This window comes from Schistocerca serialis, chromosome 3 (assembly GCF_023864345.2).
Source record: "Schistocerca serialis cubense isolate TAMUIC-IGC-003099 chromosome 3, iqSchSeri2.2, whole genome shotgun sequence".
Taxonomy (NCBI): domain Eukaryota; kingdom Metazoa; phylum Arthropoda; class Insecta; order Orthoptera; family Acrididae; genus Schistocerca; species Schistocerca serialis.
The window spans coordinates 730,726,513-730,870,691 of record NC_064640.1 but is presented as its reverse complement, the minus strand read 5'-3'; the positions used below and the strand labels follow the sequence as shown (position 1 = coordinate 730,870,691).

Genomic DNA, 144,179 nt, shown 5'->3' with positions numbered 1-144,179 from the left:
ACCGTCGCCCCAACAACTTAAGTAATGAGTTATCTTCGGCACGGCAGCAACTTGCAGCAGACGACGCCTCGGCAATACACAAGGTTAGTCGGTGCCACTACAGAGTTCTTGGGCCCGAGTGCATTTGTGACTTCGTGCCACATAAACTGTACAGTGTCAACGCTCCCGCCAGCTCTAACTGTGTTAATTCGAGCGCACATTCATCCCCCTCCTCGCTTGGGCAGCTAACTTCCCAGGTGCAGGTTAATGTTTTTGATTTACCGCCGTCAGCTGTTTATTCGCGCACCGCCCTCACCGAGCTACGGTTTCCCCACCCCACCGGCTCAGCATACCTCTCCGTTAGCAGGCGCCACTTACAAGCTGTCTACCCACATTCATCCTAATGACATTTGTGGTTTGTCTGTCGTCGTTAGTGGTGATACCACATTAGTGCTGCTTGCGTGTGACAATTCGTGTAACTCGTTAGGTGGTATGTCACAACGTGTAGTGCAATGTTTCAAAATCTCTTGAAGTGCTACGTGTGGCAACCTACATGCTTACATTAGGCCAAGTGGAAAGGTGATCATTAGGTTCCCTGCCGATGACACCATTCCACACCAGCATCCTTACAATCATTCATTTCTGAAATATTTAGCTAGATATTACTTTCTATACTCCTTAAATTTGGCTTGAATCATATTCAGGCCTACAGGAGCCACATAATACATAGGAACTTAATCCTTAAATTCCCTTTTAGTGATTTTATAGTTAAAAGCTCAACACATCCCACTTTTGGCACTGGATGAATACAGGTATTTATACACTGTTCTGGTTGCCCCATATTTACACTATGCCTGGATACATATTCTACAAAATCATAGAATGCAGCTCCAAAATATCAACACCAATGGCTTAGTCTCTTCAAATTAATCATTAATACACAGCATAGATCATTCAAATTCACAACATCAGAATGTTTTATGTAAATGTATGTGTCCCTGATGTTAATTCAGGTACAGCTTCTCTATATGTATCAACTACTGAAACTTTACTCCCAAACATATGGATGTTGATATGTATATGGGATGGATCATACTCCACCACCATATTATTCACTGTATGCTCTATCATACTGCACAGATGATGACGATGATGATGAGTCCCATACTTCTTTACAGAGCGTAGGGGAGAGACGCGGGAGACCCGCGCCACCTTACTAGGCAAGGTCCTAGTGGAGATGGTTTGCCATTGCCTTCCTCCGACCGTAATGGAGATGAATGATGATGATGAAGACGACACAACACCCAGTCATCTTGAGGCAGGAAAAATCCCTGACCCCGACGGGAATCAAACCTGGGACCCCGTGCTCGGGAAGCGAGAATGCTACTGTGAGACCATGAGTTGTGGACACATAGATACATAGATACATAGACACATAGATAGTCCCATTCATATCACAAATACTGCACTGAAATCAAAATGTGTTGAATGTTTTCTACTTAAATTACTAGATCAGAGTCACTGTCAGGTGTTAGGCCAACATTCACACATTTTAGAGCCAGTGGCAGTCAAATTATATGTACTGGCAAATAGCAGTGTTCTGCTGGCACTTAACTGAGATTCAGCGATTTGAGGAAGTTCCAGTAGTGTCAAGTGTGGTGGTGGTGGTGGTGGTGGTGGTGGTAGCAGGTCTGATAAATCTGGAAGACTGACTATGGACTCCTGTTTATATAGTGGTGTAGGCAACACTTGCAGTTCTGCTAGTTCTAGATCAGTTACTTATTGCATTGCTGGGAAAAATAACAAAACATAAGTATAGAGAAGTATATTAACAACAGCATTATTATTAATAACTGACAGACATATACTTACTTTCAAACAAAACAGTCTACCTATGTTTTTATTCTGGCCACGGGCAGGGGCTGGACCCTGCTAATAGCACTTTATCCTTTAACTATGATGTACAGACCTGGAATGAGAGGCAATTGGGTTTTAAGAAGGGGAGAGAGGGAAACTCTGTTCCTATTGGCTGAGAGCATCTTTCATTTACATGGACTGATGTTGAACACAAATCAATTTACGTTGGTTCTATTACAGCTGGATTTGAGTGTTATCGAGCTTTTGGGTGAGGTTTTCCACCAACAGCCATATGTTGTTTTTAAAGAGGCAGTGCTCCACCATTTTATGTTACCACCAGAGTAGCAACTACACAGAATTATTGAAAGTGATCCTTTTACCAGTGGTTCTTCCTCATAAGTACATTGTTTACTGCAAATGCTGGTGACCTGTAAGCTCCTATCTAACTAGAGGATGAAGATTTTTTGTTTACAAACATTGCCCAAAATGTTAGTTCTATTCTATCCATCTTCACGGAGCGTCCTAGTGATGATTTGGTGCACAAGACACATGCTATCGCCATTGCATGTACGGGCAATAATTCTTGTGCAGCAGTTGAAGAGGTTATGCTGTGAGGCACAAAACTTCACATTCTGACACTTGCAGTGGCAAGGATGCTGGACTCATGCATTGCTTTGCCACAAACGGAAGTGCTGGGGAAAGAGCCATGTATGAACAAGTTAGCTAGGATGAATGCCAGGCTACAGAGACAGGAAGATAACAACCATTTTCAAGCCTTTAATAGTAAATGACAGAATTTAAAATATTGTTGGCCTATTGATGCTTAGGTGAGGCAGAAAGACAATGCACAAGCCCATGTCTCTACCCAAACTCAACTGATGAATGCCAATAGGCACACGCAGTCATGCAGGCCACTCAAAACGTTTGAAGTGCAGCAGAAATGCAATACTGTCAGCAGTTGCAGGCTCATCTTGACTATTTGTAAAGGACAGGAAATCCAGTGACCTATTCTTAATTGATGCTGGGTCTGAGACAAGTGTGCATCCAAAGAGGCACATGTGCACCACTCCTCTATGACAGTTCCACTTCCCAGAGCTGCTAATAATTCGGCAGTTGAGACATTTGTAGCTAAAGAGATAGTCAGTAACAACTCATGGACACTTATTCTTTTGCATATCAACAAATCTCTGTATGCACATATGGAAAACACAACAAAGGCAAAATTAGCTCAGGACACCCTAGAAAAATTGTTTGCTGATAAGAATAAAACCAGATGAATGGATCACTGGGATGCTAGGTGGGACACCTTATTATCTGCTTGTAAAGGAAATGGTCAGAATTAGGTTGCCCATATTCTGGATTTAGTCAAAAAAACTATGCAGCATGGGCAAGCCAGTTGATAATGGACTAATTATACACATTCTGTCGAGAGGTTTACCAAAAGTTTATCTGCCTTATTGGATGGGCATAGAATCCAGTACAGCAGATGAAAATTTCACACTGGAAAACACGAAATAAAAGCTGCTAAATGGAAGTGTGAAAGAATAGTTCAACTTGGACAAAGATGGTGGCGAGTGTGCTTCAGTCACAAAGGACTGTAAGAAATCAGAGCAGCAGTTTTCCAAAGACAAGTCACAAAGGACTGTAAGAAATCAGAGCAGCAGTTTTCCAAAGACAAGAAATTAAAAAAATAAAATGTTTCAATCGCCTAAATTATGGTCAATTCAGATCATCAAAGAAGGTTCAAAAACGGATCAAATGGCTCAGAGCACTATGGGACTTAACTTCTGAGGTCATCAGTCCCCTAGATCGTAGAACTACTTAAACCTAACTAACCTAAGGACATCACACACATCCATGCCCGAGGCAGGACTCAAACCTGCAACTGTAGCGGTCATGCTGTTTTAGACTGTAGCGCCTAGAACTGCTCGGCCACCCCAGCTGGCGCATACTCGAAGAAGGATTCCAAGGAAGTTAACAAGTCATTGTTTTGTGCACAGTGTGTCAGATTTCAACGAGAAAGAGTGGATCGCTGACTTGACTTCAAGAAAGGTGTGGTTTCAAGATTTTGTGCCAGAAAACTGCAAACAAAAAATTGTAATGTGCTGATAATGTTTAACTAGTAAGTGAAGGGAAAGGAAATTCTATTGTCAGTTATGTTATTCTTGTCCCTGGCTTTTCCCAGAAATTTTTGTCAGTGTCTCCTTTGGTTAAGAGAGGCGTAAATATTGTTTTTGACAATAATACATGTAAGATGCTCATAAGGGGTGAGCTACTTTGTAGTTGATTGGAGTCCATGAACAAAGAAGGTGGCTTACAAAACACTCGTTCGACCTATACTTGAGTATTGCTCATCAGAGTGGGATCCGTGCCAGATCGGGTTGACGGAGGAGATAGAGAAGATCCAAAGAAGGGTGGCGCGTTTCATCACAGGGTTATTTGGTAACCGTGATAGGGTTACGCAGATGTTTAACAAACACAAGTGGCAGACTCTGCAAGAGAGGCTCTCTGCATCGCGGTGTAGCTTGCTCGCCAGGTTTCGAGAGGGTGCGTTTCTGGATGAGGTATCGAATATATTGCTTCCCCCTACTCATACATCCCGAGGAGATCACGAATGTAAAATTAGAGAGATTAGAGCGCGCAAGGAGGCTTTCAGACAGTCGTTCTTCCCACGAACCATATGCGACTGGAACAGGAAAGGGAGGTAATGACAGTGGCACGTAAAGTGCCCTCCGCCACACACCGTTGGGTGGCTTGCGGAGTATAAATGTAGATGTAGAAGTAGTCAAATGGCATCTATTAACCAAAAATGTTCAGCCTCTGTCAGTTGAGCATGCTCTGGCTGTTAGTAAATTTAGTAACTTGGAACACTTAGGATAGAGTACACTTGGTCATGTCAGAGTTGACACAGGACTTAAGTCATGTTTATGGAGTGGAGGCATCAAGTTGAAATGTTGTCCTTCTGACTTCTTGATAAGTGTAACTCATGTGTGCTTGACAATAATATTTTTTTTTACCATTTAAAAGTATTTGGTTGTCGAGCCCTTATATCAAAATATAAGAGATTAGGAGACCAAGACTAACAGACTTACTTTTTTCGGTTATGGTGAAATGACCAAAAGTTACAGACTAACTGATCCACAGAGTCCCTAGAAAATAGTCAAAGGCAGAAATATTGTTTTTCCGGACGATACCAGGTCATCTGCTCAAAGTAAAGATTACTGTGTGTTTTGGACAAGTGAATGGCTTGCTGGATGGGGTGAGTCAGAGGAAGTATTGGAAGTCATCAATGGTGGGAGTGATACTGCAGACACTGATCAAGACCTGGACTCTACCCAAGGTGCTAAGTCACTGGCAGCCACAGAGAAGACTGAGATGGTGCTGATGGACCCCAATGCTCAGAAGATGATGGACAAATCAGAAGGTCAGTTCACATAGGCAAACTCAAGGAGTACCCACATTATTTCACCTATTTGTAAGTGATTCTTCTAGTTCAGGAGAAGATACTTTCAACCTGGGAAATGCCATGTTAAGGAGTGGCAGTAAAGAATGGATAAAGACCATGGAAGAGGAAATAAAGTGAGTCCAGAACAATGGTGGATCCACCAAAGAGTGGAGGTATAGAAAACAAATGTGTAAGTAAGTTGAAAAGGGGTGCAGATTGCGCAGCACGCTATCATGCTAGACTTGCTGCTAAAGGGATTTACTCAAATGTTTGGTATAGATTATGATGAAACATTTTCATCATTTGTAAGCTAAAGTACTCTTAGATCTCCCCGCAGTTTAGCTGTAAAGCCTGATCTTAAAATGAATCATTTTTATCCTAAAACTCTTCTCACAAAACAACCAAATGGTTTTGTATGAAAAGGTAATAAAATATCTGAGATCACCTATGGTTTAAAATGGTCAGCTAGACAGTGGAATGAAAAGGCAAAAAGTGTACTTTTAGACCTAGCTAATGTGAATACTCATAAAAGTTGTTCATTCATTTAATGGTCAGGTAAAAATCTTAAAATTGTTGCTTTGCATCATGATGGTTTTTATGTCTTTTGTGATAACACTTTGATGAAAAACAAACTGTTATCAAGACTTAACTGAGCATTTTGAAGTTAATGTTGTAGATGGAGCAAAGTCCCCTCTAGGAATGAGTATAACTATAAACTAGGAAGTAAGTATTCTAGTTTAAAACTTGACAAAGAGTGTTATATCGCAAATGCTTCCATATCTTTGATTGCATTCCCATGGGAACATCAAGAAAGGCTGTATTAAAGCTTTGGGGTGTGCAGGGTGATGAGATTTAAGTGCCATTTCAGGGATATTTGTTGTATATCAACACATCTTGTGCAGCAAATATTTTAAGACAATATATCTGTCAGTTCAATAATGTGCATTTGGGCACAGCAAATGAGTAGGCCTACTTCATTATCTGAAGGGATCAAAATTATGTTCAGATGTTTCATCAAACGTGAGAAAATTTCAGTTTTTTCCAAAATATTTAGCAGGATATGCTTTTCACTAGTAGAAATAGTATGTACTACAAAACACTATATGCTATAGGTACCATAAATGTATTTTGAAAGACCTTTTGTTTACTGTAATGCAGACACCACTATTGGTGGGTAAGTGCCTAATACTACATCAACAACAAATGAATAACTGGAAACACAGTATGGGAAGCCTCATAGGTCACTTACCACAAGTGGGAAGGAGAAACCTCCCAACCCAAAGGACTGAACATGATTTCCAATACAGAAAGGGTATTCAAAATGCAAAAGATATACAAACTGACATGGAATCTATGCAACAAATGACCAGTATTTCATAAATATAAAATTATGATACTGCAACATGAATGTTTCACCAGATCTCTTACATGTGGCAGAAACCACAGTAATTAGAGGAATGATAAAAATTCATGGCACTGAGAACAAGAACAGAAACATCCATGGCACTATTCCCAGAGACAGAATTTGAGTAAGTCAACCTACAAAGGAACTCTACAAAAATAAGACAACATCTGAGATAAATTAAGGGAAAGATGTGTACAGTTCTACAGAGACCTATGTATGATGGATGAAAACAGACTTACAAAGAAAAATACTTCCAATATTTACAAACTGCAGAACACACTTCTTCAGGACATTCTTGTATACTTTCCTTACTTTCATTGTATTATATTGTACAGTATTATATTTTGGGGAGATTCTGTGCACTCACCAAGAATATTCCTAGCCCAGAAAAAGACTTATCTGAGGTACCAATTGTAAACTGGGTGTAACGAAAAATGGTATAACTATGTTAATGTACACAAACTGGCAACATCGATACACTTTAATATGTTTACAGATGACTAAAGAAATAAATAGATAAATAAATAAAAAGCTATTGTTCTGGTGTCTCAGAATTCTAACTCTGGCGTCCATGTACATGTATTCCATCATGAGACTTGTTGCTGCTAATAGTGACTCATTCAGAAAACATTGCAACATTCATTCAGTGAATGCTAGACAGAAAAATTATATGCACTTGAATAACACATCCTCAAGCAATGGACAGAAAGATGTGCACCATTTAGCAGGTTTCATTTTCAATAGGCTTCTCTCTATAATACTAAACACCAGGAATTTTACGAGGTGCATTCAAGTTCTAAGGCCACCGATTTTTTTTGTTATTAACTACTCACCCAAAATCGATGAAACTGGCATTACTTCTCGACGCAATCGCCCTGCAGACGTACACATTTTTCACAACACTGACTCCATGATTCCATGGCAGTGGCGAAGGCTTCTTTAGGAGTCTGTTTTGACCACTGGAAAATCGCTGAGGCAGTAGCAGCACGGCTGGTGAATGTGTAGCCACGGAGAGTGTCTTTCATTGTTGGAAAAAGCCAAAAGTCACTAGGAGCCAGGTCAGGTGAGTAGGGAGCATGAGGAATCACTTCAAAGTTGTTATCACAAAGAAACTGTTGCGTAACGTTAGCTCGATGTGCGGGTGCGTTGTCTTGGTGAAACAGCACACGCGCAGTCGTTCCCGGACGTTTTTGTTGCAGTGCAGGAAGGAATTTGTTCTTCAAAACATGTTACCGTAGTGCCCTTTGGAATGCAATGGGTAAGGATTACACCCTCGCTGTCCCAGAACATGGACACCATCATTTTTTCAGCACTGACGGTTACCCGAAATTTTTTTGGTGGCGGTGAATCTGTGTGCTTCCATTGAGCTGACTGGCGCTTTGTTTCTGGATTGAAAAATGGCATCCACGTCTCATCCATTGTCACAACCGAGAAAAGAAAGTCCCATTCATGCTGTTGTTGCGCGTCAACATTGCTTGGCAACATGCCACACGGGCAGCCATGTGGTCGTCCGTCAGCATTCGTGGCACCCACCTGGATGACACTTTTCGCATTTTCAGGTTGTCATGCAGGATTGTGTGCACAGAACCCATAGAAATGGCAACTCTGGAGGCAATCTGTTCAACAGTCATTCGGCGATCCCCCAAAAAAATTCTCTTCACTTTCTCGATCATGTCGTCAAACCGGCTTGTGCGAGCCCGAGGTATTTTCGGTTTGTTGTCACACGATGTTCTGCCCTCATTAAACTGTTGCACCCACGAACGCACTTTTGACACATCCATAACTCCATCACCACAAGTCTCCTTCAACTGTTGATGAATTTCAATTGGTTTCACACCACGCAAATTCAGAAAACGAATGACTGCACGCTGTTCAAGTAAGGAAAACGTCGCCATTTTAAGTATATAAAACAGTTCTCATTCTCGCCGCTGGCAGTAAAATTCCATCTGCTGTACGGTGCTGCCATCTCTGGGACATATTGACAATGAACGCGGCCTCATTTTAAAACAATGCGTATGTTTCTATCTCTTTCCAGTCCGGAGAAAAAAAATCAGAGGCCTTAGAACTTGAATGCACCTCGTAACATGAGGTGGGATTTGCAAATACCTGACACTACAAAGAGTCACCTGCTGGATTTATCTTCTTCAGGGTTACTCCTCATTCATAATAATGACAAATAGAAAATTTTGCAACAAGTTCTGACATTGATTTCGATTGTCAGCTCAGTGACCACAATTAAATAAATGGAAGAAAGTATTAGAATCTTACCTAAAATGCAACAAATTCTACTAATTTGAAGAATTCTTAGGAATTAATTAATTAATAATGTTTTATGCTCATCAGTATAATCTCCATTCAAATGTTATTTCCGCATTTTACTTACTGTGTTCATGGATATATATGATTCAATTACAAAACTTTACACAACAAAATACTTCAATTTAGGTAATTGTTTGGAAAACACTGGAAGATCAATAAATATTTTGCTTCTGCAATGTCATGCAACGTGAAAATTATTTAGCATGTGTGACCAGTTTTAGAGAAGAAAATATGGTGGTGAGAAAGGAAACATGAGAACTACCCACAGTAAACTTATAATTTAGTAAAAGAAGAATATGATATTTGTTTCAAGCTCATCAGTATGGTCATAATTAAACTAATGTGTATGGAATTTGACTGATGACTGACCTGTTGAGGATTGTGTGGTATTCATCTCATAGCATTCATTTTATAGATAATCTGATTGTACTGTACAGGGCACATGTCAATTTTTGTCTTACGATATTGATAGTTACTTAATTCTCTACCATGGTTTTACAAGCACAGTTTTGTATGTAACACAATAATATTATTAAATAGTTTCTCTTATGATGTACCAGTACCTGGCATCTAAATTTGCCACACATTAATTTATAAATACAATATTAAACACTACACTATGATATTAAACAGGCAGTGTTCAGATTATCATCTTATCATTCATAAATTCCTCCACTGAGTAGTAGCATTTTCGACCAGAGGATCATGTATTTTTCTCTTCAGTGAACCTATCTCCATACTCAGATGTCCCCTTGTAGTTTTCAAGCATGTATTGTTGTTCCTGTTGGTAGAGTTTTAAGAGGTGTTTTGAAAGCATGAAATTTTATTTTTGCCTAGTGTTGTACATTTGTTTGAAATGATTTTCTTCATTTAGTTTAGGATTACTGTGCAAAAAGATAATAATTTGAAGTATGTACAATGTAGAGATAGGGAAGATTTTAGGTACTTGAATAATGGGCAACAGGACACTCTTGGATGGGCACCACACATTTTCTAATGAGTTGTTTTTGAAATAGCAATATTCATGACATTGAATTCCCCTCAAAAATTAAACCATATCTAATCATGGATTCAAAGTAATGGTGACACACCACATTCCTGCTCTTTATGAATGTTACCCCAGGTAGTATGTCCACTGCAAAACCAAGGCTGTTAAATTTAGTAGCCACACAATCTATTTGTATGTGTGCTCGCCAGCTTAGATTTTGTCTAAGTTTAATCCAAGAATTTGATGTACTGAGCTTCTTTCATAACTTGATTTTTATGTATTGTATTGATTTTTGATTGTTTTGTTTTAAATTGTGAGAACAGTGTCTTTGAAATGTGAATGCTAAGACCATGTTGTTGGTACCATGATTTCAGGTTGTTTATTGTGTTCATGACACTATCCATGATTTATCTTGCATTTTCTTTTTCAATAAGTACTGAAGTATCATTGGTAACCATGACTAACTGAGCACTGATACTGAGACGTAAATCATTTTCGTAAAAGGTAAAAGAGATGGCCCTAAGACTGAGGCTTGAGGGACTCCTTGTAAAATTATGTTCCATTGAGATGCATGATCTATAGCATTATATTTTATGATTATCCTTCGCTTCCTGTTTGTCAGGTAAGACTGGTGCCACTGCAGATCACTTTGTCTGATACCGTAGCAGTCTAGTTTATGAAGCAGCATGGGGTGATCCACCCAATCAAATACTTGTGTAAGGTCACTGAACATACCTGCCATTTCATTGTTTTGTGATAAAATTTATTATCTGTTATGCAGCTATTTTTCTCAAATACTTTGGATATGACTGGGAGGACAGGGATAGTATGGTAATTTCTCAGATCCTCTTTTCATTGAATTTCTGGTGCTGTTGAGTTACTAAGCTGGTTCCATGTCTGCTAGGTGGTTGCCCTCATCATGTACAAACCGATACATACATTGTTAACCAATGCACACACTGTTAAGTTCCAAAATTGTTCTCTCCCATTCTTTTCACAAGTGCAAGGAGGCTATGAAAGATTTATTTTTATTAACTCTGGTAGGAGAGCATAGGTGATGCGTTTCAACCTGATTTTAGGCAATAGTAAGGTGGGTACCTAAAAATCAGTAGAGGGTTTTAGTTGAGCATTGCCAGGTAAAGAAGGTGAGTGCCTTTTGTAGAGTCCATTGCTGATAGGCTCCAGCAACAGCAGATAAAGTCTAGCAGGTACAATCAACCACCAAACAGTGGTTGGAGTAAAACTGTAACATAACATGCATTGTACAACACAATATTCTTCTTGACCTATACTCACATTCCATCAAAGTAATCTCAATTAACTTTTTTGTGTGTAGTGCAGAACAATAGCATACTTACTTTTGTTATTAAAATGATTTTTTTGCTGTTCTATAAACTTGTTTGTAAAACTTAAGCATACAGCCATATTTAATTACTAATCATGTTAAACAGCCTGTAAACTGACTTTTACACTTCATATGACATATTATACTAATTATCCACACAAAACTACACAAACTAAACTGAACTAAGACAAACATAACACTACAAATGTTGTTCTCAGGAAATGGACAAGTTAATTTTTGTTTGTGAGCAGCTGTGAATTGCCCTAATTGCTGTCAACTGACTGAAACCTGCAGCAAATGAGTGTCTTGGGCAGGCTACTGAGAGGTGTATACAAGAGATACTAAAGGTACCTCAAGTAATATCTTCTCCCATGGGTACTGTCTGCTCTCCATGAAATACAGGATGTATCACCACTTGTCAGCTTGAGTGTGACTGGCAAGTCAGTGGTAGATTTGCAGGCCCTATTCATAAGAGACAGTGACCTGGTGGAACTCTGGGTACAACACGTAGTCACTTAACCAACAAGTCTTAGGTGCTGTGCCCCACAAAAACTGCTTCAGATATCATACTATAAGCCGCTGTCATATTATTCAGCTTGAACTGGTGACCATTAAATAGCTTTCAGTAAGGTAATCTCAGATCCCATGTTATCAACAATAGACACAGTGACTCCCTCAACAGATGCATCTAAGTCTTTGCACTGTTGCTAATATACTTTTTACATATGAACAACCTACACTTGCACTTCATTCCCCTATGTCTTTTTGTCCTGGAAAGATCTAAGTTCATATACTGAAATGGATACAGATTGTAGCCACTGCAGTATCGTAATGAAGGAGTAGGTTCATTTTCATGAACAGCTAGAAACCATGTTGGCCACTCTTGACCTGCTTCATATTGTGACATCGTAACCACAATCAAGTCCAAATCCAACAGCACAGTCGTCAATGAAGTACAACACTTAGTACTGAAAGCATATAATATAGACACAACAGAACTGCCTCATGAATGCAGGGCTCTGCTATATATAAGAATCTGAAATATTCCAGAAAATACAAACACTAAAAACATAAGAAATTTTGAAAACTTTCTAGGAATGATAAATGCTAAATAACAAATACCTGCTGGTGATCAGATTTTAAATGGTGAGTTGCTGCATGACTCCACTGTGCATGCAGCACAGCTCATAGCAAAATTACTGCAGCAAATTGTGACAGTTATGGAGTGACGGGGCTGGCTCCTGTTGCAAACAAGCCACAGAGTTTGCAAGTCACTTTTTTCCTGACATGGTCAGCATAAAACCATAGTCTGACACAATGAAGTCATCTGATGGTGACTGGGAGGACATGCCACAGTCTGTAGATAAATTGTGAGAATGGTTGTACATGTCAGAGCTGGCAGGTTGGAGTTGTTCTTTGAGAAAGTTTGTACATGTCTAGTGACCAAAAGTCTAGCACCTGTATCTCTAATGAGTGGGTTTGAGGCAGTGCAATCTCTTCAACAGTGTCACTGATGAGAGAGGGATCAGTGACCACTATATGACTACAGCACCATGGGAGTTGGAACAATTATTTTGGACTGTGCCCACATGCTTAGGTCAACCATTCTGATGTCATCAAAGATGTCACAGATTCCACACTTAGAACCATTCGTGTTGGTACCTGTAGGGTGACATCATATCATTACTCAGCTCAGTGGTTTACTCTCTTAGAATGTCTCATGTGAGTAACATGATAAATTTTCATAGCAGAGACTTCTACTGAAGTGGTCTGATAAATCTGAAGTAAATTGAGATGGCGTTTGGACTTTGATGAATTTATCTGAAGTAGGCAACTGAGCAGTGGAGGCTGCATAACATTTCATGCCATATATGTTACATCAAAATACAGCATATTAAAATGTCTTCAAACTGTACCAAAATATCCAAAAACACACCCCAACTGTAGCAAAATACTTCCCAAACCACAGCTTTCATGATCGCCGTCAACACTCTCAGTACCACACAGGCATTCCATAGTGTACAGTGCTAGTTACTTGCTATTGTATCTCTTTATAGATCACCAGATGGAAGTCCATTAATATTTTTAGAAAAACCTGAGACTTTACTAAATTTATTTCTTAGACCTCAGTGGAAGAAATATAGTATAGTGATTGGTGGTGACATCAATGCCACATTTGATGTAAACAAAGACATGCACACTGTAAAAGAATTTAAAAACCTGTTACAACAATTCAGCTTCATTTTATGAACTGCAAACCCACAAGACAGTATGCCTGTCTCGACAACATAATTACAAATGTAAATAGAGAGTTACTGTCTTCAGATGTGGTTGTCTTCGATTTCTCGGACCATGACTCAGTAAAATAGGTAATATGGACTATAAGGAGTTTAAAGAGCCTAAAATAGTCATCACAAGACCAATAACGCAAGAAAAATTGTCTAATTTGATGGTCTCAATCAGTAATTATGACTGGTCACATATGTTTAACAATAATGCTCAGGGCTCTGCCAATACATTGTTCAATAGATTTTTTCATTCTTTCTTAAATATATTGGAGACCAACTGCCCTCAATGCAAATGTAAAGTTAACCTTAAAAGAAACAGTAATAGGCACAGGGATAAGAATCCATAGTATACTGCTCAACTGGCCAATATGAAAAGGAGGTGGTTGTTGTATAGAGATTCTTACAGACTTCAGAAAACTGATATGACTAAACAAAGGTACTCAAGAGCACAAAAGGAACATAAGTATGCTTTAAATGAGGCCAAAAAATGACGTAACGTAGTCAGCACTGAGTCATCAAAAAATAAATGCAAAAAGCATGGACTATAATAAATTCAGTGGCCAAAAGCAAGCAGAAAGCTGGGGTAGAAATTTCAGTAGATGAATTTAATTACTACTGTATAAAATCTGTTAACCAAATTAGGGAAAGCATTGGGAGGCCTCAAGAAACTGTAGCTGATCTAATTAAATATCATAATGTAGACTACAACCTGAAAGATAAATTCTTTTTAACAGAGGTCACACCAGATGTTGTTTTAACTATTGTAAATAATTTTAGGACCTCTGATAGTGAAGGTATATATGGTATTTCTTGTAGTTGGTTGTTGGGTTGTTTGGGAGAAGAGACCAAACAGCGACATCATCGGTCTCATCGGATTATGGAAGGACGGGGAAGGAAGTCGGCTGTGCCATATCAAAGGAACCATCCCGGCATTTGCCTGGAGTGATTTAGGGAAATCATGGAAAACCTAAATCAGGATGGCCGGATGCGGGATTGAACTGTCGTCCTCCCGTATTTCTTGTAATATGTTAAAAAAGATAATTGGGCACATAGTATATCCTCTTACTAAATGTATAAACAGATGTCTAATTGAAGGAGTATTCCCAGATGCATTAAAATTATCCAGGGTGGTGCCCATTTACAAAAAGGAGACAAAAATTGCCCATCTAGCTATCGCTCAATATCTGTGACACCTATTTTATCTAAAGTTTTGGAATCCATCATCAACTCCCAGTTGTTTGATTATCTGACATGTAATAACATTATTACTGTGGTACAATTTGGCTTTAGGAAGGGAAAATCCACAGTCCATGCCATTGACTCCCTGATTAAAAAAGTACTTAATGCTTATGAACGAAAAAATTTTGCTCAGGCTACATTTTGTGATTTAAGCAAATCCTTCGATTGTGTGGAGCATATTTCACTCCTCAACAAACTAGTTTATTACAGAATCACAAACAGTGAAGTTGACGTCATTTTCAAATCTTTCCTCAGCAAATGCAAAGAAATTGTTTGTATTGGTAAACAGAGATCACAGCTAGCTGAAGTTAAGTGCGATGTGCCACAAGACTCAGTATTAGGACCTCTGCTATTTATCCTAATGACAAACGATCTACCATCTTACATAAATACTCACTCCATTCTCTATGCAGATGATACCACTTTTTTCAATATCAGCTCAGACAAATGTGGCAAATGACACAATATCACAGGCATCAGTCTGGTTTCGAGCCAATTGGTTCCTGCTTAATGAGAGTAAAACTCAAAATACTGTATTTAGTTTAAGAGTTCTGCCAGTAGAAGACTTCACGGATAGTGTTAAGTTCTTAGGTATTGTCATAATAGTAAATTGACTTGGGAGCCACATATTAAATACATTAGTGCAAGGCTGTCTAGAGTGGTGAATTTGTTAAGGAATATAAAAAACCATGTACCTGCGGCCTATGTAAGATCAGCCTATTTTGCTTTTTTTCAAAGCATTATATCTTATGGGCTTTTAATATGGGGCAATAGTTCACACCTTCAGGACAGTTTGGTACTTCAGAGGAAAGTAATTCGAATTATCACAAACAGTGATAAACAGGCCCACTGCAAACTACTCTTTATCAACTTAAAAATATTAACTGTTATAAACGCAGACACTCAACACATCCTTGTAATTCACTCTCAAATAATTGTCATCTAATGTATAACTACGAGGGCAGTTCAATAAGTAATGCAACACATTTTTTTTCTCGGCCAATTTTGGTTGAAAAAACTGGAAATTTCTTGTGGAATATTTTCAAACATTCCCGCTTTGTCTCGTATAGTTTCATTGACTTCCGACAGGTGACAGCGCTGTACGGAGCTGTTAAAATGGCGTCTGTAACGGATGTGCGTTACAAACAACAGGCAGTGATCGAGTTTCTTTTGGCGGAAAACCAGGGCATCTCAGATATTCATAGGCGCTTGCAGAATGTCTATGGTGATCTGGCAGTGGACAAAAGCATGGTGAGTTGTTGGGCAAAGCGTGTGTCATCATCGCCGCAAGGTCAAGCAAGACTGTCTGATCTCCCGCGTGCGGGCCGGCCGTGCACAGCTGTGACTCCTGCAATGGCGGAGTGTGGGAACACCCTCGTTCGAGATGATCGACGGATCACCATCAAACAACTCAGTGCTCAACTTGACATCTCTGTTGGTAGTGCTGTCACAATTGTTCACCAGTTGGGATATTCAAAGGTTTGTTCCGGCTGGGTCCCTCGTTGTCTAACCGAACACCATAAAGAGCAAAGGAGAACCATCTGTGCGGAATTGCTTGCTCGTCATGTGGCTGAGGGTGACAATTTCTTGTCAAAGATTGTTACAGGTGATGAAACATGGGTTCATCACTTTGAACCTGAAACAAAATGGCAATCAATGGAGTGGCGCCACACCCACTCCCCGACCAAGAAAAAGTTTAAAGCCATACCCTCAGCCGGTAAAGTCATGGTTACAGTCTTCTGGGACGCTGAAGGGGTTATTCTGTTCGATGTCCTTCCCCATGGTCAAACGATCAACTCTGAAGTGTATTGTGCTACTCTTCAGAAATTGAAGAAACGACTTCAGCATGTTCATAGGCACAAAAATCTGAACGAACTTCTCCTTCTTCATGACAACGCAAGACCTCACACAAGTCTTCGCACCCGAGAGGAGCTCACAAAACTTCAGTGGACTGTTCTTCCTCATGCACCATACAGCCCCGATATCGTGCCGTCGGATTTCCATATGTTTGGCCCAATGAAGGACGCAATCCGTGGGAGGCACTACGCGGATGATGAAGAAGTTATTGATGCAGTACAACATTGGCTCCGACATCGACCAGAGGAATGGTACCGTGCAGGCATACAGGCCCTCATTTCAAGGTGGCGTAAGGCCGTAGCATTGAATGGAGATTACGTTGAAAAATAGTGTTGTGTAGCTAAAAGATTGGGGAATAACCTGATGTATTTCAATGCTGAATAAAACAACCCCTGTTTCAGAAAAAAATGTGTTGCATTACTTATTGAACTGCCCTCATATAATGGCTATTTTGCTGCAATAAATTGTTTATTAAAAATATTAAATGTTATAAACATGTATATTTACACTGCTCTACTGCATATAAAGAGCAACTTATCAGAGTACCATCATAGAAGAGATGTACACTCTCACGGAACCAGAAATAGTAGCCATCTCGACATACCTTACTACAGATTATCCAAGTCACTGAACAGCTACGGAGTGGTGGGTATGAAGATGTTTAACAAACTGCCACTAGAATGTGGTCGAAACTCAATTTGATTTATTTAAAGACAAATTATTCAGTTGATTAGGTGCAAATCCTTGCTACTCACTTCAGGAATTTTATTGCTGCAAAATATCATAGTGGTACCAGTTTGGAGAGTGCAGCATAATTTCTTTAACTGAGTGATTCATGGTGCAATGTATTCATATTATTTCATTTTAAATATTGTATTTTATGGAAAACCAATAGTGACATATTGATCTTGAACACTTGTATATATGCTGTATAACTTGTATATGTGTAACTTAACTTTGTCAATTGCTGTAATAGCTAAATGACAATAAAATTTCATTCATTCATTCATAACAGTCTGTGAGTTCCACCAGTGCAATTGAGTCTTATATCAAGGTGGTCAAGTTGGCCAATATATTCTTGACAGTTAGTAGGGCTGGACGCTACGGCTGAGTGATGGAGATAAATCTGCCGGAAATGTTAAATGTACTATTTACAATGTAAAACACTTATAATTCATGTGAGGAACCACTTAAAAATATAGTTGTTGTTTAACATTTTGTTTCCACCAATATCAAATTTACATTGCCATCCTATGATGAAAATCAGTGTTACTTAAAAATAATAATGTCAACCATCGAGATAGTGAGAGTCGCTGTGGTGCAGCTGGCTGAGAATCCTTCTGAATTTACCACTACACTTAGTTGTGAGCCTATTGCAATGCATAGTATGAATCTATCATACCGATTTGCCATGGGGTATACTGTTCGAATCTGTTGAATGATCTACTACTACTAATCTACAGCCACTAGTGTGGCGCTATACCAACTGAGTCAAAGCAACACATATGTCTGTATGAACTATTACAGCACATTTTCCTGTACAAGCACCATTACAATTCACCACAAAGGAGAGGTGTGATGTGCAGTTTCTGATGCGTGGTGTTAAATAATTTGATGTTGTTTCTGCTAATCCCTAAACCTTAAAGTAACAACAATGAATACTCTGCATGCCTGCATATAAGACATTGTGGAGAATATCTTACATCACTGCTAAGATGGCCCCTTTTGTAATTCCACTTGCATAAGGAGCAATGGGAGAACAGATGTGGACCACTTTCAAGTAACTTTAAGCATTCAAGTGTGTTGAACCTGTGTGACTTGGACTCTTGAGATATGGATCCCTATGGAGATTCTCAGTGTGAGAGGGACGTTTCTTAACCTGCTTTGTGATTACATTGTCAACTATCTGTTGGAAAATAAGATTAGTGTTCCCGACTTCTGCTCAGCATTAAATCCAGGATGTGCTGTGGACTAGTGTCGCACACTGGTGCCTGTTTTTGATGTTGAAATGTTGTGTTGCAATGTCTTACTCTTGTAAGATATCGCCGTGTCGTCACATACATTTACCATTGCTGACTGTCATTTTATAGGAATAATGTGAATGTACCATAATTTTCAAGTCATAATTGGATGTGGATTTCTACATCTACAACTACATCTACATTTAAGTGCCTGGCAAAGGGTTCATCGAACAACCTTCACAATTCTCTATTATTCCAATCTCGTATAGTGTGCGAAAAGAATGAACACCTGTATCTTTCTGTAAAAGCTCTAATTTCCCTTATTTTATGGTGGTGATCATTTCTCCCTATGTAGGTCAGTGTCAGCAAAATATTTTTACATTTGGAGGAGAAAGTTGGTGATTGGAATTTCGTGAGAAGATTTCATCACAACATAAAACGCCTTTCTTTTAATGATGTCCTGCCCAAATCCTGTATCATTTCAGTGACACTCTCTCCCATAGTTCACAGTAATACAAAATGTGCTGTCATTCTTTTAACTTTTTCGATGTACTCTGTCAATCTTATCTGGTAAGGATCCCACACCGTGCAGCAGTAGTCTAAAACAGGAGAGACAAGCTTAGTGTAGGCAATCTCGTTAGTAGATCTGTTACATTTTCTAAGTGTCCTGCCAACAAAACACAGTCTTTGGTTAGCCTTCCCCACAACATTTTCTGTGTGTGCCTTCCAATTTAAGTTGTTCAATTCCTAAATATTTAGTTGAATTTATGACCTTTAGATTTGACTGATTTATAGTGTAACTGAAGTTTATTGAGTTCCTTTTGCCACTCATGTGGATGAACTCACACTTTTCGTTATTTAGGGTCAACTGCCAATTTTCACACCTTTCAGATATCTTTTCTAAATCATTTTGCAATTTGTTTTGATCTTCTGATGACTTTATTAGTCGATAAACGACAGCATCATCTGCAAACCGACTTTCTGTTAATTACTACAAACTGTGACCTCTCTGACAGGAAATCACAAATCCAGTCACATAACTGAGATGATATTCCATAAGCACACAATTTTACTACAAGTTGCTTGTGTGGTACAGTGTCAAAAGCCAACGGGAAATGTTCATAATGTTTGAACACAATATATGTTCCAGGATCCTGCTGCATATCAATGTTAATGATATGTGCCTGTAATTTAGGGGATTACTCCAACTACCTTTCTTGAATATTGGTGTGACCTGTGAAACTTTCCAGTCTTTGGATTTGGATCTTTCGTCAAGCAAACAGTTGTATATGATTGTTAAATATGAAGCTAATGCATCAGCACACTCTAAAAGGAACCTAATTGGTATACAGTCTGGACCAGAAGACTTGCTTTTATTAAGTGATTTAAGTTGTTTCACTACTCCGAGGATATTTACTTCTGCGTTACTCATGTTGGCAGCTGTTCTTGATTCGAATTCTGGAATATTTACTTCATCTTCTCTTGTGAATGCATTTCGGAAGGCTGTGTTTAGTAACTCTGCTATGGAAGCACTATCTTCGATAGTATCTCCATTGCTATCGCGCAGAGAAGGCATTGATTGTGTATTGCTGCTAACATACTTCACATGGAACCAGAATCTCTTTGGATTTTCTGCCAGGTTTTGAGGCAAAGTTTCATTGTGAAAACTGTTATAAGCATCTTGCATTTGAGCTTCTGTAGATCGCCAATGTTGGGGATTTTGCGTCTGTTTAAATTAGACATGTTTATTTTGTTGTTTCTGCAACAGTGTTCCGACCCATTTTGTGTACCAAGGAGGATCAGCTCCATCGTTTGTCAATTTATTTGGTATAAATCTCTCAATTGCTGCTGATACTATTTCTCTGAATTCAAGCCACACCTGGTCTACATGTATATTGTTAATTTGGAATGAGTGGACATTGTCTCTCAGGAAGGTGTCAAGTGAATTTTTATCTGCTTTTTTAAATAGGTTTATTTTTGAGCGATTTGGGGGTTACAATATTCAATCTTGCTATGACAACCCTATGTTCACTAATCCTTGTATCCGTTTTGATGCTCATTATTAACCCACGATTATTTGTTGCTAAGAGGTCAAGTGTGTTTTCACAAACATTTACTATTCGTGTGGGCTCATGAACTAACTACTCAAAATAATTTTCAGAGAATGCATTTAGCACAATTTCGGATGATGTTTTGTGTGTACCTCTGGAATGAAACATGTATTTTCGCCAACATAGCGAGGGTAAATTAAAGTCACCATCACCTATAATCGTATGAGATGGGTACATGTTTGAAATCAAACTCAAGTTTTCCTTGAACCTTTCAGCAACTGTATCATGTGAATTGGGAGGTCAGTATAAGGATCCAATTATTATTTTATTCTGGTTGCCAAGAATGACCTCTGTCCGTACTAACTTACAGGAACTATCTACTTCAATTTTGCAACAAGATAAACTACTTCTAACAGCAACAAACATACCACCGCCAACTGTGTTTAGCCTATCCTTACGAAACACCTTTAGGTTCTTCGCAAAAATTTCGGCTGAGCTTATCTCTGACTTTAGCCAGCTTTCAGTGCCTATAATTATTTAAGCATCAGTGTTTTCTATTAGCACTTAGAGCTCTGGTACTTTCCCAGCACAGCTATGACTAGTTACAACTGTTATGCCAATGGTTCCTGTATCTATATTCTTCCTGTGTTCGGCCTGCACCCTTTGTGACTGAAGCCCATGTGTTTTCCCATGACAATCTAACCTAAAAAACTGCCTAGTCCATGTTACACAGCCCCTGCTATCCATCTAGCTGCCTCCCGCGTATAGTGGATACCTGACCTATTCAGCAAAACCTGAAACCCAACCACCCTTTGGCGCAAGTCGAGGAATCCACAGCCTACACAGTCGCAGAACTGTCTGAGCCTCTGATTCAGACCCTCCACTTGGCTCTGTACCAGAGGTCCGCAATCGTTCCAGTTGACTATGCTGCAAATGGTCAGCTCTGCTTTCATCTTGCAAGCAAGTCTGGCAGCCTTTACCACTTCTGTTAGTCATTTGAAACCAGAGAAAATCTCTTCTGATCCAAAGTGAAACACATCGTTGGTACCGATGTGAGCAACCACCTGCAGTTGGGTGCACCCTGTGCTCTTGATGGCGTCTGGGAGGACCCGTTCCACATCTAGAATGACACCACCTGGTATGCACACAGAGTGCACATTGGTTTTATTTCCCTTCTTGGCAGTCATGTCCCTAAGGTTCCCCATGACATGCCTAACATTGGAGCTCCCAATTATCAATAATCTCACCCTCTGTGATTGTGTGGATCTTTCAGGCTGAGAGGTTTCCTCTGAAACAGGACAGGCAATAGCATCTGGCTCAGTGACAGTGTCAGCCACAGACAGCACCTGGAACTTGTTTGTCAGAAAAATCGGGGAGGCCTTATGTGCAGCCACCTGGGAAGTCTTTCACTGCCTGGTACACCGCAGGGCGACCTTCCACTCGACCACAGGTAAAGGGTCAACCTCAGTGTGAGTAGTAACTGGGCTGGCCACCAGTAAGAACTGATTGGAGGAGTCAGATGTGCTGGACATCCGTTGGATCCCCACGGCCGGCCCACAACAGTTGTACCCATCCACTGCAGCCTCAAGCTGTGTAACCAAAGCCATCACAGCCTGAAGCAGAGAGAGAAATGTCATTAACTTGGCTCGCATCAGCACTCAACAATCGCAGTCCCTGTCCATATCAAAGATCATGGAAAACTGAACCATGCAGATAAACAGACTATCGGCATGTGCTGTGCAACTCTACTGCAGACCCTGACAAAAACACAGGAATTGTGCCTAATAAATTAGATTTAGTTACAGCTGCAAAATACTAACAGCTGCAAAATACTAACGTGAATTCTCTACAGACAAATGGAAAAACTGGTAGAAGCTGACCTCGGGGAAGATCAGTTTGGATTCCGTAGAAATGTTGCAACACGTGAGGCAATACTGACCTTACGACTTATCTTAGAAGAAAGATTAAGGAAAGGCAAACCTACGTTTCTAGCATTTATAGACTTAGAGAAAGCTTTTGACCATGTTGACTGGAATTCTCTCATTCAAATTCTAAAGGTGGCAGGCATAAAATACAGGGCGCGAAAGGCTATTTACAATTTGTACAGAATCCAGATGGCAGTTAAAAGAGTCGAGGGGCATGAAAGGGAAGCAGTGGTTGGGAAGGGAGTGAGACAGGGTTGTAGCCTCTCCCCGATGTTATTCAATCTGTATATTGAGCAAGCAGTAAAGGAAACAAAAGAGAAATTCGGAGTAGGTATTAAAATCCATGGAGAAGAAATATAAACTTTGAGGTTCGCCGATGACATTGTAATTCTGTCAGAGACAGCAAAGGACTTGGAAGAGCGGTTGAACGGAATGGACAGTGTCTTGAAATGAGAATATAAGATGAACATCAATAAAAGCAAAATGAGGATAATTGAATGTAGTCGAATTAAGTCGGGTGATGCTGAGTGAATTAGATTAGGAAATGAGACACTTAAAGTAGTAAAGGAGTTCTGCTATTTGGGGAGCAAAATAACTGATGATGGTCGAAGTAGAGAGGATATAAAATATAGACTGGCAATGGCAAGAAAAGCATTTCCGAATAACAGAAATTTGTTAACATCGAGTATAAATGTAAGTGTCAGGAAGTCATTTCTGAAAGTATTTGTATGGAGTGTAGCCATGTATGGAACTAAAACATGGATGATAAATAGTTTGGACAAGAAGAGAATAGAAGCTTTTGAAATGTGGTGCTACAGAAGAATGCTGAAGATTAGATGGGTAGATCACATAACTAATGAGAAGGTATTGAAAAGAATTGGGGAGAAGAGGAGTTTGTGGCACAACTTGACCAGAAGAAGGGATCGGTTGGTAGGACATGTTTTGAGGCATCAAGGGATCACAAATTTAGCATTGGAGGGCAGCGTGGAGGGTAAAAATCATAGAGGGAGACCAAGAGATGAATACACTAAGCAGATTCAGAAGGATGTAGGTTGCAGTAAGTACTGGGAGATGAAGAAGCTTCCACAGGATAGAGTAGCATGGAGAACAGCATCAAACCAGTCTCAGGACTGAAGACCACAACAACAACAGCAAATTAGATTAATATGCAGAGATTCAAAAACCTAACTACTGAAGCACTCAGGTGAAACTAAATAATTCGTTCCTGATTAGGAACTTGTAATATGCCACAAAATTGCTTTACTTTCCGATGCAAATGTAAACATGAGAACTGTGGCTATTAGATTTTACATAAACATGCAGAATCTCAAGAAACTAAACCATTAAAGCACACAGATGATGATATAAAATTCTCTTCTGGTTAGGAACTCGTAAAAGTCACAAAATCAGTTACATCCATGTTGCTGCTTGTGTCTCGGGCGGCTACTGCTGCCTAACTTTCATAAACAATTCTCTTTGCACGCTTCCAGAAACCTATAAATGACTTGTATCACAAAGTTGCTGTTGTATTTGGTGTACAACATAGTAATTTCACCCTCTTAAAGTCTTTGACCATAGTGTGTGAAACATGCTAGCTGAATGTATGTTTAAGGAGTTTTAGGTAGCAATAAATCATCATCAATACATTTACACTGTGTATGTCTTGTGCTCTCACCTTGTGTGCATACATCTGATTCAGTAGGAAGTGTTTTCATCTGAATATATTTCACTGTAGAAGAAGGAAAAATTGTCTACCAGTTCAAAAATTATACTGCTGACCATATATTTGTACGGAATGTCCAGCTTCCAAGATGTGGTGGATTAGAGTCTGCAGTAGAAATGAGGAACCCTAAACATGATAATTCAATGGATAGTACTAAGACATGTGAGAACTACACCTGTTCTGTGAGTTCCAAGTTACAGCATAAATGTAAAATGTTCTGTGTGAAGTACCACCAAATTCATACATACAAACAAAGGTCGAAATCGCTATTGCTAATCAGATGTTCAGTTTTGGAAAATGTCTTATACTCATTCTGGAGACTGATTAACAACCCAAAGGGCAGTGTACACACCAATGCCGTACTTCTCTATTGATTTTACTTTAACATATGGATCCCGAGGACTGTTGGATAACGATAAATTATCATCAGCATATTCACACCTAGAAGACTGTACAATAAGAAAGCTGCTGCATATGTGGGATGTCCTATGTACAATTTGAAACACTTGTGGTTTTGGTGAGGTCCCATCTTAATTTGATTTATTTAATTTAAGTGATATTGGCTCTGAGTTGTGTATACATAGCCCGTCACTCTCATTATTGATTATTCTATTTGAATTATTTTAAGGTAGCTTCAATTTAATGAGATAAGTTGTAACATAGCTGCTGTATGCATGTGCTGTCAACTGCTTGCTTGACAGCTTTCTTCTTTTCTTTGTCTTTTACTGCTGTGTGTGTGTGTGTGTGTGTGTGTGTGTGTGTGTGTGTGTGTGTGTGTGTGTGTGTGTGTGGGTCAACAACTAAGTATTTAAACTCATGTACCAGAGAGATGTAGTATCGGTAAGCATGTGAAATTGCGTGAACCATATCAAACTGTTACGATTATGATCATCACAGTTAGAGTTGTGGCATTCTTTGGCTTCGTAAGTTACAGGAGAAGCAGGTGGAAAATTTAAAGCCGTTATAACACTAGCACCAGTATTCATCACAAATGTGTGTAGAACACTGTTTCCTAGTTGTTGTGGTTTTGGATCTGGATCTGGCTCCATATCTGTAGCAGAAATGGGAGTGGTGGACATACCTAGAGGAACACCACTGTAATTAATTCCGTATCAGATGAAGGCTGATTGCTTACTCGACAGGTACTTTGCAATGGCGCCCTTTGTTTCCTGTTAGCTAAGTAAGTCTCGAACCATTTTGCAGCACTGCCAGTGACACTGTAGTACAGGGTGCCCATAAAGTCCCTTTACAACTTCTAAATTTTATTGCAACAGCAGCTGTTGAAATATTTTAACAAAATTTCTTTTATTGTAATCACTGTTTACCAAAGTCTTTATATATACTAAAATTTTGTGTTTCTGGTACTCTGTTGATGGAAGGAACTGAACCTCTACAAAATGGCAACTCTTCAAGGCAAGGTACAATGTGTGTCCTGGTTAACTGAGACTCAATGAAATTTCAGAACAAAGTATGGAAGAGATCCACCACTGCGCCCTTCAATCTGTGCATGGCACAAAAAATTTATAGAGACAGGCACAGTGTTAGATAAAGGGAGGAGCGGGCGACCAAGAACATCCGAGAAAAACATCGATCACATTTTAAACACTTTCACTCGTTCACCTACGAAGTCTATCTGCACTCCTGCTAGACAGTTGCAACTACCACATTCAACAATGCATAAGGTCCTCCACAAGAACTTATGGTTGTACACTTACAAAGAGCAACTGTTACAGACACTTGAGCCAAATGATAAGCCAAAATGGACAGAGTTTTCACTCAACATGCTGGAATGCCTTTCAGAGGATGAAGCATTCCTCAAGTGAGTTAGTTTCAGTGATGAGGCAACTTTTCATGTTTCTGGGACATTAAACAGACACAATGTGAAAATCTGGGGATGAACACCCCTATGTGACTAGGGAGCTTCACTGGGATAGTCCAAAAGTGAATGTGTGGTGTGGAATCATGTGCAACCGAATAATTGGTCCATTTTTCTTCAATAAGTCAACAATTACTGCAGATGTTTACCTCGACCTTCTGACCGAATATGAAGCACCACAAATGACTGATTTAAAACCAACTACCATTTTCCAGCAAGATGGTGCACCACCATATTGGGGACTGCATGTTTGTCAGTTCCTCAATGAAACATTTCCAGGCAAATGGATTGGGATGGATGGGCCAATTCCTTGGCCACTGCATTCACCAGATATCACTCCCTTGGATTTTTTTTATGGGGGTATGCAAAAGATATCATGTATCAAACACGGATACGGGACATTGCTGACTTGAAGCAAACGATTCGTAATGCCATTGCCACCATTCATGACACTATGCTACAGCAAACATGGCAAGAAATCGAGTACTGTCCTGATGTGCTTCGTGCAACTAAAGGTGCCCATATAGAGGGCTATTAAACACCGTGAAAAAAACTTTTATAAACACTGATTACAATAGAAGGAATGTTGTTAAAATATTTCTACAACTGCCGTTGTAATAAAATTTTGAATTTGTAAAGGAACTTAATGGGCACCCTATATTCTAATTTACTTAAGGGAATGCTATGATTCATACAGTAAAAGGCTTTTGACAGGTTGCAGAAAATGCCAGCTGACTCTGAATTTTTATCTAATGAATTAAGTACATTCTCACTGTATGTGTAAATAGCCTTCTCTGTATTGGAACCCATAAGGAACTCAGACTGTGATGGGGATATATTATTTACTGTCAGTATATTGAGAAGATGCTTGCACACATCCTTTTCAAATATTTTTGAAAAAGCTGGCAAAAGTGAAAGTGATCAATAGTTTGCCCGTATCTCTTTATCCCTCATCTTGTAAAGAAGCTTAACTTCAGTGTATTTTAGCCAGTCTCGTAATTTTCAACTGATAAGAGACTGAGTACACAAATAACATAAGACAGCACTCAACTCAGATGAACACTCTTTGATTAACTTCATTGATATGTTATCATAATGACTACAGTACTTTGATTTTAACGATTTTATTATAGCTGTTACTTCTTCAGGAGAAGTGAGTGTCATTTCTATTTTAGTGAAGTTATTTGCAATGACTGGCGTCAGATATTCCATTGCACTGTTTACTGAACCTGATAACCCCAAGTTGTCAGTAACATAAACAAAGTACTTGCTTAAGAGGTTAGCAACATTACATCCATATTCAGAATCCTACTGTACTTCATTTCATTGGAGTCAGACGTTTTAGTTTTTAATTATAACTGAATACCTGTATGGTATGATAAAATGTGTATTGAACTACCCTGTTTCATACTGATTTGTCTCAACATTAGTAATTACATTATGAAGGCAACCATTTGGCCTCTTTAGTTATCATTAATATGGAACAGGGCATGTGATCTTAGCATACTGAGAAGGTTAAGTTGTTTAAGTGTCATTAGCCTTACATCAGTATTTACATCATCAAAAATTTTAAGTCCTTTATTTAGGACATTTCTCAGGTGTGTAATCATTTTCTGTAAAGCTTGCACAAATACTTCAATATCACAATCTGTTGAGCAGTATACAGACACAATTATAAGTTTGCAACTAACATGCGTTCATGTACTGTTCTGTTTATTTACATGTATATTCATTACTTCTTACAGGGAAAGGAGGAGGATGAATCTGATTACCAGGAAGTCATGATGCAGGTTTAGTTTACTTTACTTGTCCATAAGGTGACTCTGTTGTATCATACTTACATTGTCCCTTGAGAGAATGTGCTGTGAATCAACAACAGACTCATTCATTTCTCAGTGCTATACAGAGATGTACAGTACAATACGATGGAGCAGTACTGGTACAGTATATCCTGGTCACTGGATTGGAAAGGAAGGTACTGTTCTGTGGCCTGCAAGAGCACTTCACCTGAATCCCACTGATCATTTCCTATGGGGATATCTAAAGTCACTTATGTATGAGACCCCAGTCAATACAGAGATGGAATTAGTTTCCAGAATTGTAACTGCTTGTGATGTGATTCGAAACACACCGGAGATACTTGTCAGTGTGTGTCACAATCTTGTCATGCTTGCATTGAGGTTCATGGCCATCAGTTTTAGCACATTTTCTAAGATACATTACAAATGGTACATTCATTGTGTCAATGATGGCTTCTGCAGTTAACAAATGTAAGTAAAAACGTACACAGTAATGTAATTTTATTCCTATTACCTCCTTCAGCTGGCTCTTCTGACCCAAGGTTCCCCACCTCAAATTGTTCACTGGAGCATCTTCTATTTCCTGTTAAATTTTTGCACGCTCTTATGGGAACACGCTGTATAAAGACAAGTCATCATTTAACATTGCTCCCAAAAATCTGGAAATGTACTTGACCGATTTACTTTGAATATTTGCACAACACTCTAATAAACACTTAGATGGAAAGAGGTTACAAACTTTTTTAATACATGTCATCAGGGGAAACAATGTTAGTAGAAATCTCAAAATGTTCTTCACTGATTTCCTTCAGACTTTTACATATTACTGTAATAAACATTTTCATGTATGTAGGCTAAATATTTTTAATATATAAATGACATACAAATATAATAGGGAAACATTGTTACCAAAAATCTCATGAAGTTCTTTTGTTTAGTTTATTTCAAATTCTGACATGGTACCGTAGTAAACATTTAGACAGTCATAGGCCATATATTCTTTTAAAGATCAACATACTAGTTTTCTGTTAAAATGGACTGTGAGAAAAAAAAATGTTTGCTGTGTTCTGCCGTGAAAATGTACAGTTTTGTTTTCATTCTCACTGTTAGATGCATTGTTTCTTCCTTATACTGTGTTTCTCATTATATTCATTTTTAAACACAAATTATATACACAGCAAAGTACTGTTTTGTTCCTTGCAGTCGGTTTTCACAGGAAACAAGAATGTTGTATTCATGGCTTCTAGGCTTATGAATAGAATACTACTATTCAATCTGAATTTTTAGTAACAAACAAAACTTGAGGTCAGAGAGAAATGGGGAGAGGAGATAGATATGGTGGGGTGGGGTCAGTAGGGAGAAGATGAACAGAGAGGAGGGGGCGGAGGAAGGAGATTAGGATCCATATCCAATTCCCATACATGTTTAGGAATTATAAAACATTGCCAGGTTCACTAGTACATAATTTAGTTTATTCCTAACAAAACCCTGAGGTCATCAGTTTTACTTTTCAAGGGCTGATATTTATCTGTACAAATAATGAGTCATCCTCAAAGAGGAGTAGGTCTCGTTTGTTCTATAACAGAACATCAGTTTACTAACTTTGTTTGTACATTCTTCTTTCACTAGCAGATTACATGCTTACATCTGTGTCTAGCTTCTTGATCATACTGGACAGAAATGGCAGTGACAAAGTGATTTCCCCAGTGCCTGCCATAAAAAAATCACTGCTGCTCCTTGGAACTTTACTTGTTCTAAAATACAAATATACAGTAGCTTATTTGCTTTGACACATGTACTGGGTACTTGTAATTTTTTCTTTCACTTTCACTGTTTGATTATTTTCACATACTGACTGACCACTTACTTTTAGTGCCTTATCTCAACTATTTTTACACACTGACTGGTCACTTGCTTTTAAAAGCTCTACGTGGTCTGGATATGTCAACTTTCCATTTATATGGATACATGGGAATGTTCAGTTTTCTTCTAGCAGTCCACTGGCATCCTGTTGCAATCTTTTGCACTTGAATACAAATCTCCATTTTGAACCAAGAGGGAGAAATCATTTCCACTTGTAGTACTGTGGCCGTGAACTGCTAAGTTCATCCTAAACCTATTATTATCCACAAACACCATTTGGGAATACATGTATTGACTTTTTTTGTTTATTTTTTGTCTTTTTTTGCATGTAGTCACCAACTGGTGACTTTTGCAAATGTCAGAGCATTTTTATACAATTTTTGTACAAACAGTAGGAATTTGCAATTCACATGTACAAGAAGGCTTTTATGGGTGATGCACTTGGCAATATATGGTACACTACTTCATAATGCAACTTACAGTTGTTACATAGTATAGGTATTTGAATTTACAGAATGTTGTTACAAAAATAATATATATTACAATCACCTCAGAATAGTACATCGTATAAATGAAGAGTTAGGCCTACATTTAAGAATAGCTGCATTTTAATATCAGTATTCATTCTATGAGTACAAACATTTGAGAGTTAAGAATTATTTTAATTCCCTTTTGAATACTTTACCTCTGTGGCATCTTATAGCACTTGGCAGTTTGTCAAACCATATCTGGCTATTAATCCAAGGACTATGATCTGTTGTCTTTAGTTTAGTTCTGTTTCTGAAGAAGCAATCTTTTTGTCTTGTGTTATGGGTATGCACATCAGAGCACTTAGTTTCATTATTTTTATGGTCCACAAAGAATGTTATTAATTTGTACAGATACAAGGAATATATTATTAAGATATTTATGTTGTACAAAGGTTTCCCTACACGACTCTCTGTTTCCTAGTTGATGCATGGTCCTGATTGCTCTTTTCTGCAGTGTTAGGACTCTGTTCATGTGTCTATCAGCAGCACATCCCCATACCTCTATTCCATAGTTAATATATGAAAATATTGTCCCATAATAAGCAGTTTTAATGTTTGTTCAGAGGCAAATTTTGATAATTTGCTAATTAAGTGCAGTGAACTGCTGATTTTATTGCATACAAAATCGATATAGTCTACCCGTCTAAGATTTTTGTGTAGGTATATCCCCAAAAATTTACATTTGTCATTGTCTACTTTTTTGATGCCATTTATATTATCAATACAGGTTTAGTATGAATTACCAAGTTTAAATGGTAATAGCTGGGATTTGCTAATATTGACTTTTAGACCTTGATCATGGAAGTAAGAAGTTATTTGACTTAAGCCATCACTTGCAGCTAATGTCAAGTCATTCATTTGTTTGCAAAAGAACAAAAGTGAGGTATCATCTGCATAACTTACTAACCCGGGGTACAGAGGTGCCTCTAAATCATTAATGTAGACCAGGAAAAGGAAAGGGCCCATTACTGAGCCCTGACGTACACTTTGTTTTACTCTTTCATAGTTGGATTGGAAATGTTTAATCTGATCATTAATTTGATAACTCAGCTTTGTACACTGCTTATGATTGGTTAGATAAGTGATCAGTAGTTGTATGGATGTGGCATTTATATTGTAAGTTTCCAGTTTGCTTAGTAGTAGCTCATGGTTCACTGAATCAAATGCTTTAGTAAGGTCTACAAATATCCCTGCTGTCTGCATTTCCTCATCCACGGCATCATACACCTTGTGGAGAAATTCGGTAATTGCCATAATGGTACTGTGATGCTTTCTGAAGCCATGCTGTATTTCTGCTAGTAAATTATTCCTTGTGATATAATCAATAAGATGTGTCAACAAAACAATTTCAAATATTTTACCAAAAGTTGGTATTAGTGATATGGGCCTGAAGTTTGATAGCTCTTCTATCGATCCTTTTTTATGCACGGGTTGAACTGCACTTTTCTTCAATATAATACTACTGTTGATCATACAGGTAATTATTCCGACTAATTCCTTATTGCATTTTTTAATTATAATACTACTCAGTCCATCCCAGCCAGATGAGGTCTTATTCTTTAAGTTATTTATTATTTTTCCTATTTCCTCCATACTCACTTCCTTAAATTCAAAAGCAGTAGCCAGCCTAGGGTAAGGCTTTACCATCCAAGACAGACCTGTGTTATTAACTGGATTCACAGCTGAAGATATAAAATATTCATTAAATATATTGCAGATTTTATCTGGATCATTAATAAGGTTTCCTTCATGTTGGATTCTGACAATTTGAGCCTCTAACTTGGGGGTGGCTTTGCAATATCTATTTATTATATTCCATGAAGTCTTCCATATATTTGTTGACTGAGCTATTTCCTTACCTAGGATCTGTTTTCTTAAATTTGAGAGTTGTTGCTGAAATTGTTTTTTAACTTGATTGTACTTATCCTTAAATATTTGCAATTTAGTTGACTTATGTAGCACACTTAGATCCTCGATATTTTGCCCGAGTTTAATCGTGTAAGCTGGAAGAGTCAGTCGTGTTTTTTACATTTTGGTTGTGAGTTACTATTTTCTTAATTTAAGTGTAATAACCCGCACATCACTGAAGAGGCTTCAATCACATGTTCAGTTGTCAGCTTTACTCCTGATGAAATTGACAGCAAGTAAATGTTTATCAGTGGATGAAAATAAATAAACACCTTATCTCCACTGAGCATTTCAATTTTGTGGATAAATGATGTAGAAAGTATGTTTGATTCCACTATTACATGACATTTGGGGCAGAATTACCATACTGACAGGAGAATGTTTACAGGAATTGGCAATATTAACACTGCAGTAGGCACACCACGTAGAAATTTCTAGAACTGTGGTGAAATGACCCCATCTCCATACCCAAGGTTGCAAACACACTTCTGTGTGGTCGATTTTTACTTGGATGTGAGTCATTCCGGTGATGGAAAATTTTGACTGCCAGTATTCAGCTGGAAAAGGAATGATAGGTGGTGGCATGAAGTTCCTGATCACATTTTGTGCCAGTGTCCTGGATTAAATTCCATACCTTCTCACAGTGTCTATCGATGTGAGGGCACGTGACGCTGTCTGTTTATCAGATGGGGATTTAGGCTCAGCAGCTCCCTCAGTGCAATTTGGGAGGAGTTGGCTGTGTGCCCGCATCAGGTTTCACCCTCTTGCTTCCCTTTGTCCATAAAAACACAAACTCAGCAGTACACTGTACAAGTACTCATCAAAGTCATTCACACAACACAGATACATACTTGACACTTTGTTATAGGTCAAAGGAAGACAAAAGCAGACCATGACCAGTGCAACCTCACCAAGTGAAGCAATGTAGGATTGCTGCATCTGCTCCCCTGTGCTCAGTTCCTGAGTATGGGACTACTTTCACTTTGATGGCGAAATGGAATGAAGCAACAAACACAAGATCAACATGTTGAATGTATACATTGCTCTTTCTACAGCAGTTCAGAGAGCTAATCGTACCTGCAAGATGTTTTACCCAAACTTATTTACCCGGCAGTGCTTCACAATTGCTAAATATGTACAGGGACTCTATCACCCCCTGCCCCTCTGTCATCCACCAATGTATGTTAGTAGTGGCATAGACTTGCATTACTGTGAGTGATAACTGTATAGAAAATTTACTGGAAACAGTGGCATTGTCCTGCCCATGTAAAAACTCATAATTGTAACTATATAACTGCACAACAGATAGTGATATTTAAGTATCTGTGCAGGTTTTACAGAAAGTGATTGTACACTTTGAGAAATGGCATAAATATAAGATTTTAATTTTTGGTGACTCGAGTATTGATATAAGACTAAGGATACAAACAAATTAACCTACACAGTATGCTACGAGCATGTGACCTGTTCTGTATTAATGATCACTTAACAAGACAAACTACTTGCCTTGACAATGTATTTACTAATGTAGAGACAAATCAGTTATCAAGTGGTGTTGTTCAATACACATTTTATCATCAGGTTACCTTCCATTCAGAAAGTGGGTTCACTCAGTGACTGTTATGTGGTTTATAAATTATACAGTGCAGCAATCAGTCATCCTTATTTTTGCAGGTTTTATTATGCAAAACCAGATTTTGGCTTGTGCCTAGCCATTATCAATGAACTATTTTCTAATCTCGATGCATGTTAGTTCCCTGTTGTTTGGGCATCAGTCACAGTTCATTGAATACTACCAATTCAAAGAACTGTGACTGACGCCCAAACAACGGGGAACTACCATGCACCGAGATCAGAAATTAGTGCATTAATAATGGCTAGGCACTAGCCAAAATCTGATTTTGCATAATAAAAGCTGCAAAAAAAGGACAACTGATTGCTGTGCTCTATAATTTATAAATCACATTTTATCAGTCCATAAAGGTGTTTCATTAAATTAAATACTAAAAATCTGATTACAGTGAAATTAAGTGTAGAACATGGCTAAAGATGACAAACTTGAATGACATTCAGCTTGAAAGTAGGTCTATTCACATTGAAAATGCATTTACATTAACTGTCAGTGTACTGTCAGATACATTTAAAACTAATTGCCCTAAAGTAGTGAGGAAAAAATAAGGGAACTGCCAGGATACACGGTCTCACATCTGTGCATTGCCGTTTCACACACTATCTACAAGAGCTTTTAAGTCTGTTAATAATTTCCTATGATAAATCAAGGGATAGTGAAGAAGAAAGAGCAAACCACATATGATTAAAGAAGAAATATAAGGCAGAAATCAGTCAGATTAAGCAAGTGCAATGTTAATGACGTTTATATTAATAAGTTGCAAAATAAATGTAAAGTAGCCTGAATTGTTGTCAGGACTTATGTGGGCAGAAGTAAAGATATCAGCAAAAATAATTCCTGTGATGCTGGTATCACACCACATGATTTCAACACATTCTTTGTTCATGCTGGCAGTATGAATAACACTGCTGCAGCTGAACACAATTGTAAATATGACAACATCCATGACTCAAAACATGAAAACTCTTTTCCTACAAAATATTGAAGATTTAGTTCCTGGCACTAAAAGATAAGAGGTAAAAGTAACCAATAATAAAAGTGCAATAGCAAAACTAAGTTACTCAAAATCAGAAGACATTTATGGACTCTCTATTTTCGAGAGAAAAAAACTGAGGATATAATAGCACATCCATTAAATTCTCTTATAAACTGGATGTTTGTTAGTGGTTGTTTCCCTATATCCTTAAAAATAACAGTCATTACTTTTCTGCTAAAAAATTTATCGTGTTTTGTTCTAATACTTACCGCCCAACCTGTGTTGCACCCATCCTTTTTTTCTTTCTGCATGACCGTGTGTGTAAGCGTACTAATTACCAGATTTGCAGAAAACTATGACTTTTTAAACCTTGTGTGTGTGAAACATAGTAAGAAGGTGAAATGTGATGTCAAGTTATGTTTGTGATTACAACAATGTTTAAATACATTAGAAGAGAGAAATGTAATTTGTGATTGTGGAAATGTGCACTGCGATTTTCATGATATTCTATGTTTACAAAAGGAATACCAAGAGGATTGTGTGACTGCCGTATTAAAATATGATCTTATGTTAGCTAAACTGTATGTATAGAAACCTGAAAAAGTCATCGAACACTATTCAGTGTGTAGTGAAACTGTCATAACCGAACAAAATGATAACTTCATTAGGCCTAAAAAGTTCCATCATGCTAATAATAAAGAGAACACCACTAGTCTCCCAGTAGCAAATAATTTTGGACTTTTAACGTGAGGTGAGTCAAAAAATGTGAAAATGCTAGAACAAATGAAGTACTCCCACAAATGTATCGGCTAAAAATCACTCAGTTACGAAACGCTGTCATAACAAGCAAGGAAATAATAGATAATGCTGGGAACATGCAAACATAACAATTATCGGTAAGAACAAAGAAGATATTTACATACTTTCAGGCAATCACGGAGAAGGTTTAGCTGACACCATGTCTAACATACAAGCTATGCTCAAAGTTGGTGGAGTAATGAAACCAGGTATCCCTTATGGGTAGTTCTGTGAAAATTTTCTGACTCCTGGAATCAACTGTGTAATAATAAGAGGCGCTAATGATGTTAATAGAAATGAAGATACACTTGTCATAAGAGCGCTAAGAAGTACATTACAGAAAATTACAAACGTTAACTTCTTCCTTGGTAGTACAGTAGAACCTTGCGTAGCGAGCATAATTTGTTCCAGGGCAGTATATGTACTTTATTATCCACTAAACATAATTAATTCTTTTTTACTAGGAAGCTATCTATAGTCATTCGTTTCTGCTAATGCTTCAACACTTGGAGAAATTGCGATACAGCATTATCGTCAAATAAATTTCTAGTGCACGTAGCCACTACTTTAATAGTGTGTTGATTTTCAGTGTACAATGCAACCGATTCCCATGCTTTCAGCATTTCTCTTATTGCATCAGAAGACTGTTTCTTTGCTGTTACTGCCTCCTCCTCCTCCTCCTCCTCCTCCTTCTCCTCCTCCTCCTCTGAAGAACTCCTCTCCACAACATCCTGCTGTGAAACATGCTGCAACTCCATAAGCTCTTCAGTGGTCATTTCTTGGCTGTGATTTTCACAAGCTCATCAGTATCATTACTATCCACTTCTAGTACAATGCTTTTGGCCAAAGCCACAATCTCGTTGAATGCAGGCTTCACAGGTACTGCCTCAAATGCCTGTCACATTCAACAATACACTCCAGCCAAAGCTTCTTCCTAGCAGAAGTGAGAGTTCGCTTGGTAACCCCTTCCCACAACTTTTAGATTATCTTGACACAGGCAATGATGTTGAAGTGATATTACCAAAACTCACTGGAGTGAGATTGATAGCTTCAGTCAGCCCAAAGCAATTTCCAAGAGTGCTTTGGTGCAGAGCTCCTTAAAGTTGGAAATAATCTGCAGGTCCATAGACTGGAGTAACAGAGTGGTGTTGGGAGGCAGAAATTGGATCTTGACGAATTCAAATTCTTCAAGGAGTTGGACTCGTAGGCCTTGAGAATGGGCACAAGCATTGTCCATAACATGCAAGAATTGGGAATGGCAGATTCATCTCAAGCAAATATGTTTTCACCGAAGGACCAGATACTTCATTGATCCAATCACAAAAAAGATCACGTGACACCCAAAACTTGTAGTTGTTTGATCTCTGCATCACATTTAACCTCTTCTGGATTTTGCTCTTCTTGAAGGCTCATGGAGTTTCTGAATGGTAAACAAGCAGTGGTTTACATTTCAAATCGCCTCTTTCATTGGTACAGAATAGCAGAGAGAGCAAAAACCCATACTGCAATATGTAGTACTCCCGGCAGTGGCGTATGAACAATGAGGCTAGAGCAATGCAAGTGAATGGAAAAAAAGAGAAAAATAATGGTCATGTCAGTGTATTGAACACCATAGTGACGAATTTTTTTAATTAATAAGCTTGAGGCACTGCTGAGCATCTCACATGATGAGAAATCATCAAGATTTATATGTGGGGACTTTAATGACAATGTGCCAACGGCCTTATCACAGTGGTAACATCGGTTCCAATCAGATCATCGAAGTTAAGTGCTGTCAGGCTGGGCTAGCACTTGGATCGGTGACCATCCGGTCTGCCGAGCACTGTTGGCAAGTGGGGTTGCACTCAGCCCTTGTGAGGCAAACTGAGGAGCTATTTGATTGACAAGTAGCAGCTCCAGTCTCAGAAACTGACCTATGGCCAGGAGAGCGGTGTGCTGCCCACATGCCCCTTCATATCCCTGTCCAGTGACGCGTACGAGCTGAGAATTACACGGCGGCCAGTCAGTACTGTTGGGCCTTCGTAGCCTGTTCAGGAGGGTCCTTTTTTTTTTTTTTTTTTTTTTTGGCCAATGTGTTGGTAAAAAGTCCAATTAAAATTCAATTCCACAATACACAATATTTTACACAGTTTGAATTTGTATTCAAATTTAAACAACCTTAAAAGGCTAACAAATGCTTCAAAATGTCTCATAGCAAATTTATTTTGAAATATAGAAACCTCAGATAGAGAAGTTTTGAATATTGATCTAGGCATATCTGATCACAATGCACTCATTAAAGTTTTCACAGTTAAGATAAATACAAAAACAGTACATCATATGTACAAACCAATTTTCTCCACTGAAAACTGTAGCCAGTTTGCTATCACACTGTCTAACCAATCCTGAGATGCAGTATTGCTTCATACAATGTTTTCTCTTATCTTTTCATGACAGATTTTGAAATGTTCTTTCCAAAAAGATTAGTCAAAATCAACTCACATAGGCATAGACACAGAAATTCATGGATCACATCTGATATAAAAAATTCTTCCAAGACTCTGAAATGAAAGGTTGTACTGATTCTAATTAAAAAAAAGTAACAAACTACAAAAAGTGTATAAAAGGATAATTAATCTAGCAAAAATACTAAATAATGCTAGATTAATAAGGAAGTCGGCCAATAAATCAAGAACTCCATGAGAAATTGTTCAAAGAGAAATGAAAGAGACAGTAAGCAACAGGATATTGTACTTAAATCTAAAGATAACATAACAATAAAGATGGAAGCCTTGTCTGTCTTTATTTATTTATTTATTTACATCCCAAGATCTTTTATGTACATATATTTTACCCTAGATATTGGACAAAATTTCATTAATTTCAATACTGTTATATCGAGTATTATTTGCTAGGGTCATTTTTAAGATGTTTCTCTGAGCATAATTTGCAACAGAAAATTCTTTACTTGGGCATTTTACGTAATTTTCTTTAGTTAAGTGGGATATCTTTCACATATAATGCAATTTGGCACTTTTGCACTCTCATTTCTACAATACTTGTATGTACATATTTTTCAGGAGAGAGCTTCCTGGCATCAGATGTACAGTATATTTACAAATTCAGTTTTTAAGATACTGTGATACTGAGTAAAAACAGTTTTCCATAAGATATAAAGTTACACTAATAATTACTTTCCAAGTGTACCTGAGAAACTAAGCAAGAACTTTATCAAACAAGAGAAAATAACAACAATGAAGTAGTCAGCAGTTTGAGAATAAGTCCCACAGATGAACATGAAATGTTGAAAGTAAGTAATAGTCTGAAATCAAAAATGTCTGCAGGAATGGATGAAGTGCCAGTGTCACAAAAAAAAGTTGCCTCACAGAGTTTAAAACCACTGATAGATATTGCCAGTTTCTCATTCAGTGAAGGTGTGTTCCCCTAGAGGCTGAAAATCTTTCAGGTTAGATGACTATTCAAACATGGAGATGCATGTAAGGTAGGAAACTACAGACCTATATCCTACCTTCAATCTTCTTCAAGAATATTTGAAAAACTGATAAAACTCCAACTCATAAGCTACCTTGACACCTTCAGTATTCTGAATTATTGCCAGCATATCTTTCAAACAGGTTACAACACAGAAACAGCTATGCAGGCTATACAGAAGAGTATGTTATGAATTTACACAATAGCAAAAGTGTGGCGGGAATCAACCTAGAGCTTTCCAAGGCCTTTGATGCAGTAAACCATCAAATTATACTTGACAAACTGGAGGCAATAGGCATTGGAGGAATTGGGAGGAAATTGTTTGAATCCTGTCTCCAAGATAGAACTTAAGTAGTGGAACTCACCTTAAAATAAGTAAAAATAAAGCATCACATGCTAAGAAAGTGGAATAAGGTGTCCTGCAGGTTAGAGTTCTTGGCCCACTATTTTTCTTGATCTATATAATGACATTAAAATGCCAAACAGTTCATCCAAAATTATGTTATTTGGAGATGACACAAACATAATTATAAGTGATGACAGAAAATCTTTATTCACTACAACTGAAAAAGTTCTGAATCGTGTGCAACAGTGGTTTAATGCTAATAAGTTAGCACTTAATTTAAACAAAAAAAATTGCATGCCAGTATAGTAAAGTAAATGAAAAGGATGACCATTTATTATTGGGTGACCAGGAACACAGAAAGTACAGTCTACAAAAATTTTGGGCATGTATACTGATCATGACTTGAGCTGGAAAGACCATGTCATATGCATATCCTCAAAACTCAGTTCTGCTCGTTTTGCACTAAGAATAATTCCTCTTGTAGCACAGATTTTGCAAGATAGTGCATTTTTCTTATATCTGCTCTATTGTATCTTACGGAATAATGTTCTGGGATGTAAAAAAATCTCATTTGAGAAACATTTTTAAATTACAGAAAAGAGCCATTAGAATTATTACACACAGCTCTCCACAAACACACTGCAGGCCCTCATTCATGCAGTTAAAAACACATACAGCACCATATTTGTATGTATTCAAAAGAGTACTATGCACAAGAACACACTTGAGTAGTTTACATATAAATTCAGATTTCCAAAATGATGATATATGTACCAGTAAGAATCTGCAGTAGAAACAGCAATAAAAACAAAAAACTCAAAAACATTTGAGTTTTTATGGAATAAAGCTGTATATTGCTCTGCCAATTTGCATCAAGGGAATCGTAGAGGAGGGACAATTTAAGTCTGAAATTAGAAAGTTAAGTGTTAAATAAATGTCTTTATAACATGGAGGGATATTTTGTATCCCTAAATCACCAACAAACACTTGTATTTTCTTCATTATCAGTACAATCATGCTGTTCTCATTGTAAATTTTATATTTCGTTTGTTTACTCTTTTGACTGTAAATGATGTGATAAATGTGTGTTCTTGAAGTGTACTATATGTATGTCGAATCCTTATTTACTTGTTCAGAGAGGATGTTTAACTCCACTGCATTAGTTCATTGTGTCATTTTTAAAACATTGTAAAATAATAATTTTATATTTTGTTGTATTAATTTGAAGAATTGTGACAGTTCCCATATCACACAAGTGTTGCAAAGTATGCTAATAAACTAAACTGAAAACTAAAAAAATTACATAAAGCTCCAAATCGGTCAAAGCTGTCTGTAAAAAATATTCTAAGTGACTCACAATATGGCTCCAAGTCCAGCCTGTCAACAGTAGAAGCAGTTGACAGTATTGTTTCACTTACACTACCGTCATTAGAATCTAGAGAATTTTTTAATGCTATGCTTGCGGATCTCAGTAAGGCATTTGACTCTATCAGTCATAGAATTCCATTAGAAACACTACTGTTACATTTTTAGAGGCTCAGAACTCTATCTGATCAGATCCTTCCTGGGTGACAGTAAACAAATTATGCAGTTCAATAATTTGAAGTTAAATGTCTTGAATATAAAGCAGGGAGTGCCACAAGGTACATTTACTCTTCATAATACATGTAAATCACTTGCCTTGTATTATGTTGTGTAAATCCATACCCTAGCACTTTTGTTACAGCTCGAAAAGATTTGGAAGCCACAAAGATCAGATTGATATCAGTCGCTAGATTTAAGAAAGCTCAGGATAATTGCAGACACATGGGGGTTAAAATATTTAACTTGTTGCAGGCACATACTGTGTCACTGAGAATGTTTAGAAACACCACACTGAAATGGCTTAGAGAAAAAGCATTTTGCACAATCAAAGGGCTCAAAATATGCCTTAAAGATGATCTTAAGTACTAATTATAATTTCACTTACAATAAAGGAGATATAATTTCACGTAGACTAAACTTATATATTATTTTGAGTATATCATGCGTAGTATGATGGACAATTTTGTATCTTGACAGACAATAAGGATCTAAAATATTTGTTACACTACATATGTTATTTATGTAGGTGTGTGTGTGTGTGTACACAAAAGACTTTTTTTTACTGCTTAAAAATGCATAATAAATAAAAAAAGTATTAGTTAGTAATTTACATACCCTGTAGATAATTTAAAATCTTGTATCAGAATGGCGTGAAATGAGTGAGTTTATGGGATACTTATACATGATTATTGTTAACATTAATCAACACATTATTTTTTAGTCCTACTCATGCAACTACACTTTGAAAGAAGGCTTTTTTCAGGCTGTCAGTTTTTACATCTACATGTACATGATTACTCATCAATTCAAAATCAAGTGCCTAACACTTAACACATCTATACCAGTGGTCATATAATGTCGAGAGAGGTAGATTTTGTCAGCTGGGCTTGATGACTGTGACTCATGAATGGAGATAATTAGTACATTAATTTTACTATTTAGTGCTCGAATATTTTGATGCCGTAAAGATAGCTGATATTCCCCACTGACTGAGTTGAAATTGGGTGGTAATAAAATTTCTGCTGACTGCTAAAAGTTTTGAAACAACAGCTGTTTGTGCTGATGCAATATGCCAGAATTACACTGATCAGCCAGAACATTATGACCATTGACCTACCATCGACATGAACCCATCCAGGTGAAGGCAGCATCATCTGATGAATGAATGCTAGTCAGAAATATGCACGGTGCATGTAGTGTCCGTGATTGTGCTGTCTATGTGTAGAATGGGGAAGGTGTGCGTTCTTCCAGAGATTGTCCGAGGGCAGATTGTTTTGGGCCAGAGGCTTGGCATGAGCATTTCAAAAACTGAAGGACTTGTCAGGTGTTTGAGGAGTGCTGTGGTGAGTGTCTTCAATGTGTGGTGAAACCACAACCAGACTTGTGGGTTTGGGTAACTACTCCTCATTACAGATGTCAGAAGTCATAGGCTGGAGAGACTGGTCAAACAGGACAGGCAGTGAATTGTGGCAGCATTAACATCATACTTTAATGCTGTGCAGAGTACAAGTGTGTTTGAACACACAGTGCACCAAACACTCCTAATGATGGGCCTCTGCAGCCAATGACCCATGCATGTGCCATTGTTAATCACAACATTGGTAACTATGACTGCAATGGGCACATGACCATTGGTACTAAACATTGGAATAGTGACAGATTGTTGCATGGTCAGATGAATCCCAATACCTACTTCATCATGCTGATGGGAGGGTGTGAATTTGTAATCTTTTAGGGGAATAGCTCCTTGACACCTATACTATGGTACAGAGACAATCTGACGGCAGATCCATTGTGCTCTGGGGAACAATCATGTGGGCATCCATGGGTCTAGCGGAGCTTGTACAAGGCACCATGATGCCCAAGGAGTATCACACACTGGTTGCAGCCCATGTAGACCCCTTCATGACAGCCATGTTTCCCAACAGTAGTGGCATTTTTCGACACAATAACGTGCCATTTCACAAGGCCAGGAATGTGATGTAGTGGTTCAAGGAACACAGGGACGAGTTCCAGTTAATGTGCTGCCTCCCAGCTCACCAGATCTGGACCCAGTCAAACACATCTGGGATGTGATTGAACGTAGCATCAGAGCTCATTGCCCCCCCCCCCCCCTCCAGGAATTTGCAGGATTTAGGTGACTTGTGCCTGCAGATGTGGTGCCAGCTCCTTCCAGCGATCTATGAAGGCCTCACTGCTTCCATACCATGACATGTTGCTGCTGTTGTACATACCAAAAGTGGACGTACCAGATTTTTGTTAGGTGGTCGTAATGTTCTGACTGATCAGTGTATGTTGTTTGGTTTCTTTCTCAATCTGAAGCTTTGTTTCAATCTTAACCTCTCTTAAAACTTGGTTTCTTGCTGTCCTCCCTACCCTTAAAATGCTCCTTTTTTTTTAACCCTGTAGCCACTGACATTTTATCACTCATTTAGTATACCAAGAAGGGTAGGCAGTTAGGTGTACATATTGATGGAAACATAAAGTGGGAAAACCACATAGTACACCTGCTGAAATGTTTAGTTCAGCTACCTTTGCCATAAAAATAATTGCAAAATTTGGTGATACACAATTTATTAAGTTAACATATTTTTATTCAATGGTGTCTTATGGGGTAATATTCTGGGGTAGCCCCTCACTTAGGCAAAAAGTGTTCATTGCACACAAGACATTAATTAGAATTATGTATAGGGTTTACAAACATACATCTTCCAGGTGTCTGTTCCAGCAGCTAGGAATATTACCCACAGCCTCCCAGCATATTTATTCACCTACAAAAATTTTTATCAACGGTCCATCTGTGTTTGAGAGTAACAAGATATCCACAAGTGCAACATTAAAAGGAAAATGATCTGCATTACCCTTTAAGGAATATAACTGTGGTGAAGAAAGAGGTGAAATATGCAGCTTAAAAAATCCTCAGCAGTCTACCAATAGCAATAAAATGTATGGTGTAGGAGATTTTTTTTCATGCAAATGCAGATTAAAGATGTTTCTCACATTTCTTGAATAGAAATAATCAGTCATTTACACAGAAAAAACATGTCAATTGGCAGCATACAGTGACATTTATAATTTTTCATGTTTTTCTAAATGTGTGAGTAGCAGGGCAGTGATGATTCACGCAAGAAAATTGAGGACATTGTGGGAGTAGTTGATTCCATTTCAAATATGTACATGTTTTGTAAGTGATTAACATTTTATATACATATTAAATACATTCTGCATAGGGCAAAATACCTTGTCAACACAACTAAATGTGATATATATACCACAGGTGAATTATTATTTTAATATTTGCATTCAACCTTGGTAGGCTCTGTCTATCAAGGTCACCACATCAGCTGCTTTTGGAAAGCTGTGGCTCTTGTGGTCCTGCATCACATCACAAATTTGACCCGCACAGTTCAACTCCCTAACCTGAAAGGAATTAGAAAACCCAGGAGCTCCTCTAACCAGAAGGTATCTACAGTTTACATACATGCTAGACTGTGCGAATACCACCTCGTTTCCTGAAGAATCTGGAACAGGCATGCATAATCTCACATGTGATGTGTCATGCAGTAAATTTTGTCACTGAGTTACAGTTCTGATGGGTCGCTCACTGCTGTAGACCGATTGTCTTGTGTGTAAGCAGGCTTGAGATGCTCATCAGATACAGTATCCCATTTACCATGCTTATCAATCACAAATGTTTTATCACTGTGGTCTATTACCTTAAAGGAGCCAGTATATTGTGATATTGTGGAGAGAGTAGTGATTTAACAGTGTCATCTCTCAGTCACACAAAATCATACCTGACTAAATCTCCATGGAAGAAAATGTGTCTGTCACAATGTCAGCCTGGATTCTTTGACAAGAGATGTTGCATGTGCTAGAGCAGTTTATGCAAGAATGCATTGGACTGCCCAATCAATAGCTCATGGTCAGGTGTGGAGGAGAAAATTCACTTAGGACTAATAACTGCTCGCCATAGATTTGCTGAACAGCCAAGCAACTGAATTCCCCTTTCAGGAAAATATGTAGCCCTAATAGTACTAAAGGCAGTACGTCCAATGAGACTTCCATACAGCAAGCCAATACCACCTCCAATGTGCAGTACATACGCTCTGCTATCCTGTTACTGGCAGGATGACAGCTTGTGGTTTGAATATATTTGCAACTGCACATTCTCAGAGCTCTCTGAACAGTAGGCTCTCAAATTGCTACTCCTGTCTGTGGTAATGGCCTGGGTGAAAGAGACTGACACCTTTTGTACCTCTCTGCCATAGTCAGCAAAATTGAAATCCATTGGTCTGGGTGGTGCGACCTTACCCATCTTGTCGTGTTCTGTGACCTTCTATAAACTATTCTGCACGCACCCATTGCACTGCCTAAACACTTGGTCCTATATGAGCAGCAATTTCCCAGATGGATGCATCACATTCTCTCATGCCAATAATGCGCCCTCTTTCAAACACACTGATTTGATGGTACAGTTCGTGCATACATCTGTGAGGCATCCTGCACATCCGCTCAAGTCACATTGATCCATTACCTTCGGTTTATAATTACAAAGAGATGCGCAAGCACATTCTACCAGTGGATGGTGTTGCGCCATGATATCGGTGTTGGCCTCGAACCCACGGACCAATGTATTTCAAATGGTAATCATTTCTGCAGAACATACTAATGTACAAGTCTTGTGAATATGTACGTCCCACCTCGTTCAAGGTGTACTGTTTTTTTCTGACCATGAATATACCTCAGCAAAATGTAGCAAGTGTCACCTATAATAGTTCAAAATTCCAAGAAATCATCTATGGCCTTTAAATGTTGGAGTCAAGAGGCATCTGCACATTATTGTTGACCTTCTCAGGAAGAGGTGAAATGCCCATGAGAAAGGCTGCACAGTCTAGAAACTGTACCTCCTCCCAAGCAAGGACACAATTTTTCAAATTGACCATGACTCCATAGCACTCCAGCCTATATGTAAATGCCTGAAGTGCTCCTGTTTGCCCGCATCTTGTGGTCGTGCGGTAGCGTTCTCGCTTCCCACGCCCGGGTTCCCGGGTTCGATTCCCGGCGGGGTCAGGGATTTTCTCTGCCTCGTGATGGCTGGGTGTTGTGTGATGTCCTTAGGTTAGTTAGGTTTAAGTAGTTCTAAGTTCTAGGGGACTGATGACCATAGATGTTAAGTCCCATAGTGCTCAGAGCCATTTGAACCATTTGCTCCTGTTTGGTTTTAGAAAATACCAAGATATTGTCCATGTAGCACTTCAAGCTTAAAACACTGTCAAGTCTGGGCAGCATTTCTTAGTCCGGAAGGCCTTGTGTTATGATCGAAGAGCCCAAAGAGGATTGTCACTGCAGTTTTATGCTCATCGTTTTGAGGTATGGGGATTTGTGAGAAAGCCCTTGCACAATCTATTATGCTAAAAAAACACAAGTGTCCGCCACACTGTTGTTACATTTGGCAACATGGGAACCAGGTATCTGCCTGGAATGGTGCAAGCATTTAAGCCCCTATAATTGCCACACATTCTTCATGAGCTATCCTTATTCTGTACCATCTGTGAGATTGTGTCACATATCCATTAGAAACCACCTTCTCGAACTCAAATTGTGCAGCATGTAACTTATTGGGATTAACCACCGAGGTCTGGCAGTGTCCAGTTGCCCTGGTGCTGTTAAGATATGGTGATGAGTTGTATGGCTTCTTTTGCTCTTCGCTAATAACTGGGTCCATTAGCACTGGGAAATATTGCAGCAGCTGTTGGCCAAGGTCATCACCCACATTTGCCATGATGTTGGGGGCAGTAGTATGGGTAGCCACATGGTTCCGGTCTCCTGAAGTAGCAGTGAAGTGTAAGTGTCGTAACAGCTCAAGTGTTATGTTCAACTCGTTATGCTTAGACACTTCCCTCTTCAGTTCAGAACTGCTATCTTGTAATATGTTATGATGAATTACTCCTCAGCACATAACACATTAACTTCACATATCTTTGCATTAAGTACCTTCCAGGTCTCTCAGCTCTGAAGCTTCCATGAGTTCACACAATGTAGAATGTGCAATCTTCTCACATAAAGCTGATGTGTGTTTTCTACATTTAGGCAATTGCAACACCGAGACTTCTACACCAGGCATGGAAGACACAGACAGCCCAAAAGTTTTCACAAGATGCTCACCAGCACTATCGTGCAATGCATGGCCTAATGTGGTAGAGAAGAGAGGAGAGAGACACATTTTGATCAAGCAACTGTTTAATAGGCCCAGCATCAAAGAAATTTAAACTAGAACAGTGTATTAATCCCTGATTTATCCAGTGTTAAAGGTTATAAGTGTTGAGCTTGTAACTATAAAATCAGTAGATGGGGAATTTATTGACTGAATACCTATGTATTTTGTGACTCCTGCAGGCCTGAATATGATTCAAGCTGAATTTAAGGCATATAGAAAGTAATTATTGACTAAATGTTTCAGAATAAAGATGATGTGACTTACCAAACGAAAGCGCTGGCAGGTCAATAGACACACAAACAAACACAAACATACACACAAAATTCAAGCTTTCGCAACCAACGGTTGTTTCATCAGGAAAGAGGGAAGGAGAGGGAAAGACGAAAGGATGTGGGTTTTAAGGGAGAGGGTAAGGAGTCATTCCAATCCCGGGAGCGGAAAGACTTACCTTAGGGGGAAAAAAGGACAGGTATACACTCACACACACACCCATATCCAACCGCACATACACAGACACAAGTAGACGTCAAATGTCTACTTGTGTCTGTGTATGTGCGGTTGGATATGGGTGTGTGTGCGAGTGTATACCTGTCCTTTTCCCCCCCTAAGGTACGTCTTTCCGCCCCCCCTCCCCCCCCCCCCCCCCCCACACACACACACACACACTGAGAAATGAATGAATGTATTGAATTGCTAATCCCATACTACCATAGTACTCAAAGCTTATTTATAAGTGTTCTGTGGTTTACCATGTCAACAGTTTTAGTTAAATCTAAAAATACACCTGCTGTTTTTCATCAATGGCTTTTAAAACAGTGGTTATATGTTCGTCGATTACCATCTTACTTGATTTCTTACTTTGCAAACCATACTGAGGACGGGCTAATAATCCATTTTTGTTTATAAACTGTATTAACTTAATGTACATTATTTTCCTAATACTTTTGAAAAACAAGCTGTTAAAGTAATGGGGCGACAGTTTATCACTTTATGTTTGCCAGTAACTTTGCGAATTGGAATCATTTTGGATGTTGTTAGCTGATCAGGAAAGATGCCTGTCTGTAATGAGAAGTTGCATAATAAGTGACGGGGGTCAGTAATATTTGGCAGGAAGAACCGCAAGTTTCTGCTGGGTATGCCATCAACTCCTGCTAGCTTGACTGTATCTTCCCTGCTTACATGATCCACAAACACTGATAATTTACAGCTGTTGATCTTGTTTTCTGTTGGCCACTCGATAACCACACAGTATGTGTTAGTAACTACCTGAGCACGATGGAATACTGACGAGTGCAATTAGCATATTCAACAAAATGGTGAAATATATTAACATAAGCTACTTTGACATTAAATTGTGTGGTTGAATTGCTAGTAAGTAAGGCAGAAGACTTCAATATATTCGATACAAGGCATGGCACTGCTTGTAAATACACACACTTCCATTCTGAGATGTATAAGTAAATACGATATCGTAAAATATTCTGAAAAAAGTGGTGGTAAATATTGTGTGGTATATCCCCATATCCCACGTTAATCAAATAACAGACTAAAACCAATATATAGGTACTAAGTACACATTATTGGTGTGTGTGATGTCTTATAAGGTTGACCGCGGTATCTCCGTAAGTAACGATGGAGAAACCCAAATAAAATAACCACAGACTTTCAAACTTTTGCAGATCACATGGCATTAATTACTGACTCACTAGATAGTGCCCAAGAACAAATCACAGAACTACAGACAGAAGCAGGCAAAATAGGGCTAAAGTATCATATGAAAAAATACACTTCATGAAAAACATCAATGATACCATTCCACATCTTAATTCATCACAACACAACATCTAAAACAAACTTCTTTAAATACCAGTATCTAGGAGAACTGATAACAAGCAGTACAAAAGGAAAGATACCATGGAAAGCAGAGTATCGTATATAAAATAGTAAGGGCATTCCAAATGACAAAAAATATATATAACTATTAATAGCTCTATTTGAAAGTGGAAATGCTAATTGATGTGATGAGGAAAAGAAGATTACAATTTTATGGGCACATATACCGAATGGATACTAAGAGACCAACGAAGCAGGTCTTCAACTTACTAACCAGCTACAAATCCAAACCTACACTGTTCACTGAAATTGACAATGATATGAAATACACTGGACATAGAATGAACGTAATAGATAACAGAATACTTCTTAGGGAAGCAATAATAGATAACAGAATACTTCTTAGGGAAGCAACCCAAAAGGCAGAATCTCATGGGAAAAAAGATGAGGTCTGCAATTGGAAGAAAGTGGACTCAGGAAGAAATGGAATAACAATCTGGAAGGATGAAGGAAGTCTGGAAGTAACGAAAATTAACACAAAGAAGCTGTCGACATTGATTTCCTTGAAGAATCTGCTTGAAAGTCCCAATTAGTAAATTTAATGATGTCATTCAACTTAAATATGAAAGTTATATGTCCTACGAGATTAAACAGCTGTCTTGATCAGGTTGCTACTAACACTGATTGCACAGTAAAAATTATAAATGTTGGTTTTTCAGATCACAGTGCACTAACAATATATTTTAATCCACCATTCAATGTACTCCCATCAGGAGAAACAGTTATTAAATGTAGAAGTTATAGTGATAGCAACATAAACAACTTTGTACTTAGCTTAGAGAAAGAAGACTGGCAAAGTGTATTTACTTCCTCAACAACAAATGAAAAATATGACAATTTTCTGCAGATATTTGAATATTACTTTAATTGCCATTTCCCAGAGAAAACAAAGACTATCACTAACAAAAAACAGAATGCTTGGGTCACAAAAGGTATTAAAACTTTATCAGAAAAGATGAGGCTGCTGCAGAGACTTAGCAAACTCGACAGTGGCAAATCCAAAGAGTTCAAGGTATACTATAAAAATTACAAAAACACATACAGGAGATTTATAAAATGTGCTAAAAAAGCTCATAATGATAAAACAATTAGGTGCTCTTCCAACAAATGTTGGAAGAGCACCTAATAACATTATGAGCTCTTTTAGTGCATCTGGGGTATAATAAATGAACAGACTGGTAGAAAGTTAAGGATAGAGGATAAAATCACACTAAATATAGAAGGACAAAAGACTGAAAATGCACATAAAATTGCCAATAAATTCAACTGCTATTTTTCAGAAAGTTTCACAAATCTCCTAACCAACTCTTTACATACTGTTCACTCTCCTCTGACAAATCTCCTGACTAACTCTCCAAACACTGCACAGTCTTGTCTCAAAAATAATACTCCTCTGAACTCCTTTCTCCTATCTCCTACAACACCACATGAAATTGAAGATATTATTAAAAAAAGAGTCAAAAAGATTTATTCTGCAGGGCATGATTTGATACCCTGCTTCTTACTTCATAAGTGTTCAAATTACATCAGCGGACCCCTGTCAAATATCATAAATACCTCATTTCTAGAGGGAACATTTCCAGACCAGCTAAAACTTGCTAAAATTATACCTCTCTACAAGAAGGGAGAGAAAACGGACATGACAAACAATAGGCCAATTGCTATACTATATGCCTTGTCAAAAATATTTGACTACAGTATGTTAACTAGATTAGAAATATGTTTAAATTCTAACAACATAATCACATCTTCCCAACACGGATTTTGGAAAAATAGGTCCACCACACATGTTCTGTATGCATTTCTAGAAAAGTGCTCAAGTTTCGTTGACCATAAACAACCTGCTGTCTGTATATTTCTTGATAAGTCCAAGGCCTTTGATATGGTCGACCACAAGCTGCTGCTTATGAAACTCCATAAGACCATAAGTATGGGATTAGAGGTGTAGTCCACAATTGGCTCAATAGCTACCTTAGTCAAAGAAAGCAATATGTAGAAATAAGAAAATCATAGACATTCAGGCACTGCAGGTCAGATATACTACATACAACAAATGGCGTCTCTCAGGGATCTGTCCCTGCCCTGTTCTTTTCATATTGTTCATAAGTGATCTCCCAGAACACATACCAAATGCCAGTTCCTTTCTGTATGCGGACGACACAAATATCCTGATAACCAGTAGAGGTGACACACTGCAAGATGCAGTTAATGAAACTACTTGTCATTTACAATCGTGGTTTGAAGCAAATAGACTACTCATAAATACTCAAAAAACTGTAAGTATGAACTTTCATACTAGACAAAATAAAACCCCCTTCAATGCAGTTATAGTTATCGGCAATTATGACATTATGAACAGGCAGGTCACCAAATTTCTTGGACTTACCATCAGTAACACACTAAGTTGGAAACCACATATTGAGTCATTGTCACAAAAGCTTAGTAAAACCTGCTATCTATTACGATCATTAAAAGACACAGCCATTGTAGATACCTTGAAGCTGGTGTACCATGCCCTGTATGAGTCTGTCTTGATCTATGGCCTAATCTTCTGGGGAAAGAGCTCTGAGTCTCTCACAGTTTTCAAGTTACAAAAACAGGTAGTAAGAATAATGAAATGTAAAAAAAGAACTGAACACTGTAAACCACTATTTCAACAGCCAAAAATCCTGCCACTGCCATGCCCTTATATATTGGAACTAGCTTGTTTTACAGTACAGCACTTGGATGCCCTCGACAGAAATGCAGACCACCACACGCATGACACCAGAAACAAAACACAGTTACAAATTATAGCCCACAACACAAAATTATATGCGAATGGGGTTAAATGTATGGGCATTAAAATATACAACCACCTCCCAACAGACATAAAAACAAGCAAAAACCCAGAAATAATGAGAATTAAATTAAGGAAATTGCTACTAAATCACTGTTTCTATTCCGTACATGAATTTCTTGAAACAAAATTTTAATTACCTGCAATAAGCTGTTTATTCAGTTGTAGATGTTTCTACTTAGTAAAATAATTTAATTATTGTATCTTATCTATATTCTGTCTGTATCTCATATATGTATTCTGCTATGTGAACTAAGTACCACAATATTTTAATTACCGGTACTTGTAATAAGCTGTATATACACTTGTAGATATTTCTACTTCGTAAGATAATTTAATTATTGTTTGTCACTCATATTCTGTCTGTATCTCATATGTATTCTGCTATGTGAAGTATGCACCACCGTCATCTCTTCATCACACACCACCTTTTTTTCTATTTTGTCTATGTATCCTATATGTATTCCGCTATGTGAGTTACGTACCACTAATGTCATCTCTCGTCATGTACCATCTTAACATAATTTTTCAAATTGACTTGTCCTATATCATGATGTGCTTTGCTGTACAAATTGTATGATCTACAGGACCAATAAAAAATCAATCAAATCAAATCAGTCCATTTATCGTATCCTCAAGGAGGGCTATTCGTGCATATAAATAAATAATAAAAAGGCAAACAGAAAAATTTGCTGGACGTGTTCAGTGATTCTTGTCTTTGCGTTTCATCTGGACGGACATTTATTTAAAAGATGTAAATATCCTGAAATCCGATGAGCTCCGCGAAAATATATTTGTACCACAGACGTACATTACGTCTGCTAGTCAGTGATCTCTATACTATGGAGATCCAGATCACTGCTGCTAGTGTCAGAGATAGAGGATACTCGTGCTGCCATCTCGTGCAGACGTTACGAAACACATAGTAACGAGTGCTTGCTGAGCTGTTTTACGTGTCATTGTAAAATTTTATTAAACTACTGAAGTACCACACTATGTCTGTAGAAAAAGTAAGACAAAAAATAAATTATTTATGCCAGGAACTGCTACCGTTACGCCCACAGGAATAAAAGAGCAATAAATTTCATTGCATTGGTTCCACACTCGTTTGTCTCGGCATTCTTTCTCCTTTAAATCTCCGACTCTGTACCTCACGCTCTTTGAGAGAGAGAAATTTAAATAGAGAATGATAATTACAATACAATTCCGCGTTATCTTTGTTGTTATGCGTAATGATAAATGGTTGTTAACCCCCTTTAACTCCGCCTGCAGCTTCTGTACAGTGAGTTGAGTATATTTGCGGAAGCTGTTGCCGGTCCCAAGCCCGGATAAAGGAGGAGGGTTGGCCATTAAAGAAAGCTGTAAAAGGGATGACTCAAGTTGTTTAGGGACTGATTTTGCGAGGGGAAGGTTGTAAGCAGTCATTGCCGCAACCATGGCTGCAGTATAGTTATAAAATTTAGAATTTAATAAGCAGCCAGCCACAATTATGGTTCAAAAAAGTTTATTGAAATCAAACCATCACCGATTTCGGATTTATTACAAATCCGTGTAAGATGGCGCCTACAGATTTTCTTACTTTCCTGCTAGGGCCTCGTTTCGCAGTGTACATTTTCTGCACTAAAATTAAAAGTTCTTCATTCGAAATCCGATTAACTGGGAAGAGAATTTTTTTCATTATAAGCTACATATAAACAAATGGAATGATATTAAGTTAAATAAAGCATGCAATGTGCCGAAAACTTACGCACACCAAGTATGTTTTCGATATATTTCATGTTTTATTTTACTTTACGGTCATGTCTTGTGTGTTCCTATTACGGTTAAAAAGAAAAAAAATCTGTTGAAAGTTCACAAATACAAAACGTTTTGTTTATAGTGGTGCGCAATAACGATTGCAGAACGAAGCGATAGCAGAAAAGCAATAAAATCTTTCACAGACATCGTAATATGGAATTGTGACAAATCCAAACTGGCATTGATGTGCTTTAAATAACATTCTTTAAATTATGCGTGTGGCTGGTATCTGTTTTAAATAATAAACCGTATAATTAACAGAGGCATCCTCTAAGACTCGGTACCATAATGAGATCGTTTACATTTGATTATCCCACCCATCTTCAACTTAGGAGTATGGTGGAAACCTTCGCAAATAAAGCATCTACACAGCCCCACAGCGGTGATAGCTATATGGAAATCGCGAATCAACTTATGTGGTTTCCTTTTGTTTCTTTAAATACGACTGATATGTCATCAACAGTTGTTTCTAGTGAATGTAGTAAGGAATTTTGCGTCTTTCAGAATAATCCACTCAAGAAATTGACGTTGAATACTACTATAAATTACGGGGTTTTTCATCTGCATGTTACGTAGGTTAAACGGAGAAAGTTAACAATATGTATTTCTACAGATTTCCAAGACAAACTAAAGAGTTGCATCTGATGTGGAGTAGTCCTTGTAAGCTGTGAAGGCGGAGGGAGTTTTGGCTAGTGGAGTTTCAAAAGCAGACTTAAGACTCAGATAAACGAAAAAGTCCAAGATTCATAGGAATGCTTTAACAGGGCTACCAGAACTTAAAACAAAGCTACATCATGGGAAAAATGAATGAAAACCGCTTAAAGCTTTGTACGATAGCAGCAACAAGAGCTAGGTAATGGACATATGAAGACAAGGTATTTGCTCTGTCCTTATACAAGCAAAACCCTTGCCCATACAGGTATTTGTTAGTTCATTTTTGCCTTCCTTCTGTGACTCATATGAAACCTCTGTTGTGTGTTGCACCTTCCAAGCCAGGATTGAGTCCTGCAGTGGAGAATGTAATAAAAGCAGAAGCCAAGGCAGTGCACAACAATGATAAATATTTTGCTTTGTTCCTTGATGAAGTGTCTTTGGAGACAATTTTTTATTATGATGTGAATAAGCAGCAAATCAGTGGGTTTCACGATATAAGAAGGGCAAATATATGTGCAGACCATGATGTGTTGGTAGTCTGGTCAGAGGCATATGCAAAATTTGGAGGCAGGTAGCCGCATATCTCTTCACTCAGAGCTCAGTTCTAGGTACTACTTTAAAAGTTCTTATTATCTATGTTATAAGCAACTGCAAATAGAGCTGATGGCAGTTCATACAATTTGTCATCAGAGTGCAGCCAACCGGGGAGCACTGAAGGGACTATGCAGTCAGTAAACAAGTGAATCCAGTCCATTTCATTTTTTACCTATTGCAGTCATTTATGATGTCCCACACCTATTAAAGTATACTAGAAATACTCAACTAAAAATAAAATTCAGTTTGGGTTTAAAAAGGAGGCCAGTTTTGAATTTATTCAGAGGACTTTTCTTCTGCATCAGGACAAAATGTTTAAGACTTGCCAAAATTGCAGAGGAATCATTTTGACTTTAAGGATTCTTTTACTAAAATGTAAGTTACGACACATGCAGCCAAGCTTAGTTAGAATTGCTGTTGTTATTGAGACCTATGTAGCATTTAATATTTTACCTGCAGATGTTAATATACACTGCACAATTTGTTGAAAAGATAGATTGCCTGTTCAATTCACTAGACAGCTCCCATTATTATCCACAAGGTATTAAATTTTGTAAGCGTGCCCTCTCTCCAGGGGCACCACATACTGAAATGTGGTACAGTGTATTAAAGGAATTGGATAAATAGAAAGTGTTGCAGTTAGGAACAGGGAGAGGCAAGACAAAATGTCCAGTTTCATAAGTGGGTGGCAAACTACAATAATCACTGATGTTCATTTAGTGCAGATTTTTTTTAATGGCTTCAATTTTTTAAGTATGAGGACCTTTACTCAAGACCCACTGGAGAATGTTTTCTGTAGTATGAGGCAACACGGTGTTTCAAACACCATCCCAACCTGCCTTCAGTCCGTAGCAACACTGAAAACAGTTACTTATCCTTACCTATAAATTCATTACATAATTGTGAATATGTTAGTTGTATGCCATTATGCAATTTAAGGCAATTACATGACAGCTTTCTTGACTCCAGAAAAGATGTTTTCATAACTGATGAAAATGTTTTATTTAGTGTCCTTGCTGATAATGCAGCAGTGGTGTCAGTGATGGTGAAGAGGCTGATGTAAGCAATGACAGACAAGCATTAACGTATGTAGCTGATTACATTTTGCAAAACATGGGAGGAATACCTGAAATCAACTGTGATGACTGTAAAACAACTGTTTTCATCAACAATCACAGAGGATCACATATTTAAAAATTTCTGGGCATCTGATACCTTAAACATAAAATTATTGTATGGAAGTGGCAGCCCGATATCCTTTTTAACAGATGTCCACAGTCACTTGTATGCATTTTTAGTGGACAACCAGAAAAATTGGAATACAAATTCTATTCACTGTCTTGATTTCCAGAAGGGATAACAATTTGTAAAGCCCACTTTTCTGAACAGTATATATTAAGTAAATTTGCACCAATTTTGATTTACATGTATCTCAAAAATTGAAAACAGACTATCTGTACTAAAAGAATAAATGTGGTTAAGGAGAAATTGAAGAACAAGTTTAAAGCTGTTTGACAGTTCAGAGATCAATTTTGCTGTGTACTTCGAAAACAAAAAATGTAGAACTCAATGTTTGTCTTTATTAATTGCTGTTATCCCCATTTACTATCTGTGATACTTCTCTCTCAATCTTGATGTTGTATCTGCTATTGTGTTGAAGCATTTACTCTCCTTTTATGTAGGAACATTTTAGAGGAAGTCAGTGATTAAATAATGCAAGTTACCTGAAATAGGCCTACAGTTGTGAAAAATATTTGATAACACGTAGGTCTACATGCTTTGCCCACTTCTACTGGAAAGCTATAATAATCCTTGTGATTTTCCAGATGCAGTTCCCTCCGTGTCTAAGTATCTACATTACCTGGGAGAGAACATCCTGTAGACGTAGATTGTAGGGAATGCCTGAGTAGGCATACTCTGTTTAAAACAGCGATAACTTGAAGCATAAGTATTCAAAGTGATTGTGAGTATCCGAACTCGAGTTGCCAATGTGATCTGAGAGAGATTATAGATAATGTTTTGTGTTACTTGTTCTGGTAATGAAAATTCTATTTGTCTTGTGAAACACATACAATCCCACAAAATCTTATGCCTTGTAGTAATTAGTAATGATTTCCTTATATGTGGTTGTAGATGTAGTAGATGCATTAAGACTGATTACATCCAGTCAGATGTATATCTAGATGTGTTGAGGTTGATTAGGTGCAAGGAAGAGAGTGGGATTTACAGATATTCCAGTTAAAAATTTGACAATTTGTATATTATGTTAGCTGAAGTGTAGGCCTAATACTTGAGGATATATTTAAAAAGTTTAGCTGTACAATTGGTTGTAATATTGAAGAAAATATCTTTCTTGGAAGTACTTTAGTGCAATAAATTTCATTGCAACTGCAGGTAAATAAGTTTGGGTAAAACTTCTTGCAGGTAAGACTGGCGCACTGAACTGCTGCAGAAACAGTGCGATGTATAGATGTCAGATGATAATCTTGTGTTCATCATCAAAATGAAAGTTGTAACACACTCAGGAAATGAGCACAGGAGAGCAGATGTAGGAATCAAGTGTCACTGCACTCGGTGAGGTTGTAATGGAGTTGGTTTGCGGTAGGATGACACCCAGTGCTGGTCCATGGGCCTACTGTTCTCAAAAAGTACGTTGCGGCTGCTGAGCTTAACTCTAAATCTGAAGAACAGAAAGTGTCACATGCCTTCACATCAAGAGACAGTGTAAGAAGGTACAAATGTAATCCAGGACATTAGCGCAAAATGTGATCACGAACTTTACGCCATCACCTCTCATCCCTTTGTCACCCAAATACTGGCATTGAAAATTTTCCACCACCAGGATGACTTGCATCCAAGCTGAGAGCCACCACACAGAACTTTGTTAGCAACCTTGGTTATGAAGATGGAGCCATCTCACCACAATCGTAGAAATTTCAAAGCAATAGGCCTACTGCTGTGTTAACATTGCCAAGTTCTGTAAACATTCTCCTGTTTGTTTTTACCCCAAATGTCATATAAGAGTGGGATCCAACACATTCTCTACATCATTTGTCCACTAAATTCAAATGGTCGGTGGAGGAAAGATGTTTGTTTATGTTCATCCATAAATAAACATTTATTTGCACTCAATGTCATCAAGATTAAAGCTGATAACTGAAGATCTAGCTGAAGCCTCTTCAAGCTTCTTATACTTAAATGCCAATACACATATTCCCTAACGGTATTTGTGGACAACAGAAACTTTAATGAACTCGGCAATTCACAACCACAGTACTACAGGTAGAAATAATTTACTTCTCATGGTTTAAAAGGGAGTTTTATATTCTGGTGCAAAAGATTGTAACAGGTGGACTGTAGAAAAGAAACTAAACATTCCCACCCATCCATATAAACGGCAAGTTGACATATCCTGAGCATGTGAATTTGTTGAAAACAAGTGACCAGTCAGTGTGTAAAAAAGAGTCGAGCAAAGACTCTGAAAGTAAGTTGTCAGTCAGTGTGTGAAAATAATCAAGCTATATACGGAAAAAAAGAGGAAGTATCCAGTCTATGTGTGAAAGCAAACAAGCTACTGCGTGTTTGTTTTGCTTCACAATTGCTAAATATGTATGGGAATTGGACATACATCCTAATCTCCTTCTCCCCTACGTTTCTGTTTCCTCCTGTCGCCTACCATCTCCTTCCCCCTCTCTCTGTCCATCTCCTCCTCTGCCCTCTCTATATCCATTTCTTCCCTCCCTGCCAATGGCCATCTCTTCTCTCCCCCTTCTCTCTCTGAGCTTGAGCCTTGCTTGTTATTACAATTTTAGTTTCCATAGTAGTATTCTAATCATAAACCATAAATACAATGTTCCTGTTTCCTGTGAAAACAGACTGCAAGGAATAAAACAAAACAGTATAGTTTTGTGTTTACAGTTTGCATTTAAAATATATATAATGAGGTAGAACATATATGGAAGAAATAATTTGTCTAGCAGTTTAAGTGCCCAGCTATCATAATTGAAACTGATTGTGAGAAAGAAAACAAAACTATACATTTTCACAGCAGAGCATGGCAAACATTTTCTTTGGCACAGTCAGTTTTAACAGAAAACTGGTAGTTGGTGTTCAAAAGAATATATGGCCTGTGTCTCTCTGAATGTTTATAAAGGTATCATGTAAAAATTTGAAATAAATTGGTCAAGACCTTTTTGAGTTTCTGCTAACAGTGTTTCCCATTACCATATACAATTTAAAAAATGTAGCCTATATCCATCTAAGCATTTATTAGGGTATTGTGCAAACATTTCAAGTAAATCAGTCAAGTACATTTCCAGATTTGTCTTTTTACAGTAATATAGATTAATGAACACTGGGCAAGCGAATATCAATTGCAGTTATAATTATGTACAACCAGTGTTTGACTTAATAATAGTTTACTGTAGATGGATACAAAACTGTGAAAAGGGGGGGGGGGGAGTGCTCAGTGTATGTTAGTAGTGGCATAGACTTGCATTGCAGTGCCCTTGCTGTGTATGATTACTGTACAGAAAATTTACTGGAAACGGTAGTGTTGTTCTGTCAATGTAAAATCTTACAATTGTACGTGTATAACTGCACAACAGATAGTGATATTGGTATATCTGTGCAGGTTACAGAAACTGATTGTACACTTTGAGAAATGGCCTAAATATACAATTTTAATTTTTGGTGGCTTGAGTACTGATACAAGACTAAGGACACATACACATTAACCTACTCAGTATGCTATGATCACATGACCTGTTCTGTATTAACGATCACTTGACAAGACAAACTGCTTGCCTTGACAATGTAATTACTAATGTTGATACAAATCAGTTATCAAGTAGGGTTGTTCAATACACATTATATCAGTGCATAAAGGTGTTCAGTTAAATTAAATACTAAAAAGTCTATATCTGATTCCAGTGAAATTAAGTCCAGAACCTGGCTAAAGACAACAAACTGGAATGGCATTCTGCTTGGAAGCAGGCCTACTCACATTGAAAATGCATTTACATTAACTGTCAGTGCACTGTCAGATACATTTAAAACTAATTGCCCTAAAGTAGTGAGAAAAAATAAGGGAACTGACAGGATATATGGTCTCACATCTGTGCATTACCGGTTCACACCCTATCTACGTAAGCTATTAACTTTGTTAATAATTTCCTATGACAAATCAAGGGATAGTGGAGCAGAAAGAGCAAGCCACATATAGTTAAAGAACAAATATAAGGCAGAAATCAGTCAGATTAAGCAAGTGCAATGTTAATGACATTTATATTAATAAGTTGCAAAATAAATGTAAAGTAGCCTGAATTGTTGTCAGGACTTATGTGGGCAGAAGTAAAGATATCAGCAAAAATAATTCCTGTGATGCTGGTATCACACCACATGATTTCAACACATTCTTTGTTCATGCTGGCAGTATGAATAACACTGCTGCAGCTGAACACAATCGTAAATATGACAACATCCATGTCTCAAAACATGAAAACTCTTTTCCTACAAAATATTGAAGATTTAGTTCCTGGCACTAAAAGATAAGAGGTAAAAGTAACCAATAATAAAAGTGCAATAGCAAAACTAAGTTACTCAAAATCAGAAGACATTTATGGACTCTCTATTTTCGAGAGAAAAAAACTGAGGATATAATAGCACATCCATTAAATTCTCTTATAAACTGGATGTTTGTTAGTGGTTGTTTCCCTATATCCTTAAAAATAACAGTCATTACTTTTCTGCTAAAAAATTTATCGTGTTTTGTTTTAATACTTACCGCCCAACCTGTGTTGCACCCATCCTTTTTTTCTTTCTGCATGACCGTGTGTGTAAGCGTACTAATTACCAGATTTGCAGAAAACTATGACTTTTTAACCCTTGTGTGTGTGAAACATAGTAATAAGATGAAATGTGATGTCAAGTTATGTTTGTGGTCCCAAAAATGGATCTATTGCAAATGTTTAAATACCTTAGAAGAGAGAAACATAATCCGTGACTGTGGAAATGTGCACTGCAATTTTCATGATATTCTATGTTTGCAACAGGAATACCGAGAGGAAAGTGTGACTGCCTTATTAAAATATGGTATATTAGTTATGCTGTAGTCTGATAAAGTAACAGTGTAGTGAAATTGTCATAACCGAACAAAATGATAACTTCATTAGGCCCAAAAAGTTCCATCGTGCTAATCGTAATGATAACAACACTAGTCTGCCAATAGCAAATAATTTTGCACTTTTAACGTGTTATGAATCAAAAGATGTGAAAATAGTCATATCAACTAAGTACTCTCGCCATACTTGCACTGTACATGCTTGAGCACTGTCCTGCAAAATGATGGTCAGGTCCCGCAGAAAGTGTCATTACTTCTGTCTGTAAGCTGGTCAAAGGTTGTGTTCCAAAAACGAACAGCACAGAGACAGAAGTGATGACACTTGATGCAGGACCTGACCATCATTTTGCAGGACAATGCTCAAGCACGTACAGTTCAAGCTGTTACTGATTTCTTTGACTGATGGGGCTGCTAAGTGCTATACCACCTACTGCACTCCCCTGACTTAAGCCCTCATAAGTTCAACTCAATTTGTAAACTGAAAACACTTCACAGCATTTGCTTCAGAACTGCTACAAATTTGTTGGGCAATAGACCGTGCCGCTCGAACGGTCAACACAACTGGCACTGCTAAGAGTATCCTACAACTTCCACATCATTGGCAATGGGTTATGCACAATGCTGGTGACGACTTTGAAGGCCAGTAAAACTTTGAAACACGTATCTATTTTGTACGTGCTGTAAATAAATAGTTGCCAGCATTAAAGTTCCAACCCTTGTATGTAGTTCTATAATGGAAAACGTTATAAGACCATTCAACAATCTCTGGTGGCTTCTGATGTTTACCTGCTTAAGAGCTCTCGAAATCCCTAAACATATTTAAAACAGTTACTGCACAGGACAAGATACCGAGCAGAAAGCTGGGCAGTTATAGGTGAGCTGGTGCATTACCAAACTCTTCCCTCTTGGGACTGAACTGTATCCCCCTGTTGGCATTGCTGGACAGGAACTGTAATGTAGACACAATTGCCACATATGAAGACACATACTGGATGTGGTCACAGGAAACACAAGAGAAAAGCTGGAGGCAAAAACAACAAATGTTATTTTGCTGATTAATGCAGATTCTTAGGTATTCTTGTGGATAATTAACTGAAATGGAAAAAACGTATTAATAATGACTGTAAGAAACTGAGCTCTGTCATATTCTTAATGATGCAGCTATCACAGTATTCAGACAAGAACCTTCTGTGTACAGTGTATCATGGACTTTTCAAACGATACTTACAGTATGGAGTGACTGTGTGGGGAAACTCAAACAAACAAGAGACAAAACGAGCGTTCACATTACAAAAAAAAAAGCAATTAGGACCATTTTAAGAAGAAAGACCTCTGAAACGTGCAGAAACTGTTTCAAGAATTTAGGTATCTTAACTTTTTCATCGTTGTATATATACAAAACAATAATGTACATCACAAAAGGTAGTGAGGACTGGATTACAAATGCTAGTGTACACACCCACAATACAAGAAGGAAGAATGAAGTACGGAGCATACCCCACCGACTGGCAATGCTAGAAAAAGGACCCCAGTACTCTGGTATCAGACTACTAAGAAGTCTGCCCATTTACCTGCAAGACAGTGTACTTCATAATGACTGTCCAAAAAAATTTAAAGGCTATCTCATTGAAAAAGAGTTTTACAGTGTTGCAGAATACTTATGCCATTAAATTTGTATATATTGTTACTCATTATCAGTGATGTAAAAATGTAAGCTAAAGGTGTAGAAAAATAAGTGATAAAGAATGTTAATACTTTGACATGTCCTATACTACACATACATTTACTGTACACAATGTAATCTTACAGGATCAAATAAAATTCAATTCAATTCAATTCAACAGAAGCTGTGCACAATATAACGTACTTACTACTGCTGGAGAGCTAGTCCCAAACAATAAATCCTACCACTAAAGTAGGAGGAATTTCAATTTGCTGGTGCCATGTGTGTTAATATTTTGGTCTATACTTTAACAAGAAAATTATTGTTTTATTATTCAAGTAAAGTAACTAAGAAAGCTTGCAAAACTGTGTATGAGGTAGCTCAGACTGATATTGACATGAACTATCAATTCCAGTGAAAAGATTATATAGTAGCGCCATTGCTGTATTTGCAGCAAACATGCGGGCCAAATAGTTGCACAGTGATCATGCAAAAGGACACCTTGGACATATGCAGAGAGATGTGCTTCTAAAACTAACTGTAGCATTGGAACTACATCAGCAAAAGCATTATTAGTAACTTATTGTTGTTTTCTTTATATGATAACTTTAGACAACAGAAATATACTACATTAGTGGAACACCAATATGAGGAAATTGAAGAGGTCGCATTTCACATGGACATCGTACTTTAATTCTATCAAATTCCACAAAAACAATGCATCATACAGATGATAAAACAAAAAAGAAAAGCAAGTTATGAACCACAAAGTATGTGCCAAGACTGTAGTTTTTCTGAGGCCAGCATAAAACCAGAGGACACTAGTGTTCAAGTTCATAGATGATGAAGGCTTGTACAAGGTGATTAGAAACAGTCTGAAAAGCTTGTAATGGTGTTTTAGTGCAGGTTGTGCTGAGAAATAATTGTTAAGAAAAAAATTCGATATGTTGTGCCACTTCAAAGTTAAATAGCACTGAGGTTAGCCAATCAAGGCATCATGCATGAAAATTCAAGCAGTCCACCAGTTACAATTAGTGTCAGTTGTTCCCAGAGTGCAGCTGATAGTGAATGTGACTGCTCAGCCTTTGGTTTGGGTTCGATCCTTACTACCATCCCATTTCCAATTTTTGTAAAGCTCTCTAGTTTGGTTTGGGGAAACCAAATGAAGAACATATTTTGTGACACCATCTCTGGTGGGCCACTTGAATTTGCACATGCAACAGCCTGATTGGCTAACTTCAATACTAATTAACTAGGAAACAGTGCAACACACAAATTTTTTTTCCTTAATAATTATTTCTCAGCACAACCTATCCTGGGACACCCTGCAAGCTTTTCAGACTGTTTCTGACCATCCTCTGTATATTATATTTGAACATGTTTTTGTATTTTTAGAAATGTATTTACATTTTTATACTTTTCTATTATGCTGAAAAAATTAGAAAAATTGTCTATGTAATATGGCATCTGTTATACAGAGTGATTATAATTAAACTTCCAAGTACAAAAAGTTGTAGAAAAAAAAAAAAAAGGACCAGTGCTTGGAAAGACGTCAAATTTGAACGGAATATTAATAAAGGAGGATGAAATGTTATGGAAAAAAAAATCTGAACGAAAATTTTACCACTGTGTGTCACAGTAAGCAGCAGAATATGCAAAATAAAAGATGGGAGGTATACAGCTGTTCCCCAGTTCGTATCTGAGATGCTCTGCATGACTCTCAATGCAGGGTCGTTTGCTGCTGGTAAAGCTCTTTTGTGACTGACCATACACCAGTAGTTCTGCAGAAACTTCAGGCACTCAAGGGTATGAAAAAAAGGTGCAGGTCCAATGTCTGCCAAGGATGTGGAGAATATGATTGCCAAATTCATAAAGATAGGTTTGCTTGAACTGCAGTTTGCAACAGGGAGGAAAACAATTGATCCAACATCAGTAGAAGGTGTGGCCACAACATTGCAGGAGGGGTCGAGAAGTGGTGTGAAAATATGCAGTGCACAGGGAATTGCCCAAACTCTGGACATGCCTTTGAGCATGGTGCATGAAATTCTTCGATACTTCCTGCATTGCTATACAAAATTACTCATGTTCAGGAGTTGTTTCATACTGACCTGGCAGTAAGACAAATGTTTGTTCTAGAATTTCTTACTTGCATGGAAGTGGACAATGAATGACTATGGAACATTCTGTGGACAGATGAAGCCCATTTCCACTTCTAAGGACGTGTCAGTACACAGAACTGCAGAATATGGTCAGTGGAAAATCTGCTCCCACATCAGCCGGCATCTCTTTATTCTGCAAAGTGAACAGTATGGTGCAGGTTGATAGCATTGTTTACATAGGACTGTATTTTTCTGAGGAGATGGGTTGTGGAGGTCCTGTTACCTGTACCATCACTGGCAAATTTCATTATGTCTCTAAGTTTGTCATCAAATATGTGAAGTCCAGGAATCCTACTCAGTTCACTAGAAAAACAGTTCAAACAAATCATATTAATGAGTTTTATTACAAAAAATTAAAAGACAATACTTAAATCTGACAATTACACAGATGTGTCACAAGCAAAGAGTGACATACAAAATAAGCAATTTCTTCAGTATAACAGTTCCCATGTCTGTGTTACATAGAGTGTACAAGCAAAGTAATGAGCACTGACACTTCTATCCAGCTGCTGGTCGTGAAGTGGCTATTCAACTGGAGCATCACCAGTCAGTCACGGCACTTATGTCCTCTTCACATAGGGCCTGCTGTTGTCTTGTAGTCATCCTGGAGAAGGGTCAGTCAGCGTGCGACTGGCTGACGTCTTCTCACAGCCACCTCTTTTCTATCATTCCCAAATAGCATGCTGGAGCTTGACTTTATGCCGTTACATTGCTCCCCACCAAGGTGATGGACTGTCACTGTATATGGAGCACGAAAACAGTGGGGGAGGCAGCAGGGTGGACACACTAATGGACTGGAAGCTGTGGCTGCAGGGGACGTGAGACTTCCAGTCATACCCCACTATCTGGCCTGTGCATCCAGAAGGGTACATGTCCACCTCCTGAGGCCCATACCACAATGTAGAAGGCGTTGGCTACTGCGGCATTTGTGGGTCCAGCTCCATTGGTAGGACGAGAGCAGGCAGAGGCGGCAAAGGCTCCATCTGGATGAGGTTGTCCTGTGGTGTTGTGATGACACCTTCTGGCAACTGCTGTGGCCACACTGTCCTCGGGATCTGTGAATCTGGGGGAAGAGATACAGAAGGATAACTATGCACATGGCAGTGGCGAATTTTATTGTGATGTCGGTGCTGCAATCCGTCTGGGCCTGAAATGAGATACATGCATAGGCCAATTCGACAAAGGATCTCGCCTTGCACCCACCATCTGCTGCTGCTAAAAACCCAGTAAAACACAAAATCATGCAGTTCGAAGCGATACTTCCAGCCTTCTTTTAATTCTGATAAAATGTTCCACTTCACAGTTCGACTGTGGATGGAATGGTGCACTAGTTAGGTGCTGTATGCCATTCATTCTGTATTCACAGAATGATTCAAATTCATTTGATGTGAACTGAGAACCATTGTCCAACACTATGAGTTTAGGCAAATCTTCAAAGGAAACAATTGAGGACAACACCTAAAAAGTGCTATGTGACGTCGTTGAGTTCACTGGCACAGCAAAAGGAAACTTGCTATAAAAGTCAACCCAATCAACCAACGAGTGTTCCAAAAAGATCCCGCAAAGTCTATGTGCACACATTGCCATGATGATTGTGACTTAGGCCAAGCAGAAAACATTTGTGGCTGAGCAAACTGATTTTCAACACATGCATGGCACTGTGACATAATCTGTTCTATTCGGGTGTCCATACCCAGCCAAGTGCAGTGTCGACATACTAACTGTTTCATACAAACAATCCCCCAGTGTCCTTGGTGAAGTAACTGCAATACTTCTTTTTGCAAAGCTTTGGGGATCAGCACATGTGACTGTCCACTGTCATTTTGAACAAGAATCACTCCTTTCTGTATAGCGAGGCTATGCCGACATGCAAAGTATCAGCGCGCTACTGCAATGAGTCAGGCCAAGGTGTGCGAATATACACTCCTGGAAATGGAAAAAAGAACACATTGACACCGGTGTGTCAGACCCACCATACTTGCTCCGGACACTGCGAGAGGGCTGTACAAGCAATGATCACACGCACGGCACAGCAGACACACCAGGAACCGAGGTGTTGGCCGTCGAATGGCGCTAGCTGCGCAGCATTTGTGCACCGCCGCTGTCAGTGTCAGCCAGTTTGCCGTGGCATACGGAGCTCCATCGCAGTCTTTAACACTGGTAGCATGCCGCGACAGCGTGGACGTGAACCGTATGTGCAGTTGACGGACTGTGAGCGAGGGCGTATAGTGGGCATGCGGGAGGCCGGGTGGACGTACCGCCGAATTGCTCAACACGTGGGGCGTGAGGTCTCCACAGTACATCGATGTTGTCGCCAGTGGTCGGCGGAAGGTGTACGTGCCCGTCGACCTGGGACCAGACCGCAGCGACGCACGGATGCACGCCAAGACCGTAGGATCCTACGCAGTGCCGTAGGGGACCGCACCGCCACTTCCCAGCTAATTAGGGACACTGTTGCTCCTGGGGTATCGGCGAGGACCATTCGCAACCGTCTCCATGAAGCTGGGCTATGGTCCCGCACACCGTTAGGCCGTCTTCCGCTCACGCCCCAACATCATGCAGCCCGCCTCCAGTGGTGTCGCGACAGGGGTGAATGGAGGGACGAATGGAGACGTGTCGTCTTCAGCAATGAGAGTCGCTTCTGCCTTGGTGCCAATGATGGTCGTATGCGTGTTTGGCGCCGTGCAGGTGAGCGCCACAATCAGGACTGCATACGACCGAGGCACACAGGGCCAACACCCGGCATCATGGTGTGGGGAGCGATCTCCTACACTGGCCGTACACCACTGGTGATCGTCGAGGGGACACTGAATAGTGCACGGTACATCCAAACCGTCATCGAACCCATCGTTCTACCATTCCTAGACCGGCAAGGGAACTTGCTGTTCCAAAAGGACAATGCACGTCCGCATGTATCCCGTGCCACCCAACGTGCTCTAGAAGGTGTAAGTCAACTACCCTGGCCAGCAAGATCTCCGGATCTGTCCCCCATTGAGCATGTTTGGGACTGGATGAAGCGTCGTCTCACGCGGTCTGCACGTCCAGCATGAACGCTGGTCCAACTGAGGCGCCAGGTGGAAATGGCATGACAAGCCGTTCCACAGGACTACATCCAGCATCTCTACGATCGTCTCCATGGGAGAATAGCAGCCTGCATTGCCGCGAAAGGTGGATATACACTGTACTAGTGCCGACATTGTGCATGCTCTGTTGCATGTGTCTATGTGCCTGTGGTTCTGTCAGTGTGATCATGTGATGTATCTGACCCCAGGAATGTGTCAATAAAGTTTCCCCTTCCTGGGACAATGAATTCACGGTGTTCTTATTTCAATTTCCAGGAGTGTATTTTAGCAAAATGTTCAAATTTGAATGAGCTTCCATGGCCTGAGGAATTTTCCTATAATTCAGAGGAAATGACTGAAGCAATTCAGAATTGTGAGCATTGATGTGACAACAAGATGCAGCAGAAGCATCGAAGTCTGTATCAGGGTCAATCAGAAGACGTGAAAGTGCATTTGCATTACCATGTTGAGCTGTTGGACGATACACTCTCTCATATTGTTATTGAGACAACAACAAAGGCCATCTTTACAATTTTTGGACAGTTTGTACAGGAACCAGCTTCATTGGATAAAACGAGGACTGCAGTGGCTTGTGATCCATTTACTAAGTAGAATTTTCTGCCATACAAATAGTGGTGGAATTTGGTGACACCATACACAATAGCCAATCTTTCTCTATTTGTGAATAGTTACACTGAGATCTGGACAGCACTTTTGATGCAAAAGCAATATGCCTGTCTTTATCACCAAATCTGTGCAAAAGCACTGCACCATTTCCATAGCACAGCACCATTTCCATAAGCGGAAGCGTCAACTTGCAACACAACAGGTAGGTCAAGATAAAAGTGTACCAAGCAGTGATCACTGAGAAATACATCTTTATATTTTTTAAAAGTTTCTTGGCGCTCATCTATCCAAAAAAAGGGGAAGTTCTTACGATGAAATTGATGCAATGGAGCTGCGATTTGTGTAGCATTTGATATGAACTGAACATAATAGTTCATTTTCCCTAAGACTGACTGCAATTCTGTGACGTTGTGAGGAACTGGCAGGTCCTGTATGGCTAACAAATGTGACTAAAGAGGATGTACACCTTGACTGTTTATGACATGACCAATATACAGCAACTCAGGTTTAAAATTGTCACACTTGTCCAGTGTACATTCTAGTCCTGCATCAGATAACACACGAAACAAACTACACAAATTTTCAGTGTGTTCTTCAGGTGTATGACCTGCTACAACAGTATCATCCAAATAGTTTGAACAGTTTGGTACTTGAGCAGTCAGCTGTTCCAAATACTGTTGGAAAATGGTGGGTGCAGAAGCACTGCCAAAAGGCAAATGCAAATATTTAAACAAGCCCAAATGAATGTTCACGACACATGTTTTGAGATGCTTCGTCTACTAGTATTTGAAGATAGGCATCGCACAAATCAATTTTTGAAAAGTAATGACCAGTGCCTAATCAATTCGTGAGATCCTCTGGGGTGGCAATGGATAATTATCAATCACGGTTTGTAGGATGACTGTAGATTTAAAGTCAACACAGAGGCGAATGTGAGCTGAAGGTTTGGGGAGCAAAACCAGTGGACTTGCCCATTGACTAGCTTGTATGGGCGCAATAGCTCCACTATCTTGCAGTTCTTTAAGTTCAGTGGACACTTTGTCCCATAATGCAATGGGAACAGTTCTGCCCAGCAAAATTTCGGCTGAGCATTGTCTTTCATAGTAATATGTGCAATAAAATAACAAAATTGTTAGCCTTGAATAAAGCTTCAGAAAAAGTTCAGGGAATTTTTTCAGCAAGCTACCTACACTGTCTTTGGCACTGAATGCAGTCATTGACAACAGTGTTTCCTGAATGTTAACACCAAAAAAATAAAATAAATCAAGGCCAAATATGTTCTCACAATCGCATGATTGTAGCACATGAAAGTCATAGTTTGCGTACACAAGTGATACATGGCAGGCAAAGTACATTTTCTGAGAACAGGGATGACTTGTCTATTATAAGCTGTGAGGTGTGTGCTACTTTTAGAAAGGTGTGGGGAGCCTAACAGTTCATATGTGTCACGATTCAGCAATGCAACAGAGGCACTCATGTCCAACTGAAATTTCACATGCTTCCCACTTATATGCAATTGAACAAAAAGTTTGTTGGACTGGCATAGCACTGAAGAAAGTGTTTGCTTGCTAGTTTTGCTAATGACTGCAGCAGGCTTTGAATACACTGCATTGATTACGTGAGTGGGCAGAATTCTTTTGTTTGTTCCGTTGCAAACATACGGATTGTACGTGACCTTCCTTGCTCCAAGTGCAACACTGTGCTTGTCTGGGTGGGCAGTCTTGGCATTTGTGCCACGAATAGCACCGAAGGTATGACTTAATTCTATTTGCCAGGTTGGTTGGTTAGTTTAAAAGAGAGGGGAAGGACGAAACTGCTAGGTCATTGATCCCTTGTTCCAAATAAAACAATGCCACAAGAATGAGAATAAAACAAGCGAGACTGACAACACAAAACGAAGAGAAAGGGAAAACCACAAGGATGAACAAAGGGCGACAAACACTTAAATGGACAAAAGGGGACAAGAAAACCACAGAAACACAATAAATAGGTAGAAGATATTAAAACGACAAAGCAGATTACGAGATGCCAGCCACTCTGCAGCACATTAAAACCTCCACCCTAAGAGCACTAGGGTGGAGGACACAGAGGGACAAAGGACATGCGCTAAAACTTAGATCAAATGATAAAACCCACCCTCAGGTATAAAAAGTATAATTAAATCACCCGATAAGGCATTGTCAGATAAAATAAGTGGCAACGAGTCCGGTAACCGAAGATTTCGTCACAGGGCAGTCAAAGTGGAACAGTGCACCAGAATATGGGCCACTGTCAACCGGGTGCCGCACTGACACTGAGGCAGGCCTTCACGGTGCAGGAGGTAGTTGTGCACAAGCATGGCCCATGTGGAGCCAGCATAGAACCACAGAGTCCCTGTGATAGGCCCGCATGGAGGACTGCCACACATTCGTAGTCTCCTTAATGACACACAGTTTGATGTGGTTACTAAGACTATGCCATTCCGTCTCCCAAAGCCGGAAAACCTGGTGGCACAAAAACAAACGCAGGTCAGTAATTGGAATGCCAATCTCCATAAGTGGTTTCCGTGTAGCCTGTTTGGCCAGCCTGTCAGCAAGTTCATTGCCTGCGATTCCGACATGTCCTGGGGTCCACACAAACGCCACTGAACGACCGGACTGTTCCAGGGCATAAATGGACTCCTGCATGGTTGCTGCCAGAGGATGATGAGGTTAGCACTGGTCGATAGCTTGTAGGCTGCTCAAGGGGTCAGTACACAGAAGAAATGACTCCCCAGGGCCTGAACAGATGTGCTCAGGAACACGAGATATAGCCATCAGCTCTGTAGTGAAAACACTGCAGCCATTTGGCAAGGAATGCTGTTGAATATGTCCTCCATGGACATATGCAAAGCCGACGTGACCATCAGCCATCAACCCATCGGTGTAAACCCCTTCATTGCCTCGGTACATGTCAAGAATCGAGAGGAAATGACAGCGGAGATCTGCGGGGTGAACTGAGTCCTATGGGCCGTGCGAAAGGTCCAGGCAAAGCTGCGGCCTGGGTGTAAACCATGGAGATGTATGTGAATGGATCTTGGGTATAGGTGGTAAAGGCAAGGACTCCAGTTCAGACAGAAGGGATTGGACGCGAACTGCAATTGTAAGCCCTGACCTGGGCTGCCGATGCGGGAGATGAACAACCATTTGTGGGAAAAGGCGATGGTAATTTGGTTGAGCAGGAGAACTACAAACGTGTGCAACGTAACTGGCGAGCAGTTGGGCATGCCTGACCTGCAATAGAGGGACACCAGCCTCTGCCAGGACGCTGGTCACCAGACTCGTCCTAAAAGCTCCCACCACTAGTCGAACGCCACAGTGGTGCACTGGCTCGAGTATACACAATGCTGAGGGCGCCGCCAAATCATAAACCAGACTCCCATAGTCAAGGCAGAATTGAACAAGGGCTCTCAGAGCTGCAGCAGCATACAGTGGTTTGCACCGCAGTTGGTGTTCCTCAGGCAGCGGAGGTGCTGCCAGCACTTCCGCTTAAGCTGGCGAAGGAGAGGAATCCAAGTTAATTAGGCGTCAAAAACCAGTCCTAAAAATTGATATGTCTCCACTACAGTGAGGGAATCATCAGTAAGGTAGAGTTCTGGTTCCGGATGAAAGATACAATGCCGACAGAAGTGCATAAAACATGACTTTGTGGCTGAAAACTGGAAGCCATGGGCTAGAGTCCATGACTGTGCCTTGTAGATGGGTCTCTGTAGGCACCTCTCAGCAACACCAGTACCGGATGGAGCAGTACGAAATGCAGAAGTCATCTGCATACCGGGGGGGGGGGGGGGGGGGGGGGGTGAGACGGATGGCCCTACAGCTGCTGCTAGACTGTTAATGGCCACTAAAAATAGAGATATACTCAATACAGAGACCTGCAGGACCCCATTCTCCAGGATATGGGGGGGGGGAGGGGGGGGGGGGGACTATGGGAGGCGCCAACTTGGACACGGAAAGTACGAAGCGACAGGAAATTCTGGATAAAAAACGGAAGCGGGCACCGGAGACACCACTCGCATAATGTGGCAAGGATATGATGTCGCCAGGTGGTGTCATATGCTTTTCGTAAATCAAAAATGACGGTAACAAGGTACTGGCGTCTGGGGAAGGCTGTTCGGATGGCGGACTCGAGGGACACAAGATTATCAGTGGTACAGCGACCCAGGCGGAAACAGCCCTGGAATGAAGCCAGTAGGCCACGTGACTCCAGGACCCAAACCAACCATCGACACACCATACATTCCAACAGCTTACAAAGAACATTGGTGAGGCTGATGGGCTGATAGCAGTCCAAATCAAGCAGGTTTTGGCCGGGTTCGGGGACTGGTATTATGGTGCTCTCCCGTCAGTGCAAGGGAAAGATACCATCGCACCAGATCCAGTTGAAGATCACAAGATGTCGCTTGTAGTCAGATGAGAGATGTTTAATCATCTGACTGTGGATCTGATCTGGCCCAGGAACTGTGTCAGGGGAATGTGCAAGGGCACTGAGGAGCTCCCACTCTGTAAATGGGGCATTATTGGGTTCACTGTGGCGTGTAGTGAACAAGAGGACTTTCCCTTCCATCCATAGTTTGAGAGTGCAAAAGGCTGGGGAGGGGGGAGGGTGTAATTCTCCAACGCAGAGGCACGAGCACAGCGCTCAGCAAAGTGCTCAGCAATCGCGTTTATGTTGGTAGATAACATGCCATTTATGTTGACACTGGGAACACCTGTTTGGGTCTGGTACCCAAAAACTCGTTTGATCTTTTCCCAGACTTGGGAAGGTGACACTCCTGTTTCTGTCTTTTGATAAGCTGGCAAATGTGGGACCGAAGCTGTTTAAAGTCTATGATGTGCTCCAGGGAATGGTGTCACTTATGCCTCTGTAGAGCTCTCTGATGCTCCTTAATTGCCTCAGCGACTTCCGGTGACCACCAATGGACTGTCTTTTGCCGGGGGCACCCTGAAGTACGAGGGATCACGTTTTCCGCCGCAGAAATGATCATTGTAGTTACCTGCTCAACCACCACATTGATGTTACCATGTGGGGGAGATTCAGCGGTGACAGCACAGGTGAAAGCATCCCAGTCTGCCTTGTTTAAAGGCCATCTGTGCAGTCATCTGTGGGCCTGACGCTGGAGCAGTGACAGGAAGATGGGGAAGTGGTCACTACAACACAGCTCGTCATGTGCTCTCCAGTGGATAGATGGGAGAAGGCCAGGACTGCAAACTGAGAGATCAACGGCCGAATATGTGCCATGTGCCACACTGAAATGTGTGGGGGCACCTGTATTTAAAAGGCAGAGGTCGAGTTGTGACAGTAAATTTTCGACATCTCTGCCTTGACCAGCAAGCACGGTGCCACCCCACAAGGGGTTATGAGTGTTAAAATCTCCCAAAAGTAGGAAAGGCTTAGGGACTTGATGAATCAGTGCAGCCAATGCATTTAGGGGTACTGCACCATATGGAGGAAGGTATACGTCTCAGACAGTCATTTCCTGTGTCATCCTTATCCTGACAGCCACAGCTTCAGGAAGGATTTGAAGTGGCACAAGTTCACTGCATATTGAGTTCAGGACATAGACACGAACTCCACCTGACACTCTGTTATAGTCGCTATGGTTCTTGTAATGCTGGGGACCAGATTTCCTGGGGGGCATTGCAGAAAGCAGATGTAAAGCTTAAGAGTTGCTGTAGCTCAGCCAGGTGGTGGAAGAAACCGCTGCAATTCCAATGAAAGATGATTTTATAGTCAGGCTGGGAAGGCATGAAGAGTGCAAGGAGGCAGGTTATGTCTCAGGGTCACCTACTGCCACCAATTGTGTATTTGTAGCCATTGTGATGGTGGATGAGGTGTCAGTGAGATCCAGGTCCACAGGGGATGCTAAGATCTCCACTGCACCCTCAGATGCAGAATTGGTAGGGAGTGGTGGTGCTGCGGCCACCAGAGAGTCCTGTTTCTTAGCAAACTTCTTCTTAGTTTGCTTGCTGTCTCGCTTCCCTTTAGGAGTTTGCTGGAAAGCTGTCTCCAAAGCAGCTTTAGGCACGGAGGAAGACCATGAAGCTCTTCATTCAGCAGCTTTTGGCTCCTTGAGCCACTGGCAAGTGTCCGTCGTGGCACAATTGGAGACCTTGGGAGAGAGGGCCCCAAGGGACCCCTTCTGCACAACACAAGAGGAGCCGAAGGAGGCTGTTGCTTCTCTGGCAGGGGGGAAGAGACCAATATCCCCTGCGTTCAGGGGGGCCTTGATCCCGAAGTAGGTGCTTTGGGAGCAATGGAGGAAGATTTGCCTCCTACCACAAAGGGGGCAGATGTATTCTGGTGGCTTAGAGGGCCCACTGTTCGTGGCACAGAGTGAGGAACCACTGGCACTTGGGATAGCAATGGTGATGTAGCTGCAGCATATGTTGACATCAGCTGAATGGGGTGTAATCTTTCAAATTTACGTTAAGCCTCTGTGTAAGTCAACCGGTCCAGGGTCTTGTACTCCATAATTTTCCAGCCCTTTTGGAGTACTGGTCAGTCTGGTGAGCAGGGAGAGTGGTGCTCTCCACAGTTGATGAAAGTGGGAGGAGGCGCACATGGAGTACGTGGGTGCAGTGGACATCCGCAGTCTCGACATGTGGCACTGGAAGTGCAGCGGGAAGACATGTGCCTGAACTTCCAGCACTTAAAGCACTGCACAGGGGGAGGGGCATATGGCTTAACATCACAGCAGTAAACCATCAACTTGACCTTTTCATGCAATGAATCACCCTCAAAGGCCAAGATGAAGGCACCGGTAGCAACCCTGTTGTCTTTGGATCCCCTGTAAATGCGCCAGGTGAAATGAACACCCCACCACTCTAAATTGATGTGGACTCATTGTCAGACTGCAAGAGGAGATCGCAATGGAAAATGATCCCGTGGACCATGTTGAGGCTTTTATGGGAAGTGATGGAAACAGGAATATCACCCAGCATGTCACAGGCGAGTAATACTCGGGATTGGGGTGGGGATGCTCCTCAAGGTGTTCAATGAAAAATTGAGGCTTCATAGGTAGAAAGGAGTCCCCATCAGTTCTGCTCCAGACTAAAAACCGAGGCGAATATGGCTCTGTCCGTTCTGTAGCCCTACATTCTTCCCATGATATAGTGAGGGAGGGAAATGGTTTAGGGTGATACCTGTTGGCACTGTACTCGATCCTGCCCTTCTCAGAGACTACTGGGGCCATACGGTCACCAGCAAGAAATGACTTAGTCCACTTCACTGGGGGTCATCCACCCTGATGCCACCCTCTCTGATCAGGGGCTCTCCCCACAGGCACCACCCAGCCACAGCAAAGGCCAACTGGCATGATGGCCATTGCCGGGAGTCCTGATGCCCCAGGAAGGCAGGCATCTACTCCTCAGCATACATAGGGAGTTTACAGCTCAGGCATCAGCAGAGTGATCCCTCTGTTGTCAGAAGGCTACCACCAAATGGGTAAATGACAGCCCCACCACAATGGACTGGCTACCATGCTAGATATTGGGTGCAGAGAAATCCAATATTGTTACAGGGTGAAAGAGGACAGGAGACAATGGAAGAAGATGACATACTCCGGAAAGTGTCCACACCCAAATAGTTGAATCGCTGGTGGAGATGCAAAGCCATGACAAGAGATTCAGGAGATCGAATCTAAGGGCACTATGGATAACTCATGCACCACATAAGGCATCATTCCCCATATGGCCTGCACTTTGTAGAATTTTGAAAGTGGCTGGTCAAACTATAGAAAGGGACCTCAACTCATAGGGCCGAAAAGTGTGAGACTCCTTTTAGTCACTTCTTACGACAGGTAGAAATACCTCGGGCCTATTCTCACCCCAAGACCCACAGGGGATCTATTAACCTGTTTAGAGAGCTGTTTACATGGCATGGTGCACATGAACTGTTTCTGCCTAAAGAGCCAGTCATGAGCAAGGGACGACTCAACCTGGCTGCTCAAATTTATCGGCGAACACGATACCTGAATCATACTCATCTTGTATTTGCATGTGTTAAAATGATGGATATGAGTGTTTCAAAATCTGTTCTCTAAGTCTGACATCAGTTACATTGTACACGATCGCATCACATAACATAACATCAGAATATAAAGCACCACAAGCACATTTGAATTTGCATTTCTTCGTCATACCCATCAAATCTGTTACACACTGACGATAAGTTTTTTCTGACCTTTTCTTGTAATGAAAGAATGGTACCTAGCTGCCACTACATTCACTTGTTGGTCATAATACTTAGAGAATCTACAACCTGATCATAGGAAAGTTTACTCAGAGTGGCATTAGGGAACAATTTCTGAATGAAGCAAAAAACTGCGCTTCCTACTGTTGGTAAAAAGTAATGTAGTTTCACAGTAACTGGTACTTTCGTCTCTGTGGCAATTTCAAAGCCACTGTAAATGCTCAATGCCTTATCGACACTTACCCTATGCTTCGACCTGAAGAATTGTTCACTAAACTTCCTGGAGGCCAGTATTTTTCTAAACTTGACCTGTCAGAAGCTTATCATCAACTTCCTCTCGACGCTGCTTTCCGGCAGTTTCTGGTCCTTAACACGCCTTTCGGCCTCTACCAATACCAACGATTGCCATTCGGGGTTGCCAGCGCCCCTGCTTTCTTTCAGCGATTCTTGGAACAATTATTGTTCACTGTCCTTGGGTGTATAAATTACCAGGACGACATTGTTGTCACTGGCTCCACCACTGACGAACATCTTCAAAATCTCCGCACACTTTTTCATGTCTTAGAGACAGCCGGTCTTAAGTGTAATCTTCAGAAATCAAAATTTTTCTGCATCTATCACGTACTTGGCGTTTCAACTCTCTCGGGATGGTATTCATCCACTTCAGCAAACTGTCGCTGCGATCGATGCCCTTCCTCGCCCTACATCTGTTAAGGAACTGCAGGCCTTCTTAGGAAAAATAGCATACTATCACAGGTTTTCACCGTCTTCTGCTTCGGTGGCTCAGCCATTGCATTGCCTGTTGCATAAAAACATGCCTTTTCACTGGTCCTCGCCATGCGATGTGGCTTTCCAGAAATTGAAGACTATGCTGAAACAGGCCTCATGCCTGGCTGCTTATCGACCTGGCCAACGTCTTGTTCTTGCCACGGACGCCTCTCAATACGGGGTTGGTGCAGTCCTTGCGCACTGTTTTTCTGACGGTTCTGAACAACCCATTGCTTATGCCTCCAAAATGCTCACGGATGCCCAACAAAAGTATTCTCAAATTGAAAAAGAAGCTTTGGCCATTATTTATGCTCTTCATAAGTTTGGTGTTTTTCTCTATGGATCCAAATTTCATCTTGTTACGGATCACAAACCACTTGTTTCCTTGTTTCATCCATCAACATCACTTCCCGACAAGGCTGCACACCGCCTCCAGCGTTAGGCTCTTTACTTGTCTCGTTGTAATTATGAGATTCATTTCCGGTCAACGGCTCAACATGCGAATGCTGATGCACTGTCTCGCCTTCCCATGGGTCCTTATCTGGCATTTGATAGGGACAAACTTTTGTGTTTCCACCTGGATGTTGCCAAGCAGCGGGTTGTGGATGGATTCCCCATCACTGGGGACCGGCTGGTGGCTGCTACGGGTTCTGACCTTACCCTCTCCCGGGTTTTACGCTGTATTCAGAAGGGTTGGCCAGATCGTCCATCCGCTAAGACTTCTGATCTTGCGGAACTACTACACTTTGCGTTACCGCCTCACTGCTAGGGATGGTGTTATCCTCCTTTCCACCGAAAATGCTTCTCCGTGTGTTGTGGTACCTGCGTCTTTGCGTGCTTTGGTCTTGCGCCTCCTTCACCAAGGGCACTGGGGTGTCTCTCACAGAAAATTTCTGGCGCGCCGTCATGTGTACTGGCCCAGCATCGACTCTGAAATTGCACACATGGTCGCTGCCTGTGGCCCTTGTGAGTCACAGGCCACCACCCTGAAGTCATCTTTGTCACTGTGGCCTTCGCCTGAGAAGCCCTGGGAGCGTATTCATGCTGACTTCACGGGACCTTTTTTAGGTACACCTACTCTAACTTTCCTTTCATTGTCTGTTGCACGTCGCCTACCACCGCAGCAACCACCAATGCCCTAGCTCGCATTTTCTCTTTGGAAGGCCTTCCCTCTACTCTTGTCACTGATAATGGTCCACAATTTGCCTCTTCCGATTTTTCGGATTTTTGTGCCCGTCATGGCGTCATGCATGTCACGGCCCCTCCGTTCCATCCACAGTCAAACAGTGAGGCTGAACGACTGTTCGCACATTTAAAGCTCAGATGAGGAAACTCCTGACTTCTTCTGCTGCTGATGATGCCCTTCTCCAATTTCTGGCTTCTTACCGTTTCACCCCCATGGGCGACGACAGCCCGGCTGCGCTCTTACACGGCCAACAGCCCTGCACGCTACTTCATATTCTGCGGTCTTCCACTTCACGTCTGCGGGTGCCTTTGCTTGACCGGTTCACCGCCAGCTACCTTGTATGGGTATGGGGATATGGCAAGCGGCAAAAATGGAGTCCTGGCCGCATCTTACGACACCGTGGCCGACGCCTGTATGAACTCCAGACGGACACGGGTGTTGCAGTGCGTCATTCAGACCAGCTTCAGCCTCGTGTGCTGACGACGCCTGTTCCGGATGCCACTACACCACCATCGGCTCTACCTGACGCTCGGGATCCTGGAATCTCTCATTGCTCACAACGCAGTCCTCTCACCATCATATCGGTGCCAGCACAAGAACTGACGCCAACAGGAGACATGCCCATGCAGGAACCAGATGACCATCATCTGTCGGAGCAACACTACTCGCCTCCTTCTTCCACGGACGCGGACACATCACCCATGTCTCCTGTTATAACAACCAGACTTGCCGCAATGGGCAGATTGGTGCACGGGGCCCCAGCAGATTCGACCCCCACGTCTCCTGTCATCTCGACCCGTTATCATCGGGGACACTTCCGTCCGTACGGGAAGCCTCCTCCTCAAGAATTTACGGCCAGTCAAACAACACCTATGTACGTTAGCAATCTATGGGCCACCTCCATCAAGACCTGTGCAAAAACTTCAAAGGGGGGGGAAAGTGTTGTGACTCGCCGATCTTTCAAAGTGCCACTGTGCAGTTACGCACCTCCTCTACACACGGTGCTGTCTGTCAGCCATGCAGCAGCAGTGCCACCTAAGCGGCCAGCCAGCCAGCGGCCACTAGACTCGGACTCAGTTTATGATTTGACTGTTAAAGTGACACACGTCTTACTCTGTTTACTTGATCTGTGACTTTCATGTATTGCATCGTCCTTGAAATATATTTGTTCAACTTGAAGTTATAACACGACCCCTCACATGGTTCCATTGCTAGCAGTTATCTTTGCAGACATGTACAGCTGTGCCTGCTGTAATAAAAGAAGTGATGATTGATATAGATCAGCATATGAATCCTCTTCTGCTAATCACTCCTTATTCACAGTGTCTTCATCCAAACTTGTGTCATGTACATAATTATCATCTTCGTCAGTGAAGTCAATTTCCAATTCAACTTCATAATTTTCCTTGTTTTCCACTTACTCTGTCTAATGTTTGCTGTAATCTGTCATTCTAACCACATATGTGTAATGCAAACATGGAATATTACTTTAGTATGATTGACTGCTTTAATACTACCTATGTATATATTGTTTACTGACACACTCTATACCCTCATGAGTTTGTCACAGTTGGATCAATGAAGTAAGAAATAAATAAATAAGAGATGTTCATCAGAAAGTCTACGCTGATGACAGATGTTCGAGAACGTGCTTTGTGGACAAAAAAGATATAAATTATGGTTGACTGGAATTTCCATGTGCCAAATTGCAACACTGAGAAGCAAATGCGCTGCATGACTGCTGACTGTTGCCACTCCATTGTTGGATGATCTACATACATTAAAAAAGGAAATTACAGTGGGTTCGAATTGACCCCTTCCGCCATTCTAGGTATATTGAATGAAATGTTGAAAAATATATAAGTATTCTGCAAATCCTAATACATGACTGCAAAGAGGAGAAAAAAATTAGGAAAATTCATTTGATTTTGTTAATGAAGTAAATAAATCAGATACGACAATGAAGGAAAAAATATGACAGATGTCTTTTGACCACTTCCACTGTTTTACTGTCAAATGTCACACTGCACAGTACAGTTGGTTTAATGTGGAACTCACACCATAGCTATCATATTGCAATTCTTCTGTAATTTGTAGCTGAATCCATTTACGTTATGACATTTTCAGCACCATATAGTGGGAAAATTTTCATAAATTTTTATTGTTTCCATCACATTTCTGTAATAACTTCAAGTTGAACAAATATATTTCAAGGAAGACGCAATACATGAAAGTCACAGATCAAGTAAACAGAGTAAGACGTGTGTACACTTTAACAGTCAAATCATAACTGAGTCCAAATCTAGCGGTTGCTGGCTGGTTGGCTGCTTAGGTGGCGCTGCTGCTGCATGGCTGGCAGACAGCGCCGCATGTAGAGGACGTGCGTAACTGCGTGGCGGCACTTTGAAAGATGCAACAGGTGATGCAACGGCTGAGCCACCGAAGCAGCAGATGGTGAAAACCTGTGATAGTATGCTATTTTCCCCAAGAAGGCCTGCAGTTCCTTAACAGATGTAGGGCAAGGAAGAGCATCGATCGCATTGACAGTTTGCTGAAGCGGATGAATACCATCCCGAGAGAGTTGAAACCCCAAGTACATGATAAATGCCAGAAAAAATTTTGATTTCTGAAGATTACACTTAAGACCGGCTGTCTCTAAGACATGAAAAAGTGTACGGAGATTTTGAAGATGTTCGTCAGTGGTGGAGCCAGTGACAACAATGTCGTCCTGGTAATTTATACACCCAGGGACAGTGAGCAATAATTGTTCCAAGAATTGCTGAAAGATAGCAGGGGTGCTGGCAACCCCGAATGGCAATCGTTGGTATTGATAGAGGCCGAAAGGCGTGTTAAGGACCAGAAACTGCCGGGAAGCAGCGTCAAGAGGAAGTTGATGATAAGCTTCTGACAGGTCAAGTTTAGAAAAATACTGGCCTCCAGCAAGTTTAGTGAACAATTCTTCAGGTCGAGGCATAGGGTAAGTGTCGATAAGGCATTGAGCATTTACAGTGGCTTTGAAATCGCCACAGAGACGAATATCACCATTTGGCTTAGCAACAAAAATGACAGGAGAGGACCACTCACTGGAAGTGACAGGAAGCAAGACCCCTGAAGCAGTGAGACAATCCAGCTCCCGTTTGACCTGATCACAAAGGGCCACAGGAATGGGTCAAGCCCGAAAAAACTTGGGCCGAGCAGTGGGTTTGAGCGTGATATGAGCTTCAAAGTCGTTTCCATGGCCTAACCCAGGACAAAAAAGGGACGACAATGTCGTCAACAAGGAATCCAGTTGAGAATAAGGAATAGCATCAGAGACGATATTGACAGAGTCATCTATGGAGAACCCAAAAACACGAAAGGCATCGAAACCAAAAAGATTCTCCGTGTTACTATGGTCGACCACAAATATGGGAACAGTGCGAACGACAGATTTGTAAGATACCTCAGCATCAAATTGTCCCAAGAGAGAAATCTTCTGTTTATTGTAAGTCCGTAATTGCTTAGTGACAGGTGACAGGATTGTAGAACCCAACTGAAGATACGTCTGAGAATTGATGATAGTGGCAGCAGAACCAGTATCCACCTGCATGCGAACATCTTGACCAAGTATTTGGACAGTGAGGAATAACTTCCCTGAAGGGGAAGAAGTACAATTGACAGACAACACAGAATCAGAATCAGTGTCATGTTCATGAACATCATATATGAGGTCGCATTTGCAAACGGATGACACATGACCCCTTTTTTTTGCATTTGTGACACACGGCCCAACATTGTGGACAATCTTCTCGTGAATGTTTCGTAAAACACCACGGACATGAAGGAAGTTGCCGTGGGTTTTGCTGTAGTTTCTTAGAGGTTTGTTTACGGCTAGGCCGAGGCTGCACTTGGGAGCGTACTGCGGCCACGTCGGCTGGCGGGGACACGCCACACGCTTCGTCAACAGTGCACAGAGGTTGTATTCCCCCGACGTCACCCCAGGCCTCTATTTGCACTCCAGTAATGCGAGGAATTTCAAAAGACTGAGCGATGGATAGGACTTCATCTAGAGTCAGATTTGCCAACTGAAGGCATGTTGCCAAACTTCTATGTCGGGCGCCGATCGGATAATAGCATCCCGTGCCATGGAATCGGCGTAGGACTCTTTGTGAAATTCAGTAACAAATTGACACTTTCTACTGAGGCCGTGAAGTTCAGCAACCCAAGTGCGATAGGATTGATTTGGTAGTTTTTGACAACGATAAAAGGCAACACGAGAGGCTACCACATGCGTATGCTTTTGAAAATAGGCGGACAGAAGTGAGCACATTTCAGCAAAGGACAAAGACGCAGGATCTTTCAAAGGAGCCGATTGTGACAACAACCGATACATTTTAAGTGAAATCCATTAAACGAACAGATACTTACAAGTTTGTTTGTCCGCGACATGAAATGCCAAGAAGTGCTGTCAAAGACGTTTTTCGTAATCAGACCAGTCTGCCGCCGTCTCGTCGTAAGGAGGAAAAGTAGGTAGAGACAACGGCGAGAGACACACCGCATTTGATGCCGCGACGAAATCACGAATCGCATTTGTGAGAAGCGTTTGCTGTTCTGTAAGACCTAGCAATAGTTGCTCTAAAGTAGCCATGGAAACATGTGGATCAATGATGGAAAAGAAAAATCACTACCTCATCACCAATTGTAATAACTTCAAGTTGAACAAATATATTTCAAGGAAGACGCAATACATGAAAGTCACAGATCAAGTAAACAGAGTAAGACGTGTGTAAACTTTAACAGTCAAATCATAACTGAGTCCAAATCTAGCGGTCGCTGGCTGGTTGGCCGCTTAGGTGGCGCTGCTGCTGCATGGTTGGCAGACAGCACCACATGTAGAGGACGCGCGTAACTGCGCGGTGGCACTTTGAAAGATCAGTGAGTCACAACAATTTCCCATTTCTTTGATAATATTCCATTCAAATTTGACATCGTTCTGAGTAGCTATTCTTTTTTTATGGCATTTTGAACCTGGAACTTTAATTATAATCACCCTGTTGTATGAAAATAAACATAAGTCTGATATGACCTGCTGATGACAAAAAGGGAAGAGGACACATACTTTCATAGGGCCAATCCACAGAACAACTTATAGGAAGCTACAGTGAGCATACTGTTACCTTCTCATAAACATGTATAATGAGTGAAATTGTTTGCAAATCTGTGATGAGGAGAACAAGTAAGACATGATGTTCATCACTTTATTAATAAAGGTATTACCTAACCAGGTAGCTGAGCATATTAAAGCAGCCCTTCTGGGATGTGAGGTGGTGAGCTTGATCCAGATTTAATCTGACTTGTGGATTAATGATGAGGGCTGCTGAGTAGGCCAGACAGGATGTGGTTTTTAGACTGTTTCCCACATCCAACGAGGTAAATGCTGGTCTGGTACGCACATTCTGCCTCAGCTACATGCTATGCAAACTTTTAGCAAACATTCTTACACTTGAACATAAATCTAGATGCAGGTGATAGGTGGGGTACACCAATTCTATCTTGGTGGGGGGGGGGGGGGCATTTGGAAGGGCATCTGGCCAACACTTACCACTAACATTGCTCAAACACTTATAAATACTGACCCTGTAGAAGAAATGTGAAAAGGGAAAAGAAGAAGAACAAGAAAAGTAAAGCTATTAACCCTTTAACAGCTCTCTTGTAAGTAAGTTAATCCTTTTTTGTGGATGGTGTAAACACTCTCCACAGGAGTGTTGCAATACATCTCTTTTAGACAAATGCAAGGAGATTTTACCTGCATTTGTATCCTCGCTCCTTCCATATGGATCTCGATCCTGTTCGTGTTCAACGGTAACACTGGAACAATCTTATTAATGTAGTCTAGGTATCATTCTCCCCTTTACTTTGTGCTTAGGAACCTGTTGCAGTTGGGGGAGGAATTTGCAGAACTCTTAAGAGATTTCTGGGAAACCTCTAAAGCCATTCAACTTGTATTTATATAACTGTGTTCAGCATATGGTAAAACCTCAATTCTGCAATTGCACAATTTATGCCCTGGTCTCTTTGAAGTACCTTTCTACAATTTTAAGCTCTTTCATAGTTGACTGTTTATTTCTAGATGGGAACACACTGTTTTATATCATTCATGTGATAGTGGAGGAATTTGCTCAGTTTTATTTTGCTCAACATTTTATTGGAGAAGATAGAGTTCTTTCAATGGATACATATTTTGTTAGTATATGTACATATTTTACTACTCAATCCAGAATACTCTGTATTGTTGAATTCAATGTGGAAGACTGTACCTTATAATTCCTTTTCATGTGCAATTTGATGGGTAAGTTTTACCTCTTTCATCTTCTGCCTTACAATATAAAACAACTATCCAATTAAAACCACTATCTCTACTTTACACTGTTAATTACTTGGACAGTTAAAACAAGTAAGCTACGTTCTCTTCTATATTTATGTAGGAATATACTGTATTTACTTGACGCTGCATGTCAAGACAATATGGTCACTCAGCTAGAACAGTTTGTCGTAATACAAGCACAGAAGAAACAGGCACAAACAGATGACACATGAAATTAATATGAAGGGAAAAAGTGCAAGTACTAAGACTGGTTGCTTACAGGCAGAATAGAATAAAATGCAAAAGAATGAATGGGAGATCGAAATAGTAGTAATTGTTCCCTGTCACTCAAGGAGAAGGAAGGCTAACGCAAAACAAGGAGATGATATAAATAAGAAAAAAGAAGTGAAGATTAGGTTTTAACATCCCATTGATGACCATAAAGAAGGATAATGTCTGGGGAAGAAACAAAGTATGAAGACGAAAATATAAGAAAGAATTCTGTAAAAATTCAGATGGCAGTAATCACATCAACAAAGAGTCTAAAACACAGTATGCATCTGCTAAACATTTTAAAAATGTAGGAAACCTCAAGTACGCAGCTGGGATGTTCAACAGAAAGTAAGCAATTCAGTAGACATTAGAGGAGGTCTGAAGGAAGAAGCGCAGACGGAAATATGGAAGGATCTGATCCTGCCCGTCTGCTTTGACCCATGACGTCACAAATATGGCGGAAACGACCATAAACCACGATTCCAATATGGCGCATATAAAGTAGTTACGTACACATTATGAGGACGAAAATACATCGAAAAGCAAACATACACACATTCCACAAAAAGTCTGACACTAACGGGACAGGCGTGGGAAATAGGGGGTTTCTGGGTGGGGACAAACTAAATATAAACAAATTTAGACACCCACCCCCATACAAAACCACGCAAAACGAGGAAAAAACCAACATCACAAAACTCCCCAAATACCACTAAACACAATATTATCTGGAATCGGACACTTCCCTTGACCTATATAGCTCAACAGCAGGTCCCGATCTCATAAATTAGGACCTAACACTTCCCTTGACCTATCTAGCTCAAAAACATCTCCCGATACCAAAACCAACATTCCCAGCCACACATTGGGATCGAACACTTCCCTTGACCTGTTATCCTTACAACATCTCCACATACAGCCGTTCCTAGTCCGAGACGCCGGAACTTTAAGTAAGCCTCATTTCTTCACAGCATACCGAACACTTCATGACTTCATCCAAAAATCCGAATAGTTGAAGAAATTTTATTAGAGACAACGCACTGTCCCCCATCGTAGCTGACAACCAAAAACTGTTGACCCTGTCAGTCATATCCATGCCTACCAAAGACATAAAAAAGCAATTTACCAAAATTCACACGACGCCACACTCGCAAACTAAACCAAAAACATCACCTAACACACCACCAGAGAGCACCACCGATTGCATCAAAACGACACCTACAAACACGCCTCTCTCACTAACTAAATTCCGTGCCATCGTGACGTCATACACAACAACAGCCTTATGTCACAGGTCAAAGCCGACGGGTGGGATTGGACGCTTCAGTCAACTCGCACAGACTGGTAAATCATGATTCATGGAGTTACAAATTTCTTGATAGTAATTAAAGCACTGATTGTATGAGACAGCATGTCACATTAGTAAAAATGCATCACTTGCTGACAAGATAGAAGAGGACAAACCATTCCATCCAGCTAAATGTCAAAAAACTAATTGAGACTCTTGCTGTCTCAGAGTAATGCTTGTAGTACATCCATACTTGTATGTGTGACTACATACTGGTGTGACTGTGCTATAAAGAGTAGTTTATAAACAAAAGTGAAATTTTATAAACTTTATTTATTTGTGTAGTCAGACCACATTGGACTACTGCAGCATTGGAAGACCTAGTGACAGGAACAACCAAATGAAAAAACAATTGATTCAGTTTGTTACTGGAAAACAGTCATCTAATTTGGTTGTAGTTTCACGTGTCAGCAGAATTATTCATTCATTATTTTGAGCAAAACTACTCTATGTGAGCAAACAAATGAAAACAATTTAATCAGTCGGTTGTAGCTTTACGAATTGATTGGACTAAACATTCAGTCTTTTGAGTGAAACCAGTATGTGGGAGCAACCAAATGAAAACCGTCAATGCAGACCAGCGTATTCAGTTCTGAGCAGACACATTCAATCAATTTGCCATTGTTAAAGCATTATTGTTGTGTTGTACCCTGATGGAGGTTGCAACATACATACATGAATCCCTCAGTTAGACAGCAAGTGGTGTGGGATTTTTCAGATCCACCAATGCTTTGGCACACTACAGGCTTCATGCAAAGGAATAAGTTGACAACATGGTTCAGGGTTTAGCTGAAGTTTATCAGGTCTCTATGGTTGGAGACAGCATACAAACTCGGGTATAAGGCTAGGGAGGTACAAATGAAGAAATGAGCTTCTGGTTTGGTACCTTGGTCTGATTTTATTGCTTCTTCCTGAGCTTACATGAACATGCTGAAGAGCACAGTCACTGGGTCACAATTTTAATGAGTGGAGAACATAGATGAGGCTTACTAGACACTCAAATTACCAGAACAAATAGCCTGCCTGCCCTATCACTTAGACTAGAATCATGAAAGGGAGCCAGTTTCTTATTGCTCAAATTGAACCCTCAGGTCCTGTATACATCACACTGTAAATGACAATAGTCATAGCTACAAGTAAGCCATGATAGACAAACTACCCACAGATACGTACAGGCAAGAATGCAAGTCTTTCTTAGGGGACAAGCTTAACTGAATACACGTATTTCCCTTGCATAATTCTCTGCTGTCAGTTGATGGTCACCCAAGACTCATCTGCTGTCAGGAACTCTTGAATCAACTCCGTCCTGCTCGTCAACTGGTGGCATCTTTATACTGTGTTGTGGTTGTTTGCTTATAGATGGTACGTGATCATGTCACACTTTTACCCACAATTTGCAACCAGCCAGCTTGAAATTATTGGTTTCTTAATGCTCGTCACCTCATACTGATATCGCTAAAGTTTCAAGCACTGTACATCTCTGCCTAGGTTTCCAGACTGTAATTGTTAAAATTGTTACCAAGATGACTTTTTTGCTGGGAATCCTTTCATGATTTAGTCATTACTCATTTCTTAATGCTTGTGACCTCATATTTGTCTGATGAAAGCATTAAGCCCCATACATCTCCATCTAGGTTTCCAGGCTTTCCTTGTTAAAATTCTTACCCAGACAACTTATTATATTTTTGTTGATCATCCCTCTATGAGTCGGTTATTACAGTTGACTGAACTCTGTTATTGCCTCACACACACACAGGATTTAACTTTTACAAGCTTTCAGGGCCAGTGGCTCCATTTTATGGCAGAAGAGTTGGAGAGGAAGGAAGAGGGGTGAAGGAAAAGGACTGCAGAGATGTAGGGAAACGGGTATAGTTCAGAAAAGTCACCCAGAACCTCGGGTCAGGGTAGACTTACAGGACGTGATGAGAAAGAAAGACTGATTGTTGGGGACTGTAACGGGCAAGATTTGAAAATCTGGGAGCTTAAAGATGGAAGACAGGGTAATACACAAGACAGAGATTACTACGAAAACATCATGCATGCCTTAACAAAAGTGAAAAGCTAAGTGCACTGTATGTAACAGAGGTGGCAGGCAGGACAGCAAAAAATAAACAAGCCAGAAAATGGAAGATGTAGAAAACTAAAATGGAGTGAAGAAAGGACAAGTTACAGGAAAGAAATGCTGAGATGGAAGGAATTAATGTAAATTAAGACCAGGTGGGTTGCGACAACCAAGGACATGTACTGCTAGTTCCCACCTGTGGAGTTCTGAGAAACTGGTACCTGTGTGGTGCAACAGGCGCAGAGATCACGACTGTCATGTTGTACAGCACACTCTGCAACAGGATATTGTTTGTTGCCTGTATACACCCTCTGCCTGTGTCTATTCATCCTGACTGATAACTGGGTAGTAGTCATACCACTGTATAAGGCTGAAGAGTGTTTAAACAACATCTGGTATATGGCATGTGTTGTTTCACAGGTGGCTCGCCCTGTGATAGTATATTTTTGCCAGTTACATGGTGGGAATAGGTGGTGGTAGGAGGGTGCATAGGGCAAATCGTGCTGCTGGGACAGTCACAGGAGTAGGAGCCACAGGGTAGGGAGATGGGTGCAGAAGGAGCATAGGGTCTGACAAGGATATTGCGGAGACCAGGTGACGAAAAGCTATTCTAGGTGTGGCTGGCAAAATCTCACACAGAATGGATCACACTTCAGTCCATGATTTTAGGAAGTCATGGCCTTGGCGAAGAAGCTGATTGATACATTCAAGACCAGGATAATACTGGGTGACAAGTGGAGTGTTCCAAAGTGTGACATACAGTATTTGCAAGGATGATTCATATTATGAAACTATATTAACTAAAAAAATTCAAAGAAAATTAATTAATGATGAAACATTTTTCTTGCTAAGAAAATACTTCCAATAAGTTACAGTATATGGTTTAAAAGCAAGTGAGTAAATCATTAAACAATTAAAAAAATGTATCTTATATGATTTGTCCTCATGTCACCTCAGCATTACCAAAATAGAATTATCGGTGGTGGGTGTAAACCAACAGGAAAAGGAGAAGAGCTTCAATAAATTTAAACAGAAAAGTAATTGTTAATTTATTTAAACATAGATTTATAATGTAGTACCAATTACTAAGCTGTTTTAAAAAGTCCCAATTGATTGAAAGTAGAATGAAAAAGTCATATCCATCTTTGGTTTGCAGCTCCTTGTATTGGCCGTGTTTGCAGTTAACATTTTTGGGATTTGAGGTCCGCCTGTTACGCAAAACACCGTTTTTCTCAGTACCCAAACATGTTTCGGCACCACTGTGCCATCATCTGTGGGTTTTCGTTTTTATTTATTCTGCAATGTGAACATTTTTGTTACATGATTATAAAATTAAGTGCATTTTTAGTTCAAACAACAGATCGTTTCTTTTTGTAAATACCTTTACATTTGGTGAGCATGAATTTACTGGACCACTCTTGCGTTAATTATTACAGGTAGCTTGTCATCTGCAACCAAACCATGTTGATGAGAAAGTTTTTTGCTGAGAGTTAACCTATATTCTAGAGTGTAATTTAGTTTTTCGCGCCTATTTTCGTACTTACTTACGTTTTCGTGTGACAAGCACTTCCATTCTCCGCATCATGCTGAGATGTTGTGATGCATACGTAACTATAGCAAGTATTTTTCACAAATTACATAGTAAAACGCTTTTTACTACACCAGAACACAGTGTGATTGTGTTTTGTTGTGTGTCCCAGCCCAGTCAGTGTTCATTTGTTTTCCAGAGAGTTTGGCGCCAAATTTGAATTTTATTTGCATTTTATCTTTGTGTGTGTTTCTTAGCGGTCCTTGTTGTCTTTTATATGGTATTCCTATTTGTGTGCAAATGGTGCGTCTTTGCAGATTTTAGTGTATTTATTTTTCGTACGTGTGTGTGTCTGTGTGTGTGTGTGTGTGTGTGTGTGTGTGTAGGCTTTATCTGTTTGTGCTGTTTTCATTTGTAAAGTTCCTTTTAATGTGTTAAATAGTGTGCCCTTGCAGAGTGTAGTGTATTCGTTTAAGACCTGTTTTCCTTCCACTATTGCCTTCTTTATATGGAAGTTTTCCTCAATGGTCAGTTTGCTGTATAGGCTGTGGCTGGGTTTTAGCATTCTAAGTCTGTTTCTATTGTGGTTGGGTGGTGGTTGTTGGCTATAAGGTGGTCAGCAAATGTGCTATGGGAGCTGTTGCTTTTTAAAGCTCTGAGATGTTCTGAATATCTTGTTTTGAAGTATCTGCATGTTTGTCCTATGTATACTGACTGGCAAGTGTTGCATGTGAGTTCATATATTCCTGACCTGTTAAATTTATCCAGGGGTGTTTCTTGTGTTCTGGTCTTTTTCTGTCTTGTGTTCTCCATCCGGTATCCTATTTGGAGTCCCTGTTTCTTTAATATGTTGCCTATTCTGTGAACAATCTTGTTATTGTAGGTGAGTATGTGCCATTTTGTTTTGTGTGTGTGTTGTTGCTCTTTTGTGGCTTGTGTGTGGTCATTGTTTGTGTTTTTTGTTGTTCTGTGCTGGGTAAGGATTTGTGTGTGTGTGTGTGGTGGGTTCATTTTTGTACTGTTTGCATGTTTTTGGTTTAACTTGCCTACCATATGGGTAGTGTAATCATTTTCTACTGCTATTTGTTTTTTTGTGTTTAGTTCTTGTGTTCATGCAGGCGATGGCGTGATGAACCATCCCTGTTTCTTCTTCTCTTCCTAGCAAATCTATTCATCAAGAATCAGCAACATTAATGGCCATGGGTCCCTTTGAAGTAAAATATTCCGGAGGTAAACTAGGTTCCCATTCGGATCTCCGGGCGGAACCTACTTCGAAGAGATTCAGGCCGAAATGAACTTTCAGGTTGGGAACATGGAATGTTAAAAGTTTGAACAGGCCAGGAAGATTCCAGACATTATTAGACGAATTAGATAGATATGATGTAGACATTACAGCTATTCAAGAAACTCGGTGGCAGGGGGCGGGTAGCATAAAGAGGGGTAACTATACATTTTTCTATAGAGGTGCGGAAGCTCACAGTTTTGGAACAGGTTTCGCAATACAGGGAAAAGTGCTTCACGCAATCAGAGATATAAGGTTCATTAGTGACCAACTATCAGTTATAGTGTTGTCCGGCAGGTGGAATAGACTAGTAGTAATTAATGTACACGCACCAACGGAGGACACTGAAGAGGTTGTTAAAGACAGCTTTTATGAAGAACTAGATCAACTGTGGGATGAGTTCTCCTCGTATGATACAAAATTAATCATAGGTGATTTTAATGCAAAGATGAGGAAGGAGGAAGCATTCCGGCCTACAATTGGGAAAGAAAGTTTGCATAACATTTCGAATGATAATGGCACAAGGGTGGTTAATTTTGCTGTTTCAAAAGACATGATTGTTGAGAACACATATTTCAAGAGGAAGGACATTCATAAAGCAACTTGGGTCTCTCCTGATGGACACACCTGAAACCAAATTGATCATGTTCTTGTAGTTCGGAGATGGCACACTAGTATAGAAAATGTTAGGACTTTCAGGGGAGCAGACTGTGATTCTGATCATTTTCTTGTAGTTGCCAAAGTTCACCAACGGCTATCTACAGCAACATCAAGGTGTCACAATGCAGAACTTGTTAGGTTCGACACTGACAAGCTAAATGATGAAAACTTTAGAAGAAGGTACATGGTAGAAATTACAAAAAGGTTTGATACTCTCAGGACACACGAAGATCAAGACGAGGATGTAAATAAACAGTGGATCACTGTGAGGAATAATATCAAAGAGGCAGCGACGGTCACAATAGGTAATATTAAGAAGAACAGGAGGAAACCGTGGTTTGATGAGGAAAGCAAGAAATTGGTAGAGGAAAGGAGAAAAGCGCGATTAGATTGGGATAGAATGGGAGACAGAAAACGAGAGGAGTTCTTGAACTTGAGAAGGGAAGTTGGTCGTAGGCTACAGGCAAAGAAGAAGGATTATTTGAACAATCAAGTTACAAAAATGGAAACAAACAGTAAAACAAAAAACATTAGGGAACTTTACCTGGACATAAATGGGTATAGGAAGGGCTTCAAGGCCTTTGGTGGAAGTAGTTCACAAAGGTGCTAACTAAAGTATGGAACTCAGAGATGGTACCTGAAGAGTGGCAGGAGTCGATTCTGATCCCAATTTTTAAGAAAGGTGGCAAATTGGATTGTAGTAATTATACAGGGATATCACTATTACCAGTATGTTCCAAAATTTTCTCGAATATTCTGCTAAGCAGCCTTACACCATATGCAGATGAAATTGTGTGGGATTACCAAGCTGGCTTTCGGAGGAACAGATCAACTATAGACCAAATATTCACCCTGCGTCAAATTTTGGAAAAGAAATGAGAATACAATAAACCAGTTCATAATCACTTCATAGATTTTACAAAAGCATATGATTCAGTATTTCAGTCAAAATTGTACCAAATTCTTTTGGAACTTGGAATACCAAAGAAGTATGTTAGACTTATAGAAGCGAGCTTGAAAAACACAAAAGGTAGAGTACACATGGGGAAATTGAAGTCAGAAGAATTTGTAATAAAGAACGGACTTAAGCAGGGAGATGCCCTGTCTCCGCTACTTTTTAATTTAGTCCTAGAATATATTGTACGAATGGCAGCAGATAATTCAGAGGGTGTGGAGTTAAATGGAAATATTAAGATATTAGGATATGCAGATGATCTAAACATCATTAGCGATAGGAAAGAATCTGTAACAGCAAATGCGAATGCGTTAAACAAGGCTAGTGAAGATGTAGGTCTAAGGATAAGTAAAGACAAAACTAAATACCTGGTTACTACTAGAATGCCAACAGCAGTAGATCAGGAAATGTTAAGAGTTGGAGACATGCAGTTTGAAAAAGTGAACACATTTAAGTATCTAGGCGTGGACATCACTGTGAGAAATGAGATTGAATCCGAACTGAAGAAGAGATTACGGGCGGGAAATGCGTGCTACTTCTCACTGAATAGATCACTTTCATCACGGATATTGTCTAGGAATTTAAAGATTAGAATATACAAAACTATTATTCTATCAGTTATGCTGTATGGGTGTGAGACTTGGTCTCTCACTGTGCAAAATGAAAAGCCATTTCGAGTATTTGAAAACAAAATTTTGAGGAAAATTTTTGGAGCAAAAAGGGATGGCATTAGCGGAGAGTGGCGAAAACTGCATAACGAAGAGGTTCACGAACTCTATTCAAGCCCTGACATAATCAGTATTATTAAATCACGTAGGCTGCGATGGGCGGGTCACGTAGCTCGAATGGATGAGGGCAGGGCAGCGCGCAGAGTACTGGTAGGGCAGCTAGAAGGAAAACGTGCTGTGGGGAGACTGAGGCGTAGATGGGAGGAAAATGTGAAGGCTGATTTGAAGAGCCTAGGTATTGAAGGTGAATGGAAGGAAATAGCCCAAGACAGGGACAGATGGCGAAAATACGTTGCTGCAGTAATGGACTCTCGAGTCCGGTATGACCAGTGAGTAAGTAAGCAAGTAAGTAAGTGAGACAAGATGGTCAATGCCTTCATGGAAAAGTGTTTGCAGTTGTCTGCAGAGGTGTGATTGTACCAAGGAGTTCACCTCTTCAAGCTAAACAAAGTGGTAGCCACAAATGTCTTTCTTCAGGGCTCCAAAATTATGAAAATTGCATGAGGAAAGGACAGGACTGTAAGGAGGACATGTAACTTCTAAGCAAAACTTCTGAAGCATAGTCAGAACAACCTCAATAACAAGTGAGTAGGCCCACATGTTGCCAAGGTTGTTTTGACTTCACTGCAGAAGTTTTGCTGGGAAGCCATTACACATCCTCAGTTCAGCCCCAGTCTCTTCCCATGTGATCCCCATATTTTTGGAGCCCAGAAGAAAGGCATTTATGGCCATTGATTTGCTTCTGTTGAAGAGGTGCACACCTGGTTACAATCATGGTTCCACACACAACTGCAAAAATTTTTCCATGAAGGCATTTATCATGTTGTACTACAGTGGAATAAATGTATTAACAGTTATGTTGATTATTTTTGAAATAATAAACAGTTCACGTACTTTTTCCATCTCTCTCATTTTCATTTGACTGCGCTTTACATGAAAAATGCAAATAGGTTTAGCCAACCTTCAGTGAAACAGACGATTATTTGTACCTTAATATTCAGACACATGTTCAGAATTATATCAGTGTATGCAGAGTATTAAAAACATAACACAGAATTGACTTTGACACAGTGCAGGTATCCAGGTTAATGTAACCATTTGCTGGTGTTCACAGTAAACAAATGAAAACACAAGGAAAATGTATACTGGTTATTCAGTCCAATTTATCTTGACCACCTCAAGTGAGCTGCATTTTTATCTTCTATTAGCTGGTGTACACTCAGGCAAGCTTACAACTGGAAATGGTTGACTGAATGATCAGTGTGTGTTTCCTTTGCGTTTCCATTTGTTTTCTGTAAAAACTGTGTGCTAGTACAGAAAAGTAATAGTTTTAGATTATTTTTAATACTGTCATGTTTAAGGAGTGGTACACTCTGATACATTTTTAAGTAGGTCTTGAGTAGAGAAATTGGAGTACTGAATACAAAATGTACACAAGTACTCCTGTTTATATCTTTGTAACATACAAAGTTAGAAGACAGTTCATCACACTGGTTAATGTCTCACTGGTAACTAAACAACATTCGCTTGGTATGATTATTTTTTCTTTTGAACAAAAAGTTGTGTGGGCTTGTCAAAACAAATAGAACACCCTGTATATTTGTTGCAATCACATCTTCGCCTGTAAGGTTTTTCAAGGAAAAGAGGTATATTTATACAAACATCTTCTTCATACTGGGCACTGCAGCCATAAATTCATTAAATGACAGAGAAATCAAACAATCAGAAGACCAGTTTGGTATATCAACAATATTATGAAAAGGATAGATTGCTACTCACCATAAGGATGACACATCACGTTGCAGATAGGCACGAAGAAAAGATATTTACAGATTGAGCTTTTTGCCAAGCCTTCTTTGGAAATAAAGGAAAATACACACACAATCATACAAGCAGGCCACTCTGGCCAGAGACAGCAGTCATTGTTGTTGTAACTGCTGTCTGCTTCACATCTGCTGTACAGCAAACTACGTAAATTTAAGTATTAACTGTGTTTTTCTTAGTTGTCACTTCTTTTTCTGTGTGTTTTTTTCTTTTAGGAAGCTTTAATTTTCGAGTACTAATAATAGTGTTCCATAGATTTCATGTTTGTTTTGAATACACTCCAGAGACAGGTACTGCTTATTTTCATTGTTTCCAACAAGAAGTGTCTAGTAACCAAAATTCAGTCTGCTAGCAGCTGCCTTTAGTGAATTAGCCATCTAATTAAAAGTTGATTATCTCTATACAGTGAATTGTTGATTTCTTAGGATGGATAGGATGTGTGACTGCTGTGTATGGATGCAGGAGGAGCTGGCCACTGTTCACGAACAGCTGAATGTGTTGATGGCTGTGATCAGCCATCTTCAGGGTGCTGCCTTGGAGTATTTGAAACAGTTAATGCAGAACAGGGAATCAGCAATCATAAAGTGGTTACTGCAGTGATGATTTCAGCCATAAATAGAAATATTAAAAAAGGTAGGAAAATTTTTCTGTTTAGCAGGTTTCAGAGTACTTGATGGCTCAACACAAAAGTTTAGTCTCAAGTACAGATAGTGTTGAGGATCAGCAGACAAAGTTCAAAACCATTGTACAATATGCATTAGATAAGTATGTGCCAAGCAAGATCATAAGAGATGGAAAAGAGTCACCGTGGTACAACAACCGAGTTAGGAAACTGCTGCAGAAGGAAAGGGAACTTCACAGAAAACATAAACATAGCCAAAGACTTGCAGACAAACAAAAACTACACGAAGGGAAATGTAGTGTGAGGAGGGCTATGCGAGAAGCATTCAGTGAATTCGAAAGTAAAGTTCTATGTACTGACTTGGCAGAAAATTTTAAGAAATTTTGGTCTGATGTCAAAGTGGTAGGTGTATCAAAACAAAATGTCCAGATGCTCTGTGACCAAAATGGTACTGAAACAGAGGATGACAGACTAAAGGCCAAAATACTAAATGTCTTTTTCCAAAGCTGTTTCACAGAGGAAGACTGCACTGTAGTTCCTTCTCTTGATTGTCGCACAGATGACAAAATGGTAGATATCAAAATAGATGATAGTTGAGAGTTGCTTTCCGTTAGAACATTCTAAATGGGGCACTAGCAATAATGGGAAGCCTGGGTGGCTGACTAGTGGGATAAGGATAATGTAGAACAAAGTGGGAATTATATCAGAATGTTAGAAGTAGTCACACTCAAGCTACAGTAGCCCATTGCAAACAGTATTGAAAGGTGCTTAAAAATGCTATCAGGAAGGAAAGAGTATGTGGTATGAAAATAGAATAGCTAATTCACAGGATAAAATTAAAACCATATGATCAGTTGTGAAGGAAGTGTCAGGTCAGCAGCACAAGGTCGACGATATAAAGTGAATTTGCAGTAAAAACATTTCTGTTACTGATAAGTCAGATATACAGGGTTATTACAAATGATTGAAGCGATTTCACAGCTCTACAATAACTTTATTATTTGACATATTTTCACAATGCTTTGCACACACATACAAAAACTCAAAAAGTTTTTTTAGGCATTCACAAATGTTCGATATGCGCCCCTTTAGTGATTCAGCAGACATCAAGCCGATAATCAAGTTCCTCCCACACTCAGCGCAGCATGTCCCCATCAATGAGTTCAAAAGCATCGTTGATGCAAGCTCGCAGTTCTGGCACGTTTCTTGGTAGAGGAGGTTTAAACACTGAATCTTTCACATAACCCCACAGAAAGAAATTGCATGGGGTTAAGTTGGGAGAGCATGGAGGCCATGACATGAATTGCTGATCATGATCTCCACCACGACCGATCCATCGGTTTTCCAATCTCCTGTTTAAGAAATGCCGAACATCATGATGGAAGTGCGATGGAGCACCATCCTGTTGAAAGATGAAGTCGGCGCTGTCGGTCTCCAGTTGTGGCATGAGTCAATTTTCCAGCATGTCCAGATACACGTGTCCTGTAACGTTTTTTTTGCAGAAGAAAAAGGGGCCATAAACTTTAAACCGTGAGATTGCACAAAACACGTTAACTTTTGGTGAATTGTGAATTTGCTGCACGAATGCGTGAGGATTCTCTACCGCCCAGATTCGCACATTGTGTTTGTTCACTTCACCATTAAGAAAAAATGTTGCTTCATCACTGAAAACAAGTTTCGCACTGAATGCATCCTCTTCCATGAGCTGTTGCAACCGCGCCGAAAATTCAAAGCGTTTGACTTTGTCATCAGGTGTCAGGGGTTGTAGCAATTGTAAACGGTAAGGCTTCTGCTTTAGCTTTTTCCGTAAGATTTTCCAAACCGTCGGCTGTGGTACGTTTAGCTCCCTAATTGCTTTATTCGTCGACTTCCGCGGGCTCGCGTGAAACTTGCCCGCACACGTTCAACTGTTTCTTCGCTCACTGCAGGCCGACCCGTTGATTTCCCCTTACAGAGGCATCCAGAAGCTTTAAACAGTGCATACCATCGCCAAATGGAGTTAGCAGTTGGTGGATCTTTGTTGAACTGTGTCCTGAAGTGTCGTTGCACTGTTATGACTGACTGATGTGAGTGCATTTCAAGCACGACATACACTTTCTCAGCTCCTGTCGCCATTTTGTCTCACTGCGCTCTCGAGCGCTCTGGCAGCAGAAACCTGAAGTGCGGCTTCAGCCGAACAAAACTTTATGAGTTTTTCTACATATCTGTAGTGTGTCGTGACCATATGTCAATAAATGGAGCTACAGTGAACTTATGAAATCGCTTCAATCATGTGTAATAGCCCTGTATGTACATCATTTAACAATCATTTTCTGAGCATTGCTGGTGAATTAAATAAAAATTTAGTTTCTACAGGAAATCATATAACTTTCTTGGCAAATGCCTTTCCGAGATTGATGTCTGAAATACTCCTCTGTGATACAGATGAGAGGGAAATTGTGTCAATAATTAAATGACTGAAGATTAAGGACTCTCATGGTTATGATGGAGTGTCTAGCATCTAGCAGAATATTAAAGTACTGTGCTGCACATGTTAGCCCTGTATTTAGCCATATTTGTAATTTTTCCTTTAGGAATGGTCAGTTTCCTGAATGATTAAAGTACTCAGTAATATAGCCACTTTATAAAAAGGGAGAAAGGGATAATGCAGGTAATTTTAGACCTATTTCTATGCCATCAGTGTTTGCAAAAGTTATTGAAAATGCTATGTATGTGAGGATAATTGCTCAGTTTATATCACACGATTTGCTATCAAATGTACAGTTCGGCTTTAGAAGTCGTTTAACAACTGAAAATGATATATTCTCTTATCTCTGTGAGGTACTGGATGGGTTAAACAAAAGGTTTCAAATGCTTGGAATATTTTTTGATTTAACTATGGCATTTGATTGTGTTGATCACAAAATACTGCGCTAGAAGTTGGACCATTACGGAATACGGGGTAGCTCACAATTGGTTCACCTCTTACTTTAGCAACAGGTAGCAAAAGGTCATTATTCACAATGTTGAAAATGGCTGTGATGTGGGGTCTGAGTGGAGTACTGTCAAGTGGGGGGCGCCCCAGGGATCAGTATTGGGGCCACTCCTGTTCCTTATGTGTATATATATATATATACACTCCTGGAAATTGAAATAAGAACACCGTGAATTCATTATCCCAGGAAGGGGAAACTTTATTGACACATTCCTGGGGTCAGATACATCACATGATCACACTGACAGAACCACAGGCACATAGACACAGGCAACAGAGCATGCACAATGTCGGCACTAGTACAGTGTATATCCACCTTTCGCAGCAATGCAGGCTGCTATTCTCCCATGGAGACGATCGTAGAGATGCTGGATGTAGTCCTGTGGAACGGCCTGCCATGGCATTTCCACCTGGCACCTCAGTTGGACCAGCATTCGTGCTGGAAGTGCAGACCGCGTGAGACGACACTTCATCCAGTCCCAAACATGCTCAATGGGGGACAGATCCGGAGATCTTGCTGGCCAGGGTAGTTGACTTACACCTTCTAGAGCACGTTGGGTGGCACGGGATACATGCGGACATGCATTGTCCTGTTGGAACAGCAAGTTCCCTTGCCGGTCTAGGAATGGTAGAACGATGGGTTCGATGATGGTTTGGATGTACCGTGCACTATTCAGTGACCCCTCGACGATCACCAGTGGTGTACGGCCAGTGTAGGAGATCGCTCTCCACACCATGATGCCGGGTGTTGGTCCTGTGTGCCTCGGTCGTATGCAGTCCTGATTGTGGCGCTCACCTGCACGGCGCCAAACACGCAAACGACCGTCATTGGCACCAAGGCAGAAGCGACTCTCATCGCTGAAGACGACACGTCTCCATTCGTCCCTCCATTCACGCCTGTCGCGACACCACTGGAGGCGGGCTGCACGATGTTGGGGTGTGAGCGGAAGACGGCCTGACGGTGTGCGGGACCGTAGCCCAGCTTCATGGAGACGGTTGCGAATGGTCCTCGCCGATACCCCAGGAGCAACAGTGTCCCTAATTTGCTGGGAAGTGGCGGTGCGGTCCCCTATGGCACTGCGTAGGATCCTACGGTCTTGGCGTTCATCCGTGCGTCACTGCGGTCTGGTCCCAGGTCGACGGGCATGTGCACCTTCCGCCGACCACTGGCGACAACATCGATGTACTGTGGAGACCTCACGCCCCACGTGTTGAGCAATTCGGCGGTACGTTTACCCGGCCTCCCGCATGCCCACTATACGCCCTCGCTCAAAGTCCGTCAACTGCACATACGGTTCACGTCCACGCTGTCGCGGAATGCTACCAGTGTTAAAGACTGCGATGGAGCTCCGTATGCCACGGCAAACTGGCTGACACTGACGGCGGCGGTGCACAAATGCTGCGCAGCTAGCGCCATTCGACAGCCAACACCGCGGTTCCTGGTGTGTCCGCTGTGCCGTGCTTGTACAGCCCTCTCGCAGTGTCCGGAGCAAGTATGGTGGGTCTGACACACCGGTGTCAATGTGTTCTTTTTTCCATTTCCATATATATATATATATATATATATATATATATATATATATATGCCCTCTAGTATTATGGTAACAATAAAATATTTCTGTTTGGTGATGACACTAGCTTGGTAGTAAAGGATGTTGTGTGCAGCACTGGCTCTGTTTCAAATAGTGCAGTACACGACCTCAATTCATGGCTTGTAGAAAATAAACTAACGCTAAATCACAGTAAGACTCAGTTTTTACAGTTTATAACACACAATTCAACCAAACCGGACTTTTAATTTCACAGAATGGGCATATGATTAGTGAAACTGAACAGTTCAAATTTCTAGGTGTTCAGATAGATAACAAGCTGTTGTGGAAAGCCCACATTCGGGATATTGTTCAAAGACTTAATACTGGCATTTTTACTATTTGAATGGTATCAGAACTGAGTGATCATTTGACACAAAAATTAGTCTACTATGCTTATTTTCATTCACTATTGCCATACAATATTATATTTTGGGGTAACTCTTCTCATTCTAAAAGGATATTTTTTTCTCAGAAATGGGCGGTTTGGGCAATCAGTGGTGTTAGTTCACGAACCTCTTGTTGACCTCTATTCACGAATCTGGGTATTTTGACATTGGCCTCTCCATATGTATATTCCTTATTGTTGTTTCTTGTTACCAATATTAATTTATTCCCAAGAATAAGCAGCTTTCACTTGGTTAATACACGGCAGAAATCAAATCTGCATTTGGATCGGACTTCCTTAACTCTTGTGCAAAAAGATGTGCAGTATACTGCTGCATCCATTTTCAAAAAGCTGCCACTCGAAGTCAAACATCTTACAAGGTAACCTCCCCATCGCACCCCCCCCCCCCTCCCCCCGCAGATTTAGTTATAACTTGGTCCAGTGGATAGGCCCTGAAAAACTGAACACAGATCAATCGAGAAAACATGAAGAAGTTGTGTGGAACTATGAAAAAAATAAGCAAAATATACAAGCTGAGTAGTCCATGGCAAGATAGGCAACATCAAGGATAGTGGGAGCTCAGGAGCATAAGAGATTGTCAGATACTAATTGTCTGAAAATAAAAGATTAAGCTATTCACTTGAGGGAAGACCTGAACCAAGCACCTCTCGCTCCGCAGCTGCTCACGCTAACCATGGGACCACGGCGCTCCTGAGCTCCCACTATCCTTGGTGTTGCCTATCTTGCCATGGACTACTCAGTTTGTATATTTTGCTTATTTCTTCATAGTTCCACACAACTTCTTCCTGTTTTCTCGATTGATCTGTGTTCAGTTTTTCAAGGCCTATCCACTGTACCAACTTATAACTAAATCTGAGGGGGGTGCGATGGGGAGGTTCCCTTGTTAGAAGTAATCCACGCACTTTCAAATCAAATGTGAAGAGATTCCTCATGGGTCACTTCTTCTATTCTGTCAAGGAGTTCCTTGAAAAATTAAGCTACTTTTTATTGTATCGCTGATATGTTTACTTAAACTTATGGACTGACTTTTTTAAGGCTCATGAACATTTATTTTTATCTGTTGTTATGTTTATGTTGTAATTTCATGTACTGACAAGTTCCATGGCCTTGGAGATTTGCTCCTAAATTTGGTCCTATGGAACTTGATGAGTAAATAAATCAATAAATAAATAATGACAGAGGGATAGAAAAACAATTAAAATCACTCAAGAGAGGAAAGGCCGCTGGGCCTGATGGGTTACCTGTTTGATTTTACACAGAGCATGTGAAGGAACTTGCCTCCCTTCTTGCAGCGGTGTACCGCAGGTCTCTATAAGAGCATAGTGTTCCAAAAATTGGAAAAGGGAACAGGTCCTCCCCGTTTTCAAGAAGGGACGTCGAACAGATGTGCAGAACTATAGACCTATATCTCTAACGTTGATCAGTTGTAGAACTTTGGAACACATATTATGTTTGAGTATAATGACTTTTCTGGAGACTAGAAATCCACTCTGTAGGAATCAGCATGGGTTTCGAAAGAGACGGTCATGTGAAACCCAGCTCGCGCTATTCAGCCACGAGACTCAGAGGGCCATAGACACGGGTTCCCAGGTAGATGCCGTGTTTCTTGACTTCTGCAAGGCATTTGATACAGTTCCCCACAGTCGTTTAATGAACAAAGTAAGAGCATACAGACTATCAGACCAATTGTGTGATTGGATTGAAGAGTTCCTAGATAACAGAATGCAGCATGTCATTCTCAATGGAGAGAAGTCTTCCAAAGTATGAGTGATTTCAGGTGTGCTGCAGTGGTGTGTCATAGGACTGTTGCTAATCACAATATACATGAATGACCTTGTGGATAACATCGGAAGTTCACTGAGGCTTTTTGCAAATGATGCTGTAGTATATCGAGAGGTTGTAACAATGGAAAATTGTACTGAAATGCTGCAGTATCTGCAACGAATTGACACATGGTGCAGGGAATGGCAATTGAATGTCAATGCAGACAAATGTAATGTGCTGCGAATACATAGAAAGAAAGATCCTTTATCATTTAGCTACAATATAGCAGGTCAGCAACTGGAATCAGTTAATTCCATACATTATCTGGGAGTAGGCATTAGGAATGATTTAAAATGGAATGACAATATAAAATTAATCATCGGTAAATCAGATGCCAGACTGAGATTCATTGGAAGAATGCTAAGGAAATGCAATCCGAAAACAAAGGAAGTAGGTTACATTACACTTGTTCGCCCACTGCTTGAATACTGCTCACCAGTGTGGGATCCATACCAAATAGGGTTGATAGAAGAGATTGAGAAGTTCTAACAGAGAGCAGCGCACTTCATTACAGTATCATTTAGTAATTGCTAAAGCATTACAGAGATGATAGATAAACCCAGTGGAATACTCTGCAAGAGAGATGCTCAGTTGCTCAGTACGGGCTTTTGTTGAAGTTTCGAGAACACACCTTCACCGAGGAGTCACGCAGTATTTTGCTCCCTCCTACGTATGTCTCATGAAGAGACCATGAGGATACAATCAGAGAGATTAGAGCCCACACAGAGACATACCGACAATCTTTCTTTCCATGAACAACACAAGACTGGAGCAGAAGAAAGAACCGATAGAGGTACTCAAAGTACCCTCCCCCACGCACCATCAGGTGGCTTGCAGAGTATGGATGTAGATGTAGATGTAGATTGGTGCATGAGGGGTGCCTTCTTGTGTGAATGTGTGTGTTTTTTCTTTTATTTCCAAAGAAGGCTTTGGTTGAAAGCTCAGTGTGTAACAGTCTTTTCATTGCACCTGTCTGCAACTCATCTTGCCCTCTTTATGGTGAGCAAGAATCTATCCTTTTCATAACATAGTTAAATAAAGGTGATTTATTTTCACCAATACTCTAAATTTCATTAGGATCTCATTTGGTTATGTCATATATAAACATCTAGTTTCAGCTTCTGCAGCTGTTTTCAAGTGTAAACACGTTGCAAATACAATGTAAACACAAAAAATTGAATAGAATGGCAGTTGCAATCAACTGTTACAGGAAATTAGAAATATAACAACATACATAAATGTGGATAAAATGTGACAATGACGGTTAACATATTTACAATGTGCAACCATTCATGATGATTTAAAACTGACAGTGGGCTTTGAGTAGCTATGCATATTGTCAATGCATTTTGAGCAGCTGTGAATATTTCACACGGCCAACAACATGTTTGAATAAAATTTGCAACATTGGAGGATAAATGGTGCCTCCATTGAAGATTTATTCAAGTTAAGGGTTGGGGTTGTTTTGGGGGAAGAGACCAAATAGTGAGGTCATCGGTCTCATCGGATTAGGGAAGGATGGGGAAGGAAGTCGGCCGTGCCCTTTCAAAGGAACCATCCCAGCATTTTCCTGGGGCAATTGAGGGAAATCATGGAAAATCTAAATGAGGATGGCCAGATGTGGGATTGAACCATCGTCCTCCTGAATGAGAGTCCAGTGTGCTAACGACTGTGCCACCTCGCTTGGTATTCAAGTTAAGGTTTCAGAAAAATATGGCTGTGTGACAGGACAGGAATTTGGTAAGGTCACTATTGGGGCAAATTTTCCACCTATACATTAGAAGTTTCTCATTATAATGACTTTTTTCTTTATCATTTGCTTCAAATGTGTGGGGACTACAATTCCTGCATGTAAAAAGGCTTCATGGATATTTACACCTTTAAAATTCTTCATTGCCCTTTCATCTGCAACCTCTCATCTAACGTACATCTTTGAAATGCCAGACTACACTATTATTACCACTCACTCACCTCACTGCTTTTTTTAAATGTACAGTCACAAGAAACAAATCTACAGTTACCTCTCCACATGAAAAAAAGCCTGTTGAGATGTAAAATAATTACAAACTTAGCCAAATTGCCATTTATACAAAGAATATCCTCAGATATGCTCCAGCTCTAGAACTGATAAATGCATGAAATTGAAGCAATGTATTGTGGTGCTTTAATGTCAGAGCAGGGCAGAAAAATCATTATGTGAGACAAGATACAACAAAAGACCGGAAAATATTTAAACTGCAGACTTGCTGCACACTTTGATTTATTGCACTGGACAGCACACATATAGCCTATTGTGAATTGTGAATTGCAATTTATTAGTCTCATAACATACACTTACAAATCATGTGATTATGGTACCTTACTAATGTATGTTTTAAATAAAAGTAATGACAAAAGATTAATAATGTTTTTTAAATTATATCAGGAGAAATATCACTTGATTATCTATTCTTCTGAATTGCCTGTTTAAAAATTTTGGATGAAATGTGTTCTGCTAAAAACAAAGGAAGTACAGAAGGTGGACAAAAATATGGAAGCATCACATACACAACACATTGCAATGCCTAATACAGTGTAGGCAGATTTCTGGAATTCAAAACAGCTTCCAGTCATCTGAGAATGGTTAAATACAGCTCCTATATAGTTTTCAAGTGAATCTTATACCATTCTTCCTGCAAAATTGTGGCAAGTTCAAGTAATGATAATAGATGTAGATAGTGATCACGCACCCTTCCCTGCAAAGTAGACCACAAAGACTCAATACTATTGAGATCTGGTGACCATGGTGGTTAGTGGGAAGTCAACAGTTCATCTTTGTGCACAGGAAGCCAGTCCTGGGTGATTTGAGCTGTGTGAAGAGGGACTCTGTCATCTTCAAAGAAAGAATCACCATTGGGGAGCAAACATTGTACCATGGGATGGACCTGATCAGCTACAATGATTACATAATCCTTAGCAGTAATGTGATCTTGCAGAGTAACCATGGTGCCCATAGGATACTATAACATGGCTGCTAGAATCAACACTGAACCCTGCCATGTTTCTGTCTTGGGATTGAGCAGCATATCATTTACTAATTCAGTGCTGGAAAGGAATAGGTAGTGAGATGCCATACTGTACAGAACCATCTTTTTGCCCCATATCAGCACTTCTACACATTACGTGTTATGTAGCACAGATGTTAGCATCATTATCATTTGATGCTCAAAGGATGGGAGAAGTTTGCCTGGGCTGAAGTGCCACATGGTGACATCGGGTGATGAGTTTACAACCTGACAAGGTGACACATCTGGGCGCTGTTCAAGTAAGAGACACCAGTATGCCCATGTGAATGATGTTCACAGGGAATCAGATGGGGCCAATCATACAGTAAAGTGCCAAGGAAACTGGTATAGGCATGCATATTCAAGTACAAAGATATGTAAGCAGTCAGGATTTGGCACTGTGGTCAGCAATGCCTATATAAGACAACAAGCGTCTGGTGCAGTTGTTAGATCGGATACTGCTGCTACAATGGCAGGTTATCAAGATTTAAGTGAGTCTGAATGTGGTGTTATAGTTGGTGCATGAGCGATGGGACACAGCATCTCCCCAGTAGTGATGAAGTTTGTATTTTCCTGTACAGCCATTTCATGAATGTACTGTGAATATCAGGAATCTGCTAAAACATCAAATCTCTGACATCGCTGTGGCTGGAAAAAGATGGTGCAAGAACAAGACCAACAAGGACAGAAGAGAATTGTTAAAAGTGACAGAAAGCAACCCTTCCACAATTTGCTGCAGATTTCAATGGTGAGCCATCAGCAAGTGTCAGGGCATGAACCATTCAATGAAACATCATTGATATGGGCTTTTGGAGCTGAAAACCCACTCATGTACCCCTGATGACTGCATGACACAAAGCATTACACCTTGCCTGCACACATCAACACTGACATTGTAGTGTTGATGACTGGAAACATGTTGCCAGGTCAGACAAGTTTTGTTTCAAATTGTATTGAGTGGATGGATGTGTACGGGTATGGGAACAACCTCATGAATCCATGGATGCTGCATGTCAGCAGGGGATTGTTCAAGCTGGTGGAAGCTCTGCAATGGTGTGGGGCATGTGCAGTTGGAGTGATATGGGAACCCTGATACATCTAGAATGACTCTGACAGACGACATATACACATCGTGTCAGATCACCTGCATCCATTCATGTCCATTGTGTATTCTGACAGACTTGGGCAATTCCAGCAGGGCACTGACACTCCACACTTACAGAATTGCTACAGACTGGATCCAGGAACACTCCTCCTAGTTTAAACACTTCCACTGACCACCAAACTCCCCAGACAAGAACATTATTGAGCATATCTGCACTGCCTTGTAATGTGATGTTCAGAATAGATCACCATTTATGGAGAGCCTTGCAGGATTCATGATGTCAATTCCCTCCAGCACTACTTCAGACATTGGTTGAGTCCATGTCACATCATGCTGTGCCACTTCTGCATGCTGACAGGGGCTCTACACGATATTAGGCTGATGTACCAGTTTCTTTGGCTCTTCGGTGTATATCTACCATTGTCTCCCACCTGTGAACAACACAGAAACATCCATATTTGACCATGTTCATCCATTTTATGGGCTACAGCATCTTATAGGTGCTCTGTAGTTCCAGCTAGATAATATACCATTGTATTACTCCATAATTAGGCCAGAATTGTTCAAAGAGCTCTCCAAGTCTTTGAGGGAGCTGGGGTTATGCTACAAATCACTTGACATCAGCCCTAATGAGCACATCTGAGATATCATCAACCAAAATGTGCTCTCCTTAGACTAAGCTCTGACAAGTTTCTATGTCTTCTGGGTGGAAATTGAGTAATCATATAATAGAATGGATTCCCAATGCTTTCAAGTGGTCATGAGGTCCATTCCATGTCATATCACTCATGTAACCAGCATGAAGTGGGCTCCCCACCAAATAAAATTAAAGTATCCTCTCTTTCAAGTTCTGAACTCTTCTTGTGTATATATTTGGCTGTTTTCATCCAGACAGTGTCATACTTTGGCAAGCTGACTTGTTTTCATCCTCATGTAATTATGATGACTGATTGACTTCTGTTGGGTGTTGCCTGTATACCGCTCCTTTATAAAATGACAGCCCTCTGGGCTATTCACAAAAGTGTGTGTGTAATTGGAGTCTACATCTACATCTACATCTACATCCATACTCCGCAAGCCACCTGATGGTGTGTGGCGGAGGGTACCTTGAGTACCTCTATTAGTTCTCCCTTCTATTCCAGTTTGTGGAAAGAGGGATTGTCGGTATGCTTCTGTGTGGGCTCTAATCTCTCTGATTTTATCCTCATGGTCTCTTCACGAGACATACGTAGGAGGGAGCAAAATACTGAGTGACTCCTCGGTGAAGGTATGTTCTCGAAACTTCAACAAAAGCCCATATCAAGCTACTGAGTGTCTCTCCTGCAGAGTCTTCCACTGGAGTTTATCTATCATCTCCATAACGCTTTCACGATTACTAAATGATCCTGTAACTAAGCGTGCTGCTCTCCATTGGATCTTCTCTATCTCTTCTATCAACCCTATCTGGTACAGATCCCACACTGCTGAGCAGTATTCAAGCAGTGGGTGAACAAGTGTAATGTAACCTACTTCCTTTGGTTTCGGATTGCATTTCCTTAGGATTCTTCCAATGAATATCAGTCTGGCATCTGCTTTACCGATGATTAATTTTATGTTGTCATTCCATTTTAAATCATTCCTAATCCCTACTCCCAGATAATGTATGGAATTAACTGCTTCCAGTTGCTGACCTGCTATATTGTAGCTAAATGATAAAGGATTTTTCTTTCTATGTATTCGCAGCACATTACACTTGTCTGCATTGAGATTCAATTGCCATTCCCTGCACCATGTGTCAATTTGTTGCAGATACTGCTGCATTTCAGTACAATTTTCCATTGTTACAACCTCTTGATACACCACAGCATCATCCACAAAAAGCCTCAGTGAACTTCTGATGTTATCCACAAGGTCATTTATGTATATTGTGAATAGCAACAGTCCTATGACACTCCCCTGCAGCACACCTGAAATCACTCATACTTTGGAAGACTTCTCTCCATTGAGAATGACATGCTGCGTTTTGTTATCTAGGAACTCTTCAATCCAATCACACAATTGGTCTAATAGTCCATATGCTCTTACTTTGTTCATTAAACGACTGTGGGGAACTGTATCGAACGCCTTGCGGAAGTCAAGAAACAAGGCATCTACCTGGGAACCCGTGTCTATGGCCCTGTGAGTCTCGTGGCTGAATAGCGTGAGCTGGGTTTCACACGACCGTCTCTTTCGAAACCCATGCTGATTCCTACAGAGTAGATTTCTAGTCTCCAGAAAAGTCATTATACTCGAACATAATACGCATTCAAAAATTCTACAACTGATCGACGTTAGAGATATAGGTCTATAGTTCTGCACATATGTTCGACGTCCCTTCTTGAAAACAGGGATGACCTGTTCCCTTTTCCAATCTTTTGGAACACTACACTCTTCTAGAGACCTACGGTACACCGCTGCAAGAATGGGGGCAAGTTCCTTCGCGTACTCTGTGTAAAATTGAACTGGTATCCCATCAGGTCCAGCGGCCTTTCCTCTTTTGAGCAATTTTAATTGTTTCTCTATCCCTCTGTCATCTGTTTCAATATCAACCATTTTGTCATCTGTGCGACAATCTAGAGAAGGAACTACAGTGCAGTCTCCCTCTGTGGAACAGCTTTGGAAAAAGACATTTAGTATTTTGGCCTTTAGTCTGTCATCCTCTGTTTCAGTACCATTTTGGTCACAGAGTGTCTGGACATTTTGTTTTGATCCACCTACCGCTTTGACATAAGACCAAAATTTCTTAGGATTTTCTGCCAAGTCAGTACATAGAACTTTACTTTGGAATTCATTGAATGCCTCTGTCCAAGAGAGGGGAGTGTGTGGCAATGCATGTGAACATCTGACAGTTAGTAAAAAATAATAGTGAGGAGGTGGCTGCAATGAAAACTGCAGGCAATAAGACCTCTCTTGTGTCTGTCTAAAATGAAGAGCAGACAACCAAACCAACTGAGATAGGTGGTCAGCTTCAGTTGTAAGTGACCGATATTCCTGTGGGACATATCTGGACCATGTTCCCTGTCCTGGCTTGGTCCCATGGACATTAAGAAATCACCAGTCACAAATTAAGAAAGCACTAGTTACAAAATAAATACAGTTCAATGATAGTATATTACTCATGGAAAGATCTCAGAGAGACAACTAGACCTAGAAGTTCAGAAGTTGCAAAACATCAGAGAAAGATGGAAAATCATAAAGTGAATGAGGTGGCACAGTGCTTATCACAATGGACTCACGTTTGGGAGGATAATGGTTTAAACCCACATCCAGCTATCTAGATTAAGATTTTCCATGATTTCCATAAGTCACTTCAGTCAAACACCAGGTTGGTTCCTTTGAAAGGGCATGGCTGACTTCCTTCCCCAACCTTCCCTAATCTGATGGGACTGATGACCTCGCTGTTTGGTACCCTTCCCAAAATAAATCAATCAAAATCATAAATATAGAAAATTTATCACTTTCTATACAAAAGCCAAATGTATCTGAGCAGTAGACCATTTTCAAAGATAGTTTGATGTAGATTTTGAATCCAGTTGCAGAACATTATTTTTTAATCAATATTGTGAATATCTTGTACTACCTTGGTATGTGTTTAAAAATTATAGTTAGATAACATTAATATAGAAAATCCTGATACAGCAAAAGAAATTACAGTAAGACAAAGTAATGGATGTGCCACATGATGTAGTGCATTCAATTGTGCCTGAAAAATTGGCATTTTGCCAGTTCAAAAAAGTATGGAGAAGACAGTCCCAGTATTAGACACCATGTGAAAGGCGGTGCTCTGAACAGTCACACATCGAAATTATGCTTGCTTTTTTGTGCACTACCTTATAAAGCAAAAAAAGGTTCAATTTATTTAAAATTATGTAAATACCTTTGCTTGTGTCAAAATTCTGGAAGCCTAGCCAGATGGAAAAATGATGTCAATTGACTTGCAACATGGCCATGTTTTGTGTGACAGATTCAAATAAGTAACAAAAATGCAACTTCTATGGCTATTTGCAGTGGTATTCATATGATCCTTCACTACATATGGGCAACACAGAGTAAACAGTGTTGTGCAAGAGCTCCTAGTGAGAGAGCAGTCTTTAATTTTTTTTGTAGCAGTTGCTTCATTGGTATATGTAGCACAATAGTTGCACAGTTTAGACTGTGAATAATTTTTGTGTAATTTGGATACCAGATATTTTGAGGACAGTTTAGACTTAGTTTATTTTGCTCACCATTGAACTTCATTTATTTGGTACAGATGTACAGTGTGAGCAGCAGTCTGCAGCTGTTCGCTGATGATGCTGTGGTGTATGGAATGGTGTCATTGTTGGTTGCCTCTAGGAGTATACAAGATGACATAGACAAAATTTCTGGTTGGTGTGGTGATTGGACAATCCCATAATGTTCAAAGACAGCATTAGTAGCGTACTGCTTGACACAATCATGTCAATTAGATTCCTAGTTATAATGCTGCAAAGCAGTATACAATGGAATGAGCAAATCATGTTAGTAACAGGGAAGACTAATGGCAGACTTTGTTTTATTGGGAGAATTGTAAGAAAAAGTGGTTCATCTGTAAAGGAGACCATGTGTAGAACACTGCTGTGACCCATTCTTGAGTACTGCTTGAGTGTTTGGGACCACTGCTTGGTGAAGTTAAAGGAAGACACTGAAGCAATTTAGAGGTGGCTATTAGGTTTGTTACCAGTAGTTCTGATCAACATGAGAGTATTACAGGAATGCTTTGGAAACTTGAGTGGGAATCTGTGGAGGGAAGAGAACATCCTTTCTGTGCAACACTACTGAGAAAATTTAGAGAACTGGCATTTGGAGCTGACTGCAGAATGATTCTGCTGGTGCCAACATACATCTCTAAGAATGGAAGAATGAGTGGAAGAGGAATGGACAGCAATTGCATAAGAAACCAGAAGCTGGGGCTGCCGAACAGAAAAGGGGGGGGGGGGATCCCAGCTTCAACCAGGAGACTATCAACAGGGCTAGTAGGGAAGGCACCGGTGGCCAAACGGATACCATGATGGTAGACCGGATCTAGGAGATGCAGTGTGGAAGGAGCAGCCAAACCATAAACTTGACAACCATAGTCCAAGAGAGACAGCACTAAAGCCCGATAATGGCAGAGAAGGATGGAGCGGTCCGCACCCCAAGAGGTGTGGGCAAGGAAGCGAAGGACATTGAGTTTACGGAAACGTCCTACCTTCAGAAGTCTGATATGGGGCAGCCAGGCGAGCTTGTTGTCGAAAAGAAGACCCAGTAAACGAAACTATGGGACCACAGGTAATAGTTGTGCATCGAGATAGAGCTCCGGATCAGGTTGGATCATAGTACGGCGACAGAAGTGGACCACCTACGATTTTAAAGGAGAGAATTGAAACCCATGTGAGAGGGTCCATGCAGAGGCACACCAACAGCTCCCTGGAGCTGCCGCTCTGCAGAGGCCATAGAAGAGGAACTAACCCAAATGCAGAAAACATCCACATACAGAGCAAGGGTGACCAAAGGACCGACAGAGGCCAGGAAAAGAAGTACACTTAATACAGAACCCTGTGGGATGCCATTCTCCTAGGTACATGGAGAACTAAAAACAGTACCAACCCAAACCCTGAATGACTGATGGAACAGGAACTGATGGATAAAAATTTGGAGTGGGCCCCGAAGACCCCACTGATCAAGTGTAAGATGTGATAGCACCAAGCCGTGTCATAGGCCTCGCGAAGGTCGAAAAATACTGCAACCAAATGGCGGCGCTGGGAAAAAGCCTGCCACACTGCGGATTCCAGGTGAAGTAAATGATTGATCGGAGACCATCCCAATTGAGCCAAAGAGCTACCATCCATTCAAGTAACTTGCAAACAACATTTGTCAGACTAATTGGCTGATAGCTTTCGACAAACAGGGGGTTCTTACCAGGCTTAAGGACAGGAACCACGATGCTATCCCTCCACTGAGAAGGGAAGTCACCCTGGAGCCAAATATGGCTAAACACCCCGAGAAGATGTTGCCGTTGTGGAGCACTGAGATGTTGAAGTAGTTGGTTATGAATGGAGTCTGGGCCAGGGGCCATATCATGAGAAGAAGAAAGTGCGGAAAGAAGTTCCCATTCAGTAAAGATTCTGACTGACAAGGGGTAAAACATATGGCGGAAGCTTCGGCCCACTGTTTCTGGTGAAGGAAAGTAGCCGGATAGGAGGCTGATGTTGATGCTGTTGCAAAATGGGTCGCAAGATGTTCCGCGAGAAACAAAGGATCCGTGCAAAGGCCATCCGGGAGGTGAAGGCCCGGGAGGGTAGACTGTCGATGGCAACCTTGGAGAGAGCGAAGTGTAGCCCATACCTGTGACATAGGGACAATAGAACCGAGGGAAGAAACAAAGCTTTCCCAACACATCCGTTTGCTCTGTTTGATAACGGGCTTTAGCATGAAGGCGTCTAAAGGCAATAAGGTTGGCAACGGATGGGTGCCTCTTAAGGTGTTGCAAAGCTCAACGGCAATCATGGATGGCAATGGCAATGGCCGTACTCCAGCATGGGACTTGTCGGTGGCGAAATGGTCCAGATGAGCACGGTACTCCAAGGCTAGCAGCATGAACAATCGTGTCAGACACGTCACATAGGACATCATTAATACAACCCCACAAAGAGAGAGAAAAAACGACCTGTGCAGTATATAGAGGTCAATCGGCATGTTGGAAAGACCAATGAGGTAACTTGTCCATCGGGGAGCGGGAAGGGAGTGAGAGAATCAATGGGAAGTGGTCACAGGACAGCTTGTGGCGACCAGTGTAATGAAAGGAGGAGGGAGGGAGAAGAAAGAGAAAGATCAATGGCAGAAAAGGTACCATGACTGGCACTGAAATGAGTAGGGGAGCCATCATTAAGAAGGCACAAGTCGTGGTCTGCAAGAAACTGGTCTATGAGAAGACCCCAATTAGATGGAAATCCACTGCCCCACAAGGGATGATGAGCATTAAAATTCCCGAGAAGGAGGAAGAGGGGAGGAAGTTGCTGAAGAAGGGCAGTTAAGGAAGTAGGTGTAAGAGTCCTGTCAGGAGGGAGATAAAGATTGCAAACCATGACCTCAGAGTCCGGGTGGACCCTAACAGCAACCGCTTCCAATGTAGTTTGAAGAGGAATCCACGTGCTAGCAACGTCCATATGGACCAACGTACAAATGCCACCAGAGGCCTGCAGGGGGCTGACCCGATTTTGAAAGAAAACACGGAACCCACAGAGGGTTGTTGAGTGATCATCAGTAAAATGAGATTCCTGCAGAACCACACAAGCTGCAGAGTAAGACAAAATAAGGGATTTCAACTCCGGAAGGTGACGGTAATATCCATTACAATTCCATTGGATAACCAGTCATGCTGCCGGGTCACTACCCGCCACCGGCAAGGAGGGGGCGACATCCATGAACAACAGGTCAGAATCAGGTTACGAAGGTGGGGATGGGACCTCTGGGGACACCAGAGGCTCCTTGTCCTGGGACTTATGTTTCTTCTTCTTTTCCATTTCAGATCGAGGAGGGCTATGCGGCATAAGGGAGATGCTGCAGCAAGATCAGGAACAGAAAGATTGGGTGACCTGGGGGCCCACAGACCGTGGTTCTCACAGTCATCGTATGGTAGCAGACCTTTGTCATGGAAGGTGCCGGGAAGGAGTATCCTGGGAGGGGCGCCCTTGACCGGCAGATGCTGAAGAAGTGGGACACTTCTCCGGCTAGGAAGGGGGAACAGTGCCTGGAGTGGAGGGTGTGGGAGCCGCAGGGGAGGGGGGGAGGAGAGGGGTTTGGGACTAGGGTAAGAGGGGAGGAAGAGGTGAAGATGTAACTAAAGCATAGCTAGATGTCATGGACACAGAGTGAAGACGTGCATACTTCTTACTAGCCTCAGTGTAGGTTACACGATCAAGGGACTTATACTCCTGTATCTCCTTTTCCTTCTTATAAACTGGGCAATCTGGTGAACATGGGGAATGATTGCCATGACAATTAACACACACAGGAGGGGGAACACAGGAACTCCTCTCATGGAGTGAACGTCCACAGTCACCACAGAGAGGGGCCTGCGAACAGCGGGAAGACATGTGTCCAAAACACAAACACTTGAAACATCTCATAGGTGGTGGGATGTATGGCTTCACATCACATTGATAAACCATAACCTTTACTTTCTCAGGAAGCGTATCCCCTTCAAAGGCCAGGATAAAGGCACCAGTATCAATGTGATTGTCTTTCGGACCCTTCTGAACACGCTGAACAAAGTGGTGCAAACCAGATAGCGGGGTAAAGGTTTCGCCCCTAGCCGACGAGCCTGACTCTCCTCCCAGGGGTAGCCATGGATGGGAAGGCAAAAGGGGCAGAAGAAGCAGCCCTAAAAAAATCTGATCCATGCAGAGAGATGGCCGCAGAAGAACGGCCAGAGTTCTGGACCCATATGCATTTCATTTGCATAGCGTCTGCCCTGATACCACCCACTCTGATCAGGGGCTCTCCCCAAGTGTGCCGCCCAGCCACAGCAGGAGCCGTCTGGCATGGCAGCTATTGCCGGGAGTTCTGATGCTTCACGACAACAAGCAACCACTCCTAGGCTTACATGAGGAGGACACAGCTCAGGTATCAGAAGTGTGATCCCTGTGTTTTCAACCAAAAGGGGACAAAGCGACCCCACCACATGGGCTGGCTACCATGCTGGCTATGCACTCTAGCATCAGACAACAACGTGAAGGAAAAGGTGGAATGAACTAGGAGGGCACACGTCGGAGACACTAGGTAAGGTGCTCTTTCCCAAATGGCTCACACTATGGAATATAAATTTAGTAATGAAGGTCAAACCCCAGAGGTGGACTAGGGAATGCCAAAAGCATGAGGTGATTATGCAACAAAACCAAATTGCACGGCCAACAAACCAGGAGGATAGCAGGGCCAAATCAAACAAGGACACCAAGAGAGGGAGAGGAGAGGGTGAAGGGGAAGAAGCAAGGAGAGGAGAGGAAACGAGGGGAAGGGCAAGGAAATACAGCCCTGGAAAGAAGGAAGGCTGCAATAGCTCGGGGCCCAGTGCTCGCCATGCATGTACTCACGAAAGGACCGTGAGCCCCCTGTGGGGAAAGGTGATGGTGCAAAGTTCCTGACCATCAGTCTTTATGCCAATCTCCTGGATTAGATTCCATAGCTTTTCACTGTGTCTCATGATCTGAGGGCACATGACACTGTCTGTTTGTTGGATGGGGAGTGAAGCTCAGTGGCTCCCTTGGTGCTATCTGGGAGGAGTAGGCTGTGTGGTGCCCACACCAGGTTTCACCCTCTCGCTTTTCTTCGTCCTTAAAAACATAAACCCAGCACTACACTGTACATGTTATAGTCAAAGTCATTCACACAACACTGATACATACTTGACACTTTGTTACAGGTCAGAGGAAGACAAAAGCAGACCATCTCCATTACAACCTCACCAAGAACAGCAACACAGGAATCCTACATCTGCTCCCCTGTGCTCAGTTTCCGAGTATGGGACTACCTTCACTTTGATGGTGAAATGGAGTGAAGCAACAAACACAAGATTATCATCTCAAATGTATACATTGCTCTATTACTGCAGCAGTTTAGTGATCTAATCTTTCCTGCAAGGAGTTTTGCTCAAGCTTATTTACCTGGCAGTTGCAGTTAAATTTATTGCAATAAAGTATTTCCAAGAAAGATATTTTCTTCAATATTAAAACCAATTGTTCATCTAAACTTTTTATATGTTTTCTTAATTACTATGCCTGCACTTCACCATACATAATACACAAATTTTCAACTTTTTAACTGGAAGATCTGTAATTCCCACTCTCTTCACTTCCATATAATCAACCTCAACACATCTACATATACATCTACTTGGATGTAATCAGTCTTATTGCATCTACATATGCAACCACACATGAAGAAGTCATTACCAATAACTACAAGCCATAAGATTTTGCATGATGGTATGTGTTGCACAAGACAAACAGAATTTTCATTATTCAGAACAAATGACCCACAACATGTTACATAATTAATTATCACCTCTCTCAGATCAAATGACAACTGGAGTTCAAATACTCACAATCACATTGAATACTTATGCTTCAAGCTATAGCAATTTTAAACAGAGCAGGCCTACTCCAGGCACTGCCTACAATCTACATCTACAGGATGTTCTCTTCCAGATGATGTAGATACATAGATGCGGAGGGCAGCCAGGCACCTGAGTGGGAACTGCATCTTGAAAATCACAATGATTATTATAGCTTTCATCTGTTATTGTTAATATCAATGTTCATTTTAGTTTAAGGCCGTGATTTTTTCCCCCAAAAAAGGAGTTGAGAGGGCAGTTATTCCATAACACTTGCAATCCTCAGTAAGCTCACTCATAAACTAGAAAACAAACTTTTCTTCAGACATGTATGGTATAAGAGACTAATTTACTACAGTTTTGATATCAGTGACTCACTGAATTCTTTCTGTGCCATGTTACTTAAAATGTAGTTGAGGCACCTGTAAACATAGAAAAGAGACTGGAAATCATATTCCAAAGACAAACTCACACAGTCATAATGAACTTTGTGGTAGTTTATGATTCTCATCACCACCTAAAATATCAGTTTTACACTTTTCCCATTAGACCTACTATAAATTTAAAGCACAAGAGAAGAATTCTAATTAACAGTGTCAATGGACTGTTTCATTGAGATGAAAATTTCTCTGTGAACCAAACATGTCAATATTTTCTCAATTTGGAACCGATCATATTAACAAACAACTAAGTTCTTTTACTTGACACATTTTCTCTCCCACATGCCTATTGGTAACAGTTTGTGAAACTCTCTTAGTATGCATTTGTCACCAAGTGCAAAAAATGTAATCTACCATACAATACAATAGTAACTGTGGTATAAATAGCTGATTTTTTTATGACTGACAGCCTGCAGGTGCATGATTTTCCCAACTGACTGACATCACAGTAGTAATTACAAAAAAAAAAAAAAAAACTCAGGATATACCAACGGCAGTATTACCCTCCAAATGACTTTCACTTTGATGATTAGAATTTCTATACTACCACCAACAAAATGGTACCATCTATTCCATGCCTAGCTACTATGTCATCAGGAGAAGTGGGCGAAGCCTGTAGGCCTACTTGTTATCTAAAATTTGTCAAAACTGTAGGCATATTTCATGAAATTTGCATTATTAACCATTGACTTCCTTTAAAATGATCCTACATCTTAAATGAAGAGTAAATGCTTCAACACAAAAGCACATACATAAACATTAAAAGAGAAGGACCACGGGTAGGAAATGGGGATAAAAGCAGTTAACTGAAAACAAAAACTAATTACTACATTATTACTATTATTATTTAAGCAAACAGCAGAATTTCTCTCTGAACTGTCAAACAGCTTTAAACTTTATCTTCAATTTCTCCTAAACCACATTCATTCTTTTATTACAGATGGTGTGTTTCCAATCTCTGACATATTTGTAAATCAAAATTGCCCACTAAAAATGCATATGACTGACTGGACTTTAGTTAAAAAGAACACTAGGCTGTCACTTCCATACAATAATTGTGTGTTTAAGGTATCAGATTCCCTTAAACTTGTAAGTAAATGATCCTCTGTGGGTGTTGGAGAAAACAAATGTTTTACAGTCATTACAGTTGATCTCAGGTTTTCCACCAATGTTTCACAGGCTGTAACCAGCTACAAATGTCAATCCTTGTCTGTCATTACCTACATCAGCTTCCCCACCATCACTGTCACCATTGCAATCTGCATTACCAGCAAGGACACTGATAAATCATTGTTGTCAATTATGCAATTATCTTTTCTGGAGTCAAGAAAGCTGTCATTATGAGATCCGTGTAATTGCCTTAAATTTCTTAATGGCATACAACTATCATCCTCATAATTACCTAGTGTACTTATAGATAGGGATATGTTATTGATTATAATTTTTTCAGTGCTGCTACAGACTGAAAGCAGGCTGGGTTGGTGTTGGAAACACCATGTTGCTTCACATGGTAAAAAACATTCTCCAGTAGGCCTTCATTGAAGGCCCTCATGCTTAAAAAATTGAAGTCTTTTTTTTTTAATCTGTTCAATTCACATCAATGATATTATTGTAGTTTGCCACCCACTTATGAAATTAGACATTTTTGTCTTATCTCCCCTTGTTCCTAGTTGCAACTCTTTCCAGTTTTCAATTTCCTTTAATGTACTGTACCACATTTCAGTATGTGGTGACCCTGGAGAGAGGGCACACTTACAAGATTTACCATCTTGTGGATGATGACGAGTGCTGTTTTGTGAATCTAAGAGGTAATCTGTCTTCTCAACAAATTCTGCAAAGTATATTGACTCTGCAGGTAAAATCAACTGTATGACTAAGCTGGGCTGCATCTACCATAACTTTCATTTTAATAAAAGAATCCTTAAAGTCAAAACGACTCCTCTGTAATTTTTGCGAGTCGTAAACATCTTCTGCTGATGCAGAAGAAAAGTCCTCATTCAAATTCAAGACTGGCCTTTTTTTTTTAAGCCCAAACTGCATTTTGTTTCTAGTCAATTATTAATAGCATTCTTTAATACGTAGGTGTGGGACGTCACAAATCACAGCAATACATAAAAAATTAAATTGGACTGGATTCACTGAATTTCTCACTAGGTAGTCCCTTCAGTGCTCTCTGATTGGTTGTACCCTGCTAACAAGCTGTAAAACCTATCTTCAGCTCTGAAAATTCCTGGCAGATTAAAACTGTGTGCTGGACCAACACCTGAACTCAAGACCTTTGCCTTTCACTGGCAAGCGCTCTACCATCTGAGCTACCCAAGCACGACCCATGCCCCATCCTCACAGCTTCACTTCTGTCAGTACCTCGTCTCCTACCTTCCCAACTTTACAGAAGTTCTCCTGTGAACCTTGCAGAACTAGCACTCCTGAAAGAAAGGATATGGCAGAGACAAGGCTTAGCCACAGCCTGGGGGATGTTTCCAGAATGAGATTTTCACTCTGCAGTGGGGTGTATGCTGATATGAAACTTCCTGGCAGATTAAAACTGTGTGCCAGACTGAGACTCGAACTCTCATTCTGGAAACATCCCCCAGGCTGTGGCTAAGCCATGTCCCCACAATATCCTTTCTATCAGTAGAGTTAGTTCTGCAAAGTTCACAGGAGAGCTTCTGTAAAGTTAGGAAGGTAAGAGACGAGGTACTGGCAGAAGTAAAGCTGTGAGGATGGGGCGTGAGTTGTGCTTGGGTAGCTCAGATGGTGGAGCACTTGCCTACGAAAGGCAAAGGTCCCAAGTTTGAGTCTCGGTCCAGCACACAGGTTTAATCTGCCAGGAAGTTTCATATCAGTGCACACTCCGCTGCAGAGTGAAAATCTTATTCTGCTATCTTCAGCCCTATTTTTTGCAATTGCCTTATAATATATGTAAATATGTAATAAGAACTTTAAAGCAGTATTTGAAACTGAGTTCTGAGTGAAGTAATATGCAACAACCAGCTTCCAAATTTTATGTATGCCTCTGACCAGAATATCAATGCATCATGGTCTGCATATACATTTGACCTTCCTAAAGCCAGAAACACTGTGATTTGTCACTTGTTTACATCACAATTCAAATTTCTCTCCACAGACATTTCATGAAACAAAAAAGCTAAATATTTATCACTGCTGCACATTGCCTCACCTTCTGCTTTTATTACATTCATCACTGCAGGATTCACTCCTGGCTCAAAAAGGTGTGGCAGACAGAGAGATTTCAGATGCCTCACAGAAGGAAGGGAAAAATGAACTGACAGATACTTGTATAGGCAAGGGGTTGCTTATATAAGGACAGAGCAAATGCCTTGTCTTCACATGTCCATTGCCTAGTATTTGCTGGTTGATGGCAGTTCCGTAATTGGCTGTTAATGAAATCTCTGGCAACAGAATTTAAATTGTTTTCTGTGAAAAAAGAAACATTGCTATCATACAAATCTTTGAGTGTTTTAGTTCATTTTTCCCATGATGTGGCTTTGCTTCTGGTAGCCTTGTTAAGGCATTCCTAAGAATCTTAGACATTTTAGATCTTCTGGGACTTAAGTCTGCTTTTGAAACTCCACTACACACAACTCCACTTTCCTCATTAAAAGATGTGTCAGCTAAGCATGTATACCCATTATCTGTGGATTAATTTTGAGAGGAAACAAAATTTATGAAGTGTACCACTCAAAGAATTACACAGATCAGCGCAACTAGTGCTTGGTAATTCACTAATAATATTTTCACTTCTTGTATTAACAGCTGTAGAATAAACACTTGCCACAGCATAGCTAATGCTTGGTAACTCACTTAACACCTGTTTCACATGATCCACTTCTGATATTTGCAACTACATAATGAACACTTGGCAGGTGTTTTGGGAACACGTGTTGAACCTACGTAATATCGAAATGAACAGCTTGGGAATTTATAGGAGTATTTCAAGGTCAATTTTTTTGTATGGAATATTCTGAAAAACACAAAATTATTTACTGCATTCACAAGAAACAACTGTTAATAACTCATCAATCTTATTCAAATAAACAAACGGAAACCACACAGCTTAATTCATGATTTCCATATAGCTTTCACTGCTGTAGGGTGGAGTAGTTGCTTTATTTGCAAATGCTTCCAACATGCTGCTAAGTTAAAGATGTGTAAGATACTAGAATGTAAACGATCTTTTTATTACAACTATGGTACCAAACTTTAGAGGTTGCTTCTTTTCTAATTATAGGGTCTATAATTTAAAACAGCTACCAGCCACACGTATTGTTTGAAAAAGATAATTTAAAGCCAATCATTACTGTTTTCAGTTTTTTAAAAATCCACATTCTGATGTCTCTAAAGGATTTTATTCCTTTCCTGCTACATCTCGTTTTATAGTCGTTACTTTTTTGTTTTAAATTAGTAAACTTACGAGAGATGCTTTTTTTTTTTTTTTTAACCGTAATAGAAACATACAAGACTACCGTAAAGTAAATAAGACATGAAATTTGTCGAAATCTTACCTGGTTTACACAAGTTTTTGGCACATTTGATGCTTCACTTAACTTAATATCACTGCATTTGTTTATATGAAGGTTGAAAAAAAATCTCTGCCCAGTTAACCGAATTTTAAACAGAAAACTTGTAATCTTAGTTCACAAAATTACAAGTTTTCTGTTTAAAATTTGGTTAACTGGGCAGAGATTTTTTTTTTTTTATTAGTTCACAAAAAGGGGTGTAAGGCTAGTTCACGTCCGTAGTAGAATACTACATGTGCACCCTGGGTAACGCTAAATGAACTAGCACTAAAGGCAACCAGATAATCCAGATAATCCTGTGCTGGATCTCCTGGTAAACACATCATGAAAGATACCGACCAAATGAACGATGAAGAATTGACTAGAGCACTCGGACCGTGCCTCCGAGTCTGCCACCTAAACATTGAAGGCATAAGTAGGAGCAAATGTGAATTTCTCCAGAGAGTTCTCACTCAGAACAAAATCGACGTAGTCGCGATACAAGAGACTCATCTGCTGGCCTCTAGAGGAAAAATCCCTGGATTTGAGATACTGGGAGCCACCTATCACCGCAATTACGGCGTGGCAACCTACATACAAAATAAGATAGAAAATGCTTCCCTGTGTAAGATATCTACAGACAACAACATACATGAAGTTGCTGTCAAAATTGGCGAGACCACTATAGTTAACATCTATAAGCTTCCCGGCTGTCCATGGCCTCCAGAAGTACTCCAAGAATATCCCCACCCTGCTATCTACATAGGAGACTTTAATAGTCACCATGAGAACTGGAAGCACGCACGAAACGACCAGAACGGTGAATCCCTGATGAGCTGGAGTGAGGAGACTAACACCCACCTGATTTTCGACGCCAAGGACCGCGGAACATTTCGATCAGCAGCATGGAGACGAGATTATAACCCTGATTTATGTTTTGTCACTAAAAACAAAAACAACCAACCGCTAGCCGCAACTCGTGAAGTCCTGTCTGATTTCCCACATAGCCAGCATCGCCCTGTTATCTTAAAAGTCGGAATTAACATCCCAATCATAAAATCCTTTCCTCGCCCACGATGGAATTTCCAGAAGGCAGACTGGGCCTCCTTTGCAGAAAACCTTGACAAGTGTCTAGGTTGGATACCCCCGACTAGGAACAACTATGACAGATTTGTGGGAGCAGTCATCGCCACGGCTAAGAGGAATGTACCCAGAGGCTACCGGAAAGAGTACATCCCTGGCTGGAATGAGGGATGCGAAGACCTGTACCAGGAATTTACAGAAACCAACAACCAAGAAATCGTGGACGAACTGTTGCACAGCTTAGACGCAGCTCGACGGGAAAAATGGATGGACAACGTGGAGAATCTAGACTTCACTAAATCCAGTAGGCAAGCATGGACCCTACTCCGTACCCTGGGAGGCAGTAAACGTAAAATAAAAGACACCCACCCGATAACCCCTAACAATGTGGCTGCACACATAGTTAGAACCTCAAGAGCACCAAGGGACAGAACACACACCACGACCGTCAAACGTGAATTAAGATTCTTAAAACAAAGGCCATCGCCTACCTCCGAATTTTCCCAGCCTATCACAGCGGAAGAAGTTACAGCAGCCTTGTCAAAAATCAAAAGTGGCAAGGCTCCCGGCTTCGATGGCATCCACCCGGAATTCCTACTTCACTGTGGAAAATATACTAGAACATGGCTCGCAAACTTCTTAACAGATATTTTAGAATTGGGTAATATCCCACACCAGCTTAAACGAGCAAAGATTATAGCAATACTAAAGCCAGGCAAACCTAATGACATGCCCCAAAACTACTGCCCTATCGCTCTGCTGAACTGTGTCTATAAGCTGTTGGAACGTATCATCTACAATAGAATAGGCGGAAAAATTCTTGAAGTGGTACCGATTGAACAGGCAGGTTTTCGACCCAACCGCAGTTGCACCGACCAGATCCTCTCCCTAGCAACTCATATAGAGACGAGCTTTCAGAAAAAACTCAAAACATCAGTAGCCTTTATTGACCTATCAGCCGCTTATGATACCGTTTGGCGACAAGGCCTGATATTTAAGTTGCTGCGGGTCATACCATGTAATAAGCTGGCCAACCTCATTGATAACATGCTCACAGATAGAAGTTTCAGAGTCATAATGGGCGACTTAAAAAGTGACCAAATGAAGCTCAACAATGGTTTACCACAAGGCTCCGTTCTGGCGCCATTGATGTTAAACCTCTACATATCTGACTTACCTGAAACCACTTCTCAAAAATTCGGATATGCCGACGACTGGGCAATAGCTGTAAGAGGCAGATCAATGGAGGCAACAGAAAACACATTAACTGCGGATCTAACAAAGCTGGGAGATTACTTCCGAAGGTGGAGATTACGGCCAAACGCGACAAAAACGGAGGTGACATGCTTTCATCTCGACAATGCCCAAGCAAAAAGAAAGCTCAACGTTCATTTCGAAAACAGGCAGCTAAACCATAATAATTACCCCAGATATCTAGGCGTCACCTTTGACAGAACCCTAACATTCAAGGAACACCTACGTAATACAGCCGCAAAACTTAAAACTCGAAATAATATCATACAGAAGCTATGTGGGAACACGTGGGGCTCTTCCGCGGCTGTACTGAGATCTTTGGCTCTGGGACTTGTCTACACAACAGCAGAATATGCCGCACCGGTATGGCTAAACAGTAAACACACAGGCTTGATCGATGCTCAACTAAACTACACAATGAGGATGATATCAGGAACAATAAAGCCAACGCCTTTACACTGGCTACCTATACTGAGCAACATTCCCCCACCGGACCTGCGCAGAGAGAACGCTTTCTTACGCGAGTATGGAAAAGTGCTGAACAACGAGAAACTGCCAATCCATAAGGATGTTCCTGCCCTGGAGATGAACAGATTGCGCTCAAGACACCCCTCTTTAAAAAAGGCAAAAAATACGCATCCTCTCAACCCGGATTATGGCAACCTCTGGAAAATGCGGTGGAGAGAATCTGTGCCCCAAAACCTGCAGAATATGCCATGCATCAATGTCCAACCACCAGGATTCAATTTGCCAAGGAAAACTTGGACGACCCTGAATCGAATTCGGACAAATAACAGCAGATGTGCAGACAGCCTCCACAGGTGGGGTAAAATCACCACCCCGAGATGTGACTGCGGTGCGGACCGGCAGACGATTCGTCACATCGTGGAAGACTGCCCTCTGAGACGTTTTGCAGGAGACCCCAATGAGTTTCTGACCGCGACTGAAAGTGCAGTAGACTATGTCACAAATCTGGATGTTTGTTAGTGAACTTTTGTTTATTATATACACTACTTTTAAACACTTTTATATCTACAACAATATGTTACACACTGTGACTACTCTTTATTTCTGTGTCTTATGATTTTTATGTCTTTTCTATATGATGTGTTATATGCCATAAGCTAAATAAATAAATAAATAAAATAAGTTCACAAAATCTATGGCTACGAAACGAAGCCTTAGCGGGAAAATAACAAAATCTGTAGGTGCCATCTAAGATGGACTTGTAATAAATCTGAAGCCGGCGATGGTTTGATTTAAATAAACTTTTTTGAACCATACTTCCAGCTAGTCGCTGTTTTACGTTCTAAATTTTATAACTGTACTGCAGCCAAGCTTCCTACAATAGCTCCTTCTAACTTTCCCTAACAAAAACAGTCTCGAAGTCATTTGTATCCACCATTTTACGGCCTCCTTAAGTGGTCTTGGGACCGCCAACAGCATCTGCAGAGGTACTCAACTCACTCTACTGAAGCTGCAGGTGCAGTTAAAGGTGTTACCACCCAGAAACGATTAATTCACACTTTAATTCACAGTGTACTAAGAACAGAATCAGAGAGGAAGTTTTCATTTATGTTGCAATCATCACTTCGGACTCAAACCATAATGTAATTTATACGTTGAGAGAATGTCAGTACGTACGAGCGTGGAACCACTACAGTGAAATATATCAGTCTTTTGTTTCTGTGAGTGCACCGATAGCATATCTTGAATCAGATTTTTTATTTTATGTCTCAGTTTCCTAGATAAATAATGTGGCACATCAATGGTTTAATAAACTAGTACAAGTACAGGCACCTACAACAGCTTACCAATCAGCCGATACGTAGTGTTTCTTAACTTCTAAACGAGATGGCACCACATCTATTCTATATCTCTGATGTAAACGACGGCATGCACGCGACACACGTGGCTCAACTCTCTGCGGCTCACTTCATTACCGTCGCTCATGCACGCCAATGCCACTAGCCAACGCCATGCCGAGGAGTAGGAATGGAGGAAGAGGCAAGATTGCTGCTGCTGTTGAGCTCCTGCTAAATGCAGTCAGGAGCAACGGTTGTGGCAACAAGAAGAAGAAGTGGAAGCCTGTGGCACAATTATAGTGCTATAAGTGCCAAAAGCTGGGACATATAGCCAGGGAATGCGACGGCATGGTTGCGTGTGTTAAGTGCAGGCAACCACACGACACACGGAACTGCACCAAACCAAGAGGTACTGCAGCAGCGTGCATAAATTGCGGGGGCTCGCACGCCGCAAACGCAAGCAGCTGCAGCTATCTGAAGATGTGGAAGCAGTGGAAGTTGGCCACCACATACGTAGAGGTGGCCCAACATGAAGAAAAGGTGGACACCCTGCCCTCCGACCTTAGTAGGGAAAGCGGGCTGTGCCACCAAGATGACGTGGACGCCTTCCGCCAAGCGCTGCGGGAAGCCAACGAGGACACAATCACCGTGCTCAAATCTGCCATGGCAGAGGAGAGAGTGGCCCTGAGAGCAGAACTAGAAGAGATGCGTCAGGAGGTGACTCAACTAAGGGTCGCCTTGTACCTCGCGTACCGCATGATGCCGGATGCGGCACCAACCCCCACCAGTACAAGGCTAGACACAGCAACACAAACGACCACCTCCCTGGTCGACGCGGCAATGCAGGTTGCTAGGGAGGTGGTCATGCAGTCGGGGAAAACCACCAACAACAAGGAGACGGCCCCCACGGAAGCAGTCATCACTCCTGTCTCTGCGGAAACGAGTGCCAATGGAGACCAAGGGAAAAGAAGAAAACGAGCTGTTTGAGTGCCTCCCCCTCACCAACAAGAACTGTGTGAGGGAGGTGCTCACCAAGATCACAGATTCCCTGTGCGACGGTAGCTCAGATTCCCTGCGCGACGGTAGCTACCCCCATCATGATCATCCTTACCCTTTCACGGTAGATAACATCCCTCCCCTTCCTCATAAACCTTATCCGTTCCACTGGGGGTGCAAACCCTTGAACCAGAAGCTGAACAGGAGGGAACTCGTCAGGCTTGGAGATCTGGAGCTAATAAACAAACACCCGATCTACACTGATGAGGACTGGCTGTACATGACTGAGCAAGCAGTCATGTACATCCAGCAACAGACGCCGCCAGTGGACTTCTCCCGCCTGAAGAACATAGAATTCAGGCAGCCAGGAAGCAGTAAGAAGAAGAAGAAGAAGAAGAAGAAGAAGAAGAAGAAGAAGCCGCCGGAATCAGCCGGCAGATAAATTTCTGCATCCACAGAAACCAGAGGCCAATCCAACACATGAAGAAAAAACATTCCCAACAGAGAGGACTTCAGGAGGAACAGCTCAACCAGCTTAAACTCCTTACCTCTGGCCAAGGCAGGCCCGTCAGTATAGTGAGTGTGTGAGTGAGTGAGTGAGTGAGTGGCAACCTCAAGGTTAAGTGCCATGGAGGTATACCTGTAAGCAGCTCAATTTACATAAGTGATGTCATTACCTGTTGGCCACAGCATTTATACAGACCTGCTCTCAGCTGTTATTTTGACCGTCAAGTCAATACAGATTGCTTGAATGAAGCCTCCATTATGAGAATTAAATGTACAAACAAGGCTCGAATGTGAATAATCTCGATTATGGTGACATACTAATCCGTAGCGTTGTCATAGTTACACAGATAAGGGTCATACGTGATGGACTTACACCAATTGATTAAGAATTATTAGTTGAATGGCAGAGTGATTTATAGTATAACATATATTACACCTTCAGAACAATGTCTCTAAATGCTTTTTAACATATTAAGTGCAGCTTATTAATGAACTACCACTCAGATGTTGGCAGTACAAATTTGTTTTTGCACCCATACCAGTAGTAACAAATGTGGAAAAACGAATCAAAGATGGTAAAAGATACGCAGTGGAATGCCCCTTGCATTTTTCCAGTTTGTGTACGGTATCTGTCCGTAATATGCATGTGTATGGTGCATGGTGGAGAGTACCTTGTATATAAATCATTTCCTTTCCTGTCCCCCTCGCAAATAGAGTGAGATAAGAAAGACTATCAATATGTCCCCATAAGAGCCCTGATTTCTTATATCTTCTAAATTTTCTCATTAGTGTACTACAAAAAGAACATCGTCTTTCCTCCAGGTATTCTCATATGAGTTTGCCAAACTTATTCATAATACTTGCACATTGTTTGAACCTACTGGTAACCTATCTAGCAGTCCACCTCTGAGTCACTTGAACGTATTGGCTTAATCTGACCTGGTGGGGATCTCAAACGCTGAAGCAGTACTCATGAATGAGTCACCCAAGTGTTCTACATGAGTGGTCTAAGTGATGTCTCCCTCACTCCCAATCTTGCAAACCATATCCATCTTCCCAGAGGATGTAATGAATGGTCCTGAAAGCTAAAAATAGTTTTTTGTTCACGTTCTGTTTTTATCATATACTTTATACAAAGCATTTTGTAATTGTACAAAGAGTACTGTCAGCCTTACATATAACAGTAACATTAAAATTCTATTTAAATCGAACCTTAATGTTAAACAGCATATGCATCCTTGAGTCAAAACATTATGCTTGTTATAATTAATTATAGAAGGAGAAGCTAATAAGATAATTTTTTACATTGTATTTCTTTAATATCTTAGGATTTCCAGTTTTCTGCCTGATGTCTAGCAGCAACCTGTTACAGACTTTTGTATCAGAATGTGAAATTCCATTATGAATCATAGGCAGAGATGCACAGTCTACATGGACATTATTTTTACTTCCAGTATTTTGCAAGTTCATTTCACTGAACATAGTAAATTTACCCCTATTGTAAACAACAAGTATTATTAGGGAGTAAATATATTGACATGTAAGTCTAAGACTTCCAAGGACCCTGAAGAGTTTTTGTAAGATGCTGAGCTATTAGTTTTACACAATAACTTTACTCACATAGCCAAAAATTTCTGTTAACTTGTCACATCAAATTTGTATAAAATCCAAAGCTTTTCATAACAGCCTCCATCACCATATGGCATATGCTAAGGTGACGTTCTCTGCATTCGTAGGCTATATTTGTGTTGCTGTCCAACATAGCTTGCAGCACCATCACTCATATCAGATGATGAATATCATACAGAATAGGTATGCAGATATATGAGTGGTTTGAAGACTTCTTAAGTAACAGAACCCAGTACATTGTCAACGATGGCGAGTATTCATCAGAGACAGGGGTATCATCAGGAGTGCCCCATGGAAGTGTGATAGGACTGCTATTATTCTCTGTGTATGTAAATGATCTGACAGACAAGGTGAACAGCAATTTGCAGCTGTTTGTTGATGATGCTGTGGTGTATGGGAAGGTGTCTTTGTTGAGTGACCTTAGGAGGATACAAGACAAATTAGACAAAGTTTCTAGTTGGTGTGATGAATGGCAGCTAGCTCTAATGTAGAAAAACATATGTAATGCAGGTGAGTTGGAAAAACAATTGTGTTATGTTCAAAATATAGCATTACAGTTATAGTGTTTAAATATCTTGGCATAATGTAGCAAAACAATATGAAATGGAACGGGGATGTAAGGGTAGTAGTACATAAGGTATTAACGGTTGACTTTGGTTTATTGGGAGAGTTTTGGAAAAGTGTAGTTCATCAGTAAAGGACTCTGCACATAGGACACTAGTGCAACACATACTTGAGTACTGCTAGAGTGTTTGGGATCCCCACCAGGATTAAAGGAAAACGCTGAAACAATTCAGAGGTGGGCTGCTAGATTTGTTACTGGTAGTTTTGAACAGTGTGCAAGTGCTATGGAGATGCTTTGGGAACTCAAATGGGAATCCCTGGAGGGAGAGCAATGTTTGTTTTGAGGAACACTGTTGGGAAAATTTAGAGAATTGTCATTTGAAGCTGACTGCAGAACGATTTTACTGCCACTAATGTACATTTAACGTAAGGTCCACATGGATAAGGTGAGAGAAATTAGGGCTCATATGGAGGCATTTAGACAGTCATTTTCCCCTCTCTCTATGTGTGACTGGAACAGGAAAGGAAATGAATAAAATCTTGGTTTTCAAGCCATGTCAATTTGAAAACTCCAAGAAAACAAAATGACTAGTAGTGGTCCAAGATACCCTCTGCCACACTACACATGGTGGCTTGCAGAGTATGTGTGTAGATATAGAAATATATAAAGTTTTCCTCTGCAATATTTCTTTCTCAAGTGAATTGCTTTAGTTATACTACTTAATTTGAATTTTTCAAAAATATGTTTATATTCATATATATTAAATTATGTGTGGCATTTGATCTGTTCTTGTATCTAGCTAAGCCTAAAAAAGACAGTAAACAAATAAATAAATTGCTAAGTGCTTTACCAGTGTCTCTTGAAGTTGCAGCCATACAGTCTAATTTCTACTGCTTCCCTAATCGCAGACACCCAACAGTTGGAATAATGTGCCTGAATCCTTGTCTGTACAGACAGTCTTCTGTTTCTTCATTAGACTGTTCTTGGGAACTGCTGTTTTTAGTGTTTCTGTATTTAAGGTGGCAATGTTCAACACAGCAATTAGCAACAGTCTGTATAGACTCCCCTACATAACAGATGCTGCACTTGCAAAGAATGTTATAAATCTCCGGTACTCTGAGGCTGAGAGTATTTTTGACAGATCATGTTTCTTTAATTTTCCTGGTTGGCTAGAAGAGCGGTCTGATTCCTTGGCCAGTTTAGACTCTACTCATCTTACTCATTGTTACACCACAGAATGAAAGTTGTTCTATGTGCTAGACCACATGGGTTGGTTGAATCGTATCAGGCCTTGGTTTCCTTGGCAGATTTGACCTAATCACACAGTGCATTAGGGTGGGGGTGGGGATGGGTTGGATTTTTCATGAGTAATGAAAAGGTGAGCAGGCATGGGCAAGGGAAGAACTAAGCTAAATAGGAAATAAAGGGGTGAGGGTGAGGGCTTGGGGTGATGAGGTGTTCAAAGCCATAGTAGATAATATCACAATATTATGATAACACTGCGGACCACATGTCCTAATGCATAACTGCAATTTTTATAGCAGTGTACTTTATGAATTAATAGCAAGCCTGCTTTCATCTGGTAATTTGTTAGATAGCCAATATATATATTACAAATTATCTCAAAGAATTCAAACATTACAAACAATCTCATGCTTGGCTGAATATGCAAACACATACAACATTTCATTAATACTCCATGAAGATAAAAAAATAAGTCATTTATTATACACAACAGTAAACAATATCCAAATACAGGGAGAAAACAGAAAGCCTTCACCTGACTGCAAAACCACAGGGCAGATTGGTTTCACAAAGACCATATTACTGCAGCCAGCACCTAATGACTATCAACACCAGTCATTATCAGATGGCATCTACATTTACTTGTTAGTGTTGGCATTTGCAGTCACCAGTACCAGGAACAGTAAAATGGTGTCTGTCTGGCCTGTGGTTCCACAATCAAATGAAGGTACCATTCCCTTCTGCCCTTGTTTCATGTGCCTCCCTGTGCTAAGTCCCTCTCTCCCCTTTCCTCCCATAGCTTAAGTTTAATTTATTTTCAATGTATGTCTTCCTTTGATCATGCATGGTCACTTTCCATTTAATCATGCACAATCAACTCCACCTTTTTACCTTCCTCCCCCCCCCCCCTCCTCCCCCCTGTGCATCCATCAAGTAATCATTGTAAAAATAAACTGACGTGGTGTTTTTTAACCACTGAGAGAATATATGATTTCTTAGTAAATATGAAAAACAGTACTATAATTTTATTGCTATTCATGGCGTATTCAAACACATGTCATTTTCCTACATTTAATGGTGCTGTACATGATCCCTTCTAAGGCCTGGTAAACACTATTGCTGCTCTTCATTGCATTTTTGGTGTTTGTAAATTTTAAGATATTTTATTGTACTATGATTTTGTTAGTGCAGTGGCATTATAAGTCAATAAAGATAAATTTTCTGAGTGCCCTATGCTTCTCCACAATCCTCCTACCCATTCCCGTGTGTATCCACCCATGCTTCTTCAAATTCCGACTTACTCATCGATTGTAAATAATATTACCGAGCGAGGTGGCACAGTGGTTAGCACACTCGACTCGCATTTGGGAGGATGATGGTTCAAACTCATGTCTGACCATCCTGATTTAGGTTTTCTTTGATTTCTCTAAATCGCTTCAGGCAAATGCCGGGATGGTTTCCATGAAAGGGCACAGCCGATTTCCTGGCCCATCCTTCTCTAATCTGAGCTTGTGCTCCGTCTCTAATGACCTCATTGTCATTGGGACGTTAAACACTAATCTCCTCCCTGTAATTAATATTATATGGAATACATTACCTGCTCACATATATACAGCTGCAATAATTTAATAACGTGTTTATGCACTATAAAGAAATTTCACTTTTCCCTTATTATGTGTTTCTGCAACATCTAAAGACTTACAGTAGGTCTCCCTTCCATATTTTAAGTTTGCCAATGCTGGCTGTCATTTATATAACCTGCAATTATTTTATACTCATCCCACTGTGTCTCTCTTGTCCTCCTTTCCTTCCCTTCACTTCCCTTCCCACCCCATCATCCCTTGCTCATACTACATGTATTAATTGATGAATGTTTGTTTGAATGTGATCTTTCGCACTTTTATGATTCTTAGTTTTCATAAAGGAAAAAAAAACATTTATCATGGTTTACAGTTATTTTATGGTTTTATAGTTGATTTTGCTAACAACTGTCCATCAAAATTTGACATAGTATCCCAGCATCCCTACAATAATACTAGCTAGTGGTATGTTATGATAGCTAATTTTGTAATGGCATAGCACTTCAATTGAGCACCAGTGTTACAGTACATAATATTTGACATGATATTCTGAACTAAGGTTTTTCTGTGGTATGTCGACTTGTTTGTTGATGAACCTGTATGTGTCATACATAATTTGCACTCGTTTGGCAGCTGTGATGTTTTCTGACAGATACTTTGAAGATGGGCATTGCCTGAAATGCATTAATAAGAAAGTTTCAATAACAATTGTTTCAATTTTTACTTTTTTAAATTGAATAATTTTATAATTTTTTGCTATCTTTAGTGTACTTAAAAATACGTAGCAGATGATTCATACAAGCCATTGAAATATTAAAAAGAGTTTAGTCACAGCGCTCCCAGAAATTCTATGGACTGAGTTAATACTGTGGTTACGATCACTTTACAGAGAACTCTCAAAACAAACATGTTTTACATATATGAGCTATTGCATGTATGTGTCCACATAGCATGAAACTGGTTACAGTTGTGACACACCCATCACTAACATTATAATTTGAAATTGCTGAAAGACTGAAACTGGCCAGTAATGCAATAAAGGCATCTTCCATGATAAAACAGACAACCTACAGTGATTTCAACTTCTTTGGTGTTTTCGTTGTTGTTAGACGTTTCTGCAATTCATAGCCATTGAGATAGTCAGTGACGGTACTGTATAATGTTCCAAGATGCATGCTGGTCGTAACCCTGAATGACCACTCACGGATATACACTTGTCCCCGTTACCATTTACGAAAGACGTTCTATACTGTACAACACTGCTGACAAGAAAGGAACAAACGACCATACGAAGTATCATCTCAGTTTTTTTTTTTTTTAAGCACTATGGGACTTAACATCTGAGGCCATCAGTCCCCTAGACTTAGAACTACTTAAACCTAACTAACCTAAGGGCATCACACACATCCATTCCCGAGGCAGGATTCGAACCTGTTACCGTAGCAGCCACGTAGTTCCTGACTGAAGCGCCTAGAACCGCTCAACCACAGCGGCCACCTCAGATATTTGAGTGACTCGAAAAGCTTCCGAATGATATAATCCAGGACGTTACTTTGGACAGAGAATGTTCAAAAGAAACGAAAGGAACATCAGATGTGCCTTAAGGAAGCATAAGACCTCTGATGTTTTCAATATACATAAACGATTTGGCGAATGGGAACAGCACCGCTGTCTGTCTGCTTTAAGATAAAGTCACTAGGTGATTGTAAGAAAACTCAGAAATACAATGTCTACATTCGGTCTACCAGATGGCACATTTCCTTAATTGGAGATAAATGTGCCGCGCGGGATTAGCCGAGCGGTCTGGGGCTCCAGTCATGGACTGTGCGGCTAGTGCCAGCGGAGGTTCGAGTCCTCCCTCGGGCATGGGTGTGTGTGTTTGTCCTTAGGATAATTTAGGTTCAGTAGTGTGTAAGCTTAGGGACTGATGACCTTAGCAGTTAAGTCCCATAAGATTTCACACACATTTGAACATTTTTTGGAGATAAATGTAAGACTATGTGTATCAACGAGAGAAAGAACTCGGTAATGCCAATTTGCAGAATAAACAGGAAGCTTTATGAATCTGTTGTAGTGCTTAAATACCTAGCGGTAAAGGTAAGAAGTGATATGAAATGGAGTGATCACTGTAGTAGGGAAGGTGAATGATCGGAAGTTTGAAGGAAAATGCGATGCTTTTATAAAGGAAACCTTATCAAGCCTCTAGTGCGAACTAGTATAGAGCACGGCTTCAGTGTTTCAGTGTGTCTAAACATTTAAAGTAGTGTACATGAAAGTGCGCTAGATGCTCAAGGAATTGAGGTGGGAATTATGGGAAAACAGTCGAGGTCGTGGACTTGTCGCCCTAGTGAGTAAATACACTCCTGGAAATGGAAAAAAGAACACATTGACACCGGTGTGTCAGACCCACCATACTTGCTCCGGACACTGCGAGAGGGCTGTACAAGCAATGATCACACGCACGGCACAGCGGACACACCAGGAACCGCGGTGTTGGCCGTCGAATGGCGCTAGCTGCGCAGCATTTGTGCACCGCCGCCGTCAGTGTCAGCCAGTTTGCCGTGGCATACGGAGCTCCATCGCAGTCTTTAACACTGGTAGCATGCCGCGACAGCGTGGACGTGAACCGTATGTGCAGTTGACGGACTTTGAGCGAGGGCGTATAGTGGGCATGCGGGAGGCCGGGTGGACGTACCGCCGAATTGCTCAACACGTGGGGCGTGAGGTCTCCACAGTACATCGATGTTGTCGCCAGTGGTCGGCGGAAGGTGCACGTGCCCGTCGACCTGGGACCAGACCGCAGCGACGCACGGATGCACGCCAAGACCGTAGGATCCTACGCAGTGCCGTAGGGGACCGCACCGCCACTTCCCAGCAAATTAGGGACACTGTTGCTCCTGGGGTATCGGCGTGGACCATTCGCAACCGTCTCCATGAAGCTGGGCTACGGTTCCGCACACCGTTAGGCCGTCTTCCGCTCACGCCCCAACATCGTGCAGCCCGCCTCCAGTGGTGTCGCGACAGGCGTGAATGGAGGGACGAATGGAGACGTGTCGTCTTCAGCGATGAGAGTCGCTTCTGCCTTGGTGCCAATGATGGTCGTATGCGTGTTTGGCGCCGTGCAGGTGAGCGCCACAATCAGGACTGCATACGACCGAGGCACACAGGGCCAACACCCGGCATCATGGTGTGGGGAGCGATCTCCTACACTGGCCGTACATCACTGGTGATCGTCGAGGGGACACTGAATAGTGCACGGTACATCCAAACCGTCATCGAACCCATCGTTCTACCATTCCTAGACCGGCAAGGGAACTTGCTGTTCCAACAGGACAATGCACGTCCGCATGTATCCCGTGCCACCCAACGTGCTCTAGAAGATGTAAGTCAATTACCCTGGCCAGCAAGATCTCCGGATCTGTCCCCCATTGAGCATGTTTGGGACTGGATGAAGCGTCGTCTCACGCGGTCTGCACGTCCAGCACGAACGCTGGTCCAACTGAGGCGCCAGGTGGAAATGGCATGGCAAGCCGTTCCACAGGACTACATCCAGCATCTCTACGATCGTCTCCATGGGAGAATAGCAGCCTGCATTGCTGTGAAGGGTGGATATACACTGTACTAGTGCCGACATTGTGCATGCTCTGTTGCCTGTGTCTACGTGCCTGTGGTTCTGTCAGTGTGATCATGTGATGTATCTGACCCCAGGAATGTGTCAATAAAGTTTCCCCTTCCTGGGACAATGAATTCACGGTGTTCTTATTTCAATTTCCAGAAGTGTATATACAAGGGGGCTCCACAAAGCTAGTTACATAGCATGCCGTTCGACTCTAAGATCACTATGCAACAAGAACGGCGCACTGTCAGAAGAGAGTACATGTTTTGGATTTGCCGCAGACATAGCTGTGCGGTGCGGAACGGATAACAGGTGCATTACAGGGTGGAAGTGAAATGGTGCGTCAAATGCATATACACTGCAAAGTTAAGGTCCACGGGACAGAACGCTTCCTCTAGGCAACACGTCTATACTGCACACAGATTCACCGTGAAATTCTGGCGGTATATGGACCAGATGCAATGTCTAGTCGAGCCGTGGTGAAATGATGCCAAACATTTTTCACTTTATACACTGCAAATTATGGATGAAGGGCAACAGGCAGATTCCATATGTCTAGATTTCCGGAAAGCATTTGACACGGCGCTCCATTGTAAGCTGTTAACGAAGGTACGGACATATGGAATAAGTTCGCAGATATTTGAGTGGCTCGAAGACTTCTTAAATAATAGAACCCAGTTTGTTGTCCTCGACGGCGAGTGTTCATCAGAGACAAGGGTATCGTCAGGAGTGTCCCAGGGAAGTGTGATAGGACCACTCTTGTCCTCTATGTACATAAACGATTTGGCGGACAGAGTGGGCAGCAGTCTGCAGTTGTTTGCTGATGATGCCTTGGTGTACGGTAAGGTATTGAAGTGGTGTGACTGTAAAAATGGAAATGTCGTGTGGCTAGGGCCTCCCGTCGGGTACACCGTTCGCCTGGTGCAGGTCTTTCGATTTGACGCCACTTCGGCGACCTGCGCGTCGAGTGGTGTGACTGTAGGAAGACACAAGGCGACTTAGACAAAATTTCCCGTTGGTGCGATGAATGGCAGCTAGCCCTAAATGTGGATAAATGTAAGTTGACGTGTATGAGTGGGAAGAAGAAACCTGTAATGTTCGGATACAGTATTACTAGTGCCCTGATTGAAACAGTCAAGTCGTCCTAATATCTGGGCGTAACGTTGCAAAGCGATATCAGACGGAACGAGCATGTAAGTACTGTGGTAGGGAAAGCGATTAGTCGACTTCGGTTTATTGGGAGAAATTTAGGAAAGAGTGGTTCACCTGTTGTCCTATAGCCATAGCTGATTAGCCTTTTTGCGCTTCCTGTCAATTTAAGTTTTAGACGTTGATATTCAGTTTCGCCTGCTGCATTTGCTGCATTTTTATATTTTCTCCTTTCATCAATTGAATACGGTATCTGTTGTGATACCCAGTGATTTTTACTATGCCTTCTCTTTTTACCTATTTGATCCTCTGCTTCCTTCACTATTTCATGTCTCAAAGCTACCCATTCGTCTTCTACTGCACTCCTTTCCCTGTTGTACTCAATAGTTACCTAAGTTCCCTCTAAAACTCTCACGAATCTCTGGTTCTTTCAACTTATCCAGGTCCCATATCCATACTTTCCCACCTTTTTGCATTTTCTTCAGTTTTAATCTGCTGTTCATAACAAATAAATTTTGGTCAGAGTCCACATCTGTCCCTAGAAATATCTTACAGTTTAAAATCTCGTTCCTAAATGTATATAATCAATGCGAAACCTTCCGTTGTCTCCAGGTCTGTTCCACGTATACAACCTTTTTTCATGATTCTTAAACCAAGTGTTTGCGATGTTTAAATTATGCTCTGTGCAGAAATCTACCTGTCACCTCCGTCTTTCATTCCTTTCCCCCAGTCCACAACCTCCAAATATTTTTCCTTCTCTTCCTTTTCCTACTATCAAACTCCAGTCCCCTGTCACGATTGAATCGTGGTTGATGTTAAACGGTCAGATCAGTCAATCATCGAGATTGTTGCCCCTGCAACTATTGAAAAGGCTGCTGCCCCTCTTAAGGAACCACATGTTTGTCTGCTCTCTCTGAGATACCCTTACGTTGTGGTTGCACCAACGGTACAGCTAGCTGTATGGTTGAGGCACGCAAGCAAACTCACCACGGTAACATCCGTGGTTCAGGGGGGGGGGGGGGGGGAGTGGGGGGAGGAGGAAGGGGGGGGGGAGTGGGAGGGGAAAGAAAGAAATGTAGCAGTCAGCTCCTTTCTTACTATTCATTTACTTCCTTGTCATTCGTTCCGCTATGTTTCGCTTATCTTTAGCTGTTATGGTGTCATTACGTCGTTACCGTTCATTTATTAACTGTATTCTGAATGTTCCAGCCGTCTTTAGCGGTGCAGTTAGTGTTACGTTATAGACCCTTACGTACCCATGGTTAAAAACAAAACTTCTACACACTTGGAATACAGCAGTGACCATGACTTAAACAATAAGCTAGCTGAAGATAAGAGAATGTTCCAAAAGTGTGCACAGAAAATAAAGTGCTAAACTGTAGTTTATTCTTCATTTTAAGATCTAGAGACAACAAACGTTACTACAGTGATTCTTGTTCATTATGGGGCAAATAAACTATAATTTCTGAAGCTTCGTCTTTTGAAAAGATACTAGTTGCACTGATCGTTTTTTTGCAGATTTGCCGCTATCTCCGCGGTCGGCTGTGGACGCTGGTGACGATGAAATCATTCGTTACTGCATCAGCGTGCGGCGGCCGGCGGGTGGCTTCGCATCGCTACCGGGCCTGGTACGATTCATTCTGTTCTGTTATAATTGAAATCAGATGAAGAAATGGGGAACTCATTTCCACCATCAACGAAAATGAGGAAATATTAGCAGACGCGTGTACTGCATAATGGGGCCTCGGAAGAAAGTATCTAAATACCGCTCTAAGTGCTTCCCGTATAAAAAGAAGGAGCGCGTACGTTTAAAATCCCGGTTTTTTACACCATTTTCTAAATTCTCAAAGGACTGAACGACTGTAAGTGGACTACAAAATTGCAGTGCAATACGACATTGAAGATGCTACTGTTCAGAGATACCACACTGATAACATGATCCCTAGAGTGTCAACATTTTTCACTTGCGCCGCATCATTTTCCTGGTCATTTTTTTGCCACAACATGTCACATCTGATTTTAGTGTATACACACATCAAGGGTGCTTTAATCCCTCTAGGTAGATCTTGGCCCTTATGACTTCGTGGAAGAGTCAGTGTGGCCCGCGGACTAAAAAGTTTGGAGACGCCTGCTCTAGATGGTCGGACTAGTTTTTGAATTGCCATCGTATCGAATACGAGCCCAAGGTTTTATCACAGCATTGTATCGATTTGGATGAAACGTAAGAACCTAACCTCAGTTATTCTACGTCTTTTATCTGAAATTTACGTCTTTCATTAGATTTTACAAGTTCAATAACCTGACAAATCGTAGTATATGAAATTTATTTCACACACGTTGTACTTCCAGGTACTTCTCCCAGTCGTAAGTACGAGTGTTTCCTCGGAGGCGACAGAAGGGTACGCTGAAGAGGCCGTTTCTGGAGACTCCACGCCTGCTACCTATGACGACAACCCCACTGAATCCTATTATGCAGATCAGGATGAGTTCGATTATGACTCAGATGAAATCGAGACAACACGGCCGCAAGAGAATTTCAAGGAGCTTACGGAGCCGTCAATTCAACACACGGCCGGGCGTCAGGTGTCGTCGTCGACGTCCTGCACTTCTGGAGCCGTTACTGCGCAGCCGCTGCCGAGCCCAGCGACGACGACGACGACGACGACGTCGACGACCACGACGCCACCGACCCCCGCCCCGCCTGCAGCCTGTATCCAGCGCGGCAAGATGCCAGACCCTACCTCGCCGCTGCACTATTACTCGTGCATCTACGACTCGCAGACCCGCAGATTCGTGGCGAACCGGGTGCAGTGTCCCAACTCTCTGCAGTTCTGCACGCCGCGCGGTATTTGCACATTTGCCACCTCGTGCCCTTCACCCACGGGAAAGGAGGCACCGTCACGACTCATCAGGATCGGATCTCAGCAAACATGAACAACAATTCTATAAGGGAGGAAATTAGGGGTGAACGTCCTGTCGACGACGAGGTCATTAGCGACTGAGCAGAAGCTCAGATATTGGAAGCATATAGAAGAAAATCGGTCGTCTATTTTTCCAGCATTTATCCTTGGCGAGTCAGGGAACCACGGGAAACCTATATCTGGATGACAGTACGAAGATCTGAACCGCCGTCCTCATGAATGCGAGTCCAGTGACTTACCCTTGCTCCACCCCGCGCGGTACCTAGCCATAAGATGGCCATTCGCTGCCATTAACTGGCAAAAGGACTCGCAAAAGCTGCAGAGAAGCTTCGCGAAAGCTTAGACTTCAGATAAATGTAACAAATCTGTATATTACGGGTATGAAAAACTTATCCGCGAGCCGACCGTGACAATCATGGTTACTCATGTTTTCTCAGAATCATTTCAGACGAATGTAAATATTTTGTATTTAACGATGTCCCGGACACTGCAAATTTATTTGCGTTCTACCCATAATGACCTCGATGTCGTCGGAAGTCTAACTATAACGTCCTTCCTGCCTTAACTGCGGAAGAAAGATCCATTATCAGTTAAAGCAATTTACTTTCCTTTCCTGAAGGAAAGTGACTGACATCATATCGCACTTTTCTGTGTTGCTTACATACTGCAAAATAACGTCAGAATACATTATTGAATGTAAACACTCAGTTACTAATGGTTGGGCTATATTCAGGGAACTTAATTGGGAACTGTGGGAATAAAGGTATTGTTGAGCTAGATTGTGAAACCGATTCTTCTGTGTGCGTAACATTTCACTTTAAGGTCCGCGGTAATAAGATAAGAGAGACCAGGACAAGTAAGGAGGCCCACTGACAACTCAATTTCGCTATCACTGCGGGGAAACAGAATCGAACAGGGATCTAATATTAGCTCGAATTCCTCGCCGTTATGTATTGTACAGTGGCTTGAGGATTAAATATATGCATACAGTTATCTATCCTGCGTCGTTATAAATATCATGAAGGTTAGGTGGTGGAGTTGTTAAACTAATAAGTCGAAACTAAACTAGTAGACGACCACAAAATTCAAGAGGATATATATACAGGGTGTCTGTCCTAATAGTTATCAGACGCATTATCTCTGGTGTTTTGGCAGATATTTGCAATTTCGTTTTTGCATCATGTAGGCAGAGTCAGCCCAAACAAATTGTGTACCTCACTTCTATCATGAGACGCTCAGCGTCAACGGAAAGCGTCGATTTGTTTCCCGTTATAAACCAAATTATTTTTAAAGTGGCATTTTATGTACTCATTCGATAGAGCGGTCCCACATTAGTCTAGTACGATATGTGTTTTATCGATATGTATTAACAGGACGATAAAACTCGAAGAGCAGCTAGTACTCCAGCAGCGACAGAACTGCGCTGGCCCACTGTTAACTACTACCGACGAGCACGCAGCGCTATTAAGTCGCTGCTGAATTTCTGTTTTATTCTTCGCGTATTATCATCTCTGTTACTACAGATCGATAAAACGAATATCGGACTAATTTGGAAACGCTCTATAAACTGGCACGTAAATTTCCATTTTAAAAACAATTTTGTTTGTTATGAGAAACAAAACGATGCTTTCTGTTGGCACTGGGCGTCGCATGAAAGGCGTGACGAGGAGTAACTATTTGGGCTGACTCCAGCTACACAATGCAAAAACTACATTTCTAGTATCTGCCGAAACACCAGAAGAATGCGCCTGACGACTCTTAGCATGTCGTTACTCCTGACTCGCTGCCTGATTGTCGAAGTGAGGAGCTACATACTCAACAAGTCATTGCCATTTTAATACGAATTAATAACGATATTATCGAGAACAATGTTTAGTTTTCGCGATGAATGGGGAATGTCTGCTATATGTTGTTAGTTCTTTCTACCTTCTTCATAATCATCGTCTGATACTTCCGAATAGCAGCTGTAAATAATGAATTTAAATCAGAGGAGTTCAATCCCATCATATATGGTTGATATTATCGACAAGTGACGTGACTGCCTGAACAAACTGTCATGAAGTGCTTCACTATGCTCCGAACATGTTTGACCTCATTGTTTTTTTCTAGTTTCATAAAAATCTAGTTTTGTGAAGTTCATCTGTAAAGACATGTAATGCCGTGAAGTGCATTTAACTCATAGCTATGAACAGCAGTTTTCTTGAAAAGTGATTGCAACTTGAAACGTTCACTGGAACGCAGTGATTGCTCAAATATCGATCTTCAAAATGAAAATGAGTGACAGCTCATTTTATCAGAAGTGGGTTTAATATATTTTCTACGCTATGTGGAAGACATTTTTCCCCTTCCTGTAGATACAGTCATTTCGAGACACTGCATTATGGCCGATATGAAACTGAACATTCTTTAAAGGTGCGATATCGAAGAAAATACATAATTTTTTTTAGTTCCATTTTCTGTTGTGTGAATTTGCACACTAATACCATACAAATGAATAAATCTGTAAATGCTGTAAATGAACTGCGAATGTAAAGAAGTGTTACACATTTATGCAAAGATTAGTAAGAGTAATCATTTCATTTATAGCTGTTAGAAAAATGAGTACTGTTAAAAGTTTGACCCCAAAGTTACAGACATACCTATTTTCATAAGAAAATATAACAAATCATTAATTGTTACAATGGTCGTAGTCATTGGTGTATCCTGTTTTATGAAATTGTGAATTCGGTGTTTAGAATCCTTTAGCTGTCATCGGGAATAGTACCACTTAAGAACATCTCATCAGATAGACAATAAATAGCAGAGAAAAACACCCAAAATTTTAAATATTGTCGTTTGATTCTGTCTACAATAGAGCTTTCAATTATGTTTCATACTAACTGCATATGTTTATGTTCATTTATCAGACAAAGCTCTTCTTTTGTGTACATCTTAAATGCCTCGTTGGTACTCTGTAAAAATTTCGTTGTACTTTAGGTTAGCGGTTTTATATACAAAAATACCACCTACTCCGTTGCTTTACTTTTGTATTTCTTGTACACATTTAGTAAAGTGCAGTGATTCTTTACATTAAACGTAAACTTGCGACATACATTCGGCTTCATAAAAGAAGTAATTTTCTAATTCGGTTAGTACAATTGAGCAATAATTAGGGTAAGGACTATAAAACATGTATTTGTTAAAAACACGAAAGATGCAGTGTTTTATTACACT

At 40.7% G+C, this 144,179-nt stretch overlaps 1 long non-coding RNA gene across 1 annotated transcript; it reads right to left on the bottom strand.

The window, feature by feature from the left end:
* Positions 1-65,997: 65,997 nt before the first annotated feature.
* On the bottom strand, positions 65,998-90,600 carry LOC126470589 (uncharacterized). Its single transcript, XR_007586257.1, has 4 exons — positions 90,532-90,600; positions 90,365-90,431; positions 90,063-90,279; positions 65,998-66,166 (listed from the first exon to the last, which is right to left on the bottom strand). It is a non-coding gene; the product is annotated as an uncharacterized LOC126470589 (long non-coding RNA).
* Positions 90,601-144,179: the final 53,579 nt, after the last annotated feature.